At 39.9% G+C, this 143,802-nt stretch overlaps 9 protein-coding genes across 22 annotated transcripts in view; 4 read left to right on the top strand and 5 right to left on the bottom strand.

Moving 5' to 3' along the window:
• Positions 1–10,046, top strand: part of si:dkey-33c12.4 (uncharacterized protein LOC560112 homolog) — an 11,240-nt gene extending 1,194 nt beyond the window's left edge. Inside the window, exons 3-18 of one of the 2 annotated variants that reach the window (XM_031310100.2) lie at positions 284–359; positions 1,700–1,854; positions 1,948–2,031; positions 2,134–2,190; positions 2,308–2,511; positions 3,241–3,432; positions 3,825–3,879; positions 3,977–4,067; positions 4,162–4,303; positions 4,964–5,068; positions 5,428–5,536; positions 5,634–5,826; positions 6,283–6,357; positions 6,863–6,965; positions 7,533–7,639; positions 8,076–10,046. In XM_031310100.2, the coding sequence (XP_031165960.1) occupies positions 284–359; positions 1,700–1,854; positions 1,948–2,031; positions 2,134–2,190; positions 2,308–2,511; positions 3,241–3,432; positions 3,825–3,879; positions 3,977–4,067; positions 4,162–4,303; positions 4,964–5,068; positions 5,428–5,536; positions 5,634–5,826; positions 6,283–6,357; positions 6,863–6,965; positions 7,533–7,639; positions 8,076–8,211 (1,884 nt within the window). In that variant the 3' untranslated portion in view covers positions 8,212–10,046. Of the gene's footprint in view, positions 1–283; positions 360–1,699; positions 1,855–1,947; positions 2,032–2,133; positions 2,191–2,307; positions 2,512–3,237; positions 3,433–3,824; positions 3,880–3,976; positions 4,068–4,161; positions 4,304–4,963; positions 5,069–5,427; positions 5,537–5,633; positions 5,827–6,282; positions 6,358–6,862; positions 6,966–7,532; positions 7,640–8,075 lie in introns of both variants that reach the window. The other variant, XM_031310099.2, reaches the window with a different exon arrangement.
• A 24,429-nt stretch (positions 10,047–34,475) lies between these two features.
• On the top strand, positions 34,476–36,290 carry LOC116057575 (nanos homolog 1-like). Its single transcript, XM_031310102.2, has one exon. The coding sequence runs from the start codon at positions 34,635–34,637 to the stop codon at positions 35,316–35,318; it is 684 nt and encodes a 227-aa protein (XP_031165962.1). The 5' UTR covers positions 34,476–34,634; the 3' UTR covers positions 35,319–36,290.
• A 3,392-nt stretch (positions 36,291–39,682) lies between these two features.
• On the top strand, positions 39,683–43,050 carry si:dkey-33c12.3 (uncharacterized protein LOC335380 homolog). The gene is made up of 3 exons (XM_031310101.2): positions 39,683–40,853; positions 41,496–41,620; positions 41,862–43,050. Exons 1-3 carry the CDS (start codon positions 39,846–39,848, stop codon positions 41,920–41,922), a joined length of 1,194 nt encoding a protein of 397 aa, XP_031165961.1. The 5' UTR covers positions 39,683–39,845; the 3' UTR covers positions 41,923–43,050.
• Positions 43,051–45,361: 2,311 nt separating this feature from the next.
• Positions 45,362–47,795, top strand: mrps26 (mitochondrial ribosomal protein S26). Its single transcript, XM_031310103.2, has 4 exons — positions 45,362–45,752; positions 46,716–46,862; positions 47,009–47,132; positions 47,343–47,795. Exons 1-4 carry the CDS (start codon positions 45,532–45,534, stop codon positions 47,472–47,474), a joined length of 624 nt encoding a protein of 207 aa, XP_031165963.1. The 5' UTR covers positions 45,362–45,531; the 3' UTR covers positions 47,475–47,795.
• Positions 47,796–48,742: 947 nt separating this feature from the next.
• Positions 48,743–78,488, bottom strand: loxl3b (lysyl oxidase-like 3b). 8 transcript variants are annotated; one of them, XM_031310097.2, is made up of 17 exons: positions 78,086–78,481; positions 72,259–72,621; positions 71,595–71,758; positions 68,454–68,671; positions 65,448–65,513; positions 62,976–63,032; positions 61,395–61,602; positions 61,050–61,230; positions 57,647–57,801; positions 56,705–56,875; positions 54,374–54,533; positions 53,399–53,642; positions 52,224–52,339; positions 51,722–51,858; positions 49,811–49,922; positions 49,626–49,713; positions 48,743–49,587 (listed from the first exon to the last, which is right to left on the bottom strand). In XM_031310097.2, exons 2-16 carry the CDS (start codon positions 72,611–72,613, stop codon positions 49,640–49,642), a joined length of 2,418 nt encoding a protein of 805 aa, XP_031165957.1. In that variant the 5' UTR covers positions 72,614–72,621; positions 78,086–78,481; the 3' UTR covers positions 48,743–49,587; positions 49,626–49,639. The 8 variants fall into 8 exon arrangements, with proteins under 8 accessions (XP_031165957.1, XP_035850741.1, XP_035850742.1 ...); XM_035994848.1 differs by having other exon boundaries at positions 48,743–49,605; positions 49,640–49,713; positions 78,086–78,480; XM_035994849.1 differs by having other exon boundaries at positions 48,743–49,609; positions 49,648–49,713; positions 78,086–78,480.
• Positions 78,489–79,965: 1,477 nt separating this feature from the next.
• On the bottom strand, positions 79,966–88,965 carry pank2 (pantothenate kinase 2). Of its 3 annotated transcripts, XR_004106839.2 has the most exons (8): positions 88,551–88,963; positions 87,692–88,044; positions 86,960–87,213; positions 85,597–85,773; positions 83,672–83,795; positions 82,175–82,300; positions 80,275–82,080; positions 79,966–80,231 (listed from the first exon to the last, which is right to left on the bottom strand). XR_004106839.2 is itself a non-coding variant. In XM_031310017.2 (7 exons), exons 1-7 carry the CDS (start codon positions 88,762–88,764, stop codon positions 82,030–82,032), a joined length of 1,266 nt encoding a protein of 421 aa, XP_031165877.1. In that variant the 5' UTR covers positions 88,765–88,965; the 3' UTR covers positions 79,966–82,029. The 3 variants fall into 3 exon arrangements, 2 of the variants coding, with proteins under 2 accessions (XP_031165877.1, XP_031165876.1); XM_031310017.2 differs by having other exon boundaries at positions 79,966–82,080; positions 85,630–85,773; positions 88,551–88,965; XM_031310016.2 differs by having other exon boundaries at positions 79,966–82,080.
• Positions 88,966–90,102: 1,137 nt separating this feature from the next.
• On the bottom strand, positions 90,103–110,416 carry LOC116057503 (polycystic kidney disease protein 1-like 3). 4 transcript variants are annotated; one of them, XM_031310012.2, is made up of 6 exons: positions 98,530–98,614; positions 97,846–97,950; positions 96,650–96,772; positions 95,675–95,855; positions 92,723–93,480; positions 90,103–91,724 (listed from the first exon to the last, which is right to left on the bottom strand). In XM_031310012.2, exons 3-6 carry the CDS (start codon positions 96,770–96,772, stop codon positions 90,972–90,974), a joined length of 1,815 nt encoding a protein of 604 aa, XP_031165872.1. In that variant the 5' UTR covers positions 97,846–97,950; positions 98,530–98,614; the 3' UTR covers positions 90,103–90,971. The 4 variants fall into 4 exon arrangements, with proteins under 4 accessions (XP_031165872.1, XP_031165873.1, XP_031165871.1 ...); XM_031310013.2 differs by lacking the exons at positions 97,846–97,950; positions 98,530–98,614 and adding an exon at positions 110,317–110,416; XM_031310011.2 differs by lacking the exon at positions 97,846–97,950 and having other exon boundaries at positions 98,530–98,636.
• On the bottom strand, positions 103,906–109,291 carry LOC116057504 (mitochondrial antiviral-signaling protein-like). The gene is made up of 4 exons (XM_031310015.2): positions 109,169–109,291; positions 107,211–107,391; positions 105,252–105,970; positions 103,906–104,839 (listed from the first exon to the last, which is right to left on the bottom strand). The coding sequence occupies exons 1-4, from the start codon at positions 109,289–109,291 to the stop codon at positions 104,087–104,089; spliced, it is 1,776 nt and encodes a 591-aa protein (XP_031165875.2). The 3' UTR covers positions 103,906–104,086.
• A 9,020-nt stretch (positions 110,417–119,436) lies between the features above and the next one.
• LOC116057725 (G-protein coupled receptor 151) lies at positions 119,437–121,186 on the bottom strand. The gene has a single exon (XM_031310314.2). It carries the CDS (start codon positions 120,913–120,915, stop codon positions 119,785–119,787), a length of 1,131 nt encoding a protein of 376 aa, XP_031166174.1. The 5' UTR covers positions 120,916–121,186; the 3' UTR covers positions 119,437–119,784.
• Positions 121,187–143,802: the final 22,616 nt, after the last annotated feature.

Raw genomic sequence — 143,802 nt, 5'->3', positions numbered from 1 at the left:
TGACTGCTCACTTTATCGACTGTCTGTTTCAGTTATAAGTTACAAATATCTTATATTGTGTCAATGTTACAATATCAATATTATCTATCAGTTCTTATGGTAACTGCTGCAGATCAGTCAAAAACTAACTTCACACCCAGCAAATGAGTGAAGGGTTGCACAGTATGTTACATATAGCAGTATGTAGGTAATATTTCTGCACAGTAGACACATGTTCGTGTGGATATAGCATGGACACATTGTTGGTTGTATTTGAAGTCTCTGTATCTTTTCTCCTTCTCAGGAAACTATGGTAGATTTCATAAGCGGACGTCATTCTTCAAACTCTATCCTGGATGTCTTTGCCTCTGGCTTATTAGGTAAGGCATTTTCTGAACTGGCTGTTGCAGGTTATTTCAAAGTGATGATGGAGAAGAGAACTGGAGATACAACAAAACCCAGTATTATTAGATCCAAAACCGCTGGAACTAAACAGGGTATAAGTGTAGTTTTGTGATCTCTATTGCAGTGTATGGCTTCCACCAAATAACTCATTACAGATTTAAAAGAACATAAGAGTTTAGGTAACATAAGATTCATATGCTGGTAAGTGATGATTGGGCATTATCCCCCCTTAAACACTCCTCTTCTATTTGGTGTCAACATTGGTTTAGAGCTACAAGGGGTAATGCTAGAATATCTCCACTAGTGTCCTGTACAGCAACGTGACATCATGACTTCACGTAAACATACACGCCCACTTTCTTAAGCCAAGTGCGTGTTATCTGTACGCATTTTGAGCTATCTGCATGTATGTCTACGCTGTATACAGCGGACGTAAACATACACGCCACTTTCTATAAGTGGCGTGTTATCGCGTAAACATACCCACCACTTTCTAAAGCCAAGTGGCGTGTTATCTGTACGTATTTTGAGCGCCATATACAGCGAACGGGTTGGATTTGGGAAAAGAAGAACAGGGTTGGATTTAGTAAAAGAAGAACGGGACGGTTGAGTTTAGGAAACGGGACACGAAGGAAATGTGACACGCGTGACACGATCCCCGGTCTCCGGGGTGAAAGTCCTGTGTTGTTTGACCCATCCTACCCCCCCGACCAACCTCCCTACGCGGATTTTCGCCCTTTCATCCTACTCGCTACGGCGTCAATTCACACGCAATCGCAAGGTAACGTAAGTCAATGGAGGCCAAACGGCGTTGATAAACACGCTAAAAAGCGAGTATGCGTCTTGATAACACGCCAATAATGGCATACGAATTGGCGTGTCATACATACGCCACTTCATGAGATCAGTCTGTATAGAGACCAATTATAGGGTGTGGAAGGCTTGTGTCAGTAAACTGCAGATTGCATCCTGTTTAATGTTTAACAGTTCAGTATCTGTTTTTCTTGAGCTGTTTGCAAAGGGTTATGGGTAGCCTTTGATGGCAAGTGCAATATCTTTTGCACTTATTGTAAATGCAACAATTCTCGGTGGAGCTACCGGAGAGAAAGCATCATTGTCTGAGTGTTAATTATATCTATTTCTCTAGTTCTTATGACATTACTGTATAGCTGTTCTGATTGGCCCCACTCTTAAGTTGTTTCTGTCATGTGAACTCCGGACAATGTCTGGAGAATGGGTCCAGACTTGCCCTTTCACAGATGTGGCACACATAAGAGCACTAGAAAAGGCTTTGTTTTTTTTCTTTACCTCCCAGGTTTAGATTTTTTAAGGACCTTTGAAGGAGAGCTGGAGGACGACATTGTATATACTGACGACGACGATGATGAAGATGATGATCACTATTGTCCACAACATGCTTCTCACAGGTCTTTAGAACCACATCCACGAATAAAACAACTCACTGACGAGGTATTGCACTTCGGTTTCACTTCTTTCAGAGTTCTTTACCAGACAGTGTGAATTTCCTGAAAATTGGCTCAACGCGGAGATTTTTGTTTTCAGGAGGCTGATAAACATGCAAAGGAATTGAAAGAAGAAGAGGAACGACGGAAAGAGAAAACCGAGAAAAACAAGCGTAAGAAATTGGTCAGTGTCTGCATAATGGTTAGGATTTGACATTTTGAGTGGTTATGTTGCTTTTTGTTCCTTAACTGTGGCACCACAACACATTTCTTCTTTCTGTTTCAGCGTAAAAAAGAAAAGAAACGGATAGAGAAAGAGAATGCAGTTAAAAATATTTTACCTGTAAGTCTTATGTTACTCGTATGTATTTGTTGTAATTCACAGCAATATAAAGGGCCGTCTTTTGGAAAACGGGTCTTTTCAAAGCCATGCTGATTTAAGTCATTTTTGGCCTTTCAGGAGGAAGAGCAAGGGAAGTCAGACTCCTCAGAAAATCAGGAAGAAAATCCTGTTATTGAAAATAATGCAGTGGCAAATGAATCTCCTGAATCTGGTAAAACACAAAATGGAATTGCGGCGGCTGCATATAATGAGAGCAGTGATAATAATAAAGAAGAACATTTTGCGGAGGTGAATAAAAAAGAAGAAGATGGGGAGCAAAAGGTTGGTATATATTACTGTTTGTCACATTTGGGAGCAAAAGTACTGTGTGTTTGTTTTCTTTAAAATGTAATGGGACAGTAGGAAATGGTCACAAAAGGAAGCAATTTGTTTAGGAAATTTGTGCGTGTGTTGAAGTGATGTCGGTTAAAAAGTTTAGTCCTTGCTTCACAAATGAATGCAACAAACAGCAGTGGATGACAGCAGGTGTCAGTTTCACAAAGACCGGCCTGTAGTGTTAGATTTTGCTCTTAGGCTAAATTCAGACTGCAGGCCAAAGTGACCCAAATCCGATTTTTTTAATATTTTATTTTCATGACGGCCCAAGTAACATGGCATCCAATCTTTTCCAGTTGTTATTTGGGTCACTTTCATATGTGGTCCAAATCCGTTAGATTGGATTTTATTTTATTTTTTTTTTAAAAAGCTACCCGAGTCTGGACTGTACAATCGGAATTCATGCGACTCTGACGTCACTCTAGGGCGACCATCGTCACAATTCTGCACTAAACCATAGACTTTACATGGCGAAAGATACGTCCATATATCAGTGGATAATTTCTTTTTGTGGTACATCAACTGGCCAATCGTGCTTCAGATGGACTTTGAGCAACGGATGAAATTAGACGTCTATCTGAAGTCTGACTATTAGTTGAATCTAAGCTATTGTCAGAGTCTGTTTCTGGATGAATCTCTTCAAACCACCACCTTGTGTTTCATTGTCACCAGCAGGATTTGGATTTAAATAATTCACATTCTTCTACAACAAAATCGGTGCCTGAGGAGACGTGTAACCAGAGGCCTGCAAAAGAAAGGAAAAAGGAAAAAAATAAATTACTGAAAAAGTCCCTGGAGGAAAAGCCAAAGGTTGTAGAGAAACCTGAAATTCAAAAGAAGGAAGAGAGACCTCAACCCAATAAAGAGGTGGGAACACTGAAGACATAGTATTGGTATTTCTTCATGGCATAATGTTATCCAAGAAACCTGCTATCATGGATTGACAGATATTTTACCAGACTTAAGTCACACCAGATGACCAAATCTTTAAAAAAATTGTTTTCTGATGTTATGTCAGTAATGTAATGTGTAAAATCGATATAATATATACAACACTATTTTAAATTCTCACCAGCCTAGAAACATTTTCTCTACAAAAGTTACTTACTCTTCAATTATATCTGTAAATGGATCTTTTATAGGATCAAACATTAACTGGTTGTCATCATAAGTTGGTGTTTGGCAGAAAGTGACATGCAAATTTAGCGTTTCCTGTAGTGCTCGGCATGCTTCGCAGACTAATGTGTCAACTTTAACAGAAAACAATGGACCCCGCTGCAGAAGAGTTGGCAAAAAGAAGCAGAGAGCTTGCTGGTAAGTTATATTTTACATTAACGTCATTGAGACTTTGGCAAAGTCAAACATCTGAAAGCACTGAAGCTGGCACAACTGTCCTTGCTCTCCCTTCCAGGTATGGGAAATCGCTTGGCTGCCTCTGGACAGTATGAGATGGCCGTGAAATGCTTTACTGACGCAATTAAATACAACCCAAAGGAATTTAAGTAAGGACATGGACTTAAATTGACTTCAGCCTCCATTAAAGCACACAGAAGCAGTGACTATTAATGACATGAATTACGTTGAATGTGTTTTCAGGTTATTTGGAAATCGATCCCTGTGTTATGAAAGACTGCAGCAGTATGAAAACGCTTTCAGGGATGCTGATCTAGCTCTCTCCATGGAGCCAAACTGGATAAAAGGTTTATTTAGGAAAGGAAAAGCTCTCTGTGGGCTCAAGGTGAATCGCTGCCCCTGTATCCAGTTAACTCTGCTTACACTGTGGTACTTCCAGACACTTTAGTCTTTTGTTTTCATGTATAGTAATTGTTGCAACTAGCTGGACATTTTCAGGAAAACACTTAATATTGTGGTTAAAAAAAACCTGTAGTACAGAGAAAACTGACCTTACAATACAATATACAGGTGTCAGGTTGTTACTAAATACGTCTGTTTGCAGGTTTTATAGTAGTAGGGCTGTCCTCAACTAAAGATATTCTTAGTCGACTAACACTCATGTGATTTTGTCCACTAATCGATTAGTTGATTTTTCGACAGACCTGTAAACTGGGGACCTGTTTCCCCACAAAGAATCATGCAAAAGCATGACTTTAAATCTTGTGTGTCCCAGAGATGTGCTCATACGTTTCTTGGAAATAAGTCATTCAGCATTTTAAAAAAAGCATAAGATGAAAAAGAAATCTTAGTCGACTAAAACAAAAAGGACTGATTAGTCGACTAAGAGGGGGCGGCCCTATGCAATAGTGAGGAATAAACCCTCTACAGTGTTAATTCCCCACATGCTAGCTCAAGTGCTATTACTAAATTCAAGATTTTAAACTTGCATATTATTTATTAATTACTTACTTGTTGCCTGTAATTTCCGCTTTCACTTCTCCAGAGGTACTACGAGGCCTCGCTGATCTATAAGGAGGTGTTGAAGCTGGAAAGTTCGAGCGCTGAAGCCACGCAAGAGCTGAAACGAGCACAGACGTTGCACCTAATGGTAGGAGAAGCTTGTGTTTACAACAGTTTACAAGACAATATATGGCACAAAAAAAACACTGTCACTCACCAAATGGCTGAGAAGAAGCCGTAGAAATCCTCAGAGCTCAAAGCTCATATGTACGTTTCTCAGAGTCATTTTGCATGTTGTTGGCTCCAAATGCTGGTCAGGATACACTGCACAGCACACTCTATGATAGGGGATATAGGTATAATATGTGACTTTCTATACACTGAACGCTCACTCACTTCTGGAACTTGAATTCTTTTTTTAGACAAAGTCAGTATATCTGTCATCTGTGGCTTTGACGTGTGTATGCTTTGTCAGCTTAGGAGGTTGTCTTTGTACTTCCATTTTAGGAAATGGGATTCACCTGGGCTCAGAGCTCTGAGGCCTTGAAAACACACGCCACGTTAGAGGAAGCTGTTGAAGCTCTGTTCGGTGACGACGGTAATCAGGGTCCTGGAGGTAAAGGTCACAAAATGTTTCTCAAAAGTTGGAAAGGTGACATGTTACTACAATGATGTTTTTAACTGTCTTTTTACCGTTTGTCGGCTCTCTTCAGATGCCTGTGCCGGCTGGGACTGTACGGACCAACCAGTGGCGCAGGAAGAAGAAGACGACGACGACGAGGGGGAGTGGATTGTCCGACAAACGACTCGTCCTAGAATGCAGCCGGCCAAAGAGTTGGATGCTTTTGGCCAAAGCAGATCGAATTCTAAGTCACCGACGCCCCATCCAAGGAATTTTGTCAAACCGTAAGACTACAAATCACTAATGTGTATTTTAAAATGAAAAATGTTATCTAAAATAAAATAAAAACAATGTATCATGCCTGACCCTCAGGTTGGGAACCACTGGTCTAATGTTTATTGTATACTACATTGTGTAAGCTGTTTAAAATTTTTGTGATTTATATTGTTAATTTTTTAGTTTTTCTTGCATGCTGGCAGTCAGAATAACAGGAAAAAAGTTCTGAAATGAAATATGCACAGATGTTCAACAACTGCCTGTTCGTTTGCCCATTTACTGCTGCAGTAATTAGTCTTTACTAACTGAATTTAAGGAGGTATTTGCTTTGCACCATTGAGCAAGAACAGATGGTAATGTTCACAGATTTGTTTTTTTTAAGGATAATTTGCTGAATTGTATCCAGAGTTCAACTAGAGTTCATTATTTTAAATGGTTGTTTTATCTCTTTGTTTTGTGTAAAGTGATCTTTTCCCCATTTGGGTTGGATCCTTGGCTCCTGCTGTCACCTACTCAACCCTCCACGAGCTCTTCAGCAGGTAAAGTACCACAGGCTGAGCTCCTTCACTTTGTCAGAATCAGATGTCTGAGTTTACAGACGCAACAAGAATGGAAGAATGGTATTAATGGCAGTAGAATAAAAATAATAAAGCGATAAAGTTAAAGTAATAGCCACATTTTTGGATATTAACAGGTGCATCTCGAGTTCCTGGATTGTTTGCTCACATTTTAGCATTTGATTTAGATTTCAATAAATATTTTGAATACAAAAATCGCAACATGCATACACTGAAATATTGATGCTGTGGTCTTGCGAAATATTGATGCGTTTGTCGACTCTGAGCTTGTTGTCGATTTAATGGCTGCTAAAGTGATGTGAGTGTATTCACCCTTGTTGACTCGAAGCTGTGTGGCAAATTGCCCTGCAGGGATATGAAAGATTTCAGTCTCTCTCTCTCTCTCTCTCTCTCTCTCTCTCTCTCTCTCTCTCTCTCTCTCTCTCTCTCTCTCTCTCTCTCTCTCTTTTTCTTCCCCCCCCCCCAGAGCTGGGACGGTCTACAGCATCAAAATGCTGCTGGAACACCAGTGTGCCTTTGTGAACTACGCCAAAAAAGAAGACTGTGACAGAGCCATCCAGTGTATTAATGTATGTATCGGTTTACTTTAAATGGTACTTGTAATGTTACATTTTGTGATGTCTCTTGTAGTAAAGCCTCATTTAGGCAGGACACATTTTCTATTCACTATCAGCAGCAAAGTGTTTATTACAGTTAACGGTGACCTAAATCTTTCACCGGAGCCACACAATAAAGGTCTTGTATGGGTTTGAAAATGTAAAGATTTGTAGGTTCCCAAAGAGAATTTATAAAATAAAGTTAAGAAGCAAATCAGAAAATATTGTAGGGTGTCTGTATTCAAAACTTGGCAGGTTGTAGGATTTTCTACGCAGAGCAGGAAGTTGAGACTTATTTTGATTGTGTGTTATTTAAGCAGTGAGTAACAACTGCAGCTCTTTAACTCTGTAAAGCTATTCATGCTTTAAAGTCTGTCTGCTCCTCTGAAACCATGGCATTATTTTCCCACCACATAAATCAACTCTGACACCAATCTCATCAGTTGTTGGTCTGTGAAGCATCTTCTCTTTTCTAAGCTGTGTGACTCTCCAGTACAGCTCTGTTGGGCCCAAGATGTTTAATGTCTGTTTCTTCTTCAGGGAATGGTGGTAGAGGGCGCTCCACTCTCTGTGCGGTATCCCAGTAAAATCCCCATTGGACTTGGTATGTCCAGAGCGGCCGCCATTGACCCATATTCACGCCCCGGGTAAGAAGATGCTATTATTCTCCCTCGCATTGGTAAAAATCTCTATTTCACTTATGAGTTTAGATTTAACTTCAAGGGTAATGAGTTGGGGGAAAGATTATTGTCAGTCTTATTATTTAAAAACAGTGCATGTATAATTTTTTTTTTATCCCACATATGCATAGGATTCATTAATAGTTAGCTGTACACAGTTAAGACTTGTAGTTTCTATTGCTCACCAAGATTTGTTTTTCAAAACTTACTCTTAATTTCTATAAATGCAAAGTAAGAAATAACTAGTATTAGATTGTCTTTGTTCACATTAGTTATGTTGCCACTATTTAGAGGCGAAAAGGAACCCTGTCATTTCAGGTCTCCTGATCTTAGCGATAATTATGCCCACCGTAAACTTTGACATGCATCCCTAGAATTGAAATTGTTTTTGCTGTTGTTGTAGCCCGTACAAGAAAGAGTGCTTTTTCTGGAGGACCACCGGCTGCATGAGGCAGGACTGCACCTACAGACACGTCCCAGAGCACAAGCACATTGACAAGGACAAATTCACCAGTAGACTGGGACATGTGAACATGTAGGAAATCAAAAATGATAAGCGTGCATCGTTTCCTTTGACATTTGACACGGTGCTTGTTCCAAACTGGGCTGCTTTCTGTCGCCTCGGTTTCTTCTCGGTTTTGGTTCTTGTGAAGTTTTACCGGCAAAAAAGACTAATTGTGTTCAGATTCGGTTGCATGTTCTTTTGGAAATGTTGGCACCGTGATGTATCATTGTAAGGATACAAAGGAAACCCCAAACTACATTATATTAATAATTTATGTGCATCATGCTTTGAGCATTCTTTTGCAATAGGAGTTTGTCAGGGATTATGTGTGATTATCTAATCTGTTTAAAGATTGTGTTAAAACACGTGATTTTTACTTAGTTGCTTTGCTCTTGTTTTAAAATTGATGTAACAGATCTTTTTTTAGTTACCACCAGGTGGCACTGTAACCTTTATCCCTCAACTTTGGGGCTACAAAGAATTCTGCTTTCTTTTTAAGGCTGTGATTGATGAGCAGTTATGCTATCGGCACATTGAATGTGTTATGTTTCATTTTGAAATTCTGCTCTGTAATATGATTGCTGGGGCATTGCGTTTGTTTAGATTGGGTTGAGTTCAGTGGTTATGTATATTATGTATACCTTTTTTTTTTTTATAATGTCATGTCTGTTGGAGGAACGGTTTTAAATGTAGTGATGTTTGGACACAAACTGTCATACAAATAAGTGCCTTTTAGTAGCACTGGCTGCAGTTTATCATGGGTCAGCCCCAGAGGGAATTAAAGCCTCAACTTTGAAAGAGTGTTGATGTCATGCAATACATTGCTATATACAGTACAAGACCAAAGACAGGTGGAAGGTGGAACAGTGGATGGGCCTGGATGACTCACTGCAAAGAATAAAGTCAGCCCCATGATAAGCTGCATGATTTGTGAGCGGGATTATTCAAGCCTCAGCATGTAACTCAATGTAATTTGGGATATCACTATGAGGATGAGAGGCCCAGTGGTTTTTCGCTGTCCCACCACTAAAACATAACCAGATTAATCCCAGCAGCAGCTGCATATCCTGTTGCAGTGTCCTTGAGCGAGAATCCCTCATCTCAGGTCAGCCTGAGTTAGAGGAAAGTGCCAGTTAAACGCTTGAAAAGTAACTATTGTCCCTGAGATTTTATCTGAAGCGAGGTTCTTCTAAGCCTTAAATGCCTCCCTTCAATCTCCCCGACTTCGTCTCCTCTCAGTTAATGTGGGTGGGATTTGTGTAGATCCCTCTTCCCTAAAGCCTGGCAGGTTTGTTATTTGACTCGAGCATTTCAAGGCCACTTTTGTGACTCCTGTTATGCAACGTTTGAGGTGTGAATTACAAAACGTTCCCAGAGAGCTGAATAATTACCTAAAAACGAGGTTGAAGCGGTGGAAAAAAAGTTGAGGCATTTAGCTGTGAAAAGTGCTTAGTCTTGACCTTACAGGCAGAACAGCTGTACTTGTGGGCATTAATTGGCTGACAGTGGCATACCTCCCAAAGCCCTTCTGATCTGTGTGAGATTTGAAAGCATGAAGGGCCTGTAATACGAATAACATGAACTCTGGTTGAACCCATAGAAAGCACTGGGACATTACTAACTTGCAAAATGGGTCTCTATTTAATCTTATTGGTCTGTTTGGCTTTGCCCCGCTAGAAACCTGTTCAAATGCAGATAAAGACTGATAAGCGGTTAGCGATCATCAACATCCCGCCACTCCTGGGCCCGGACGAAGCCAATCCCTTACTTAACTAAAGCAAACACCAGGAAGATTAAGTGCATCTTGTTAAAAGGCTGCATGGTTTGTAGAGCTTTCAACAGATTTCTCTCCCTCTCAACAGAAGGGGGGAAAAAGAGAACACACTAACAGAAATGAACCAGCAGACATGACATGTTGCTCTCCCATTACTTGCTTTTTGATATATGGCTATGCAGCAAAAAAGGCCTCCTCACTCCCCCTCTAGAGAAGTTTTGAGTTGGAGTAATTGAGTGCATTGTTTTTAGCGCAGGGATACAATAATCTAATTTTTATTCTAATTCTGTGGTTTCTCTCCGCTGGTAAATAAACGTTTGATGTGACATGAGGGAGTAGCTGACTCACGCTGTATATCAACCGTTTTGATTTTGTTCCTCAGGAAGCCAAAATAAATGCTCCACTGCAGCTTTGCAGCCGCTCAGCTTACAGGCCTCTGCTCGAACCTCCTAACCTTCCCAGCAGGGCTGCTGCTGCTGTTTGCTTGTCCTCTTTTAAAGGAATGACACTTTAAACATTTCAGTGTGTGTATTTAGGAGCAACAAAGTTATCCTTTTTTCTCTTCTCTTTCTTTTTTGCTTTATTTCCAACAAATTCTTGCAGGAACATTTTTCTTTGCAGTTTAAAGGCTCGTTATGATTGATGTGGTCCTACATGAGCCTGCAGTTATCTGCCAAAGTTAGAACAGTTTTGATTTATTTCACAGGAGAAATGTCTGCCTGTACGGTGTGCTTTATTAAAAGTGGGCAGGGTATTTCTGTGCAACAGTCAAGATTTAGCAATATTTACATCCAAATCTGAAGACAGCTGTAGGGTTTTTACCTAATGCGGTTAATCAAATGTTATCACAAGAAGATTTGCTGGGTTTTTGAGTGTTCAAATAAAAAAAAATGTTCTCTCTCTCTCTAAACATTTTTCTTTATTAAGGAATATGTACAGAGAAATACTCCAGACCTAACTCAAGTTCCCAGGGGCTTTCTGACTTATTACCTTGGAGTATGTGTCAACACCACAAACTAATCCTTTTGGGTCAAAAGTTTTTCACGTATGACAAGACAGCTTTGCAATTTCTTCATGAGAGATATCCTAAATGTTCTCAATATATATATTTAAAAAAAAAAAAAAAAAGGATCAAGATTTTGTTTTGTTGCTACTGGAAAGTCAAAAATCTCATTATGCCAAGATGACCTACTGTATAATATAAAAAGTGACCTATAGTAGTCTTCACTTTGAAATGTAGAATCTATTGTGTCTGCAGATTGTAATGGATGCAATAACTAAGATTAACAAGATGTTAAGATGGTAGACTCACACAATGGGGATGCATCTGCTTCACTGCCGTCTCTTCTCAAGCCTTTGCTGGATTCCTTTGTTGCACTGTGGAAATGATTACAGTAATTGTCACAATGAGAAATTGACCTTCACTTTAATCTAGACAGAGGCCCCGTTAACAAGTTAAAATAGCACAAACCCAATTAGGGAATTGATTGCTTGCTTTCATTTTCCTCATTTGCATCAGGGTCATATAGAGAAGATAAATTAATGTCTAGTCTTTTGTCCACACTGTCATTCCTGGTTATGGAGTATCTATTGCTAAGAAATGAGCAGGAGAAAAGTCTTTTGTCTACCGTCGACGAACTCCTCTGATAATCTGCTGTTAAACACCCACAGAAAGAAAGACCTCCAGGAGATTAATACATCCTCCCTCTTTCATACTGCTGTACGAATACAGACGATTTTAGGTTAATGAGATCATTTGATGTTTCTTTCTGCATAAGTATACTTTGTCATATTTAAAGTCTTATTACAGGTTTTCAATGTGATTATCATGTTTATTGGTTTCCATGCATTCCACTGTGATTTCTTATCGTCAACAAAGGCCAAAACCAACAATACGTTGGTCTGTCTCTCAACACTTTTCTATTTCTTTACCCAGTCTATGGCAATGAGCCCCGAGCCCTACTGGTTCCTACAAAATATGGAAATCTTTATATGATCTCTTCATACTCTCATTGAAAAAAGGCTCAATCATTTCCTAGAACAGGTGGGCACTGTACTTTTCAGCAAATGCTTGTCAAATACAAGTAAATCTTGAACGTTGGGGACTATTTTCAGCTGTGGATTAATACACACTTGGTACACTTAGTAGTTACAGCAACAGTATGGTGTGTGTGTGTGAGTCAAAATAAACCTTTAAGCTTTCATCTTAAAGGGGAGCTCCACTGATTTTACACCTCAAAGTCTGTTTACAGGTCTTGGGGATACTGCATATGTTGGGGGGGAAGTTGTGTAAAGCCTTTTGTGGCTACAGAAGGAGCTGCACCCAGTCTGATAAATTGCCTCAAGTGATGTCACTCGAGTCAGTTAGAAAGAAGAAAGAAGTCAGTTTACCAGACTTCTGTAGCCCACTCCTTGTCTCTGCTTAAGGCTACATTAGCCGCTACTAGCATAACACACCACAATCTTTGACCAAGCTGTTGGCGGTCGAGTTGCATTGTGGGTAATGTAGGCTCTAGGTTTTGATGAGGAAGAAGAATGAATAAAAAAATATCTCTGGTCCTGATTTAAAAAAAGAAACTATCATGAAGCTGATTATTATAGAGTGCAATGCTAAATCAGTGCATTACTCTTATAATAACGTTACCCAGTGCAACTGTGCGGGTAATGTGTGTGTTTGTTTTTTAAGATTATTGTTTTGGGGCTTTTCCCTTTATTAGATAGTGACAGTGGATAGACAGGAAAGGGGGAGAGAGATGGCAGACACGCAGCAAAGGGCAGCAGGTTGGATTCAAACCCACGTCGCTGCAAAGGACTCAGCCAACATGGGTAACAACTTACTGGGTGAGCTAGAGGCCGCCCCGGCTCATGTGTTTTTAATAGTTTTTGGAGCTCTGTGCCACAGAGGAATAATATATTGTAGGCTCGGATACACACACACAATACTTGTTAGCAGGATCAGTCATTGTTGGTTTTGGTCTTTTATTGGGATTTGTTGACAAAAAGGAAAAATATAAAATATCACCAGACTTATCCTTGGTTGCCTTGGAAGAAGGAAGAAGCATTTAACAAATCTAAACCACTACAGAATGGTTCAAACTATGGTGAGCAGTGTAAAGACTATAATAGGTGTTGTTAATGGGTTAACATGTAAAAACACTGGTATGGTCCTAATAACGCCCTTGCTTTCATTTTCCAATGTTCAATAATACTGTCTGACTGCATCCATAATGTGCACTCATGTTATTTTACCTTTTGAATAAATTATTTAAGAGTGCGGATTTGTATGTGTATATGTGCATGTTTATGTTCCCACACAGACACTGTAGGGTGACAGGGAGGATAATGGCATCCCTTTGTCGTCTTCCCTGATAAATGGCAGTTTAAAGGTTGAATCTCACATCTCTTTCATCTCCTTCAGACGTGCACAGGCAAAAATCCTAAGTGTTGTCACTTTATTTTGGTCTTTGTTTCTGTGATCGATTGAGAAATGGCCTGTATGGCAGCAAAGTGTCATTAACATGATTAGAGGCTTGTAAACAAAAAGGGCCTTTGGCTTTTTCAAGGCACCACTGCACACACCGTGATGTAAAGCTGGGCATGCCTCAACCTGTTTCCTTCAAGTATTTATGTGACTTAATGGGGCAAGAAATATGTGGCCTGTGTGCGTTGTAATCATTAAAACCTCCAGTCGGGTTGTATTTCATCTTGCTATCGACCTAAATATCTGAAGGTAACATGTTCAAGGGCATGAAAAATGTCCCAGCCTGTAAATCCTCTCATTGTTGCCTCAAGGAGTTTGACTTCCAATAATTGATGCCCACTTCCATACATCACCGGTATTCATTCCGGCACAACTCCTAATGCTAAATCTCACACAGGCTTCTGTCACACATTGTCCAGGGCCGTTTTGTGTCCTGCATTTTTCAAAAGAACATATATTAACCTCTACAACCCCAAACTAAATAATGTCACTGTTAATCTGTGGGTTAATCCATGGACTGTAATTTATAACAGGAGACATTTGCAATAAAACCTTGCCCTCCAGGCTTTTACCAAACTGCGTGCTTCCTGTACAAATGAAACCTGCTTCCTTTAATACGGATAATGCTGAGTGGCATGTCGGCTCAGTTCAAGTCTTTGGTGTTTACGAATGGGTAAGGAACTATAATTCACTGCGGATTTTGTTAACACTGCTTCAGCATCAGTGTAGTCAAATGTATCTACATTAGTGAACCAGCCTGCACCACCAAGCTTTATTGTTTAAACACCTTGTGTACGAGTGAGACAAGGCAAACAAGGCCCTTTGCCTTCTAGTGTTTACCACCCATTTAAGAAGCACTGAGGAGTGTTTGTCTCCTTTCTGGTTATAGAGGCTGTGTAGCAACCAGAATGTCTGGGACGATTTAAGACTTCCTCCTGCTCGCCTGCTTGCTTTCCCTGAAAATGCTGCAGAGGATCCATCTATTCCTCCCGTTGTAATGAAGCTCCCTGGGGGCCCGGGAGCACCATGTGAAAACGCCTTAGTACCAGAGCGATTCATTACCTCGGAAATGTGAGCTTTTGTTCCGTTTTCAGCACAGCCCCATTAATCTTGGGCTGCCTCCTGGCATGCAGACCAGGTACGGCTTAGGTAATTACAGTTAATCATCATTCAGACGTGCACATGGACGGGCTCCTCAGTGGCATCCATGGAGGGTCAAATCTACCCCATTACACTGTTGTTTACCCCACTCCTACTGTACCAGCATCCCACTTGCACCACAAAGAAGCCTCATTTCTTTTTTGTCCCTTTAACCGAACCCTGAGTGGTTTTGGTAATTGTGCCCAGTAAGATTTGGCTCCAGTTGTGCAGCAACCTCCCCTGCACAAACAAGTAAACATCCCAGCTCCGCCTCCCCTGCCCCCCCCCCTTCAAACATTTACACTATCCAGCTGTCGGTGCTGCACGGTTACTGGAGCCTACTGTTCACCTGCCGTTCATGATTGCCATTAATGACACATTACAGGATAGATGATTTTCAGGAGCAACAAGCAGAAACAGACCATCTGTATATGGGCAGAGGGACACGCAGAGATTGATAACTTCATCACCCAGGGTGTACTGAATACTTGGAGAGCTTATTGAAATGCTTATATTTAGAGCTAAAACAATAGGTGTGTTCGAAACAGTTCCCTATCATGGAAATAGTGCACTTTATAGTGTGTTCGCCATTTGGTAGTGGTGTTTGAATTCTCTGTGGTTAATTTCATTCACTATATAGTCCACTATAAAACACTCACAATGCACTGCTAATTTGAGTGTACACAATGTACCTACATTTTACTCCCGTATACCAGAATGCAACGCGGCCGCGTTTTCTTGGAGGAGAAGAAGAAGCAGAAGTCACTCTTATACATCCATGGCGAAAACTGAAAAAGAAAAATGGAGTGGATTTTCATTTCTAAACAGTGGAAATGTAACATGCAACATATACTGTATACAACATTTTACTATCCTCCTGGGTGCTCGCTTTGTTTCAGGGACATATTAGAAGTATTTTAGTTTCAGTTTGTCTACATGATGCTGGGTGCCTCCGCCGCCGTCATGCAAACAACGGGCGCATCTCCTGATGACGCAACGATGTGTTTTCAGCGAGTGTCTGGAATTTGGTTTGGTCGTTCTCTATATAGTTCACTATTTAGCAAACACTATATAGGGAATAGTGAATGAGGGAACGGTTTCAAACACAGCTAATATATTACTCTTTTAGCTGAACGGCATCAGCATCATTTAATTAACTATTTAATGGATTGCAAGGGAATTATGTATTATATTATGTATGTATTATATTTATTATGTATGTATTATGTATTTGTGGTGCCCAGAGGATGAAGCTTACTGACTCCCCTATGAGATACACATTTGCGATTTTTAATTAAAAGTCTCAACAACTATTGGATACATGGCCATGAAATTTGGGCCAGACATACAGTACTGTAATTCATTTTGATGATCCTCTGACTTTTCATCCAGCACCTTCATCTGGTCAAAATGTAATTGTTTCCAATACTTCATGAGTTCATGACCAAATACCTGCAATCCCTGACATTTCCATCAGCCCCTGTTAAAAGAATTAGCATATGATAGCATGTTAACACGTTAAATTAAGACGGGGAACATGTTTAACATTATACCCGTTAAAACATCAGCATGTTAGCATTGCTATCATGAGCGTGTTAGCATGCCAATGTTAGCATTTAGCTCAAAGTAACGCTAGCATAGCTGTAGGCTCTTGGTCTTGTTTTTAGCACAAATGCCAAAAGCTTCTTCAATAGGAATATGTGCTCATCTTAGTCTAATATCTTAATATATTTGGGTTTTCAACTTAGTCAGCCAAAACAAGCTATTTAAATGCGTCAATTTGAAAACTGTGATGGCATTTTCTGACATTTTACATTTCAAACTATTAAAATGAATGAAAACAATTGTTATAGCACCTAATTTTGTACTCACAACCCAGTAAAGCAATGGAGAAGAACTAAAGCTTGGCAGTTGAAAGTGTAGGAATAACCCAGATTGCATTATAATATAATTCCACGGGAAAAGAAGAATTTTACATTTTTTATTCTAAAAATAATATAATTTATTATTCAACATCACTAAAATAAGTCAGTCAGTAAAAAAAAAAAAAAAAGGATAGTAGGCCCTATAGTTACAGTTACAGTATCATCAATATAGTGTGTAATGTATTCTACTTTTTGGTGTAACATTTTACTTAAAACTACCTCATCTACTTCTGCTGCAGTTAGTGATGACCCCAGAATGCCTTTCACTCTGAGAATGTACCTGATGTTGCTACCTTCCGCTGTAAGTTATACGCTACATATAGGTGGATAGAAAGGCACTGATAATATAGTAAGAGCAAGAAAAACAGGGAGAAATATACTGCTTAGAGGCAAAGACCAGTCTGTGCACACACAGTAGGAGGAAATGTACCAGAATGTGTCACAACTCTCTTTTTGACAGTTGAATGTTGATGCAAAAGTGTGGTTTAAGGAAGAATGCTTATAGAGTCTGTTAGTTGTTTACTGTACAAAAGGAGTATGCAAAACCTTATCTTTGAAAATATAACCAACTTTTCTTTTCTGCTATGATTCATCTTGCAAGAGAAATGTTCTTTTACAACAAAACCCTTCAGCTGTGTAGTTTCCCAGAAGACCATGCGGTCAGTCATCCATTCAACAGACTCAAAAACACTAGCATCTAGGGAAACTGTGACGACTCTTGATCAGCTCGCTGTTGCTCATTCCTCTAAAGACAATCCACAAGCTCTCGGGGTATTGATTAACATTTTAGATATGAGCAAAGAGGATCAATGTGTGCTGTCCTATTAGCAACACATGTCCTTAGCAGTTTGTTTGTAATTTGAATGGAGATAAACCCAGCGCTTAAAGGATGCAGCAGTAAATGAGTTGACCTGCTTCAAGGAGAACAAAAGCAAACAAGAAAGTGCTGCTGTTTGCTTTACTTGATAAAAAAACGACAAAAAGCAGAGATCGTAATGATGGCAAAGAATGCTGAAGACATTTGGGTCCCGTCTGTCGGAAATGAGGAATGGGTGAAGCCTCTTATCTGATGTCAGAGCAGGAAAGAAAGCTTTTCTCAGGTTTGTTTCGCACCTGTTGTGGGTTGTGTAAACAAAGGAGGAAGGAGCAGGAAGATGTCCTGACAGTGTCGTCATCCAGTGTTGCAAACACACTCATGCATGCACAGAAAAGGTGCAGAATCTTCTGGGGGGGGTGATCTTTCCACATAAGAAATTCCTGACAGCCAGGAGGGTTAATTAGATAGCTCAGAATGACTGCATGTTAGCACACAAGATCATCAACGGAAGAAATCAGTGTCAAATCAGCTCCATTGTTGTCTGCAAAGAAATAAAAACATCAATGAGCCACACTGTTGCACTGGATGACATGTTCTTCCATTGCTATGAACCCACACACTGTATACCAGGTGTGTATTAATCCGCAAATGAAAATAGTCCCCAACAAATACACTATTTACTTTTATTTGAGTGGCGTTTGCTAACAACTACAGTGCCCAGCTGCTTTAGGAAATGATTTAATCTTTAAGCAAATGAAACTATATATTTGTGACCTGTTTTTAAAGATGTCTTTAGTAAGAACCAATGGGCTCAGGGCTGGCTGCCACAGACAGGGAAGTCAGAGAGTATTGAGAGGTGGACACATTTCATTTCATGGGATTTGTTGACAATGGGGAAAAAAATAAAGAATTATACCAGCCTTATCCTTTATAGATTTAGGGACATTGGTACGGGTATAATGCTATTTTTGTTATGATTATGTCATGCATAAACAAGCTCCAGATTCTTCCACTAAACAAGGATCAAGCTGAGGACCATATCTTTCTCAATGAAGCCTCGCAGATTGTTTGCTACCTTTATGTCCTCACCGCTGCCACCTCAAACCGCAAGACACCTGTCCCTTTGTGTGACACTTTACACACACACACACACACACGCACACGCACACAAGCACACGCACACGCACGCACCCCCATTGAAAACCTCTGGGAGTTTCTGCCCAGTCATTTGGCACATTTTTGATGTTGAATCAAAAAAGACAAAATGAGAGAGCGAGGAGGGAGAGGGAGCAATCTAGGCTTTCCACTCCAGTGAAAGGCACTCTTTGTTGAGCCCTCCTATGCAAACACCCCACCAACCCAACCCTCCCTCCGTATCCACCCTTCATCCCCCTCCCTCCCCTCCAAAGCCCGGGCAGATTTTTCATTAAATGCTATCAGAAATGTGACTGGTCCTATTCATGGGCAGATGGAGGGCTGGCTATGTGGCTGGAGACCAATACCTTCACTGGAGAATGACAGGAATCTGGGCTGTAGGTGAAGCTCCGGGTGGATAGACCGGGCAGACTTAAGAGCACCTGACAGAGAAGGAAAAATGAGCTTTTTCCTAGTTTTCTTTGTGTTAAAGAGTTTTCCCAATTCCGAATATGTTTGATATATTCCTCTGGACCAATGTGGTCTCGCTCTGATTTTCTCCGGTCAGACCTCCTTTGTTTGCAGAGAAAAGAAAACCAACCTCACATTTGTTATGTTCAATGGCAGATCAGTGTTTTCTCTCTCTGTTCTGAGGCTCACGAGTAAGACCTCCTTGTCCTCATTTTTTTTTAAAAGCTACTTAAAGAGTTAAGAGCTCTCTGCCTAAACAAAACATATTATGCCACTGTTTCCTCAGACAAACAAGGTGACCAGACCCATCCACTGTTCATTTCTCACCAAAGGAAAGAGATCAACCTCTCATATTGTTAGCGAACGGTCGATTATGTCACGGGACAATGGGAGGCAGCGGGTTGGAGGAAAACACAAACAATGATTTCCGCAACAGCAATTTAATCCTCTGGCGTTAAAACCTGACACAAAAGTGGTCAAAGGCGAGGAGGCTGGCACAAATAAACCCCTGAATCTGAAGATTAAGCAAAAAAAAAAAAAAAAAGAGGATCCTTTGTGTAAAAAGACCCTTTATCTGCTTTTGAAGTCTGTGAGACCTGCCAGCCGTCCTCAGCCTCTCTTTGTAACCGGCCCCCATGTCCCACAGCAAACCACCACCTCACTTTCATCTGCCCGTCATCTTAGGGGCAATTAATGCCATTCAGATCTACCAACTACACAGAGAGAGAGAGAGAGGGGGGGGGCGTGGATGGTGGGAAGGCTCATCTACTTGTTGAAGCAGGGACTTGACAACAGTTTAGTGTAGCCTAATTTGGTGCATATAAGGTGAGTGTCATTTCTTGATCTGATCAAATTCAGCGCCGCTCGCTCTCCTCTACTGTTATTATTTATGTTTGATTGGGCTTCTGTTTACAGGCAGGCAGCATGGAAACCATCCAGGCTGTTGCTTAATGAATATTTCACTGCCTCCACACAATAAGCCTCCCATGATAGCCCTGTGAATAGCGCCCGCTCGGCTCTGCAATTCTGCCGTGCAGTGTGCAATAACTCCAACTCGTACTTGATAAAGCTGCGTGTGAGGAGAAGCCCCGGGTTTTATCATTGACCTTTTCGGTCCCTGCTGTAGTTCCTTTACTCTGGGGACTCCCACTGTTTCTCCTTTGCTGCTTTAATACAGTGGCCCCGGCGTCTGCGTCTGCGAGAGGCAGGGGAAATAAAGCCTCCATTTGCATTACGTAATTTCATGCATTATTCAGAGCTTCGGAGAATCATTTCACCTAGACAACTCCTCAGAGGGCAGTGAGGAGATAACTGTTAGTGACAGGACTGGCTTATGAAATGCAGAGTGACTTAACCACCCAATCTGCAGATATTACCCCGGCTTGAATTGGAAATAGACACCGGCACACTCACACAGATGCGCTCCTACAAAAAATACACACTCACTGCTTTTATCACTGAGGGGGAACAAGTGATATCAGATGCAAATCTTTACGTTATAGCGGTTTTATGATGCTCTTGATTTTTCAAAGGGATTTCAAAGACCATGAAAAACTACAGCACAGATGAGTAGTTGATTTGGCTTATTCTTCTCGCACACAAAAGAGGCAAAAGATTTTGAGCTCAGATACTGTTAGATAATGATGTTCTATTTCTGCCTGTGCTTGCTTTTCTCACTGTGGCTCTTCTGCAGCCTGTTATGTTGTAGTCTTGTCAAAACGGGTATAATGTAAAGGTTTATTGTCATAATCTGTCTTTTTTTAATGGGCTGCATTAGTTTGGAAGCAGAATTCCCAGCACGAGGCAGAGAGAGCGCAGACAGGCCAATTAGTGCAATCAAACAGCCACTGTAGCACATAAGCTGCATAGCAGGGCTGCTCACAGCAACTGGACATAGTTTCTTTATTGTGCACGGAACAGAAAAAGAGTCGGAAAGAGCCCACATCTCCAATGGTGGTGCAGTTGTTTAACGCAGCCAGGGAACACTGCAACACAAGACTACTCCGAAATAAAGCTTTCTCCCTCTAATCATAGACAATGGAGTGTATTTCATTAAGCCAGATAATGGTGTGTGCATTTCATTACCATAGATAACTAGGAATATTTAGATGAGGGATGAGGTGCTCATAGAGCGCCAGTTGGTAGCCATGGTAACCTGGATCTTGGCAAACAAAAGAGTCGGGGAGAAATGTTTGCTAGGGGATGGAAAGAAAAGGGGGAAACAGAAAAAAGAGGGAAGGAGGTAGACTGAGAGGAACCGCAGAGCTAAACACAGTCCCAGGCCAGAGGCTTCCATGTTCTTTTTCTTCCTGCACCCAGAAAGAGACTCAGGTGACCAAAGGGATTCTCCTTTGTTCTCAAAAGTTAAATATGCTTCGCTCCCAGGATAATCACATGCTAATGTAGCCGCGGGCCAAATAATAAACTTAATCGCCCAAATGTGGAAATCAATGTGCAGTAAGAAAACCAATCCATCCATCTTTGCTCCGCTCCTGTGGCTATTACAACCCCCACGTGCCCTGCTGCTCATGCTGCCAGTCAAACTTGACTTTATGTTGTGTGAATTTCAAATGAAGATGCTTTCTGACAATAAGAAGAGCCTCTGAGCCAAAATCGGCCCAAACCGTGACCTAGACCTTGGGAGACGGTTCTCATTCACCCTGTTTCAGAGCTGTCAGTTTGAGAACGGGTTATATTACAGAGGATGACACTAAAGAAATGGAAATCCATTTCTTTTTTTTTTTTGGCAGCATGCAACATTAAGCCCTGCTCCTCAGATATAAGTCTATCATTATTAATGTAGAAACATAATTTGCGGCTGGAAAATTAAGGGTTGGAGTGAATGACATCTCAATTCAGCTGGTTTGGCATTTGTAAAATATAAACATTGATTACGGCTGCTCACATTTTTTTTAATCACAAATTGGCCAGTCAAGCTTCTGTACGCTGTAATTACAAGTGAATTCACAACTGTGTCATTTCATTTGACAGCTCAATACATGTTTTACACTGTCTGCTTGTCTTACTACTTATATTCATATTTTTCATCAACTGCATTTTTTTGTTATTGCACTTCTTTGTTCAGTTTATCTTGTACATGTTGTCCTTTTATGGATCGTGAGGTTCTGTTTTAAAACTCTCCTCACATTGTGTTTAAATTCTGAACAAGATTAAGAGTCTACAGCCCTGCTAGGGGCTCTCTGAAGCTGTACTTAAACTAACATTATCAATCAAACGCTAACAAGCTGATGCTAAGCAGGTTTAATGTTGACCATGTTCACCATCTTAGTTTCGTCTGTCAGCATGCTAACATTTGCTAATTAGCACTTAACACAAATTACAACTGAGGCTGATGGGAATCTCATGAGTTTTGCAGATACTTGGAACCAAAAACCAAATATTGGACAAATCAAAATTAATATTATGACCTGATGATGACACTAGGTGAAAAGATAAGGGATCAACAAAGTAAATAAAATTCATCCTGAGGAGGATAAGAATGTGTTTACAAAAATGTATGGCAATCATTGTGGAGACATCTCACTCAAAATCACAAATGGAAACCTCATGGTGGCACTAGAGGAAAAATCATGGAATCACCAATTTCACCAAAGTCCGTAAGATTTATCATCTGGTGACCATGAATCTCTGTACAAAACTGTAATAGCAATCCATCCGATATTTGTTGAAAAATTTCAGTCTGGACCAACCGACCCACACTGCCATCCATAGAGCCATGCTGCTATATCCTAACCCTGATAATGGCATCACCCACATGCTTTTATTCTATTTACTTTACCAATTTACAGAACTTAATTAACTTATTGTATTCATTTATTCTTGTTATGCTTTAAGAGCTTTAGATGTAATGTTCTCCTCTTGATTGATTGAAACTCCACAGCAGATGACACAGAAAACAGAAAATAACTACACATGACCTGCATATGGAGTTCAGCCATTAGGTGAAAGCAGATAGGACTCCATATGGACAACCTCATTCTTGTTACCCCTGATACTCCACTTTAACAGGAATGTAGCACTGCTGTCAGACCGGCTTTGATCTAAAAAAAAAAAAAAGAAAATCATCTTTTTAAAGTTTTATTTATCCTGGGCACAGTTTTACAGAGCATACTGAGTATGTTCTCTCTAACACCCTGCCACATATTCAGCATCCATATTTGGAAAACTCAAATTCTCAGACTGCAGCTGAAAAGTGAGAAGCTCCAGGAGCCTTTTTAGAGTTTTGTTCATTAACATCAGGGATTCAGTGCTGAAATTTGCATGGCAATATTTGTAGTTTTTTGAATGGATGTAAAACCAGAAATAAAGGTTAGATGCATGTATGAAATGAAAATTGAATATTGAATATTGGCCAATGGCCAATTCAGCACTCAGTCATCCTGAGAAACCTAAGAAGGCACCATTTTTCTGGGTTGAGAATTCGTTTTGTTGTTATGTAAACATGGGTAACCCACATGGAACCTGATTTTTCCGGTTTGAACAGCAACAAAACCATCTGACGAGCCACACAGGTAAAGCACGCACACGCACGCACGCACGCACGCACGCACTCACACACACACACACACACACACACACACACACAAAAAGGGAGAATCCAGTCTGTGAAAAGTCAGGCATGATAATGTGGATTCCCCAGATGATGTGTGTGTGTGTGTGTGTGTGTGTGTGTGTGTGTGTGTGTGTGTGTGTGTGTGTGGAACCAGACTCCAGTCTTGGCCCACAGTAATAAGATCAGCCTGTTTGGGCCTGACATGCTGCAGGGTGGCCCATCTGGCCAGCGCCCAGGCCACGGTGACGGCGCCAGCCACCGGCTCCACTGTGCGGGGACCCATCTGTGGTCCTGGGTGGTATCAAACATTACACTGCCAGGCCTGTCCCGATCTGCACATGGGTCCACTGGTCTGTGTGTGTTCTGCAGATGGGATAGTGGGTCAACTAATAGCAGCAAATCACTCTCAGGGATTGTTTTAACCTGCCTGAGGTGTCCAGATGGGCAGGATTTACAGCAGCAAGACATTTCAGTCAGATAGTGCCAAGTAAGCAAGAAAGCACAACTGGCAGAATTTGGTAATATTGGTCAAATTCACTCAGAATCCGCACACTGTAAACAGTTTTAAGATGGTTCAACTTGAAGACATAAGCTTCCCTGCTGCCTTAAAAATATGAGTTAACCGAACTTAATAATAATAATTAGGTCAAAGTTGTCTTATTTGTGGGTGACCTCTAGCTCAACCAGTAGAGTGTAAATCGAGACCTTGGCAGTGGCTAGGGTTGAACTCCAACCCGCGACCCTTTGCTGCATGTCATCCCCCTCCCTCTCTCCCTCCCCTATCATTCTCTAGCTGCTCTATCACAAAGGAAATTAAATCCCTAAAAAATAAATTTAAAAAACTGTCACTGTCACCCACTGACAAACATTACAAACATTTACATATCTACGTATCTTTAAACTACAAAAAAGAAAGATCCTCTCAAACAATGCATGCTGAAGAGTCTGCTAATATGCTGATCATGTTTCTTTAAAAACTTAATTTGATGAGTTTAGTGAATCATTTGCTTTTGCTCATCGCTTATTCGCTTTAAACGAAAGGGTTGCAAAACCAAACAATTTCTGTACCAACAATAGTTGATTTACTCTTTGGTTTTTGAAGATAACATGTTAAATAGTGAGCTTTAGAGGTGCAAGTAGATGGATTTTGTTCCATCTTTATTAGAATTACTACATCTGGGCGCCCAGATAGCTCAGTTGGTAGAGCGGGCACCCAAATATAGAGGTTTACTCCTCAACGCAGCGGGCCCGGGTTCGACTCCGACCTGCGGCCCTTTGCTGCATGTCATTCCCCCGCTCTCTCCCCTTTCATGTCTTCAGCTGTCCTATCAAAATAAGGCCTAAGTGGCCAGGTTGATTCAGTGGTAGAGCAGGCATACGTATACTGAGAGGTTTATGCCTCGACACAGAGGTCCAGGGTTTGAACCCGACCTGTGACATTTCCTTTATGTCTTCCCCCTCTCTCTCACCTAGCTGTCCTGTCAAAAATGAAAGGCGGAAAAGCCCAAAAAATAATCTTTCAAATAAAAAAAGGCCTATAATGCCCAAAAAATTATCTTAAAAAAAAAAAAAAGAATTACTCCATCTGAGGGTAAAGTCTGATCAATGACAACCACACTTGTATATTCACCTGTGATCATTACTTGTGTTACGTCACTGCTTATTGTTTCAACACAAAACGGACATGATTGGAAGTTTGCTCAGCTGGACTGTATTAATCCCCCTCACTTCCAACTCTATTAGGTCCTAAACCTCAACACTCCAAACTCAAACAGCTAGTACAAACTGAGAATGGGACTTCCATCCAGCCATGAAAGCAGCCAACCCCTCATATGCGGTATCCATTGCCAATAAGTGTATAGTTTCTTTGTAATTCAGTTTCAGGAAACTGAATACGAGATGAGAGAATGCATACATGACAGCAGCTCCATAGCTGAAAGATCACAAGAGACAGCCGAGCATGAACTAATATAGGACACATCTGCCTCTGAAGTCTAATGATCTGTGAGGTACAAGTACATGCAGATTACTGTAGCAGTAGAGCACTAACAGGACTGTAACTCAGCAAAGAAAGGATTTACGGAGCAAACAGAGTATGCTATTTACAGTACATCAGTGTTAATCAGCTTAATAAATAAATGCTGTGGCATGAACAGCAGCTCTGGGGATGGCAATCTCAGTCTGTTAGTCAGTCGGCCCATCACTTTGGTCCAAACTGAAATATCTCAACAACTACTGAATATGTTGTACAGACATTCATAGTGGCTAGAGGATGAATCCTAATGACTTGGGTGATGTCTGACTTTTCCTCTAGCGCCACCAGCAGATCAAAGGTTTCATTTTTCCAGTGAGAAATCACAACATTGATGTGATGGATTGGCCCAAATCTTTGTACAGACTTCCGGGGTTTCCAGAGGATGAATCCAAAGACTTTGGTTATCCCCTGACTTTTTCTTCAGCGCCACCATGATGTTCATATTTGTTGTTTTGGGTGAAATGAAATGAGACAGCCCTTCAAACGTTTAGGACCCCTCGAAAATGAGATGCTATATCTCAAGGGGCTATCCCTTCAATGAATACAAATTCATGTTCCTCTCAGGATGGATTGTAATCCCTTATCCTCCCATCTAGCACCATCATCAGGTCGAGATTTCTATTTGTCCAATACTTTGGTTTAAGACCAAATGCTACTGACTTCCCCATCAGCCTCAGCTGTACCGTTTAGTGCAACAGTACTAGGACATGTTAGCATGCTAACATGCTAAACTAAAGGCTGATTTATGCTTCTGCGTAGAATCGACGGCGTACTCCTGCAGACCCCTCTGTGTCTACGCCAGACCCTACGCCATAGCCTGACGTGCACTTCTCAAAAAATTTAACTACACGTCGCGGCGACACACGTCGCTCGGCCGTGGCGTGGTAGTGTTGCATTTCTCCCAACTCATTTCATGGTTCTCTTTCTCCATAAACAACATGAAATCAAGGAGAGGGTTAACTTTCCCACATTGGTCATAAAGAACTGGGGAGACACTTTGTTTCTATGTTCTACTAGTTCTACTATGACTCTAGAGTTGCTACTCGCTCCGAAGCTAATCGCCGTCACTTTCTCCCTCGCTCTATCACCCACTCCCCACACACACACACACACACACACATATGGCGGCTCGACGCACACACCAGCGCAAAAGTATAAACATCAGGCCACTTACGTAGGCTACAGCGAAAGCTCTGCGTGGAGCCTCCGCAAAACCATAAAACGGCCTTAAGGCAACAAACATGCAGCAAACATGGTAATCATTACCAGCTAAACATCAGCATATTAGCATTGCAAGTCATTGCAAACATGTTAGTATGCTGACATTAGCATTCAGCTCAAAGTAGCGCTGTGCCTAAGAACAGCTCCACTGATGGTTTCTCTGTTGATTGCCGGAAATAATTTCATTACCATACCGCTATCAGTGAGCTAGCTTGCTAGCTGCTTTAAACATTATCAATGATTGAAAACTTTAGTTGGCATTTATTTTTCATATTTCTGAGCAGTTACTTCCTTTTCCTTGAAATCGGCAGGTTAGCCATGGTTTGTAAGACTGTTTCTCTGCAGCTCATCGGAGAGATGTTTCACTCATTATCCAATCTGCCGCTCTAGAACAATGGGATCTCACAAGGGTACATAAGATAAATTAGCTGCTTCCTATCAAACCTTTTACCTTTCATACTGTATACACATCCACCACTTTATAGCGCTATGTTACAACCCATTAAGCTCCATACTACTGCATATATTTTAGACATGGGTGGCCACAGTGGCAATTAAAGCCCTGGCAGTGCTAGTGTTAGCATTATGCCCCAACCATAAAGTAGATGCACATATCAGCATTGCTTTAGTAAAGGTTATTTCTACCGGGCGAAAAGTCTACAAGTAGACTTCAATCGCCTCGCAGTCCACTTGCCTGGCTGCCCAGTTTGAAAGCTCGACATGGTGTGTGGGACAATGGCGGCTCTCGAAAGCATTGTGGTAATCAGGGCCGATGGAATTTTCCCTGCATCATTAAAAAGGGATTGGTCCGTTCACTGCGTTCATGGGAAGTGCCGTTAGTTAACCCAACAAAGGTACTCTGGCTGTGGACCCCCAGAGATGAAGGGCATCGCAGGGGCTCAGCGAATCCACCTCTAATCCTCTCGGCCCCATTGTACCAATACACTCTAGACTCTTTGACCACTTCCCACTCTAATCTCTGCAGATTTGGTTGAGTTAAACAAGTTTCTGATCCGTGGGCCCACAACTTCCCTCCTCCTCCTCTTCCTCCTCTGCTTTCCTCCTTGTGTTGACGAGTTTAGTTATAGCAGAGTTTTTAGTTCCTTATTCAACAATAAAAAAAAGCCAAAATCAAATCAAAATCAAGAGCCAAATCAATTAGGCGATTGCTAGAAAAATTGTTTATAGATGAAAAGTAATTTATCAAGCAAATTGGTGGTTGCAACTTCTACAATGTGAATATTTGCTGCTCTTCTTTAACGTATTTGGACTTGTGGATCAGACAGCACAAGCAATTTTAAGACACTGGACTTTAGGAAATTGTTAATTTTCTCTTTTTCCTGACATTTTTTCTAGTGGCAGATTAATTGATAATGAAAACAATTGTCACAGTTGCAGCCTCAGTTTTATCAGAATAAACAAGCAGAATTAATTTGGTTAAGAAGGAATGAAGTAAAATGCTATCTTTTAAAATATGCTTTGAGGGTAATTTATTTATAAAAGAAACTGATAGAGAGGATGGCAGGGAGCCCTTCTGTTCATAAGGGCTCATCAATATGTAATCACTGTTCTCCTGAATGTTTGTTTAAACATAAGAAATTGATCTGGTGACTTAAATATTGAATGAAACAATGATATAAAACAGGAAAGAGCTGCAAATCCTCACATTGGAAAAGCCGGAACCAGGGAATACGATTAACCGTCAATCAAAATAGTTGCTGATTGATTTTCTGTCCATCGACTAATTGATTAATCGACTATTTGTTTCAGCTCTAATTTACAAGGAATTAAAGATCAAAAAGGTAACATAACATGAAAACCAAGAGTTAACAATGTCAAAATATTCACGTAAACATTAACATTAACGTGCACATTTAGGTTTTCTCGGGTCTCTAGCTCTGTGCACATTGATCTAAATTCCTGTCAGTTGCACAACTTCCACCATGTCAAGAGGATGTTGTGTTTATGTGTGTGAATACATGACTGTCTAGCTGCTGGGAGGAGGGGGTGGAGTTTTTGGGTAAGTAATAGCAGAGAGCTGGTGGTGGTGACAAAGCACTTGACAGCCCAAAAGACACCCCCTAATTTCAGGTTGACCTTGGCTTGTTTAGCATTCCCCATTGCTGCTGGTGACGGTGACACGTGTCTGGACTTGGGTTGACTCTAGGAGCAGAAGGTGTGTGAGTGTGTGTGTGTGTGCGTGCAGATGGACGGACCGTTAGGGATGCAGCCTATATTCCCAAGAGAGGAGGCAGAGGTCAGGGATCAAAGCCCCAACTGACTCCCCACCCAGCTCTGTGTCTGGGGACGTACACAGATCCAGAATTAATGCAGCGACAGGAATGGCAGGGGTCTGCAGGAGTGGGGGGCTGTTTGTGTCTGTGAGTGTGCATGGAGGGGAGTGTTGTATGTGTGTGTGTCTTGTGCCAGGCCGTTGTAGCACTCACACACACACACACACACACACACACACACACACACACACACACACACACACACACACGCACACACGCACACACGCACACACGCACACACGCGCGGTAGAGTCTAGAGAGGTCTTTTAATTAAGGGATTTGTTAATTTTCTATTCAACTTGACAGTGATGAATGGGGGAGCAGTGCCTGCCCATCTCAGCCTCGGCTGTTGGGCAGACAGAGCCTCCTAGGAGGCCTCAGGGTGCGATCATCACACTCTGAAATCGTATTCACACATGAAGATTTTTAACCCTTTGGAAGCCAGTCACTGCATTAACTGGAGCTGGAAACAAAAAAAACCCTACTAGACGTGACTCACACTCTGTTTGGAGGCCAGATAGGACTGAGATGTAAACAGAGTGAAACAATGGCCACACATTGTGAGAACAATGCTGCCATTTGGCTACAACGGAAGTACCTCTTTGACTTCTTATTGTTATCGTGGCTAGTTTAAGCTTATCGTGCGCTCCTTTTAGGTGTCTTTAAGTGCCTAAAATGTACATGATGATTTTTATTGCTTCTTGTTTCCTATCGACTTTAAGGGGAAAAAACAAGAAACTGTTAAAAATGTCAATAACAATCAATATGTATTAGTTTGTATGTATTTAAAAGACCATTAGACAACTGCAGCACATTCAGAAATATGTTGAAAGAGAACTGTACACATTATTCACATTATTACACTAGTTTTGAGTTAGCTGTAGAATTTTAATTTTAGAATTTTAAAGGATAGGGCTGGCGTTATTCTATAATTTTCTTTTTTTTTTTTTACAAATTCCATGAAAAGACCAAAACCAACAATGCGTTTCTCAATATTTTCTGACTTCCTTACTCTGTCAGTAGCACTCATCCCTAAGCCCAATGGTTTCTACTGAAGATCTTAAAAACGCAAATATATTGTTTTTTTTTAAGGCTTGATACTTTCATAAAACATCTGGGAACTGTCATTTCTAGTAAACATGAGTAAACTGTGCATTTTTCGTTAGGGACCATTTACAGCTGCGGACTGATACTCATTTGGTGTGCTCGTGGGTGTTTACAGCAGCAGGATGGTGTATGGATCAAAAATAAACTACAGTACCCAGTACGATGGAGCTCTATGAAGAATAAGATATATCATATACTTGTCAGTAGCATTAATTCATGGTTGGTTTTAGTCTTTTTCATGGGAACAGTAAGAAAAATAGAACATCAGACTTATCTTTCCATTTAAATCACTTAATGTCCTATAGGGGCAAAGTATATTTCTGATATGCTTGAAATATCCACTCAGTTGCCAGTTTATTAGGTACACCAAGCTAAAACTAATGCAGTCTAACACAACAGTCCTGCAGTAAATCCTCCCTTAATAGAGGCTATACTGTCCAGTTTTTGTTGAAACTGTTTTAGAAAGGTGTTGATTCAACTGTATCATCTTTTTGATATTGCATTATATTGACATGTGTTTCTCATATTTTGTCCATCACATTTATATCAATGAGGGTATGGGCCAAATAATAGAAACATCTCTCGGTATAATGCAATACAATTCACAGCACAGCAGCACAAACTACAACCTCAGAAATGACCATAGGGTTGAATCAACGCGTCTTTAAAACAGTTGATTTATTCCAGACTGTTTCAGCTAGGTGTACCTAATTAACTGGCAACTGAGTGTTTAAACCTAACCACGATGAAGTGGCATTTTGTTATCTCTGGCCTCTTTTAAATCTAAATTAAAACTCTTCTGTGTCCTTGACTGATTTATTTTATTTTCTCCTAGGCACTTTAGTTTCCTTTATTAAATTTGGGGTAATGTATTACTGCACTGTAACTACACTGAAACTGTACTCTATTTATTATTTTGTTTATCTATTTGTATCTTATCTTAATCTGCTTAAATTGTTAAATCTTTATTGTGTTTTAATCCTACTTTTCCTTACAAGCACTTTTTGAATTGCTGTCTGTGTTTTAGAGGTGCCAAACCGTGCCACACGAATACAACTAAACTTGCCTTGACTCCTGTTTTCATGCCGGATATCCTTATGTAAGATCAGTTGCCGCCCTTTATCAAGTGAGTCTGAATGAAACTCTGTATTTCACATTCATTATCAATACTTTCTTTGTTGCTGCCAAACACGTTTTGCATCAAGAGTAATATAGGCACCCTGAAGCAGCAGAGCCACATGTCATATTGGCCCCAATGCAATGTATCTATTGTGATTTGGCAGCCATTCATCTTTTAAATGCTCTCTCATGATTTCCTTTGTGCATGCAGAGCCGGAGGTGCCCTTGAAAATGGACCATGTGGTGTATCCTGATTAGAATTTATTCCCACATACAAGAAACTGTCTCACTGACACCATTTTTCTTCATGCTTTGTCCCATCTACACAATCGCTGGAAACTATTGCAGCAGTAAATGTATGCTCTTTTCGAAGAATCCATTTGAATGTTTCTAGGGTCATGCAAATTCAGGATTTTAACATCATTTAAGATCAAATTCAATCCTTTTGGAACACCAAATACAGGTCTCTTACTTGATTATTTATATAGATTGCCAATGTACACAAACCTAAAAACCTAAAGTTGTAATAAACTGGTGTTAAAAAAAGCAACACTGAATCCAGAAGTAGGAAGATAAAACTATGGATTTAAGTTTTTATATACATTTGCCTATAAAACTGAACCACAGGATCTTTTTCAGAGACTCACTTTTAAGCCTGTGAATGACTGATATTGATTTATTTCATCAATGAAAACCCCCACAGTGGTGGCAAACTGGATCTTAGCTTGAATTTTAAAATATAAGACATGCAAATGACTTTTGTCTCATCTTTGACTGCCTTTAATATTTCACTTGACTGTCTGACAAAAATAGTAACATAGTCATTGTCCCAGCAGTCAGGTCAGTTATCAAGCTCTTTTTTTGGCAGTCTCTGTCTTACTAAGCTTTAACTGGTGCATACACACACACACACACACACATGCGGCACACTCCGTTTTAATGCATATTAATGAATTTAAACGGCCCGCTGTAGAGAGGAGACAATGGAGCAGAGGAGGGCTGGTTGCGAGCACAAAGCTGAGGACTCAGGGGAAGCGGAACAGGTGCAGGGAGGACACGGCAGTTTCACGTGGAACGACTCACTATAGGTTCATCGGTGCAGGAAGGGATCTGTCAAAGTGGTCAAATGCAAGATCCTGATTTTTTTTTACTTCATGGTTCATTGTTGTGGTGTCACTGCACTTTGTGTCCTAGAAATCTCCTGTACAAGACTATTTTTTGTTGATGAATTTGAGCGCTATTTTCTTGATATATTGCTGATACTGACATTGCTACTCATTCTAACTCCCCAGTGCTTGTTGTGTGTGATGACTGTTTTATCCTTAAATACTAACTTTTAGGACTTTTAGGATGTAAGGAAACGTTTAGCTTAAAGCGGGAGTGTCAAACATACGGCCCGTGGGCCAGAATCGGCCCACCAAAGGGTCCAATCCGGCCCACTGGATGACTTTGCAAAGTGTGAAAATTGCAGAGAAGTAATTCATTCCAATTCCAAATTTACCACTTTAATCGCAGAGAATATCCAAGTTCTTTTTCCGTAAATTTACGACTTTAATCTTCAAAATTCAGATAACCAGACTACCTCTCTCCATGATCCGTAACATTATTTTTTTTCCTACAATGGCCTTAGAACGCGGTCATAGCAGAAGCAACTTGCGTTTGCCAACATCAAGCTGAAGAAACTCTGTGGCAGATAAAAAATCTTTCTGGAGTGGTTTTACTGCTCTGGCCCACTTAAGATCAAAATAGGGTTATGTGGCCCATGAACTAAAATGAGTTTGACACCCCTGGCTTAAAGGATAGGTTCACATATTTTCAAGTCTGTTTTAAAACAATACTCACATACTCATATGTACATCCACAACAGTTTTTGGTCACTGTTATCATTCCTCTTCTAAATACTAGCCATGAAGAGATCCATTTTTAATGTAGGACATGTGGGATAAAATTTTCAGAAAAATGTGTACCTATCCTATAAAACTCTCCATAATCTAGAAACTCCTTATAATCTAGAGTGTAGGCCAATGGCTCCCAACTTTTAGTAGCATGTGACACCCTAAAACAAAGCTGTGTCTGTATGTCACATTGTCAGGTCGTCTATAAATTGTATGTGACTCCCTATTTTCAGATTGTTTTATCAGAATAATGTTTAGAGTCCTGAAGTGGTGAAAGTATCTGGTGATTTACAAGAAAAAAAAGCTAATAATAAAAGAAACAAAATGTGTCTGAGATATTACGCTGGTGAGAAACTGAAGCGCCGCACAGGAATTGTTCCTATTCTGCATTTGGTGGCACATTCTTGTTTCTTGTCTGTAACGTTAGGGGAAGCATAAACAGACTGCAAAAGAAATATTTTAACTGTATCGTGCCAAGTTATCCAAAGATCTTTAAAGGGAAACTCCAATGATTTTACAGAAGAAGATCGTGGTTACTTAGTCTGTGAAAACAGTTTATAATGTTTTCTGTGGCTCTAAAAGCGTTGTCGGGTCTGAGAAAATCACCCTGATGATGTAATGAAGGCTTGCTGAGCTTAGCTTAGACCGATATCTGACTCTAAACCATGTGTTTAGGGTGAGAGGCTATGAGAAAAATGTAGGATCCCGTGGTTTTTTGTAGCTTGAGACAAACTATGGACAAACAGTCAAGGAGTCGTGGCCTCTGCTGCATTGATTGACTATTCTTTTTAAAAATCTGTTTTTCAAGTCCCTTAACTTCATGGAAGTGTAACACAAAATCAGTGGAGAGGCCCCTTTACATAACAAACAAAGCATCATTAAAAACCCTTTATGACCTGGCTGTAAATTGAATAATAGTTGTTTTCTAAGTACACATTAAAAATCTTGCGGACCAAATGTGTGTCAATATTGCACAAATGCAGTTATGGGTTAAATGTATCGGTAGAAAACCACCCAACACCACGGGTGTCAAGGCAAAATTGTTTTTTTTTTTTAGTTCTCTCTTAAAAATCAACAAGAAGAACACAACAACCTAATAAATGCTTCTGAGAAGAAGAAAAAATGCCAGTTTCTCTCAACCAACAGGATAAATAGTTATCTTGCAACACAAAGAGACACTCTTTCTGTGATAACAGTCACATCCTGGGAGGGAAACTGATTTTGCTCAGCTCAGTAACTCCCTGCTCTGCTGTGTAGACCCTCCTATGGGGCCAGAGAGATAATCAACTTGAACCAAACCACGCCTCCCTTTTTTTATTCTGGGGGATTTATCAGCGCCTACATGTTGACTGCTCTGCATTCTAGACCCAGCGAGAGAAGAGAGTAGATCACCTCAACACACTATCCATGCTGACGCCATCCGAAACGCCTATTCACCACTGTGGACATTAAACTCTGCAGCTCCGACAGCATGGATTTTCTAGACAGCGGTTACCTGGACGCGCGGTCTCCCTATGATAACACCTTCAATTTTTGGAACGACTACCTCGGCCTGTCGACACTTGTCGCCAAAAATAAAATCAACAGCCCGTCCTGCAGCCCCAACTCTATAACCGAGTCCCTTAAAGCGACCCTGGGCTTGGAGGACGATTCCCCGGTTTGCTCCTGCGTAATTGGGCACGGCCGGGACAGCGACGGACACTTGGACTGCTGCTGCGCAGCCCCGGGCTCCCCGCCGATCTCCATCTACGATCTCAAGGAGCGCCTCTCTCTCCTCAGGCCGTACGAACACCTTGCTGGTGATTCGCCGCTGGGAGACAGAGATTCACCCCCCTACAGGGGCAGCTTCGCCGGCCTCGACCTGCTCTCCATGGACAGCAGGCGCAAACAGACTCAGAGGGGCAAGCCGGAACCGAAGGTGTGCGTCTTCTGTCGGAATAACGGCGCCCCGGAGGAAGTTTACGGCACCCATATCCTGAAGACAGCGGACGGCAGAGTCCTGTGCCCAATCCTCCGGGCATACACCTGTCCCCTCTGCAGTGCTAACGGCGACAATGCGCACACCATCAAGTACTGCCCGCTTTCCAGAGACCAGCCGAGCCAGAGAGTGGCAAAGGGAGGCAGACCGATTGGCAAAAGGCTGAAAATCTTCTAAGCGAGGAAATGAATGAAGTTGGAGTTGCACTGTAAATTGCATGGCAGTCATGTTTGCCCCATTTCATGCACAAGACAAGTCTGGAGAGAAAGATTTAAAAAGAAAAAAAAAAAAGATTTTATAGATTTTTTTTTGTATGTCTGCTTCACTTGTAATGTTTTTCGTCATCCTGTAACTCTATGGGCACATAGTTTACACCCCTCCCCAGCACTCTTAAGGACTTGGTGATAAATAATGAACCAAAGTACTGTACAGATCGACCTGTGAATGACCACCTTCATACTGTCATCAGAAGTTGCTGTGTTTCAAGAAGCACAGTGCCAGTGCAAAGAGCCCTGTGCATGTCAGCGGGGCTGCTCTGGATTTTTTTGAGATGTCAACATAAATGAATATGCAGCACTCCTGATATGAGATGAATGTTTAGTCCCATAGTTCATTGGCCCTGGAGGTAAGAAGTCTGACAGGCCATGCAAGATATGTTCTTCTTTATATCGAGCACAGTTATTTTCTGAGAGAAATGTTTTGTACCAAAGGAATACACTTTTGCATTCAAACCTAGCCTAAAGGTAATTTCTGTATTGTTTATATGTTGGATGTCTTATATTCTTCATGTGATTTTATGTGGATCTAGTATTTTGCAGATTTCAACTGAATGTAAAACAGTGGAAGGTAGATCTGGCACGCAGTTCACCTACATGTTCTCCAAGAAGCTCCAAGCTATATCATTTCAGTTTACTGTTCAAAAATACGTATGCTGAATTGATTTTTTTTTCACGTGGAAATATATTCCTGCAATTCTTGTAAATGTATTAAAGGGGTGAACAATTTTAGCAATGAAAAAAGCCTGACATTCCAAAGTCTTTATCTGTCAATAGAAATGTTTTATGTACTTATTTCTACCTTATGTATCATTGGGAAATATATTCACTGTAAATGACTCTGAATAAACTTGGAATTTGCATTTTTCTTTGACTATGGGACTGCAACTGATTTTAATATACCATCAATCACTCACCTATCAGCAGCGATAACATGACTGAATATGTTTTTTTGGGTTAAGATTATTTTGTCATACATTACTGAATAAGCATTTTCACAACTGTTTTTCATCTGAAGACAGCTATGTGAAATAGTCACACTGACATGTGATGCAAATACGCCACCTAGTGTTCAAAACCTTAAATGACAATGTGTTGACTGCAGGTCAAATTGACCCGTTTTCAGTTTTTGTTTCATATCAGAAAATATGGGACGTAGAAATAAGAGCTGAAAATGTGTAGAAGAAAAATTTAACAATTTAAAATGTTGGAAAGAGCAAAAACGGGAAGACAACACAAGGGTTAAAAGATCTCCACTGGACTTGCATGTAAGCACTGGGCTATTTAATAAAATGGATCTATAGTGAAGGAGTGTGTAAATGAATGAGAACTGAGCCAAGACCATGCTTTTTATAATTTATGATGGATTGGTTTTAGCCATGTGAGAGAAAATCAGGAAGTTCTTTTAAAGTCAGCTCTGATTAGAAACGTATAATGTGGGTAACCTCACATATCTGGGACTGACAACTTGTGAAAACCCTTCAATGCCAGAAATTAAAAACAGCTCCTTGTACCCTAAAGTCCAGGCATGTTTGCGTGTTGATGAGTTTGTAATGTAGTTCTTTTTAAATCATGTTTACATGCAACATTATCTCAGTTATCAAAAATAAAATTTTAGTACTGAGAGATAGGCCACCAAGAAACACAGTAAACATTTTTCCTTTATATATTTTAAATGTTATATATATTCACAGGCCTTATTGGGGAGAGATTTTTTTTTTCTGTGCAGAGAAAAACAGCTGGTGGGCGTATTTTGTTAAATTTGTAACAATAGTTCTAGATGAAACTTTTCCAAATGAGATGTGTGGATTCCTGTGAGTAACCATGTCATATTTGGAATAAGGCACTGCCGCTAAGTGTTTTTGAGAGCCATCTTCTTTGGTGCTGTGGGCACGAACAATCTTGTTCACTCACTATTTGAATGAACTACAGCTGATAGCTAAAATACTCAGGAAGATGCACCAAAACACTCCTGCTAAAAGAGGGGGGGAACGATTTGATTGTGTTTGATTGAGCTGTCCCTTTTAAATGTTAAGCAATCGATGCATTTCATTGACCTCTATTGGCAGCTACTAAGAACTGCAACAGTTTAAATAGACCTTATCTCCCTCTACGACAGCTAACAATACACAGTAAAATGTGCCAGAAATGAGGTGAGCGTTTCTATGGAAGCCCAGTACTCATGTTAAATGATGTTTTAACCCATAATTAGTCCTGCAGTGCGTATCAGGCCATGACGTCATAGATCTACTGACAGGCAACACTGTTCTGTAACCCTGACTGCACGTACCTTTAAGCTAAGCTGCCTTTGAATCCTACAAGTTACATTCAAGTTATAAAAGCCTTCGGATGTAACAATAGGCTTTTTTTTCCACAGCAGACTATTTTTTTGGTGCTGTGAGCACTACAGATCAAATGCCATTAGGCTTATCTGCAGTTGAGTAAGAAACAGTACAGCTTGAATAATCAAGCAGCCACACTGAAGCTCCTCCAGCTACCACTAACCAGGGGCTGGAGCTGGACGCCCTGTATACATGTTCAAATGTACAAATCAACTACAAAATAGATACATTAATGAACTACGGCTAAGGTGGAGAGAATCAGTTTAATCTTTTTAAGTCTTTTTGGGTGAACTGTCCCTTTAAATGTTGACCTGTTTTAGCAAGAACTGCAACAACATAAATGGAATTTAGAGCACCTCCCTCTACAAAAGCCTTTGGAAGTAACTGACACAATAATGTCACAATGTTTGCAATAATCTAACTAATTGGATCATATCCCTTTACTTTGGCAGGTAGTAAGATTTCAGTTTGGGAACAAAAACTGATGGAGGATATCGCCTGGCTAAATGGTGTCACCTACTGGCATAATAACACTGCTTTATTATTTGCTTTTTAGGCTTGCTGGCAGCTGTGTAGTAGAACTTCAGAGGATGCCAAGGTTTTCTTCCCAAGACTCCTCTTCTATCAAATCAAATAAAGCATGGGGCTTTATTCCCCAAAACGTTTTAAGGCTTTCTTGAGTTTATAAGGGTGGTAATTTTGACGTATTTCCTGTGCAGTCATTCTCAAAGTTAATGAGGATAATAAAATAATCACGACGTATATAATGAAAAGATAATGCTACTAAATCAACACTGCTGATAAATTATGGTAATTTTGTGCTAGAAATCTTAATTATTCTCCCTTTACGGTTTGCTTTAAAAGAGACAACTGTCATCAGTGTGAAAATGTCTGCCACCAAAAACGTGTCCTTGTGCAGAGATCTTAATCGATTCCTGTATAAGAACATCAGCTTGTAGCCTCTTTTTTCAAAGAAATAGGCTACTAAGGGTGATTTAAAGGCACCCTCTGAGTCATCATGGGTATTAAGCAGGAGGAGTGTTTCTCTGTGTCAGCACATACAGATAGGACATCAGTGACTCATCAACTTGTAATCTAAATAGATCAGACAGATACATCTAAAGATACTCTGGCAACAACAGCAGTATATAGAGCATGGCGAAGGAGTATCTATCTTATAAAGGACATTCATAGCAATACAGGAAGCAATGGAAGAGAGGAGATGATGAAAAAGAAAAGTGCATAAGAAGAAAATATTAGTTTTTTTTTTAAATATCTGTAAAGTATAAAGCAACAAAACAAAGCACCAGCCATCTGTTTAATGTTTAATTAGCAGGAAAGATTCTTGACATCTGTGCATGTTGGCTAATGTGGGATTATTCATCCATATCATCATTCATATTATTCAGATAAAGCAGTGGGCACTTATCAATCTATTTAAGTACCAAGCAATCTGTGTGGTAATTGATTTATTGTTTTTCTATAACATAAACCCTTAAGTGTCTGCCTGTTTAAGTATATGGCCCTTTAAGCACTATGTATTTGCTTTCTCTAAATGGGTTGTGGAAAAGACTTTGTTTCAAGTCATTTTCACAAGGTTTGCCCCAGTTTTAATGTGGATGTGTTCATTGCTTGTGAGATGCGTCTGAGAATGCATTGAGGGAATAAAGTTGAGTATGATGTGCCTCCAGAAATGCATAGTAATGAGAGGAATTGATTGGGTTAGGCTATCTTTAGGGCAGATTAAAAGAAAACCTGCTCTACCACGTCAACCCGGCCTGCTGAGGCTGAGAGTGAGTCTGAAAACCAACCTCCTCTCTTCTCACTGCAGCAGTCTGCTATTGGCCTGGTGGATGCTGACAGCACTGATGTTTCTCTGTGGTGGAGGGGAGGGGGGGGGGGCAGCCTCACTCTATAAAAGCCAGGGATCTGCAGCATCACTGAGCTGGTGCAGTGCAAAACGCCCACTCATCATCACCGATGGTGTGCAGAACAAGGGGGACATAAAAAAAACCTTCTGAAACTAAAAAAATCCCACATTCTTTTTCTTAAACAAAAAAAAAAAAATCCACAACAAAAAATTCATCATGAGCTATGATACCTTCTTCTCCTACCGCCGCCCTTGGGACAGCTACAGAGGCTCCCAAACCACTACCAAATCCTCGATGTCTTCCTCCCTCTACTCTTCTCCTCGAGCTCGTCCGTCTGGGAAGAGGATCCAGAGGCTGGCCTCCTCTTCCCTGCCAGACCGGTCTGAGCGGATGGACCTGGCTCATGCCAGCTCCCTCAACACAGAGCTGCTGGGCGTGCGCTCCCAGGAGAAGGAGCAGCTGGTGGACCTGAACGACCGCTTCGCCACCTACATCGAGAAGGTGAGGCACCTGGAGCTGCAGAACCGAGCCCTGCTGGCCGAACTGGAGGCGCTGAGGAGGCGGCAGAGCGAGCCGTCCCGTCTGCAGACGCTCTATGAGGGGCAGTCGCGGAGTCTGAGGGCCATGATTGACTCGGAGAACGGCGAGAAGATGCGGATGGAGGCGGAGAGAGACTACCTGCATGATGTGTATGAGCGGATGAAGGAACGCTTTGAGGAGGAGGTGGGGCGGCGCATAGATTCTGAGGAGGCTCTGCAGAGGGCCAGGGAGAAGGCCAACAGGGCCGTGCTCTCCAACTGTGACGCCGAGGCCACCGTGGTCTCTCTCTGTGATGAGATGGTGTTCCTAAAGAAAGTCTTTGCAGAGGAGCAAGCGGAGCTGCAGGCCCAGCTGCAGGTGGCCAACATCAGCGTGGACGTGGAGGTGTCCCGTCCTGACCTCTCCACTGCCCTGCGGGACATCAGGGCACAGTACGAGCGGCTGGCAAACAAGAACATGCAAACCGCCGAAGACTGGTACAAGAGCAAGTTTGCAAGTGTGGCGGAGATGGCCAGCAAAAACAACGAGGCCGTGCACGCCATCCGGGAGGAGACCATGGAGTACCGGAGACTGCTTCAGTCCCGCTCCTCTGAGATCGAATCTCTCCGGAACGTCATCGACTCCCTGAACAAGCAGCTGGAGGATCTGGAGGAGACGCAGGACAAAGAGGTGGCAAAGTACCAGGTGAATGAGGGATATTTGGATCCTGATCCGCACTAATATTCACCCAGTAGGGGAACGTGAACCAGTATGTGGTACCTGGTCTGGTTATCTGCCCATTTGTGCTCGAATATGACATGAGAGGTGCTCTCTGATAGAAGCAATCTTCTTCACCCACAGGGAAAAGGGGCAGGAAAAGACAGAAAGATGACATATGGCATGTAAAGAGTCACAGAGATAAGAGAGAATAATATTAGTAGACGCCAGAATCAAAGACAGCACTCATGAAGTAGAGAAACAGCAGGAAGAAGCTTCTTTTTGCGACAAGATGTAAATATATTCACTGCAGCAGCTACACCCTCCCCACAATTTAGTGCTCAGCAGGAAATGATGGCAGACTCACAGCATAGGTAACAATCTGCAAGGTTACTGTCTGAATGAAGTGAGAGAGCACAACGTAGCTACACACTCTAAAAAGACATCAGGGATTTAAATGTTACATGCTATTTTACTACTTTCCAACCGTTTCCAATTATTTGGAAGCAAATCTCTTTAAGCAAAACCAAAACTAAAATAAAATATGTATCAAAGGTTGTACACATCCTCGTGTCTAGCATCACTAACTGCGATATTTGATAATGAATGACTGTTTATTTGCATTCACAGATGAGGATAAGTGAGCTGGAGCGGGATATCACCGATGCCAAGCAGGAGATGGCGCGCTACCTGAGAGATTACCAAGACCTTCTCAATGTGAAGATGGCGCTGGACATTGAAATAGCTGCGTACAGGTGAGATCTGGCTTTTGTCTCTCCACTAATATTGGACATTTAGTTTATCTTAAACAAACATGTATGACTATATGAGTTTCTCTGGGGCAATGCATTTAAAAAAGACCTTGTTTTTTTAATCTCACCTGACAGAAATAACAGTTTCACATATTCAATTAATGTATCACACTTTTTCCGTAAATAAGCGCCAAAAAAAATGCACAGCAAGCTCAAGCATAATCGGTTTTCTTTGTCTTTGCAGGAAACTCCTGGAGGGAGAAGAGATCCGTCTGGCTTACCCTTCCCTTGCCATTCTTAACTAAAACCTAAATGCCACCAGCCTGGCATCAACCTGGATACTTCATTCCCTTCTTTCCTGCCCTGCCTTGAACATCACCTCTCTCCCTCCCTCCCTCCCTCTGTCATTTCTTTGACGTTACCTCCTCTGTTATCTCCCCCCCCCCCCCCTCCCCCCTCCCCCCCCAAATACTCCATTACTCCTCCCAAATCGCAATCCAAAGCTCATCCTTCTCAAGACAGATGCGCCCTTGTGAAAAACAAGAGGTCCACTAGAAGTCCCCCTTCTTCTACACACGTTCTGACACCACACATCAAGAAGATGGCAAAGTGTAAAAACGCAGAGTGGCTGCACTGCATTAGTTGCATAGCTAAGTCAGACAGCAGTATTGTTTTGGCTGAGTTCCTCTCTGTCACACACGTTAAGGTCCAAGCAGCAGAGTTCCCATTTGACTCTTGTGAACCCTCGTTGTGCAAACATTTGACCAATTGTTTGTGAAGGAGGACAAATACAAATACCCCATTCATCTCTTGATGCTTGGACTTTATCTGTGTTTGAACTGATGCAAGAAACCTGCAGCATTATTGACCGGGAACTCTACCAATCGATCATGCATTGTCCTGCACCCCTGGCTCTCTAGTAGTCAGTGAAACAGTAACCTTAAAAGAATTCTTTTCACTATATTAAAGACTCATTGTTGTCTTTTTTAGTTATTCTTCCTCGGCATTTACACAAATACTACACGTTTGGTTGGTTTAAAAACCAGAGGGAGTTTGGGTCTTTTCTATTTGGCCGGTTATTTAAATTTCTAATTTCTAATAAAGCTGTGTCTTTTCTTGCATAAGCATCTGGACATGTAAATGCTGTGGAAGACTAAATGTTACTGGTTTCTCCGTATATATCCATGCAGTGTGTCTCACAGCTTATCTGCATTAGATTTGTTTGTTTTTTTGTTCTGTGAGTTCATTCAAAGCTAAAACGATTAAACTGAAAGAGAAGTGCAGGAGCTCCTTGTTGTTTGTCTGCTGATGTTAGATCTAAATGGTGCTTTACATCTGTGAATGTACTAATACCAAGTTTGCACCATCAAGCTCGGTGTACCTGTAACGGCCGGCAACAAGCTGAATAAACATATAACTGACCTGCAAATCAATTCACATCTCCAGTTTTCATTTGCCACTTTTGAGGATGTTTAGGACATTACAACGGGTTGAAGAGAAGAGCTCATTTTGATGTTGTGTCTCCACTGTAGCTCTCATGTACAACAAAATGATTTGTCTATGTCTTGTCTAGTTTTAGAGACTTAATGCATATCCAAACAAGGTGAATATTTCAGTCATAATGACCCAGATTCCAATCACGGGGCTCTTCTTACCACATCAGTGATGATCTACAAACAACTGCAAAATGTTAACGAATGTCTTTTATAACTAAATCCAATTTCAAAGATGAGGCACCTCTAAGGTGCAATGAATATATAGAAACTGATATAGTAATGGTTAATAGTGAAAAGCTAAAGGGACATTCCATCAGCGACTTGGCAGGCTGAATTTGACACTGCTGAGAATGGTGAATATTTTCCATGTGTGATTCTTCATTTGGAAGTTATCCGAGTTTCGAGAAAAAACATATAAAGCCGGCTTCACACTGCCTGCATGGCGTGACCGTGTCAGCTGCGTGGCGTGTCCGTTTATATTTCGGCTCCCATGTTATCAGGTTAGAGCTTGCACACTGCCTGCGTGACACGCACGTCTCAGGCGCGTCATTTTGACACAAATACATATTAATAAATGACATGTTGATGTTTGAAAGTCTCTAGGTTTTGACATAAATGCAGATATAAATGTAATTAAAAAAAACCAATAATAAATAATTATCGATTTTCAAATATTGCACCTGTCAATACAGAACAAGATAGCCTATTTTGCCGTCAGTACTGCCGACGTTGTCTTTGCTGTAATCAAATCAGTATATATTTATGTTTAACATGGTATTTCATTTTATCAATGGGAAACATACATGTGTACAGACAAGGCTAGCAGCAGCAGCAGCACCGCATCAGACACGTTTCTGGTGTGAAAAGACATAGAAAAATCCACGCAGCCGCCACGCAGCTGACACGCAACAGAAACGCCACGCTCACGCCAGGCAGCCAGTGTGGCCGGCCTAACAATGGCAAAACACGTCTCTTCATCCTGCTAAAATGTCTCCTTACTTACAGTTCTCAATGTCACAATGAACAGCACTGCACCATTTCCCATCATTCCATGTTCCTGGCATCCTGACTGTAGCTGTAATGAGTTGGCGCGTTGTCTCAGCAGGATCATCAGTCACCAGGCTGACACCCGGCATCCCACTGAACCCTGAAGAAACACACAAGAAATGCAGTTTTCACATTTATTTTTACTGCATATTGTGAGCGAACAAGAGAAAACAATAGCTCAGCATACAAAACATTAAGTGTTTTCAAAAGTCAGTTGGTCTCTGCTGTTGAGGACATCAAATTCTCTCATATTTAACTTACTAACTTATGTTTAACACAAGTTTAAAGTAATTAGAAGTACTCTCATAACTGAAATTAACTGTTTTTTTAAGAAACTTACTTAAGTAATTCCAATTCCTTTCAATTGGATTTTCATTTGATTTACATTTACCCAAGTACTGCATTTGAGTAACAATTTTGAGGTTATCTGAACTTTACTTGAGTATTTCCATTTTATGCTACTTTATACTTTTACTCCACTACACTTCAGATGTAAATCTTGTATTTTTACTCCACTACATTTATTTATATAGCTTTGGTTACTTGTAACTTTGCAGATTCAGATTAATAATACAACATATAATGAATAAAATAATTATAATGTATATAGGTAAAGATAAGGTAAATCTGTATTGGTCCACAAGCTACCCAACAGTAAACTAATTAGCCCCACCTTTACCAGCTGCAACATTAAAGTGATGTAACGTTACACATGAGTGCATCAGTAATTATAATCCAGTATAATATGAAATGGGCCATTCTGCTTCTGCAGGAATACTTTTGGTACTTTAAGAATGTTTATACTTATATACTATTACTTGTACTTTTACTTAATGTAAAAGATTTGAGTACTTCTTCCACCACTTCACATGCACATGGCAGGATAACTGTTTATAAATGTACCTGGCTGCTGAACAATTGTTGAGCTAATTAGCTAAGCTAACTAGCTAATTAGCTTTGTAGCTAGCTAGCCACTATCTTAGTTTTACTGTCTATGGCCACTATAGCTAGCTTACTGACTCGACGTTGTATTACACTAACACCGGTGTAGGAGAACTCACTTTTATCCCTAATGACCATAGACCAAGTGGATGTGGTATCATAGACAGTTAGTGTAATATAAGCACAAACATTTTCTGCTACCTACAGATGGCGGTAGAGGCATAGACAGTATGGTTAGAGGCAGAGGCTAGACAACGTCTAGCTAAGTTACGTTGCAAATTACTTCCTTCGGTCAGAGGACGCCAACATGGCTGCCGCCTTCTGTCGATAACATGTCTGTTTCAATGTTAACTTTCAAATTCTTTGACTAACGGTTTCACAAACAGAGCGAGTAATAGTCTTCACCTGCAGCCATATTTCGACGCTGCCATGTTCCAGGTTATCAGCGGGAGGAGCATCCAGGTGGCCCGGCTCCTCGCACCCAGGAGCGCCGTGCTCGTGGAGGCTGTCCGGGGAAGAAAGTCCCGCACAGACCCGGTGGCCAAGTCTAAAGAGGGGCGAATCAAAGTTCCTCCCCCGGTCGACCCGGTGGAGATGGTCGTCCTCAAGGAGAGATACACGGAGTACCAGTTGATGATGAGGGCGCTTCGGTACGTTAAATCACCACTCTTAGTAACCGTAGGAACTGACATGTCTCGGACGTTAACAGGTCACTAGGTGTTGTGGCAAATTCAGTTTTCCTGCTCAAAATCTGTGTCCCCTGCAGTGCTGGAAATTGTTTCACAAACTTTCAACATTTAGTTATTCTCAAAATAACATTTGTTTTACCATCAACCTCCATCCAATAAATGTGCCGTTCCAAATGTATGCTCTGTCAAAGTTGGTATTTATATCTATAAGGAATCTGAAAGAAGAAAACAGAAACTATACATGAGCAATTAAAGACACAAAGGAGAAAAGTGACAGCAGTGCGATTAATAGCATAGTATAGTGCTATGTAGTATAGTGTTTTTTATATATATATATATATATATATATATATATATATCAGTCCAACAGAGAGAGAGACAATGGATAGTAGTGTGAATGTCCCAAGTATGGTTGAAATTGTAACAATGATAATCTGCAGACATTTTATACATAACATATTCTGTCTGCAAAGTAGTTAAACAATCAATTTGGTTTCCATTAAATTGAACAGCATGATTATGCAACAATTTTGATAATCTACTAATTGTGATTTTTAAGCAAAAATGCAGATATTTCACTTTGTCCAGCTTTTCAAATGTGAAAGTAAAGTATTTGGCTTTTGGACTGTTGGTCCAACAAGACAAGCAGTTTAAATATTTCAGTTAGGGTCTGGGAATTTGTGATGATCATTATTCCTTATTTCTGACATACATTCATACATCATGTTGTCAGAGTTGTGACATATTGTGTGCTTGAAGTTGATGATTTTGACACTGAAATCCAGTTTTAAACATGTATATTTTAACATTCCGACTGGTTTTTCATTTTTAAATATTGGGAATTGTAGTCATGCCCTTCTATAAACTACAAGTGTCTACTGATTCTGAAGGAATTGATGTGGTTCTTTCCTCTGCGTTTGTCAGGCTGGAGTTTAAGGAGGAGGTGCTTCGGAAGAAGTACGAGGAGGAGACGGGCTCCCTGGCGGAGGAGAGGGCGAGGCAGGAGGCGGAGGAGCATCGCGCCCTCATGGCCTTTAACAACCAGGAGAACCTCCGCATGCTCAAACTCCGGTGAAAATAAACTCAAAATTACAACATGAGTAAAAACCTCATTCAAAGATACGACCAACCATGTCTAGTTTCCATCTGTGTGCTTACAAAATGATTTTGTTCTATTTCCAAAAGTAAAAGCTCACTTTATCCTCTGTATCTTTCAGGATTTTGAGGATCCAGAAGGAAAAGGAGGAAGCTGAGCGCAAACAGGTAGAAGCTGCCATTCAGCGTGAACAAGAGCAGCAAGAATCCATCAAAGAAAAAGAGAGGGACATTTTAAAATTGCAGGTATGATTTTTTTTTCTCTCTCTCAATCTTTGATTATCTTCTTTTTCTGTTTGGCTCCCTCCAAACTGAAGTGGACATTTTATATTAAAAATGTTGAATTCTTCTAAAAAAAAGTGGAAATTTGAAATCCTGCATCAAAATAGCATCCTGGTTATATTCCTAAACTAAATGATCTTACAAATGTGACTTTTTACTTTCAATCTCTTACAGGAGGAGGCCAAGAACTTCATCACATTGGAGAACTTGGATCAGCGTATAGAAGAAGCTCTGGACAATCCAAAGAATTACAACTTTGCCATTGACAAAGAAGGGAGAGTTGTTAAACAGACAATGCTGCAGTAAAACACCAGACCGACCTGTTCTGTGTCTCAGAAGATAAAGAAAGACGGATGAATATCTTTCAGGACTGGGATCTGAGTTGGAAGCGGATTTTCTTCAAATAAACACAGAAAACATTTAGCATGAGAAAACCAAGAAATATGAGACTTTATTAGCAGATAATTTGTAGATTAAAGTGACTGTTGATGGAAAGCTTCATTACCTGCCTTTATGTTTATTCCTTATTTGAGTGCTGTGTGTTACCGTAACATTTTCTGTTATCTTAACTGTCTTCTCAGGATATGTGATGTATGTAAAATAAATTAATGTCCACTGGTGTTCCCACTGAATTAGTCTGAATCTTTTTTTAACAGAATAGAATGAAAATGAGATCCTTTTTTTTACTTAACACAAATTAGACTCCATTCTCTCCAGTGCACTTACTCAGCCTCCAAAACTGAAATAAGTGCTACTTGAAAACTGTCTAATAATTACCAGCCGTAACAGCGATGCTGGTATTGTTTTAACCTTGTAAGTCTGTGTGTGTTGTCATGGTAAAATGTGGTCCTGGAGACACCTACTGTAGCGTCAACTACCACAGATGCGGTTTTGTGTACTTTGCCAGGTGTTTATATGTCTGCGGCCAGAGCTGTGCTTTCACAAAACTTTACAGGTATGCAGGTGAGAGTTGAAATTAAGGCTGCGTTTGAAAATGGGTGTGGTCCGAGCAAGGGCGCTGGAAGTAGCGAGGTAAGATGTAGGTTAGGGGCCCCTCCACTTTATGCCCCTGGCCAGATTTGGCGTTGCAGCTGGTGTGATCCCATCGCAAGATGACTAGAGTTCAAAATAGCATAATTTTTCTTTTTACTTTTAGTACGTACTGCCGTTGCCCTTACAAAGTATGTACTGTTGCATGCAGTATGCATACAATTGGGACATACTACTTCTTCATAACCCTGCACCTTGAATTTTGACCCTCTTGCTATATGCTGTGCAAATGATTGTGGGTCAGATTAGCCACAACAGCATGCTGGCTTGCATACTGCAAAATGTGACTGGATAGAGTAGGACATCCTGGTATTTTTGGCATACTGCATTTGACATTCTATGTATTGGGACATACCATATATTATTTTTTTTTGGCAAACTAAATAGCATGGTAGTAGGAGTATTGGAACGCAAGGACGGTGTCTAGTTTACAGTTTCTTTTTACAAAATGGTGTCAGACTGTGACACAAACAAAAAATCGGACTTAACAGTTTCTAATCAAATAAAGTCTTGTAGATGCAGCATCATTATTATTCCTCTCCTTTTTATTCGGTGCAGCGGGTGTGATTACATCAGCAAACATACAGACATTCTTGAGGGTAATTGTACATCTACTGTATGTTCCGACCCTATTAATAATAATAATACATACAAGCTAAAGTTGGCTTCAAACTGGATCCAAAGCACTTCAAACTAAATGTTGTTCTTGAGCACCTTGATATAAGCAATAAATACATTCACAAAATATTAGAACTGTGGACCTGTGAAACTATTTCTGCGAAAAAGATGGCAGAAAACTGAACAGTATTTGATATAAAACCTTTAATCCAGAGAAATGTATCCAGGTAAGGTCATATTTAATGTTTTGCTCTAAAGCACCTGCAGGTTTTTGGAACTGGGACAGTCTATCTCTTCTGTCCATAATACCCACCATGAAGACCAGTAAGACTTTGACAGAGCTGCATTTGGTCCTGTTCATGCCTCAGTTTTTAGTTTTTAAATGTGTTACAGCTAATGCCAACACCTCACATAGTTCTCAACATGCTTCTCCAAGTAAAAAAAATAATAACACCTCATTCATAACTCAGAACATTCATTAATTCATTAATAGTAATAGTTATTTTGTAATTAAAAATATAGCAGTAGCTCACATTAGACTGAAACAAAACATTAGCACTTGAATATTCAAGTATAATATACAACACATTCACCACTAGAAAATACTGTTGCTTCTTCCATAATTCCAAATAATATGTGGGGGAATCCATTTTGGTACCTGAAAACAAAAAAGGTTTATGTCTTGCTTTTTGAGCTAGTGAGGTGTGTTTTTATTCATTCAACACCCGACTCTAGGTCTTATATATGTTGTGAAATTATTGTTGATTAAGGAAATTATTGTTGATTAAGGAAATTATTGTTGATTAAGGAATCTGGTTATTCAGCTGCCCGGGATATTTCTCAAACCTCCTCTCTGCCTCCTCGCTGAACGCATCACCTGTTGGGATTAAAAACAATCAACAAAGCAGTCAAAAAAGTTGAAATATAAGAGCCAGATTTGGCATAAACATCTGGTAGCTTCACTGACTGCTTACCAATGTGGCAGTTATGGAGCCAGATTCGATGCCCGTCATATTTGCAGTTGCATTTCATGGCGTTGTTGGTGAAGTCGCTTTCAGCCACTTCGTTATTTGGGTTGATAACAATCTGAAGAGGTGAGGAACATAAAAGGAACATTTTTATAACAGGATAGTAGGGCTGCATAATTAATCGCAATTTTATCGAAATCGCAATATGGACTAGTGCAATATTCAAAACGCACGGGGGCGCAATATTTGTTAAAGGCAAAATATGTGTCAAACCATTCTGAATGAAGTATAGAGGTGCTGCAGAGACGTCCTGGCCTACAAACCCTATCCTCCAGACTGCAGAAAACATCTTTGTTTGGTACAGATCCTCGCAAAAATCACACTATAATCAGTTTTATTTTTTTTTCAATGAAAATTACAATAATGATACAAAAATGATCATTCCCTTCAATATCTTGAATCATATCACAATCGCAGCATCAGTCAAAGTAATCTCAATGAGATATTTTTCTCATATCATATTGTGCAGCCCTACAGGATAGACAATCACTAGTCTCGCTTTGCCAGACCCTCCTCCAAAGAGTTCTGTAGGAGGGTCTGGCTACTTCACACAGCATTCAGGGATGGGAGGAAAACATGCTCTGGTTTGATGGCATTTCTTTAAACCAATCAGAATCGTCATGGGCGGTGCTAACTCCGCACAGAGCCAAATGCAAAATAGTCGTGCGAGAAAAAAACAGTCAGATTGGACAGATAGTCTTGCTAGCTGTCTCAATTTACCCTGCAGAGATCTGAGGAGCAGTTAACCATAGTCCTCAGAAATCCACCAGAGGTTAGAATTACAACTCAAAGAAAGCAGAAGGAAACGGAAAATGCATGCATCCGGCAGAATTTCCTGCAGCACTGGAGCAATCCTGGAAGTGGAACGTGAAGGATATAGACTAGACAATCACAGACATTAAAACACAACCATAAACCCATTTGTGATTAAAAGCTGATGTCTGGCTTTCTTATGTGTATTCCGCAGTTTAAATGTTAGACAAGAAACAGACAGGATTAATAAACTGTTTTTTTTTTTTAAATGGATTAATGTTCACCGGGGGCTTTGTTGTCAGGAACAATGAGTTCAGTTAGTTATTTTAAAGATTATTTTTTGGGGCACTGTTTCCCTTTATTAGATAGTGACAGTGGATAGACCGGAAAGGTGGGAGAGAGATGAGGGATGACACGCAGCAAAGGGCTGCAGGTCGGACTCGAACCCGGGCCGCTGCAAAGGACTCAGCAGTTAGTTATTTAGATCTATTTTGTTGGGTTTGATTGAGTGTTCTCAGGTCTTGGGGTGAGAGGAGGGTCTCGATACAGATTCCTGAAGAACTTCCTTCAGCAACAAATATTATTTTCTTCTCCAAATACTCCAAACACTTCACTGCAGGTTCTCTTTGAACAATAATGATAAGAATAAGTACCCTACCTCCAAAATGATCTTCCCCTAGGAAAATGTATTATCTAACAAGTGATGAGTGCACACTACTTCCTGTAGTCTTTTCTATAGTGTTGTTTGGTTCTATGGAGAGTGAATCTGGTTCTATTTGGACTGGTTTTGGAAATTACGGCAGATATCCATTTATATCTTCATCTATAAACTCTATTGTTATCCAAATATTCATAAACATAATAAAACAGAAGGAGAGGAGGAATGAGAAAGGAGAGGTAGGAGAACTTTTTAACCGAAGAGGTCAAATATAAGTGATCATTTGTTTACAATAGTCGGATTTGCAGTTTCAAATATTGTAGCTATATATCGTATCTATCAACAAAAGTTGCTATTATATCCACACAGTTTTATATGTTTTTTAGCACTAAGAAAACCGCACAGTATTTTCTTTGTGTTCGTCAAATTAAGCTGCACGCGCTCACCTGCAGAATGTAGTTTCCTGGTCTGACGTCTGTGATGTCGATCCACTGGCAGTCAATGTCGTGACGGTACAAATCCCAGCAGCCCACAGTGATGCCCTGATCGCCAAAGTTGGCGCATTCGTACCGCTTAGAAACTCCTGAGTGTCAAAAAGATGAATTTACTTTAAGATACATTAGTGGATCCATAAAAACAGACTTAATAAGAATATTTACATATGAAGTAATCCTTAGAAATGAACCTTTGATTCAATGATATTTACTTTAATTAGGGTATTTATTAAAGGGTCGTTCTGTTCTAAACATGTCATTTGATTTACTCACAAGTTGCCCACATACACGCCCTCAAAACCTTAAAGATGGCAGAAAATCCAACCTGTATCTATGTCATTATTATCACTTGTTTAAATAAGTGGGACAGCTCAGACAGTGTCCTGAAGTGGGACGTACTGTGGTCACCCAAGACCCTGTGCTGTGACTCTAATCTCTGAAGCATCAGACCCACCCTCTTGACAATCTGAGTCCTCCAGACAGAAGCTGGCTTTGTGTCCCTCGGCCACTTTGGTACCGTTGGCGTTCATCAGATCATAGTGGGTGAAAATATTCATGCTGTGGTAGTGGCTGTATAATACAGAGAAAATGTTGTTATAAATTAAAAAATGATCCATTGGTATCTCCTTTGATAACTGACAACACAAAACAAGCACTTTTTATTCCACACCATTTAAAACCAATGTGTTTTAAAAAAAGACACTTAAAGGTCCCACGAAATTATGATTTCACTGTAGAGGGTGGGTAGAGACCTGATTTTTCCTGAAATAAAGAGTCATATGTTTTAAAATCTCAAATGTTCTTCATGCCTTAGAGGGCAAGGTGTTTCAGTGAAAATAAGATGACTTTACAGCAAGAGAGAAGGGTCTGATTCTGTTACAAAATCAGAGAATCAATTTCTACAATGATAGATAGTGGAATAATATACAAGGTAAAGGCACTAGTTAATTAATACTTCAGTACTTTTATACTGTTATCTGGATGATGTTTTTTTCAAAGTAGGTTTTCACATAGAAGGAATTTGGCTTTGGTGTTTTTGTGCAAGAGAAAATAAAGTAAAAAGTGCAAAGTCAGGAAACATAAACGTAGAATGGAAGAATTTATGATACAAATCTAAAAAAAAATATGAAAAGAACATGTAATATTTTTGTTTTAAAATGAAGATATCTGGATATAATGTAGCATCTTGGACTAAAACACTTGAGTGAGCTCTGAATCTCTGCTGCTGGCTTTTGAATCTCACACATTCTGTAAACGCAGTTTCATTTCATGCCAGCAAAGCTGTTGTATGAACAGAATTTCTCCTCCACTATTATCACTCTATGTTGTCCGAGAGGCTACAGAAGGATACACTTGGCACTCTTTCTCCCAATAGTCTTTCTGAGTTTGTCTGAAATAAATGAACATCTACAGAACCCAAATGTTTTGGGGCCACGTTTAGGACTGAAGTATGATATTAGACTAAAGATTTATGATTAAATAATGTTACTGCATTGGCATACATTTAATAAAGAACCAATGAGATTGTATCACTGCATCATTTAAACCCCAGTCTGCTGTTATTAGGATGAGACAGTTCATCTGAACAGAGCCGTCCTCCAGAAACTATGTTAATGAAGATAATAGTACCCATGGCAGGCATGCCAGATCCAGGAGTGCCGCCCAGCCTTCGGCTTGAAGTCAGCCCGGCCGATGTTGTGGATCTGGGAGGAGAAGCGCAGCAGGCGTCGGTGTCCGTAGGGCCAGTTGGCCTTGGCTGCAGACTTTGACAGGCAGTCCTCCTCGGCAGCACAGTAGAGCATGTGCAGAGGACGATCCTCGATGTAAACTGTCTGCTGGACCAGAGGGGCGTGCAGGACCAGGTCAGAGGCCGCTGCGTACACAGGTAGTAGTAGGATTTGGCTTGAGTTACGTTCCTCATATTATAATGCAGTGGTGAAATGTAACTAAGTACATTTACTCAAGTATGTACATCTATGCTACTTGTACAGATCAGTATTTCTTTTTTTATACTTTATTGATCCCCAGGGGGGAAATTACAATGTTTTCACTCTGTTGTTAGAACACACTACACACAAGCCTAAGCCAAATACACACACACATGCTCAGTACTTATACATGCACAACTGGAGAGATGTCAGAGTGAGGGCACTGCAACTGCTGGACAGGTGCCCCAAGCAATTGGGGGTTCGGTGCCTTGCTCAAGAGCTCCCCACGGACTGAGCTACTGCCACCCCTGCCTTTTCACTATCATCACAATATTGCTTTGACTAGTGATTATTACTTATTATTACTAGGAGCAACATTTTTAATTGATGATGTGATGACAATGTTGACTAAAAACATAATATGACTCTTTAAATTCTTCTTACATTACTACATTATCAGAAAAAAATGGCAGGAAGCTCAGCAGAGGAAATTTAAAGACAGAGCTCCCCTCTAAAATAGGAAGTTGTAAAAACAAGGAAAAAGATGTTGGATCTTGTTTTTTTTTCTGTTCTCTTTTGTGATTCTTTATGCCTTTGGAGCTTCAACAGGTCAATACAAGATGTGTATGAAGACTGTCAGTCAACAGAGTAGTTTCCACTTGTTTCTGTCACTCACTGTCAGAGCAGATGACTCCCGCTGCAAACTTTGCTGCCGCTTTCTGGCAGCTGACAGTTTTGTGATGCTGGCACTGACTTAGGGACATCTCGTTTCCCGTGCACTTCACGCCACTCATGATCATATCCGTCACATTACTGCTGTCCCAGTACCACGTTTCCTTAGATGGGGGGGTTAGACAAACAGACAAACATGCAAACAGAAAACAAACAGTGCGTCGATCAGGAAAGAATCAATTCACAAACAGAGCTGCGGAGAGTTCAGTGTACTGTTCTGAAAAACAGATGTTCGTGACTCATTGTTTTTGGCTACTGGCTGAGGACAGTGTGATGCTGAGTTTATGATCACTGGAGGACAATAACATTTTGCAGATACTGAGCGATTCAATAATCATATTACTAAGGTTTCTCAATTCTACACCACTATAAATGTAATTATAGACTGATTATAAATGCTGCAGCTAAATACATTTTCACATACTAGTGTTTTGTATCTTGCTGCTTTGGTATGCAGCTTACAAATGCAGAGTTTGTGTCTACAGTGCTAAATATCCTTGCTGGATGATAGTGCAGCGTTAACTATGCTTTAAAAGCTCTTACTACTCTTTAAAGGAAAATGATCATAATTTGTGATGTTCCCTGTGTTCCAGTTGTAATATTGTCATGATGATTTGTAGTTTTGTAAGTTTTTGTGTGCCCACTTATCCTCAGCCTACCTCATTTACTTCTTCTTCAGGCAATGATTTACTACATTTGCAAGAAGCCACAGTCATTACCCTGCTAACTGTGGTATGTTTTATTCTGAGGGTGTAGAAATTGGTCTCCTTGACTCGTAAACGATGGATTTTTCTGTCGAACTGACTGAAACTTGACATTTATTGCTGATATTTAAAGGTACACTCCCTAGTTTTCAGTACACCCAAATCCCTAATTTCCTCCCAGTTTACTGCTTTAAAACTGAACACAGTTCACAGCTGAGTTTTTGAAGCTTCAACAATGAGCTGGGATTCAAAATAAATAAACAATAGTTTATGTAGATTTATTTTAAAGTAAATTTCATACCCATGATTGTGATATGTATGAAGATCTTGAATTTATTTGCTATCTGTAAGTATCTTTCAATCAATTGAATCATGTGTTCATCTGTACTCCTTTTAATTACCCAGTTTATTTGAATTTTAACAGTCATATACTTCAATATATATTTTAAGGCTTTGCTTCTCTGTAGCTGGACTCTCTACAGGAAAATGTAAAAAAACATTTTGTTTTAGGACTCTCTTTGATTGTTTAATGTGTAACTGTAAAGTTACACCCATTAAACCCATAATATCAAAACTAGCCTTATTTCTTACTTCAAATTGCTCCTGCTACTAATGTTTACTTTTGTCATTATCATTAAGAGTCATGACAATGATTCCGTCATCCTATTGTTTTTGTTTACTTTCTGCATATTGTGTATATTTTGTTCATGATGCATCTCAATACATTTGTTCAACATCTCATTATGGAACAAATGTCTTCATTCTTTGGTCCTACTTACAGTGATGGCATGCATGGAGTAGCCAAGCCCTAGCTGCCTGCAAACCACCATGGCTTCCCTTGTGGTCCAGCCTGTGCTGCACACTGTGCCCCACTTGGAGCCAACCTGAACCTCCACCCGGCCCTCATAACTGCTCCGGCCGCCCGCTATCCGGATCTGCAGAAATGCCCTGCTGGGAGTCAGTGAAGGTACACACTTCCTGTCCTTTGAACTGTCTGGGCTGAAACTTAACTTGTTCTTTGGCAGTGGAGACTGTGTTGTTGAAGCAGCAGTTTTGGTTAGTCTTTTCTAGGCGTGGAGAGCGTCAACGTGGTTTCCAGATGAGGTCACCACTTGGCTTTAGTGATGAGTGGCTTTTGAGTTTGATTAGAAACTTCATGTGAGTCTGTTTTGGTCTGCCCACACAGCAAAGACCAAAACGGTATTGTGTTCTTCCATGTAGGAAAAGAAACATCTACTCCATATGGAACTTATAACATTTCAGACATTAATACATGCATGTTCAAGTATATTCCACAAATATATATACACCAAAATGTAGCATGAGAGTTGTGTTTTAGGAAGATATTTGAATGTGTTACCAGTTCTAATAACAAGTACTAGTATGCTGCACATATTAGATAATATGTGACTGAACCCAAATATTGAATATATTTGAACATACATAGAATTAACTATTGACTGTAATGAAATGATAGAAATTAGATTATCTGGGTGTTCATGACACTATATTATATTTGCATATGTCAAATATACCAGAAAGTTGGTCAGTCAGTGTTGTTAATAACCTACTTGCAGGCCCTGGTTAGCGTAGCCCAAGCCTAGCTGCCTGCAGGCCACCATGGCCTCCTTGGTGCTCCAGCTCTCTCCACAGACCAGACCCCAGCTCTGAGTCCCGTTAGAGTCAGAGCTCAGCAGCTCCACACGGCCCTCGTAACGGGTCCGTCCTCCTGTGAGTCGGATCTGTGTTGGGCCGAGGGGTTAGAGACCACAGAGCAGAGCATAGATACACAAGGGCCGGGCTGGATAGGAATCTACTTTAATCTGTTAGCTGTTCTGTTGGTGTAAAATCTTAAAGATGACATGGTTTACATGTACTGTATGTAACTCGAATTGAAAACTATCGATAATATGAAAGTGTATCCTTGCTGAGTTTTTATCCTACTTAGTCCGGCCTCTATGTGTATCTATAGGAAACATTGAAGAATATGATCTGGTAAATTACAAACTGCACAACCAGATATACTCGATGTTAAGAGGAAATCACTGTTGTCACAAAATAACTATTTTTTTTTAACTTATTTTTCAAACAATAAATTTGTTGTCTAGAGTTGGTATAAAACAATTAAAAATAATTCAGAACAAACATGGCATGACTTTTTTGTGACAGCAGTGAAGAAGTATTGGTCGAGAGTTAAACTGTAAGTATCAGCTCTAAATCTCACGTTAGGGCAAACTGAAAAGACTTTTAGAGCAGCAAAGAACTAAATTAATGGATAATACAATAAACACAGTATTAAATGAGACATTATTCATCTTTCCTGTGCTATATTCATCAAAGCAGAAGAAAGTCTGATGCAGCTAACCAATTTTCACCAATAATCCATATACTTCCATGTGCTATTTGATGCAATAAATAGTATAATAATAATATAAACAATTCAATCAACTTTTCTCCAAGTTAACAGAACAATTCTAAGCTGAAACATTGTAGTAAGGAGGTTCAGCTCTGACCGAGTTCTCAAATCCCATGTAGGGCAGGTTGCAGCGAACGGCAGCGTCCTCCGAGTGTTGACAGTCCTCTGATGTGATGTTTTTGAACGGGCAGTTCCAGATGGACTTCTCCTGGCCGAGGCACTTCACCTCATTCATGTAGATCGGACCCATTCCTGGACAGACAGACAGACAGACAGACAGTCACATAGACAGACAGCATCTTCAAATTTAAATAAGGTAGACTTGTTAATGGAATAATTGGACGTTCTGCCAGAACCAGATGAGTCACGAGGCAAAGTGATGGGTTTAGGTCCATTTTTTTCCACTTCTATATTTACAGTTATACATTTAGAGCTTCTCAAAAATAACTTTCAGATATCAGATATGTGGAAACATATAATCTATTGTTATCAGATGGCTATTCATCAAATTACAGTAGGTCATCCAGGTCATTTTAAAATATTTTAACAGCAACTAAAGGTTATAAATATATATGAAAAATCTTTTTGTGTTGCAACCATTGCAGCAATTAATGAGCCTGAACCCGTTTAATGAGATTCGAACAATCTAGGTCAGTTAATGCCTGTTTTTTGGACCCTTTCAAACCTCTGGTTTCAAGTCTCTGACTTATTGAGAAAATCTGGGTTCGTAAAAACGAATGAACAACCACTGCTGACATTATTCCTGAGAAAGGGACCAAATCAAAGAAGATTTTCTGTTAAGGAACTTTCAACAACTTTCTCTTCTTTGTTGTTAGTTATTAGCCGTGGTATTGGTTTCTCATCATGGTGTCAACCATGTTCTTCTTAATTCCAATTTGACTAATGTAACTAAAACACATGCATCCTTTTTCATGAAGCTGATGGACAAATGATGTAAATGTAAAAGATGTAATGAACTGGATGCAGGTTGAATTACTGTTTCATTAAACTACAGAGACTCAAAACAAAATGTAAATTTTACAGGTTACTTTTCTTTTTTTTTGAAGATTATTTTTTGGGCATTTTAGGCCTTTATTTAAGAGGACAGGGGCCGCTGCGGCAAGGACCGAGCCTCTGCACATGGGGCGCATGCCCAACCAGGTAAGCCACCAGGGCAGGCCAGTAACTTACTTTTTATCATAACAGCTGATAGGACCATACAAAGGCACACAGAGGCACATCTATATGCCCAGGATGTACAGTATATTTGCTGTAGAATTTAGCTGTGATATTATTTCAGATTTCTATTACTCTAATTGGAAATTTTCACATCTTTCCACATAGAACTGGCAGTCAAGAGTGATGTATGCCTCATATATATATATATATATATATATGTAGCTCTGTTTTAAACCCGAGGCATGTTTGCTGAGCATGCATGTTCTCTGTCAGCGACGCCCTGGTTTACATTCAGCCTCTAAACTCTCACTCCATCACTACGAAGTCACAGCACCATGAGGTGATTGTATTATGAAATTTCTGTGAAAGGAATTCCTTCAGCAGTGACGTTTAGGAATGTTTCTTGGATTAATTCAGCCAGGTGGTGGTCTGACATCCATCTGAGCACTCAGTGGGTTATGCCGCTGCCTCAAAGACCGAGTTCCTCTGTGGTAGAAATCATAATGCACACACACGAGAGCAGACATCCCCACCCAGCGTTTCTGAGAACTGCCCTTCAAAAGACTGCTTGTTTCTTCTTTGATGGAATCTTGGAGCAGTTTACCGAAAAACTACAGACATCTCCATGTTCTCATGGGAAACACACACACTAGGATGAATATTTTAGCTGGCTCTTTCATTCTAAGTGACATGGCAGCACTGGCATAACACTTTTTTTTTTTGGTTAGAGAATAATTATTCACAGCAATGTTTCACTTTCTGTGACCTTCCTTGTGCTGTAAGTTTTGATTTTACAATATCATTTACACAATTCCGTAAGTTTATTAACTGTACTTTTGAACACTTGGTATTGAAATGGTTTGATATATAATATGTCAGTTCCAATCATCTAGTGTTTTCAGTAAAATGACCAGAAAAAGTAATTTGTGCCAGGTGGTCAGACACAAGTTGGATTTATAAAATTGACTGCCTAATTTTCACATGAAATGGTCCATATCCTTGCTGGAATAACAGATGGTTTTCTGTTCTAAAAATGCCTCACAGAGACTTAGGAAAAAGCTTTTTAATGAATGAGGAACAGTATGGGAGAATTCATGTCAGGAATGTAGTGGGGGGGATGCCTTGCATTTGTGAAAAAGACATATTTATAAATGGCAATTATACACAAAAATGTGTCTATTATTGTAGTAAGATGGTCAGAAAATAATCAGCATATTTGTTTGTCATGGTTGGCATCTTTCTTTCATGTCTTTTTGTCTTTGTTACTTTTCTTTTTACATGCACAGCATTCCTTTACTTATTAAAATAAAGATCCAAATGAGTAATCTGTGTAGGAATGTGCCCTCCATGTTGAGGGCAGATTATCAGAGATGACCTGAGAGATAAAACAGGCTGCAGATAGACAGCTGATGACTGACATCCTATCTGAAGACAGTTCTAAACACATCCTGCCTCAGCTGACGTGTTTACTAGGGGTGTGCAAAAAAAAATTGATTCACATTCGTATCGCGATTCAAGCTCTACCGATTCATAGAATTCCAAAAATCGATTCATATGTATATATATATATATATATACATATATATATGTATATATATACAAATATTGTTTTAAATCACCAAAACACGTTGGACAAAAGGAAAAAAACCCACAGTTGTTTGGTGCCTGGGTTTGACTCTGGGTACCAACAGCCACATATTAAATGATTGACTGTATACATTTAACTTGCAAAACCATTAATTAGAGGCATCGTTTGACATTTTAGTTAATATGCTAAATTACTGTATTGCCAGGAGTTAGAAAAGAAGATTGATTTACCGTTTAGCGTAGCTTAGCATAAAGACTTATGGCAAGAAGGTGAATATATGCATTTTTCCAAAATGGTATATATATATTATTTTATTTTTTTTAATTGTATGTCTACTGCAATCACATGGGAAAAGTAACTACATTTACATACTGTGAAACGTTTTTTTAATCGAGAATCGTTTTTGAATCGAAAATCGATTTTGAATCGAATCTTGAGCCTAAAATTCGATATTGAATCAAATCGTGACCTTTTCTGAATCGTGCACCCCTAGTGTTTACAGAGATTTAAAGCAAAGCACAGAATTACCCTAGAGTATCAGCATTATTATTACGCATATTTTAAACACATATTTTACTTTTGCCAAGTTCAATTATGTCTTTTTTATTTATATTGAGGTGTTTAAGATCTAATTAGGGCTCACAGGCTTTACATTTTACTCTTTCTACAGAAAAAACATTATCGGCTGATGTAAACCTCTTTAGGTGGAGCCAAAAATCTGTTTTTTCCTAACCTTGTCCCATGCGGGCTCCCGTGAGAGCCTCCTTGGCGCTGCCGAAGCCGAGCTCCCTGCAGACGACGCTGGCCGACTGCAGGTTCCAGCGGTCGTCACACACGGTTCCCCACTCGTTGTCTTTCAGCACCTCCACCCGACCCTCGCCCAGCCTGGCACCTCCCTTCAGCCTCACTGTGCTCTAGAAAACCAGCAGACAGGTGAAACATTTTAATCTACGTTTGGCAGGTCAGTCTTCTGAGCAGCCTGGCAGACAGTCTATCTACAGTAATTTGGCCAGGCTATTAGATGGCTTAGTATCGGCTAATACATTTTGATAAGTGTGCAAGTTTAAGACTACTTTACTGAAATCTTTGGTTTCTTTTTCAAGCCATTGTTTTGCATAAACAACGGCCCCGGCATGCAGCTGACGACGGCCGCCATGCCGCCCTCGCAGGTGAATGTGGCGTTCCGCTTGCTGTACTCCAGAGGGCAGGCTGCCAGGTGGATCTCTGTGCCCGTACACGCCACAGAGTGGATGTGGAAGTGGTTCTTCTGACGGTCCAAATACAACCTGGAGGGAGCAGAGACAAGTGATGACGGAAACATTATCTGTTTCCCAAATCCATACTAATTCTATACATTATGTACTAATCATAGACTGTTTAAACAGTAGCATACCAAAAACTTCAATATGCTTTACCATTTTATACTAATGGTGGAAAGCTACTGCCAATTAAACTTCAAACTTCACGAAAAGACATTGAAATGTTAAGATTAAATACTTATTCTTTTGTTTTCCATGTTTTTTTGGGAGCCACAATACATAATTTATTATTAAAAAACATGTCCAGGTGTGAGTGGATTCTCTATACTCTTTGTGCATTGCATTGTGGGAAATGGTGTCCATCAGCACATTAAAAAAAGCTCTCTGCTTTAACTTTTACTTTATTTAGTCTCTTTTCTAGTGTGAACACACTACAGACTCAAAACCTGCTTAGAATCAGTATATAGTATGGTTTGGAACACTGCAGTTAATTAAATGACTGAATGAATGCCTTAGATGTATTTACAATATAGTGACAATTAAAGATGCTAAGAATCAACAAAAAAAGACCAAACAAATGAATTACTTAAAATTAGGCAACATAATCCTTCTGAGCTAGGAAAACTTATCTACGGTTGTTAATGAAACAAGTGCGTCCATCATCTCATGCTACAGTCAGAATAAATATCATTCAGGCTTGCACAAACTATCACAGATATTGTTTTAAATCACCAAAACATGTTGGACAAAAGGAAAAAAACCCACAGTTGTTTGGTGCCTGGGTTTGACTCTGGGTACCAACAGCCACATATTAAATGATTGACTGTATACATTTAACTTGCAAAACCATTAATTAGAGGCACCGTTTGACATTTTAGTTAATATGCTAAATTACTGTCTTGCCAGGAGTTAGAAAAGAAGATTGATTTACCGTTTAGCGTAGCTTAGCATAAAGACTTATGGCAAGAAGGTGAATATATGCATTTTTCCAAAATGTCTAAGCATTTCCTTAAGTTCTTTTATATCTGTCTTTGTGGACAAAATTATTGGAATCATTTTCATAGAACAACCACATACATAAAGTTGTTTTAAAGACTATTCTGCACATACATCACATTAGTACTTCAACTAAACATCTAAACAACTTTTGTTGGATTTAGCTATATGCTTTTGTTCTGCCACGTGCAGGGCAAATGCTCATACTGGAGGGGATGGATGCAGCTTTGAGAATTAGCTTTTTCTGTTCTTGGGAACACACAAACAATGTTTTTTTGGCAAATCTCCCTGACTTTGTTATCTGTTAATAAATAACATTTGTTTGTAAGGCTTGTGGAGGCAACGTGTGTGGGTCTTTTAAGACAGCTTGAATTCACCCACTTAACTGTCTATCCTTAGATTACCTTTTGCCAGGGCTGCTCTGTTTAGACTTAGAGTTAGCTTTAGCTTTGGATGTCTGCCTGCAAGGTAAACACGGGTTAGACTGCACAGTTAGGAGAAGAAACAGGAGGTGACAAAGTGAAAAAAACCATAGTAACAAAAGGTTACATGATGCAGAATTATGTTAAAAACTGTAGTTACACTGTTCGAAAGGATGTGTCTCATTCAATGCGGTTGTTAAACACAGTCAAGACATAATATGTAATTCCCAGTATACTTTTATATGATATGTTATATAGAAGACACACAGATATGTTGAAAGTGACACATCCTTTTTTAAATAAACACAAATGTGGACATTCATCGATATTTTGACACGTTTCATCAGCACAGGCTCATACACAGCACATGGCCAAAAGTATTTGGACAATCTTTTCTACATACTCTTGTGTACTTTTGGTTGGGCTGTTTTTTCATAGTTTGGGGAGGGCATCTAAGTTCTAATTAAGGAAATCTTAATGCCATAGCTTGACAATGTATATTAAACAATAGTGGGCTCTTCCCTGTGTAAACATCACAATGCCTGTATGCACAAAGCCAGGTTCATAAGAAGATTATTTTCCTAGTTTGGTGTGGAAGAAGTCAAGTGGCCTACACAGAGCCCTCAGCCCCCTTTTGGAGTGAACTGGAAGTGGAACAAATTGGTGTACTGTTTGGGTGCCCATATACCTTTGGCCACATAGTGTATGACATCTACAGCTTATCATTAGCATGTTTGTTAGTACAAACTACGCTACTGTGAGTTCTTTCTATTGCACCAATGTGAACCTCAAGTTACCACATTGATTTTGTTTGACGTACGGCATTGCTTTTAAATTACAGAGGTAGGGGTAATATTTAAAGCATGATATTACATGGTAATATCATAAACCACACACAGTCTATGTTAGTGAGTTCTTCAACTTTTTCAGTACAGGTCTTAGAATATAAGTGTAGTTTGATTTTTAAACTCAGACATTTTGCTACCCAGGTCCAGACCTGGGTCATTTAGAATCTGCAAATGATTATTATGTAACGGATAATGTAGAGGAGCGAACCCCTTAAGGCTGATTCAAGACCCTGCATCACCCTGTCTGGGTTCTGATACGCAGTAATGACCGGCTCGCTTCACATTATTCCTCTTATTACACAACGACTCATACAGAGGTTACCCACTGATGACGCCTGCGTCCCGGTTAACTTTACCGCTGATGAGCACGGCTCTCCGGCGGAAGCCATGCTGCCCCGGTGAGTAAGCTAACCATGGAGCTAACTGATCCTCCGTTTGCACTGTTCCCATTAGCTCTGTTAGCGATCCCCGTTTCCTCCACCCTCTCTCCCCCTTTGTGATCCGCTGATCAGCGTTACGAGCACAAATACTGATTTAAAAATGGTCTATGACTAGGACTCCATCCATGGCAACGGTCTGTTACATAGAAATAGCAGAATCAAGTATTCAACAAAGCTGTGTAATAACTTGTTTTAACATATCTGGAGCAAAAGGCAGAATGTGAATATGGCTCCAACACAATAACAAACCTGAAAGTGGTTAAACCTTTGATGGTTGGTTTTGATCTTTTTTATTAGATTTGTTGACAATAAGGTAAAATAAAGGAAGCCAGGCTTATCCTTTAAGTTATATTTTTGTTAGGGTCTCCACACCACAATCATCTGGTAAGATTCATGATATAAGAAAATATGAACTGTAATCATTTGGTTTTTTTTAATCTCCTTAGAATGTGTACCTTCCAACCTCAGGACACTTTAGAAATGGCGTCACATAACTAACTGTTTCTCATTGTCCAAAGTGGCAAACTCCACCCATCTTGAACTCTGAGAAGACTAAAACAAACGCGTCTAATTATTTGCAGATTCTACCAGACACAGGTCTGTTCTTGTCATGTGGACTTAGGCCTCTGACTTTTTTAGTTTAAGAACCCAAGATGAAAAGTGACTGACCTCCTGCAAAAAGCATGCCATAGTGGGGAATGAGATTTGAAGCTGTTGCATTAAAGGACTAATCCGTGGGGAAATGAATCCCCTGTCACTGACACAGCCCAGATTGGCAACATCTGTCCCATCAAACATGGCCTCAAAAGGTCTAAATGATAAAGAATAAAGAATAATCCTTGTACATTTACTGAGTTTAATACCAATTCTAATATGAGGTCTTTACAATATGTGCCATGCCAGTGAAAATGTGAAAGGAAGACACAAAACAGAAATGAGAAAAACTAAACCTCCACACAAGACAACAATGAGTTTTAGCAGGGTAAAATAAAAATCTACAACCCATTCACATGCTGCACATCATAATAATATGATATTAGAAAGAGGGGACAACTAGCTAGAAAAACAGGAGCTAAATGGTTATTGTCTACTACCAACAGGAAACCCACTGTCAAAACTACAGTGCAGACGGAGGTGGACGGTGGGTTTTCCCGGTGACAGTGTACCTTCCACCTGCTGAAACATTAACCTTTGGCCTGGAGACCTTCTCTGCTGCTCGCTTTTTCAGACGTCTGCAACAGTGAGACAGATTCCATCACATACAGGAGAGAGACGGCATGCAAACACACATATACACACAGGCTGCATATATATCCACACACTGTCTCTGGGCTGCACACACACATTTCTTTCAGGTAAAAGTACTGGGGGGTCAGCGGCGAATAACATTTTCGACATTCCACAAGTCTGCAGTATATTATGTTACAGACTTCAGGTCACCAAGGTATGATCACCATTACAGAGCTATTCCAACTATTTATAATTCAGAACTGTGGCCAATTGAGTCTCTTTCAGCAGCTACAACACCTCATTAATACATACTGTATCTACCTTTTATTGGCTGGTAATACCATAGACGTCCACTGCGACAATGCTGTGATTATGCAGGGATAGTAATAACCAGTTAAACCTGTCCGATTTCTCTTTAATACTGATTTTAAATTACTTTAAGGTGTGTTTTTTAACCCTAAAGTCACCTGTAAGTTTGTCCAGGGATTTCATCATAGATTAGAACTGATAAAAGCTACCTACAGGCCTAGACTTCAGATGTACAGTATGTCCAGAATTAGTTTTTTTGTTGGCATTTCCACCTTTAATGGACAGGACAGCTAGGTGAGAAACGGGAGAGAGAGGGGGAAGACATGCAGGAAATCGTCACAGGTCGGAGTCGAACCCTGGACCTCTGCGTCAAGGCATAAAGCTCTATGTATATGTGCGCCTGCACTACCAATTGAGCTAACCTGTCCATTATTGTCCAGAATTTTAACTTGCTGTGAATGTTCCGAATCCACAGAAAATCATTTTAGTCTGATAAATTAAAATCAGTAAGCCTGAAGAGTTCAGTCAATTAAAACAATATCCCAAATATAATATTTCCTCAAATTCTGGAATATGTACCAAAAAATAAATAAATAAAAAACCCTGCATCAAATAACAGCTTTTAACAAATGATTTAATTGGGCTGAGTTTCAGTGAGTTTAAGTGTCCTGTAATGGTTTTAAAAGCTCTTCCACCCTGACAGCCATACATATTTTTTGGCATGAAAATGATCTTATTTTTGGAGAATGACTATTGTCACAAAATCATCAATATGCAAATAGTCACAGTATGTGCCTGTTTGCATGTATCTGCCTTCAAAACACCTAAACTCTATATCAAGTAGGTACATTTTAATTAAAATAACTAATTCAAACTAAACCTGGAGTTATCAAGACAATTGTGAAAAGCTGATTGTCCATCTTGAGCCCCGCCTACACTCATATGATATAACCAAAAAGTCTAAAAAAAGGACAGAGACAACACAGAACAATTTGACTGTTGCTCAATGCAGGTTGACTTCTCTCCAGTCGTTGTTGTCTGTGCATTATGTGACCTCCCTGCCCTCTGCCTTCACACATGCTTGAGAGAAAACACACATTTCCCCTCGTACTACTGTGAACTATCTGCAGGGGATGAATAAAATGGCTCCAACTGGAGCGTGGCCAGGAATGTGTGCAGTCATACTGGAAGGACAAATTGGGAGAGAAAAAAGTGTAGGTCTGAGAGTCCACCAAAGTAATCACTGGTCTCTTCAATCTGGAGTCTATATAGTTTTAATGTGTTATTAAACAGTGTGAATAGGTCTTAAGTGTTGTAATTGGCAGGGCCATACGGAATCTGCAGACGCAGAATTCCGCAGATTTAAAACGAGTTAAAAAATTTTTAAATTAAATTTAGACACATTTATTTTACACATCTCCACCCCAGAAAATCAGTCCTCTAAATTCTGCAGATTTTCATTCTGGATCACGGCTGAAAACTGTAAAATAAACTCAGCAGATTCCGTTTGTGTCTGGTAATTGGACCATTAATCTGTTAATTATGTCCAATTGTCGTAAATTGTGGACATTTTTCACTATTTTCTGACATTTTATAGACCAAACAATTAATTGATTAATTGAGAAAATAATAACTCAATTAAAAATGTGAAAAATGTGAAAAATGCCAATCACAAGAACTGAAAACCCAAGGTGATGTCTTCAAATGTCTTATATTTTATGTCCAACCGACCAAAACTCAAAATACCCAATTTAAAATACTTCACATTTGAGCTTGACATTTTTGGCTAGTTAAACAAATTGAATGATAAAACGATAATCTAGTTTGTCGCCTGTTCTGAAAGATCTGTGCCAAACAAAGCCCTGCAGATGTAAAAACACATGGGACAAAACACACATTTTGGTTTGTACTTTTCCATCTCTGCAGGCAGTTAATAATCACTCTCAACTTCCTCTGCAAAGTAATTAACAGAGACCGAGAACATGAAATATGTGACCCGACCGGGATCTATCCAAAGGAAAAACAAAAACATCCTTGGAAGGAAGAAATAACAAACAAAACAGAACAATCAGAGGCTCATGTGCTTTGTTGTAGAGCTGCAGTTCTGGCAGATGGTAGATAAAGTCTATACCGAGTCCCTCTCATATCCACAGTTACCAGCAAGTCCTAAACTCCACTCTTTGAACAATTTCCCTGAGGGGATCAATAAAGTATTCTAATTCTGGTTTACCAAACTAATTCAATTCCAATTCAATTCAATTCAATTCAATTGTATTTATAGTATCAAATCATAACAAGAGTTATCTCAAGACACTTTACAGATAGAGTAGGTCCACACTCTATAATTTACAGAGACCCAACAATTCCAGTAATTCCCCCAAGAGCAAGCATTTAGTGCGACAGTGGCGAGGAAAAACTCCCAAAGACTAAGATACTATTTGCGGTTTAGTGTTGGTTTGCTTCTCAGACTAAAACCACGGAAATGTCAAATATACTGCAGCAAACATTCTGAGGGATGGAGAAAGTTACAGACACTTTGCTAAGTGGCCTAATTCCCACTGTTCGTACTGGGAAAGAATCTGCATCTTTCTCCATCTCCATCTTTAATGGCTGAGGTCGATTAATTCACTTACTTGTAAAAATTCTTGTTGACTTTCCTCTCATGTGGGAATCCCAGCATGCCGCAGACCACATGTGTGTTTTTGATTGTCCATCCCAGGTCGCAGATCTGCGCCCAGCCGTCTTTGTATTTCACCTCCACCACACCCTCCGTGACGGGCAGCTTCTTTCTGGACATGGCCACCACGGACCGGAGCCGCACCTCCTCTATCCTGTTCTCATCTACCTGAGCCTATTCAGAGAAAATCAGGGCTGACTCTTTGTTTTTCAATTCAAATAATTCCAGATTTAAATTTGACTTAAATTTGACTGAAAACACAGATGTAGTCAAGAAAACACCTTGATGCCATTACTCGTCTGCACTTAAATCTTTATATAAATCTTCATATATTAAACAGTATATATATATATTAGGGCTGTCAATCGACTAAAAAAATTTATCTAATTAATTACATACTCTGTAATTAATTAATCAAAATTAATCGCATACATAATTAACGGTGCCTGAACCGATACTTTTTAAGAAAGTAAAAAAAGAAAAGAAAAAAAGGGTACTAAATAACAGTTGGTGACATTAAAGAACGGCTTGTTTATTGCTAAGGCCATATGGTCAAAATTAAATGATTTAATAATAATGTATAACAATAACAATAACTTATTTCACTAGTAAATTGCTGTTGAACGACAAAAACAACCACCAGGTGGGAAAAGGACATTTACAATAACTTCAAATGCACCACGAGGCTGTAGTTTACCAGTTTCATTGATCGCACCGTCTGTGTTGTTTTTCCGACGGCTAAAACCTTCTTATATACAGTCTATGGCTAAAACACATGTCAAACTTTACACCGTTTAGCGTTAGCTGTCAGCATTGTAACCGTGTTTAATCCAGCTACTAGCTAGCGGTAGGCTAACGTTAGCTACTGTCAAGTATAGTGTTAACTAGCGTCCCGTGCAGCGGTGTTTGTGTTGCCGTCTGTTTCAGAGCATCAGAGAGAAGAGTGCAGACATATCAGTGGCACCAGATTTCGGTAGCCAGGGTTGGCAGGAAGAAGATTTTTACAAGTAAATGTTCCAATTAATGATCCAGGCAGCACATTCTCATCTCCCTCCTTCATTTTACAGTCCAATGGTGGCTAGAACGGCTGGAATGGATTAATCTGTTAATCTTTTTACGCGTTATTTTTCCTCAGATTAATTAATCGAAATTAACGCGTTATTTTGACAGCCCTAATATATATATATATACTGTACTGATACATCCATGCACACAGACATATGCAGGTCTCTTTAAGACAGTTGAATGCGAGGAACAGACTAAACAGTGAATCACAGCTATTACAAACAGTAATTTAAGGTCTCAACACCACACAAGTGGTAAACGTGACTGATCTCTGATTGCCAGCTTTGCAATGAGTCACTTCCGTTGTGGTTTATTTGGGGGAAAAAACTGGGTTTGTGGTCACAGATTGGAGTCTGGACACCACATATGACTGAGCCTGACTCAGGCAGAAACAGGCAGAGAGAGGGAGAGTAGTTATGCATCCAAAGGTCCACCCACTCACTCTTATGAAACTTTTTTTTTTTCCATAAGATCCTTCTATGAAACAGAAAGAACTCAACCAGTCTTTCACGCCGTTTACAGTGGTCTGTGGAGACGAGTCCCCGGTCTAACCTTGTTCACCTCGGACCAGTCGTTTATCCAAATAGACATCAAAGAGGACAAATGGAAAAGTGATGACCAGCTGGAAATCCCACCCAACAGCTTTTAGTTCCGTTTCCCTCAGTTTTGAATATTTATTTAACCAGGGAGGGTTTACTGAGCACATTGAGTCTTTTAGAAACACTGTGCTTCACATTCATTCAGCCATCATTCTCACCTGAGAGGACATGGATACAAACACGCGCTAGAATAAATCCACTGGAGGTGGTGGGAGTGAAGTGCCTCCTCATTCAAGGGCACAAAATTCAATATCATTTACTGTTAATAGACTATCATTCCCACTTAGGAAGGTTTGTCAGGACGTATATGCAGAACAACTTACTGCTCAGTATTCATGATTAGGACAAAAGTACGCAATTGTTGTGCACAATGTTTTTTTTGCTCCCGACTAATATCATGTACCGTAGTCTGATCCCAGCATAAGTTAAGTATCTCTCGGTTTACACCACAGTTTTGTTTTTCACAAATCTTTGGTTATTCTTTTCAGACATTGCACATATTCCTCGTAGAGTACTGTGAACGACTGCACATTCTTGTAAATTTCTATTTTATATTTATGATTCTTGACTTTTGCAGTATTTGTGTTTTTTCGTTTCTCTTACTATGTGTATTGTGACCATTATGTATGAAAATACCAAGGCAAATTCCTTGTATGTGAAAAGCTATTTGGCAATAAACCAAATAATTTCTGATTCTGATATGATGAGTTATCAGTTCTTTGAAATGCCATTTAGACCATTTTGTGTGCTTTGCTGATATTTGGAGCTTCATGCATACGAGTTCAATTGCTGTTTTTATGTTTACTGATAAAACACAGACCGATCTGAAGAGTGAACAGAGCAGTGTCAGTAAACTGTACTTGCTTGTCTACCAAAGGCATGTCACACAGCTGTTTATCTACATACAATTGGAGAATGATACACAGAAATGATCTGGATGGATATATTATCTGGATGGGTGATTTAATCCTTCACGATTTGCCCATATTACTAAACCCTGACTGAGAGTGGCTGCTGAAGGAGGGGAAAACATCACAACACAGGATTTCACATCTGAACCAGTGACCCTGAGGTCATGAAGAAGCTGATGCTGCCCTCCATTATGGAAGGTATGTCAGGTTTACTGAGGAAGCTCTCCACACACTACATCACATCAGGACAATATATTTACTTTGAGAAGCTGCTGCTTTTAACAGGCTCAGACACATAGAGCAGAGCTAATCAACACCATATGTATGCAGCTACAGTTGGGAGTAGCACTGAGGCATTGAATGTTTTCTTAAATCTTAAACTGTACAGGCTGTGGAACAGTAGCGCTGTTAATACAAAAGCCAAGTTTAAGGGCTTATAACAGCTTCTTAACGAACATCATTTTTACTGCAATAAAATTAAATAAAAATAAAAACCTCTTTAAATGTAATTTATCAACTTACGTCAATAACATTTGAGTCCACAAAGCCAGGAATCCTCTCGTCTTTACACACAACTCCGGCATCCTCATCGTGAGTGCAGTCACTGTTGCCCCAGCCGCGAGACTTGCAGAATTCAATGCTCTTCTCACCTCCGCTACACAGCACGTTGTCCAGCCAGATTTTCCCTGGACAGGCAGCAGACTGTCAGTGTGGCTCCGGCACACTCCCAGGCCTGCGGAATGTAATCAGCCCAGGCCTGGAAGTGACACTTGGTTGCTTATAACACTGGTGTTCTGGGAACTTATGGCAGCAAGCTCTCCACAGTTGCACTTATTCTAGACAAGAGGCTGGATACGAGAATCAGCTAAATGCCTAAAATGTAAATGTAGTCAAATATGTTTAAAAGTACTCCTTATGAACCTGAGGCTTTCAATTTTTACAAAATTAAAGTATGATTTCTTTGTTTTAACCTACTTGGATAACAGGATATTTGGGGATTGCCACCTACAACTGCCAAAGTCTAGACTGTTTAAATATAACACACACAATTCTATGATTGGAATATTTGAATATCCTGTGTGTGTATCCATATGTCATTTTAAACACCATTAATACCCATATAGGAGAGTACACAGCGTATTAAACCAGAAACTAAATCTCAGGAAGTGGCTGAGGTCACTCTTACCTTGGCCCTTGCCATATTTGGCGCTGTGGGTCCATCCTGTGGCTGAGACGAAGCCCAGTTGGCGACAGAGCACGTTGGCGTTAGCTATTGAGAAGTCGTCATCACAGATGGTTCCCCACTCTCCCTTGTAGAAAAGCTCTACCCGACCCTCGTTGTGTTTTCGGGGGTATCCGGACAGTCTGACCTTTAGCCGTTCCGTCTGGGGGGACGGGGACGGTGTGGCTGATGGCGTGGGTGCCCGTGGGGGCGTCCGAGTGGCTGCGTTTGAAGGTGTGGTCTGGGCCAAACAGCAAGGTAACCACAAGCTTAACAGAAGGCTGAATGCAAACTGTTGCCTGTGTCTTGACTTCTCCATTATTGCAGCTGCACATGAAGAAAAGAAAAAGGGAATGTCAAGACAAATCTATCAGGTTTAAATGAGAAGACTGTTTCAGGTTTTCTATAAATCTAAATACTGAATATTGGGCCCATTCAGGTTTTCTGATTATCAGTTTAGGAGGTGAGCAACAAACAGCCAAGTCTGTTATGTATCTAAGGTTCTGGTGCACATCAGAAAGTATCTTGTGGGCATGAGAAACTAATTCCGGAGCTGATAAACCAACATTAATATACCAGAACATATCATCAAACAACTAAAAGATAATAAGTTAAACAATTCCACCTTTAACTCTTTGTATGCAATAACTACATGAACACATTTACAGTGCACATCAGAGTTTATTGAAATATGATTAAATGAATATGTACTATGAGCATTAAAGGAATAGTTTGACATTTTGGGAATTACACTAATTCCCTTGCCTGCATAGTCAGACACACATTACTTTCCATAAAACCACAACATGTCGTTTTTACGCTTCAGTTTTTGTATGAATCAGCAAATAATATAAAGTTTTATCAGTGAGCTTTAGGGGTACTGGTAGGAGAATTTTATTTCCCTTTGTTTTCAGTCTTAAGGCAGATTTATGGTTCTGCGGAGGCTTTACGCAGAGCTTTTACCCTAGCCTACGTAAGTGGCCTGAAGTTTATACTTGTGCGCTGGTGTCTGCGTCAATCTCTTTAAGAAAATAGCAGGGCCGTCATGTGTGTGTGCGTGAGGAGTGTGTGGTAGAGCGAGTGAGAGAGTGACGGTAATTAGCATCGGAGCGAGTACCGACTCTGCAGGCATAGACGGACAAAGTGTCTCCCCTGTGCTTTCTGAGCACGGTCGGAGCTCTGTAGCAGGAAAAGTTAACCCTCTCCTTGATTTCATGTTGTTTACAGAGAAGGAGAACCTGGAAATGAGAAGGGGGAAATGTGATGCTACCAAGCCACGGCCAAACGAACCAATCACAGTTGTTGCGTTCTGCGTCGCTGCAACGTGTACGTGTAGTTACATGCAGAAGCATAATTGGCCTTAAGAGAATAGCAGAGCCGGCATGTGTGTATGCGTGAGGAGTGTGTGGTAGAGCGAGTGAGGAGTGACAGTAATCAGCTTCGGAGCGAGTTCCGACTCCAGAGGCACAGGGGGGAAACAAAGTGTCTCCCCTGTGTTTTCTGACCACTGTGGGAAAGCTGTAGCAGGAAAAGTTAATCCTCTCCTTGATTGCATGTTGTTTATTGAGAAGGAGAACACAGAAATGAGTAAGGGGAAATGCAATGCTACCAACCCACGGCCAAATGGACCAATCACAGTTGTTGCGGTCTGCGTCGCCGCAACGTGTAGTTACATTTTTTGAGAGGCGCTCGTCAGGCTACAGCGTAGGGTCCGTGTGGGGTCTGTATCTCCACGTACCTACGTACGTACCCACAGCGTCGATTTTACGCCTTTAAGCTAACCGGCTGCTGGCTCCAGCTTCATATGCACACAGGCATGAGAGTGATGACAATATTCTCAATAAACTCTCAGAAAGAAAGTGTATTTTCCAAAATGTCAAACTATTCCTTTACACAGTCGTAGACATGGATTAGATCTAAACATTTCTGAACAGGTGTGGAAAGTCACTATTTTTGTGTGTTGAGTGTCTAAATGCCCCTTTTGTAAATGTATTTCCAACCAGTAGAAGTCTGTTCCATTTTGGGACACTTAAGTACCATTTTGTGCTATAATCATATGAGGACGACTTTGAGTAGCCCAAGTTCTCATGTAGTTGCCCTCCAAATGTCCCTCTGGTCTGCCCAAATATACTTTTGGAGGAACTCTGGTCAGCCCTTATTATACTCTGAATGCATTTTATAAATAGCTGTAGCTAAAACCAAGAGGGTTTACACAGAGGAGCTGAGATACGCTCAGCATATGGAAGTAAGATTGATGTAAGCGTGTAAAGTTGCTGCAGCAGTTTGATTCAAACCATCTGGTCAGTGTTTACTTGACTCAGATGTATGGAAGAATAACAGGAACATTTAAAAAAAGTGTTGGCTTCAATAGCCAAACGATCAGGCTGATAATCAGGCACAAAGGTTACATGAATGTTTATATTTATGAAATTAACAGCTGCACTTTCACAGTATGTTAGTCCCTTTTTGCAGCTTTTCTGTCCAGTGTTTTTTCCCCACTCTTGTCTCGCTAATGTCCAGTTTTTATTGAGCAGACATCACTATAATTCAGGACATTTACCATAGGTTAATATTTCTTCATATTTCTTGATACAACAAGCCAACTTTTCCCTACAAAATGTTCACTCTGCTCTCTCAAAACCTTTCTGTACAACTGCTAACATAGGCCTGCTATTGATAATTGACAGCTACCCTCCTTCTTAGCTTTAAGCGAGTGTGTGTGTGTGTGTGTGTGTGTGTGTGGGGGGGGGGGGTTGTTCCTACAGAGACACAAATACAGTAGTGTGATGTGTTTGTACAGAAACCACAAACTTTAGGTGCCCTTTCCAAAACATGTCTGAGACTGACTGCGTCGTCTGAGTCCAATTTCACAGTGTATGGAAGGACACACATATTCACACTAAGCTTTAGTCAGCAGAGGGCTTTTAAAGACATAGCCACTAAGTCTGAACTGAAAGCCATGTGGTGCCACATACATATTCTGTATCTTAAAGCTTTTTGACAGATTTCTGACTTTTTGATGGTAGAGATCAGGAACAAACAGGGAGAATGAGGGACAAAATATACAAAGATACCCAGAATTGAACCAAACTCAACATAAAGGAATACTCCAACATTTTGGGAAATATTTACTGGGAGTTTGATGAGAATATGCATTGCTACCAGTGTTTGTGCTAGGCTAGGCTAAACACACCCTGTACCAATCGCTAGGCAACACACGGAGAGAAACTGATAAGGGAGCAAAAAGGTGTATTTCACATTATTCTGAAGTATTCTGTTGATATAGGTTTTTCATTTTCAGCCTCTTTAAAAAAGGGAAAAATCTCCCCACAAACTCACAAAAATAACAAGAAGAAACTTCCATCACTCATCCTTTAAAAATACATCAAATACATCCCATGATGATGGGTGTTGATGTGTGATGGATAATTCATTTGAAGGCCCAAATCCAAACTAGACTTTGGGACATAATGACCAGGTATTTCCAGCTGCTGCAATAGATTCTGGTTTAGAGTTTAGAGTTTCACTCCAAAAGCAGCGGCCGCATTAACACAAATCTTCAACAATCAAAGAGGAGGAACTTTGTTACTATGCAGGCAGTGAGAACGATTTCTCCGACAACTCAATCAGCAAATAGTTGAGGACGCAAACACATCTACAAGATATCTCAAAGAATGAGTGAGGAGGAAATATACAATCTTTGACTTTGTTTTTAAATCAGCCATCTCCCATTCCGACTGGTAGCAACAAGTGCACGTCCCCTCTCTGTGGGTGTATAAATGGAATCCTGGGAAATGTAGGAAATTACTAAGTGAATGTTGTACCAGTTTAGCTTTACTAGTTGGACCTATGATAATATTTTTTACCCTGTTATAAACATCCACTACAGTTTACAGAGCGACTTCCTGCTATCCCTGCTTACACAGTGTTCCTGTGCAATGAGGGATTATTACCAAGCTGTCTGATCATCTGACCTCTTGTGTGACTTCATTGCAGCAACGTCACCATGTCATGATCTTAGCAATATTTTGTTAAGTACAATGTTATCATAACTGATAGAGATGATAGCCAAAACTACAAAAAAATAAGACCTAAGTTGAATGAACTGGAATGATCCTGTGAGGGAGACTGACACCCCTGCAACCACTCAGCGGAAAGGGAACCTTCGGCCTTTAAAAAACTAATTAACAGAAATAACAAGTGGGACATTAATTAAATAAATTAAACTGTTTTTGATGTTGTCACTTTTGTTAAAGGAAACCTTCATCACATTAGGTCACACAACCTGGCAAGTATCTGATTTTAATGTGCTTATGCATCAGTCCAACTTTAATTCAAACCAACCCAATCTCTCGCTCACACATTGAACTCTCTCGCCTCTCACTGAAGCAGGGACTCTCCATACCAATGTGCTCATGGATCAGGTCTTGTGAAAGGCTCAAATCAACCAGCAGCAACAGCAGCAGTTCTCCGGGGATCAGCGTGACTCTTTGCCTCAACGTACAGAACACTTTTGGTCACCACAAAGTCTTATCCTGAGACACTGCATGCACACATTCCCACCAAAACAAACAACAGAGCCTGAATCGGTTTGCTAATCACTACCAGAGGTCTGTACCTTGTTGTGCTTTTGTTAAACTGGGAGTAAAAGCTCCCTGGGCAACAGATAATGTTTTCCTGCCTTGTTGCAGCTTGTTGACCTTTAGAGGAACTTTGTGAAACTTTTACACATAAACCAGTACACATGAGCCACATCAAAGGGTGTGAACGGATGATGTTAGAAACTGCATTATAGATGGACACTGGGAGATAAGATATGTTTCAGGAAGGAGGTTACAAGAAGTCAGGTCAGTCATTTTTCTGCAGAAAATAATCTTATTATTACACTATCCAGTCTCCCTGAAGATTCTTTCATTCAACAAATCGGCCTAAGAAAATCCACAACAATATAACCACAGTTGCTCAAAATGGAACCATGTGGTGGTGGTCCAAACATTTCCTAGAAATTCTAAGAAAGTGCAATTATGGTGTGTAGGCTTTCTTGTCCACCTGTTTTGTAAAGATGCAAATCCATAACATCGGCATGTAATCTTTACTCAACAGAAACCTTAAGACATCAGAAAAACCCAACCTATGCACCACTTCAACACCTATCTGGAAAACAGCTGCAGAGCATCTGGACAAAATCCATTTATTAACAATTTATAAACATTTAAAAGTGGAGGCTTGAAGGCTTATCAGAAAGTGAGGATTTATTACTGCATTATGAACATTGGTGAGCAAATAGAAAACACTATCACAAAGGATTTTACAATCCAAATGTATGGTGTACAACTGATCTATAAAGCATTATAATACATTACTTACATTATTATATAGCTACAACCTATTTACCCTTTATGAATGTGCCTTATTAGAAAGTTGTACTTATTTTACACATTACCACCAGATATTTGGCAGCAGGGATTCCTGCCAATACAGACTATTTTAGTCAATATTTGGCTTTGGGGAAACATTTTGTTTCCTGTTGCAGCATTCCTCACATTTTTCCACCTATTAAAATACTGTATCCTTAAAGTGAAAGCGTTTGTTTTACTAGTATAGACTTTATGAATGGGGCTTGAATTAGTATGAAGCAACTTTAAAAGCACAATGCTGCCTCACAGTTATCAAACCAGTGCCGAAATACAACATATGACGTGTACTTTTAATACCCAGACTATGAGTATATTAAATGTAGCTTGTTTTTGAGTTTTGCTGTTGATTTTAAACTCAAACTAATCTGCCTTACCTTATGTTTCCAGTGTGAGGTTATAACGGTCCCGTGGAGAGAAGAGGGGAGCTGGGTCTTCAATCTTGGTGATCCAGAAGTTCATAAACGGAACCCCTAAAGACAGAAGATGAATAAATATCCCAGTACTTGTGCTAATTCATTTTTTCCTCCAAACACGGGTCCAATTTGCGGGGCAGTAGTCCACCTAGCACCCAATTACTCCTTACAGCGATACTGACTGTAAATTGCCAGCTGTGCAGTCCTCACTGAGGCGGAGGAGGAAGAGGCTGCAAGACTGAAGTGGGCTGGATTTATTCCCTGAAAAGACACTAACTCTTTCATGGATGGTTCTGTAACAGGCGGTCCTCTGTTGCATATCCCCAAAAAACGTGAATTTCACTTATTTCACACGCAGGCTACGTGCCTGACGAGTGCAGCGTGTCCGCAAAAGATTTACAACCGGAAAATAGCTGCAAATAAGCTTCTTGGAAGAAAAAAAAATCATACATAATGTATATATGTATTCCAAAAAAATATATATATACATATATATATATATATATATATATATATATATATATATATATACATATATATATAATATATATATATATATATATATATATATATATATATAATATATATATATATAAAATATATATACAATGTCATCACATTGACCTGCAGTTTAGATAAGGTGACTAACGTTAACCTAAATAACCATGAGGTGAAAACAGCAGAAATATCTTACCAAATATGCAGCCCATAAACCATAGCTTCAAAAAGAGAAAAGTTTGCTCTTTAATTTAACCTTCAACTTAAAAGAATAATTCGACTTTCTTTTGGGACATAACACATTATGCTTATTTTTCGCGCAATATCGCCTCCGAAACTTGTTGCTCGACGTAAAGCGGTGGGCTTAGCGCTGGCAAGCTAGCGAAAGTTAGCTTGCTAATTAGCAAATATTGTGCAAAGCGAACTGCGCTTTCTCCCATAATTTACGTGACGTTGTTCCAAGCAATACTTCGTTTTTGTTTGTATCTGTTACTATGGAACACAAAAAAAGAGCGAAATAAGGTACAACAAAAAACCTTCTGCCCGAAACATTAACCGAAGGTAAACACTGAGGGTGAGGGTCTTGTCAAACTACGACACTTTATGGTCGGTTTTCGGCAAATCACTACGCGGTTTTCAGGTGAACTTCTCCCTCATTTGCATAAAGTTCATTCCCGCGTCGCCTCTTTACAGATGAGATATGACTCTCATGTCTGTATGGTTACCATAGTGTTGGAAAGTAAATAGTGCATTTACTCAAGTACTGTACTTAAGTACAATTTTGAGGTACTTGTACTTGACTTGAATATTTTCACTTTCTACTACTTTATACTTCTACTCCACAACATTAAGAATCAAATACTGTACTTACATTTATTTGATACTTTTCGTTACTTTGCAGATTCAGATTAATAATACAAAATATAATCAAATTAATATTTATTATAATGGATAAAGATAAGACTTGACTGCTACCTGGCACTATAATACAAATATTTACAAGATGCAACATTAAGTAATGTACATATATGTACACACATATCAATAAATATAATTCAATTATGCAGCAATTGGCCACTCTGCATAATGAGTACTTACACAGTATATTTGGATGCTAATACTGCTTACTTATGTATTTTCACAAGAGTACAATTTTGGATGCAGGGCTTTTACTTATAAGACAGTACTTTTACACTGTGGTATTGCTCTTCCACCATTGGGAAAGAAAGCAAATAAACGTTTCTTTAAAAGCTCTAACAAAAGCATCGCAAGTTGTCACAAAGTTATGAAAAGTTCGTATTTAATAGGGACAACACAAGACATTTGTAATGACTCTGTTACAAAAAAAAAGTAATTTTTATTGAAATGTAACGTGACAAGCAAACAAAAGAGGAAACCTATGGAATTAGACACGTTTTGCCTCATTTTAATTCACATTGCTGAGCACATTATTGTATTCTATACAAAAACATGACAGGCACTTTTTTTTTTAAATCAACTTACTGTATATAGAACTTTGATACATTATATCAAGTAACTGACAGCTGAAAAAAAACTGTGTGCACTAAATTTACAACTGTTTTGGGAGTCAGATCTCTTCATTGGGTAGCTGATTTATAATGGTCCCTGTAATCCACTGACGGACCGATTACTGGACTAACAGATGACATTAAAATGGGACGGATGACCATTAAATGAAATGATAGGACAAATAACTCATCAAACACACATCAGAGACACATGGTTGAAAATATTTCAAGTTCTACCTTGCTAAATGCCTCTAGAAACACGAGCGTCAGGAAGCCTGACCAAAACGTACATTGAACTCAAAACATTAATATTTAAGTACAGACAGAAATAGTTTGGGGTCGCAGGACCTTAAACCTCCATTGGAGGGATGCATAACGTTTATGCATTTAAATACGTTTTTTTAGTGAATCTGGGGAATATAATGCCCTAATTTTACCTTAATATTATATATACTATATATTATATCATATTTATCAATATCTATCTTTTCACTTGCTCTGATTTTCCTCTACAAGGAGAGGGTTGCAGTGGCTCAAGGGCACTTCAGCAGGGCAGAGGTTTGGGGTTAGAAAGGGACCTGAATTTATCAATCATACTATACAGTCCAGTCTCACTAACCCCAGAACTGATTGTACAGATTTTCCAATACCAGCAGTGTTGCAAAAACACAGCTTGGAGTAAACAATTGGGTTCATAAACTTTACAAACATTAAGACCTCTAGAACAGTAACAGTGAATGTTTCCATTAAAAAAAATAATAATGGTGACTTTTGGTGCATTTTTAACAATTATGGTGTCAATTAAGAAAGACTGAAATGCAAGTTTAAATGGGAGTCATCATCCAGTGAGGGAAACCTGCTTGTTTCAATCATACAAGCATTTGACATTCAATTAGTGAGAAGTAAATGCTCAAGGATGATACAACACTAATAATACGTGGTTTAAATGCTTTTCAGTGGGGGTGGGGTTCCAGTTTACTAAGAGTATCAGATGGGTGGGAGTACTATCACGACAATATGTTCAACAGCTAAATTGGTTCCTTTTTATTTGGGAGTTAAATCATCTCAACTCTCAAGATATCATCCTATGACTTTCACAAGATGTTATTTAGAACTGCAGGTGTGTACAGTTGAAAGCATTAGTGGATTGATAGACAGAAAATCTATCTGCAACATGATAATTGCATCCTTTTTACTGCTTCTAGCTTCTGAAATATGAGGATTGTTTGCATTTATTTGTCTTATATGATATTAAACTGAATATCTTTGGGTTTAGAATCACAAAACATGCATTTGAAAGAAGTCATCTTTGGTTCCGGAATCTTAAGTCAGGCATTTCTTTTTTTTTTTTAGCTATTATCAGACATTTTATACACTAATAATCAATCAACATATTCAGGAAATAAACAATGATGAATGATGCTTTTCTAGTCAAATCTTTCCTGTGATTATTTTTAAGTTGTACCACCCATCATATAAGCTCATACACTACACAAACTCCCATCCACCTGCTACCCAAGTAGTGTTAAGATGTTTTCAGACCAAACCTGGCGGGTTCCTGCAAACAATTACTTTTTCCAACATTGCTGCATAACACTTTGGTCAGGGAAGGAAACGGGCGCATATCTGCTGCCCACAACAGCAGATGTGAATGACAATTTAGTAGCTACTTTCACCATTTTTCAAACCAGCTTGATTTCTGAGAACATAATAGGACCTCCAAATGTTTAACAATGTTCCTGCCACAACCAAAATTTACCAGTAACTGGCTGGTGGCTGGCATAACATCCCTTTGTGGAATTAATTATGGACAGTCTAAAGTGCTAATGGTCTTTGCAGCAGATTGACGAGAACTTCTTTGAATGTAGTTCAGACAGATTAGGACGGATGCAGGAGCTCCAACAGCGCTCCAACCGCTCCGAAGTAACCCTACAAAAACAGAAAAGAACATCGAGTTAGAAATCATTGAGCCCATCAACGCAATAAACCACATTTGAGGTCAATAAGGGGTCGAGTTATTTACCTCATGCTGTAGGAAGAGTGCCTTGAGCTGTCCTTTAGACCAGTAGTCCATGGCGTAGGCCAGCAGCTTCATAGAGAGTGTGTTCACTCTCAGGAAGTTACCCACAAACACCACTCTCTCTATGTTCTTTGTAATGACAGAACGGGGATACAATTATTAGGGCAATAAGTGTATTATCTCAAAACAGTATAAAAACACAAATGACAAATATTATCCGTGTGTTAAACTGTGATATTTGTGAGGCAGTAATACAACTGCAAATTTCAGTTGAGCAGTCTGATTGCTGAAAGCCTTTCTCCTACAATGCTGATAATGATATTACTTATTCGCAATATTTATTTACTTACATGATATTACTTATTACCGTCACAACACAATTAGTCACAGTAGTAGTAGAAGCAAAAAAAGTAATTTTACCCAAATAAGGGAGTAAATTATACTCTTCATTTTCTTAACTCAACTAATAAATCATATTGACATAAAACTGTTATGCCTATATTATTTAATGCAATTCTCTCCCAAGATACTTACAATTTCCCTTCTTATTCATTTAAATTATTTAGCTGCGTCTTTATCTGTAATGCATTTTGGTCAACATTTGTTGTTTTTAAAAACTTAACTGTAAATAAATTAGGGCTGGGCGATAGGGAGAAAAGTAATATCACGATATTCTTGACCAAATACCTCGATACATCGATATTGCGGCGATATTCTAGGGTTGACAATTGGTGCTTTAACAAAATATCTTCACACTTAGATTTTAGATAAATAATCATCAGTAATGTGGACATAATGTCTAAAAGGGGAAAAGGCAGATAATAGAACAGCTACAACAGTCTGGTAAGTTCAGAAAAGTACATCACTTTACTGTAATGCAGCCTTTAACACCAGTAAAAGACACTTATGTCATATCACGATATCCAAAATCTAAGACGATATCTAGTCTCATATTACGATATAATATCGATATATTGCCCAGCCCTAAAATAAATACATATATTTAACAACTGAATAAGGCTGTGTATTTGAAACATTCTACTTTGACGGCTAAATAAAAAAAATAAAAAAAAAAACCTACATATTCGTTATTGCTGGTTTGTGTCTTTAACTGGTTTTTGAGTTGAACACCTGCTGCTTTGGGCGTTGAAAGACACATGGGTAATGCGGTTTACCTCCTCTACGCCTTCATAGCCCTGTACAATGCTGCTTGATCATGACGCCACAAGGCAGCACCGTAAAGAGGCTGAACGCAAAGAGGAAATGGCCAGCAGGACACGGATTTTTCCACAGACACGTTCATCTAAAGTTTTTTTTTTTTTTTTTTTTAAATGTATTTTATAACAGCGTTGTCCCCGTACCAGAATTCAGACTCTTTCCTTGCTATTGTATCTCGACCACCATCCATCTACTTTGGATATTTATTTATTTTTGCCAGTAGAACACAGATGCCAATAAAATATTATGCAGCCACTACAGCAACTCATTCAATGTACTGACCTCGTTGAGAGCACACATCCTGGTGATGGAGCCGATGTTGTTGGTGATGGTGACCAGTGTTGCCCTGGCCAGGTCCTCTTTGGACACCGACTCCCTCTTGTCTTTGGACATCATGTTGCCAAAACTATCAAATCAAAACACGGGCCATTTTAGATGATGATCAAATGCATCATAGAGCCAAGTGTACAGCCAAATTCTTTTTTTCCCTTTTCTTGAAACATATTTGGAATCTACACGTATTGAAACTGGGAGGTAGATTTTAGTATTCACTAAGGGTGTTGAAATGAACAACAGCATCAACGCATTGCGATGCGGACCTGGGCGATTCTGCATCGATGCAGTGACAGACCATAATCCATTATTGCCTAATGTTACTCGTTTATTTTCCGGTCACTGCTTTTTTTGTTTCTCTCTTTTGTCTGCTGTGTTCAGACTCCGCTACATTCAGGAAGTGGCTTTTTTTAAGAGTATCAAATATTTGAATACTCTTATCGTTAGGCCTGAACGACAAGTCGTTTGTGCGATCTCAATTCACCCCTGTTCGCGATTTAATAAACATTTTTTTGTTTTTGTTTGTTTTAATTATGTAAAGACGTGTTCAAGGAGTTCAGATAGAGCCTGTATCAGGGCCATATTTAGTTCAATGTGTTATATGTCACTATATTTGGCAGCCTACTGTACTTAAATGGCTAGTATGTACTTTATTTTCTTTATTCATTGAAGCCTCTATGTTTACAGGCTTGTGGTGATGCGCAATGTGCTATAGGTCCAAAAAAAACCTATTGTCATGGTTCATGTGTGCAATAAACATTACACTTCGTGAGAAAAAAAAAAAAATCATGGCAGAGAATCGTGATATATGTTTTTTGAAGTATTCACCAACACCGCAAAACATTTCTTCAGAAGAAAACAAGCCGTGAATGTTATTTCCTGTTGCTGTATTCAGTGGTTGAGATGGTTGACATTTGTGAGATGGACATTATTTTTTACGCTGCGTTGATGCGAGGTGCTGTCCCGTCTCTGTTCCCGTGGTCAGAGCCAGAACCAGAGACGGTATGGACAACATCTGTGTCCCAACAGGTGACGGTACGTCAGCGCGGACAGCCGTGTGTCGGAGCTGCTAACAGATAGAAACATGTCGGGAATTAATGTTTAGGCTTGTTACACGTAAATATCATTGCATTTTATCAGCCGTGGGAAGTAACTATGCCGTACTTCAATACAACTGTATGGTACTTTTAATTAAGTATTTTCATTTTCTCCTACTTTATACTATCACTCCACCACAATTCAAAGTCAAATAGGCTTATTGTACGTTTTACTTTACTATTTATTTTATAGCTTTAGCTACTTTGCATATTCACATTATACAAAATATTATGTATAATCAATGATGTATTAAAGTGGATAAAGAGGAGACTTTATTGATCCCGTGGTGAAATTCACAAACTACCTGCCAAGTCATAGCCTATATCTACAACTCAAAAGTAATGCAAAAGTAGTGTAAAGCATTACAATTCAGAGACTAATATATCATATAACTAATTACTCTCAAATGACAGTAACTAGTAATCTATAATGTATTACATTTTAGAAGTAACTTGCCCAACACAGTTGAGGAGATGACGCATCGTGACGCATCGTGATATCGAATCGATTCATTGACATGATAATCGTAATCAAATTGAATCGTGAGACCAGTGAAGATTCACACCCCTAGTATTCACTGGATATTCTACCCGTGGATGAAAACATCTTGCTCATGAGTTATCAAATTGAAATCGAGGCTTCTTGTTTTCACCCTGGGATAGGAACCCGAGTACATTTTGCACTCTCTTGGTTTCCCCGTTTCATTAAAGCAGGCTTGTGACCCACAGTAAAAAGAAAGGAAAAGGAAAGAAAAGAAAAGCTGCTGTAAACCGCACCTTGAGGCTACAGCCCAGCCTGGCAGTCCAAACCTCTCATAGTCTCCTCCATAGATGTCCCGAACCAGCTTGTCCACTCGGGTGCTCTCCCCTTGAGAAGCCATTTCTAGAGCTTCCTCGAAAGTAGAGCAGCCAGTCAGCAGGCAACACAGGCCCAGGAAGGTCCCACCACCGAGGCTGTAAACACACAGATTAACAGAGAAATTATATAGAACCCATTCATATTCTAGAGTAAAAATACATCAGTCTGGACTGCAGGGATTGTAACATATCAGATGGAGTCTAAAATTAAGGGCAAATAGAATTCTCTTCCAAAAGTAATACTGACCACTTAAAAAAAAAAATGTAACAGACTCCAAATTCCAAAACACTCATCTAGTGTTTCTTTCTGAGCACAAAGGGCCCATTATGTCGAGGGAGAAGTAAGCATTCATGAGTCCCTTTGAAAGCCACCAGACAGAGAAACCACACGTGAAAACAGTGGAGAGAGAAACAGAAGAGGAGGGCAACCAAGTTCAACTAATAGATTTCAAATTTTAAACTACTCCCAAAGCAAAACTAACAAAGAACCATTTTGCTTCAACTCACAAGCAAACAGCGTGGTTAAAAATTTTTTAAAAAAAATAAATAAAAAGTGGTTTGGTAGACAACAGCTGAAGAAAATGCTGCTACTTTTCACACCAAGGCACTAGGGAAACACAGAGGGCAGACGTCACCTAACAGGCCACACACTTGACCGGAGTCCACCCACCTGGAAAACCCTGCATCACTTTCACCTGGTATCAGCATGTGTATGGTTCGCTAGTGTCAAGTCACATTTCTTGTTTCCGTTTGTTTTTTCTGCTGACATTTGTGACCAGGCAGTGACACACAAAGCAAAATGAAATATCTTTGATTGTGTAATGCTGCACACAAAAAATTAAATTTTGTTGTCTTTTGCTCATTCTTTTACTTATTTTGAAGATTGAAGAATATTATCTCACCTCCAAATGGAGGTTAGATGAAGGCTTAACTCATCATGAACATAAATTAAATACTCCTCTAAAGAAATTGAATGTGGACTTGAAAGTCACTTAAAATTGACTGTGTCTTAAGTATACCCCTGCAGCCCCTGTACTCTCTCTGGGCCCCACCTTTCAGCAAACTAATATATAAGATATAGAGGGGCCTCGTGCTCTATATGAATTATATCTTATGAAATGGGGGCAGCCTGCTTAAGGCAAACTGCAGCAGGCCCCGTGGATTTGCATTAAGGAATCATCAGCACATAATACTTAAATGTGTACAATTCCATTATATGACTAATATTAAATGACTACTAATCAGTGGAAATTCACAGTAGATCTCCATCACTGATCATTACCTGGTCCCTGTAACGCGTTTGTAGTTACTCTCAGAGTAGACGGCCAGGATGCTGACCCCAGACCCTATGTTGACCAGCAACAGAGGATAGGGGTTCTCCAGTGTATATGGCCTCTGGATGCAGCGATCTGGGTCAGTGGGGTTTTCAAAGTAGTAGCACTCTGAGGGTCCGCTGGACACCACCGAGTCGATGTACAACACCCCCCGGATCAAACAGTCCAGCTCATCAAGCTTGTGAAGCTGCAGGTCTGCCATCTTTTTGGTGAGAGGAAAGAGAACACTGATAACATCACTGAGGGGATAAGGTCAGGAGATCAGAGGCGGGAAACTGGGGGAGGAGGGAAAGCAGGGGGGGTAAGAAAACAGGAACCTTCATTACAATTCTATCGGAATACATCTCACCAAAAAGAAAACACATTGCCTATATTAGGAGGGTTATTGAGCAATTACTAGTACATCCCACAGTTTGATAAAAAAAACAAAAACACTTAAGGGACCTTTAGTGCAACAATCTTGATTTATGTGTCCAGATTGATTAACGGATGCTTTATCATAGTCCAAAAGGCAAAAATATTTTTAACAATGTGTCAAGGTGCTCTCCATCACTGGGTGTTCTGTTATGATTACACACATCCAACAAATATCTTATGACTTTCCAATTCTCCCTCCTTCCTGTGAAATCTTCACTGTCCAGCCTGTAAAAGCAAACAGAAGAGAACAAATGCAGACCCACCGTGCGGAAATCAGCCTCAAACTTGTACGCCCCCCCTCCTGTGGCGCAGAGGGTGGTGTGAAGGCTGGAGAAGTGCTTGTTGCGGCCCATCTGCAGGAAGGCCGGCAGGTCATGCGTGGGGAAGCGGATGAAGTGCAGGTTGCCTGTCCTGCCGCACAGAGTCAGGTCCTGCAGCTCCAGGTGGACATCCCTGATGCCCGTTTTCCCATAGGCGGTGTTGGAGGTTAGGTAGCGCCGGATGCTCTTCAGGTTCTCCACCTCTTCCTGCTCCTCCTCTGCTGTGATGTCTTTGGGCTCAAAGTACACCAGCTTCACCAGGGTGCCTCCAATGTCCATCCCAAACCAGGGAAATGCTGCATTGTATGAGATAATAAATGCCACAAAAAAAAAAAAAAAAAAAAATCACTAACATTTTTTTTTTAACCTAGAATCATAACATCTTATCATATCTGTAATATCTAATGGCTTAGTGACAAAGAGGATAACTAGAGCTGATGTCTCTATGTTGGCCGACATAACGGCAAGCAGCTTCATCCACAAAAGCAGAAGTACAGTGTGTACCGCTAACGCCATCTTGTTGCAAACCAGATCCTGGCTATTTACTGCCACTACAACTCACCGATATTACGTTGTAATACCAACATTATTTTGTCTGTTTTAGCATCATCCCAGGACATTATACAACACAATATATTTAGAATAATGTATGCAGCCTGTTAACAGTTTCAAGATTTTCTTTCCAAATCTGTAACGTTATTTTTATTGCCTTTTTTGGGGAACGCCTTTGATTTTTGTATACATACAGCGAGGCGTTTCCCAGTAAATACACTAAGCCCATGCTAGTAACGGTAAAACCTACGCGGCCTTGTTTTCTTCACCGAGTCGCTCCGTTGCCTCGCCGTCGAGTTGGAGGTACGCCGGTCGGATGTGGCTCTTCCTGCGGACGCAGCTGCCTCATTCTTGGGCTCGTTAATGAAACAACCGGGCATCTCCTTGTTGGACCGCGGCTGCTTCGTGGGCGTTTCGTCTTCGTCGATACTTTCATCGTCGCATTGGTGGCCATTGAACGCCATTTAAATGACAAATTCACTCCATATACTGCAGTTTATGATAAATAAAACCAATAAACCTCAAAGATGTATGTAGACAATGAAGTCCAAGGCTGGGCTGTATGCGCCAGCTAATTAGCTAGCTAGCTAGCGAAGTAGATGAGTGTCGTAAACGGCAGGGGTACATGTCCTTTTTATGTACGCTGTCAAGACAAAGGTGGGCGGGGTCAGTTGGTGATTGAAGGACCTAGAACCAATCAGAATGCGAACCCGCCAGTCTGAAGATAAAGGAGGCTGATGTCACATTTTTCTTGAGTTTTTCGTTTTTCCACATTTAAATACATCGTATGTATAAATATGAAAACAAGCACCGTTTTATCACAAACAAATGTACAAAATCCTAAATATTTTATACATACAGTATATCCCACCGATTCTCCACACTAGGGAAGAAGATGGAGAATTATTTTGCTCATAAAACAAATGATGCAATTAAGGGAACATATAAGAATGTTATTCTGCGTTATGAAAACAAGAATCAGAAAATAAAACAAACATAAATGTATTCATTATATTTGGTAACATTCATAATGTGGTTAATATATTATTTAATAGGGCCCGAGCACCAACAACGTTGGTGAGCAAAGGGCCAAGGCCCTATTGAAATCGATAGAATTATTATTTTAGGGCCCAAGTATGAAAGTGCCAAAGGTCTATTCCAGACTGCAAAACTATTTTTACATAAAAAGTAATAATAATAAAATTGATTCCGATTATCTTTCTGTCCCTTGTGCCGTGTGACATAAGTCCAATAAAGTCGGGGTAGATAGTACACTTTTAGTCTTGACATAAACTTGTGGTTTCTCTGCAGGGAAATCAACATGCACACTCAATAAAGGATTTTTGGAATTTTAGTTTATTGATATGATTTTTAAAGTGCATAGCTAGAGACAGTGCTTAAACTGAGAATACAATTTACATGTGTACCATTGACAATACATTTAATCTACAAAGCATCTAACCCATCTTTACAACTCAAATATCCTCTTAAAATTGTGTAACACTGCCTAAATTTAAGTTGTTTTTTTTTTACATTTTTTATATTGACAAACTTTTTACAATAAAATATCATCTCAGAAAACATTACTTCTCAAACTTGTTTCTATTTTAAAGGAGAAAAAACCTATGGAAAAATAAAATACCATATTAAACATGTACACCAAATGATGTCCAGATAGCACACAACTGCTTGACAAATGCAGCAAGATATGCTTATTTCCAATTTTGTATTGTGATTTTTTAAAACAATCTTATTGCACAAAAAATTAGGCAATGTTTACAATAACTAAATTTTTATTTTTGGATGTTTTCAAACATCAAAACAGAAGAAATAGACAATAACCACAAAAATTACCATTTAAAACCCCAATTTAATATGCAATTAATTACATGACGACCTACGGTAACACTGTCTTTGGCTCAAAAAGAAACAGGACGTCCCATGGTTTTAAAACGTGTTGGAGTAACTGGTCTGGACTATGAACCAGATACATTTGCAAAGTATTTAATTGAATTATAACATTTTTAGCTGACTGATTTATTAAGATATTATGAGTACTTTGGAATGTTTTTGACAAATCATTTGTTCTTAAAATACATAGATACCTAAATAGCGTATTCATATATGTACAAATAAATACAGACAGTGCACTAGCCATCATTTACAGAGTGGGATGCTGGTACTCTTTCTTCCGCATTACACATCCAGTAAAACTGGTACTTGGAACAATAATCCTCACTGGATGACAGTCAGCAGTCTTATCTTGAAAGTGCTTTTCAGATAAATGAACACACAAACATTTCTATCATTAAAAGACAGCATCAGTGTATCTTTACAAACCACTTATTTGCAGCAAGTCCATAAAAAAACCTGAGATCTCAACTCAGATCCATTACATTTCCAAACTAGGATGAGAAGGGTAGATTTGGTTTTTAGGGCCAACTTCATTCAACAGTTAAATGATAAAACATAGTCCAACGTAACAACATAACTGTCATTAATTACATGATCAATGGTCTGGCAAGTCAGCTATCATTACTAAAGGTAATTATTAAACAGCTGCCTCACGTCATCCCAGTCCAGTGACTACAATAAGGCACCATAACCATAAGATCCTCTTTCAAAAGCCTTAAAGCCTAATCTTGTCTTCTGTTAAAGGTATTAAATCCTCTTATCTCTTAAACCTCCACGCCATCAGCAGTGCACAGGCGCCCACTCCTGCAGCGGTCAGAATGTACTTTGTATTAGTTGGCAGGGTGCCAGAGGCCACCTTCTTCTCTAAATCCTGCAGTGTCTTCGGCTCTGGTGAAATATCATCGGGTGCAGGCTCAGAGGGGTGGTAGTTCTCACTGGAGGGGGTGTTTACACTCGATACAGTACCAACAGTGTTGGTGAATAGTGGTGGTACAGGCGTGATCTCCTTGGCTGCTTCATCATTGACGATTTGAGCTTGTGGTGTTGGGCTTTGGCCGTCTAGGTTAAGGATAGACACCTCCTCGGATACATGCACCACGTTCTCCAGCACCTCCTGCATTCCCAAACTCTGAGAAGGAGAGTCATAGTGGTTTTCCTCTGGTTCGTTATGGTTAAGAGCAATGCCGTTCTCCTGGCATGGCAGTGCTATCAATGTACTCTCGGTGGTGGAGCTGACAGCAGAGCATGCAGAAAGGCAGGCAGAGGTCACAGTGTCATCTGTAGCGTTGCTCATTTCCAGACACTCACTATTCCCTGAGTAAGGCTGCAAAGGTGAGCTGGGCGCAGGGATAGTAGGACGCTCATGATTTTGTGGGGGGATGCTGATGAGTTGGCCAGGCTTGCTCAGACACACCGTGCTGTCATCACAGAGAGAGGCGTCCATCCCAGCAGCACCAGGCAGGGGGGAGGTTGTAGCTGCAGTTTCTGTCTGTGGGCTGCTTTCAACAACCTGCAGGGGAAATTAATCTCACATTGAATAGAATAGAATAGAATACGTTTTATTGTCATTGGACAGCAGCTGTCCAACAAAAAAGTCCTGTGTGATGCTTTTGGCCCGACGCAAGCATCGAGCCCAAGTTTATATATATATATTTTTTTAAAGGAAGCTTTGTGTGGACTACTGCCTCAAAGTTTAGTGGAATTGACCCCTCTCTGATATACTGTTAATAATTCAACATTATAACGGACAGCGGTATAATTGATTGCCCAGCTGCAGAGTATTTTCTATTTAAAAATGTTCAGTTATTGTGGGGAAACACCATGGCAAAAACTGGTTTTAACTTGAAATTTTCTATGATTGAAGTTTTGCATGGTAATGTACTGTATATATAATGGGTTTTATTAAAGGTACCCTTTGGAATGCTAGATGAATGGAAGCGCAATGGGTGGGTTTTATGAGTGGGTCCCCGTTTTGTTCGTCATGCACAAGCACAAGTACGCGCCTATGTGATACACATTCCTACCAAAGGTTTCACTAAATTAAAAAGGGAAAAATCCACCCTATAACACTTACACTATAATATTATAACACTACAAAATAGTTGAATAGTTTTGTTGTTTCATAGATGATTTTCAAAAATAAGCATATAATGTCACTACATAATTCTAGTTAAGCTAAATGGAGGTTTATAACGAAGCTGCAGGGGGGAAAGGTAGGAAATCGATTAAAGGAGACGCAAAGTTATAACTAAGTTGTAACAGGTAAAAATTATAACTACAAAGAAAACGTTTTTATGAATCAATCACTCACGCTGTTGGGTACTTGTAGTCTGAATGAATACGAATGAATACATTTAATTAATTCAATTAGGGGGACAGAAACAAATAAAGTGATTACCAGAGACGTTCAATATCAACTGTCAATATCACGCCAGTAGGCGGGATGTTTTTTTAATATTACTATGTCCTAAAATTAAGTACTTCAAATCTGAATAATTTGGTACTTACCTGTGTAGCAGGAGGTCCTGACATCTGTTCAGGCTGCAGGACAGCAGCAGGTTTTAGGTCAACAGGAGGGGTGGTGTCCTGGACTGGAGGCCTCTCTGGGGTCATCATGGGGAAAGAGGATCCATCGGTCCCATCTGAGTTTATCTGAGTTGGAGAGGGACTCTGTGGTGGACTGACCTCTGTGGCGGTTGTTGTTGTTGTTTGGATCGGATCTGGGCGGGACGGAGAGTCTGTTTCAGACTGCTCAACAGGACGGGATGGTTGAAGAGTAGCCACAGGTTTGATCGATACCTCACTGTTCCCTGCAATCACCTGATCAGGGATCACAGCGATATCACCAGAGATATCCTGGATGTCTGATTCAGAGTTTTCAACCGGCTCCTGGTGAGATCTAATCTTCCTCTGAGGCGGTGGGGTTTTAGTGGCCTGATTATGTGGGGTAAGAGGGGAAGGAGGAGGTGTTGGACTGGGTATCACTTCATTCTGAGTTGACTGTGGAGGCTCAGAGGCGGGCTCAGATGGGGAAACTGTCTCAGGAACATTGGCTGCTGAGCTCTGGGGGGCTTGTGGCTGCACAGGGGTTTCCAGAGAGGGGGAGGCCTGGGCAGCTGGCTGTGGAGGAGCTGATGCTTCAGCTGGTGGAGCAACAATAGCCTGACTGTTTGCACCACCCTCTGGGAGGGACATATGACTGGCAGAGGGTGCAGGATGGACGTGTGCCCTGACGACAGTCGTTGGAGGGGAGCTGGGGTTGGAATCTAGGGCAGAGCAAACAATGTTGTGATTAAATCTGTTTTTAGTGCATATGATTAAAGCTCCTGAAGGACTAGTAACTAATTATTTACACATTTACTGAAGTCTCTAATGTCACACAAAACTGCACTGAAGTTGGGGCCCTGGTAGCTCACCTGGTTGAGCTCATGCCCCATGTACTAAGGCTCAGTCCATACCTCAGCGGTCCGAGTTTGAGTCTGACCTGCAGCCCTTTGCTGCATTGTATCCCCCCCCCCCTCCTTCTCCCCTTGCCTGTCTTCAGCTGTCCTGTCAAATAACGGCCTAAAATGCCCAAAATACAATACAGATAGCCCAAAAACTGCACTGAAGTTCACAGGTTCTGAAATTGAAGTTATTCCCTGAAGCATCTTGAGGAAAAATAACACAAAACCTCATGTTTGGTATAATATTTTATAATAATAATATATAATAATGCTAATGTAACACAAAAAGATTGTGGCCGATCCCGCTCACCCCAGACACAGACAGTTTTAACCCCTTCACTCTGGCAGGAGGCTGCGGTCCATCAGGACCAAAACCTCAATACTGTGTTCCTGCTGTTTGTCCACAACACTTGTCCAATATTGTCATTTGTCTTTCATTGTTTTTTAACGCTGTGCGGTTAAGTACTTACTAAAAAAACTATATTATGTGGGTAAAATCCTTCCATCAGTAAAATAATAATTTGCTGATCCAAAATACATACAGTAAATTTAACCCTGACAATTTTTAAATCTAGGATTTTGGAATTTGGAGCTTCATGTTCAGGTCAAGAAGATCACCTCTGAAGCTCACACAGCAAGGAGACACTGTGTTGCTTCAACTGTATGAATGAGCTTACACTGAGGACACAGTACACTTGCTCACCTGTAAACCTCCCACGCAGATGCCAAAGATAGACTGACATATTAACATGTATGCAAACATTTAGTTTCCACATGAATATATGTTTGAGTCCAATATATTCTGCTCACAGACTCAAGCAGAAATTACAGTATGAGTTAAAGGGTAACTACCGTTTTTTTCAACATGGGCCCCATATCCCCATGCATTTGTGTCTAATAGACTGATATTGGTAGTGCTCCCGTGGGTGCTATGCCCCTATATGCCCAAAGAATACGTCGTCAGGAGTGGGACCAGTTGCTGCCAGATATCTGTGGTCTGGATGTGTCCAGTGATATACCTCGGACACAACGTTGTGTCACCACGTCAGAGGATTTCCCTCCTCTAATCAACAGGGCTGTGAGACATGAGCAAATACAAACCATTGTTTTTAGTGAAAATCTTTTAGATAACACGAAACCATGGATGTATTATATATATATATATATATATATATATATATATATATATATATATATATATATTGCAGCACGAAACACTGTGCGCAGCTGCAGCCTCTCTCTCTCCCTCTCCTCTCATCCACTCTTCATCCGTATACTCCATCCATAGCCTATAGCCTACTCTAGCTCAAATGAATACGGGCGGCCATCGAATTATCTCATCCACATTGTCGAAATCATTCAGCCATTACATTGAAAATCTTTTAGATAACAGGAGCCTTCTGTAGCCTACTCCGAAACTTACTCCTTTTTCTCGTCTCGCGTTTCACTCTCCACATCGCAAAAAGTCACGTCCTGAGATCGATAATGTTGTCAGACACTTTTAGTAACAATCTGAGCCTTGTCAGTAGCAAAAAAAAACTTTTATTGGACAAAAAGCAAGGCTCCACAATTGCCCTGTTAGGTTACATTGTAGCTCGGTTCACGCCAGCCCGTCATTGCGATCTCGCTCAATACTGGACCAAATTCAAAAATGTTTGGTCACATCAGTCTATTAGACACAAATGCATGGGGAAATGGTGTCCAGGTTGAGAAAAAAACGGTAGTCACCCTTGAATAATGAAAATATTGGACCTTGAGAACCACAGTACAAATGTTTAACCTTAAACACTTCTGCACAGGGTGCTTAGAAAATGTAAGGTTATTTTTTTTTGTGGTGATCCAACAAACGTCAGTGGTGTATCAACTTAAATAAGGATACCTTTAATATCTCACATACTACTGTATCATTGAGAACCTGAAAAATATTTTGGTATAATTAGTTGCTAAATATTTTCAACAACATTAAATTCTACACAGTAATTCACAGTACTAGGTACTTGACTAAATGACTTACTGTTGTTGACTCTCAGAGCGTTGTATTCTGCTCTAATCTCAGCTGCTAAAGTTCGATGCTCACACGCCTCGAGTGCTTGGATGAACTGCTCTGGCCAGTTTTCTCTTCTCTTCAGACAGTCCAGAAGAACCACCATGCTGTCGTAGTTCCCATACGTCTCTCTTTTTGCCTCAATGGTTTCCTAAAATTAGATTCCATAAAAAATGCATAGGGACTCAATTTATCAGAGTTGTAATTGGTTTCTTGTTAGTTACTTATTGATGATTTTCAGTGGAGTTTAATGTTCAAATGTACTGTTACTGTCATGAGTGATAATAACCTTATTGTTCAACTGTCAATATCCCACCTAACAATAACCAAATTGGAGCATCCTTGTCAAAAATTTCAGGGATTTATTAGGGGATCCAAAAAAAATCCAGTATTGGTTAGGTTCTACTGCTAAAAGAGCTCTCTGCTTCTTATACATGCAATCAAAAAATGCCCTTTTGGGACATATTTGCCTATCAAGTCATGATAAATAATAGCATCACTTATAATAATTGTGGAAAACCAGACCATCTGTTGTGAAAATGCATTACTTACAGACTATTTTTATTATAAGCAGGTAAAGGACAGCACTACAACACATTTAACAATGTCTTATGGTGTAAACAGTGCAATGAATACCCAAATAACTATTTTTATTATTGCTGGGTATCAAAACTACTTTTTGGTACCGACTGAAATTTGTCCTTAGCATTGAGTATTAAAAACTGTCATGTACGGAAAAATGGTATCAAATGTCAGATTTGTATTGTATTTGTTTACATTTTATTTATTGCAAGTATTTTTTGGATATCTGTACCGAAACCCAGGTGATGTATTGGCAATAGTATAGAAAAATGTGGATACTAGAGCCAATACATTATATTAATCCAATATTATTCAAACAATCCCCAGCCCTAGTCCTAGGTCCTTGTCCCTACTAAAACTTACCCTGTCGTGAGAAGTCAAACAAGGCAGATGGATCATTATTTCTGTCGGTTTCACCTTAGTCACAATGGTCGGCATATTCCGCCGCAAGTATCCATTGTACAGCTTGTCACTGGCAAATGACATCTGTGTTATGAGAAAGTGGACAAAGACACAGAGATAGTAAAGACTTTCACTTTTTTTTCTTTTTATAATTCCCACTCCTGATACTCACGCCATCTATGCACAGTGTCATTTTGGAAAAAAGGGAATTTCCTCAGTTGGCAAGGCACAAATTTCTACCCTTTTACTACATGTGAGATGCTAAAGTACCCCCAAAAAACACATTAAGAAACCTGATCTTTGTTGTCTGCAATGACACACTTGGGGGATTTTTACTCAATGAAACCGAAAGTGAAAGTGAAGATCAGACATCCTTTTTTTCGAGAACAAAGGAAATTGTTAACATTTCCCTTTCGTTTTTTTTTTTTTGTTTTTTTTAACGGATAAGACTCTTTGCACAGCTGCAATCCTTTCACTACTTTCTCAAGGGGAGGACAACACTTACATTTCAAGGTTGCAGCTGTCTGGAGTATGAAGAAGGTGAACCAGGCCCTGACTAGTCACTGATTAATCCTCTCCAGACTCCAGTTTAATATCTGAACTTCAAAAGTGCAGCATGACCGTGTCAAATGCCTCACTTCAAACACACCCACACATTCATACTTTTACTTTACTTTTCAGGGTCAAATATAAAGCGTGGGTACACTTTTTTTTGTATATAATACACCTTAAAACCTTCACTTTGTTTGAACCTAAACAGTCAGGTGAAGTAATCTGTTGTGAGGGTCAGTCACGGGGAACGTTTTTTCACAAGATAATCGGTCATCACAAGATACTTCAAATGGAGCAGTACGTTAAAGTTGACTGTATATACAGTACGTGGGGCAGCAGCAGTCTGGAATCAATGTCAGGGGCAGAAACCAAAGAGCAAAGTCTTCCTCACTGTATCATTAGCCCTCAGAGGCCACGGTTTACACACACACACACACACACACACACACACACACACACACACACACACACACACACACACACACACTGACCTAATAGGTAGATAAACGGTGTTGTGTTATTTTCAAGCATGCATCTAAGTGTAAAGTGATGAGAGATTGCAGATTAACAAGAAAAGGAAGGTGGTGTGAGAGGGGGAAAAGCACCTTGACACGAGGGCGAATTATGCAGAGCTCAGCCAAATGAATGTCCTCTACACTGGCAGGTCATGACAGTCCTTTTCTTGCCAGTCTCCTTGGCTTTCCAAGAGTCTGGGTCAAATATTTTATCACATTAAACCTCATAACTACGGCTTCAAGTCTTATTATAGTCTCAGAAAGCTTGCAAGGAAGGACAAGCTTGCGAGAGTTGACCAGAAGTGAAAGCAGATACAGTATATGTGTCATGAGGTAATAATTCATTAAGCAAGTAAAACAACTGAATAAGCAGTTTGGTAAGAATTAAACAAGGACGATAGAGAGTGATACCTGCCTGTAAACTATTAAAATATATCGTGAAATATACTTTTTAGGCCTATTTATTGGTAAAACAACTGACTAAGAAGATTGGGAAGACTTCAAAAAGGCTGCATACAAACAAAAAGGAGGACCGAGAGTGATACATGTCTGTAAATTATTTAAATATGTTGTGAAAATAAGATAGCGAACAAGTATTAGCATTTAAAAGTTATCTTAAATTGATAAATACGACACAACCTGGCTAATGTCCTTGCTGTTTCCTGAGTTGGCACTATATTACTGACAAAAACACTCAATGAAAACACAAATTATATTTAATCACATACTTATTTAAGTTTAATTTATCGTAATGTGGCATATTATAGTGCTCACCTTTCGTGTTTTGGTGCCTCAGCAGTTCGTGACTCCCTCTCAAAAGCTATTCCTGCTCTCACTAAAATCTGCGCTGTATTCTTCACACACATCTGCGCAGCGGTTCCCCCGGAGACCCCGTTCTCTATCCCTATTGAACAACAGCGCCGTCAATCAAAGAGTAGGCCAATAGGATTTAAGTAAAGCAGTAAATAAGGTGGTCGTGATTAATCTTGACCCTGCCGTGACTTTTGCTGTGCTATGATGGGATGGCAGCAGAATTAGATAGGATCTAGATTTCTGGTTTACATCTGCCTCTAATCCCTGATCCTAATCCGTTCACATTGACACACACAGAGCGGGGAGGGGACAAACCGTGTTATTTATGCATGGAATAACAAGTATAACCAATATATGACAATTACAATTGTTTTTCTTAATGAAAATAAAGATATTTAATAATATTTCAATCCAGGAGCATTGAAGCAGACAGTAGTGGGACCTAAGTAGCTTACTTAAGTACAAATTTGAGTACTTTATATACTCCATTTCAATTCAATGAGACATATTGTACTTTCTACTCCACTACATTTATTTGACAGCTATAGCCGTTTGTAGAGTAACCCTAACCCTAATACAGCAGCAAATGCTTCTTAACAATAATAATAATAATCCAATGTTATAATATTTACAAATACCACTCACATGGTTATAAACTGATCATAGGTTTCTAAGTAAAATGATCTGCAAATTAACGACACAAAGGTAGTGGAGAAGAAGTATAAAGTATAATGAAATTGAAATACTCAAGTAAAGTACAAGTACCTTAAATTTGTACTTTAGTACAGTATTTATGTAAATGTACCTAGTTATATTCCACCATTGCTGATATATTTTTTTTTACATTTGTGCTATTATGTTATACAGATATGTATTTTAGTATGCAGCATATATTTCAAATGTACTTATCCACATTTAATCATGACTAATCTGTGTTAGACAACTAGAAGCGACTGCAGTGGCAACATTTGTATATTGTTTTTTTTAATTTGTACTTACCCTCATCATTAATCCATCCTTCCCTCTGTGTATCCCTTTTTCCCCTGTGTTTACTGTCAGCAGCGAAACAGCAACATAAACACTTGTATAATATTTACAGCAGAAGACAGGGCCACAAAACTCAGAAAAAATGATTAAAGGCCCCTATCATTTCAGTTTTTAGTCTCATTTATTGGTGCATATTACTAAACAAATTCCGATTAAACAAACCAATTCCCACTCAGTGAACCTGAGGTCTTTAAGGAGCCCTCAGGATTGAGGGTCCCATTTGCCCAGTTGATAGTGCAGCCACGACTGTGAAAATGTTTGTGGCTTAAATTTATGTTGTTGCACTGCATTACATGTCGTTTATGTGTGCTAAATTACCGACCTTGTTCCAGACCTCAACAATGTGTCTCCTTTGTGTCTCTATGTGGTTTTTATAACTGTTATTACTGTCGCAGTGTTAAAGCTTGATCATTGAAGACTTTTAAATGGAAAAAAGATTAGATTCATTTTATTGATCCCATGCAGGGAAACGTGTGTAATTGAGTGCATAAAGTGTGTAAAAGGGTAAAACAATAAGTGAGGCAACAAACAAGTCTGCTATAGTCTGCATTTTCCCCCAATATCTGCTAAATAACAAAAAGTTCAATGACTGATTATGGCTAAACACAAGTTTATAACCAGAGCAGGAACATGACTCAAGTGAAATCATGGCCTATGCTCATTTCTAAACAGAAGGTGGCACCACTCACTCACTCACTGAGTCAGTAGCAGTGTACTTTGTGCAGTAATACACAGTTTGTATTTACAAAAACATTCCCTATTGTCCTCCTGAGTGAAATGAACACTGCCTCCAAGGATCTGTCTTAACAGGAGATCCGTCTTTGGCGTGACAATAATCTTATTTAGTGCAGAAAGTAAGTCAACAACATGAACAGGATCCAGTGATCTGAATTACTGGAGGATTATGGGAAGGATAATGACATCAGGCAGGATGTTAGTTCATTATACCGCAGGTCTGTTAAACAGCGATTTAATATGTTTGAGCGCACTGCTTAAATAGAAAGTTTTTTTATGATTGGATGTTTTTTATCCTGCAAACTTGTCTTTTATATTTGATTGTATTAATCATGTTAAACGCATTGCCTCAGTTTAAACCATATCTCCCAAAGTGCCTTAGGACATCACAAATTGCCTTAAAAATTGGACTACTGTGGTTGCACTGCACCTGTCAATCAAACCATGTGGGTGGTTCTAGTCTGTGACATCCTCTTCCATCATTTCTTTTTGTCAGAATCAGAGCCAGATTTATTACCAAGTAGGTTTATACATATGAGGAATTTGCCTTGGTGTTGGTGCGTACTATAAATATATATGAGCTTTCTCTCTCTGCAGGGACTGGCGACGGAGCAGTGGATGTGAACGAGACGGGCTACTGTGGGTCTGGAGAAATGATATATCTATTATAAATATAAGGCCTAGCATCATTTTCATCTTTTTACTTAGCTATAAGTTGACGTCGTCCTGCAGGTGTAGCGACAGCAGCACGTCTCAAGTTTTCTCATGCTCTCTTGCATTAAAAAATTAAATGAGGCGCCCGGATAGCTCAGTTGGTAGAGCGGGCACCCATATATAGAGGTTTACTCCTCGTCGCAGCGGGCCCGGGTTTGACTCCGACCTGCGGCCCTTTGCTGTATATCGTTCACCCCCTCTCTCTCCCCCCTTTCATTTATTCAGCTGTCCTGTCAATAAAGGCCTAAAAATGCCCCAAAAATAATCCCAAAAAAACAAACAAAAAAACTAGGCAATGCTTCCACCAACTACATTTTTATTCTTTTGATGTTTTCAAACATTAAAACGGAAAAGGAATAAGCAATTTAAATTACTATTACCATTGTACCATTGAGATTCTTTTTTTAAAAACATATATCAGCTGTATACAGTATATGCACCATACGATACACCATTATTCATTAATTCATTTTGCGTTCCCGAGCAGCTCCGCTCAAAAGAAAAAAACAAAAACAAGAAAAATACAGAGTTAGACACCAATTATCCATATAATACAAAGAAGACATAACAGCCATGACAAAGAAATATGTTTTATCATATCCTCAGATCTTAATTGGCAGCACAGGATAGACTGATGTATAAAGAGTTCTTAAGCCTGTTGTATCTAAATAAAGGGACTCTAAATCGCCTATTAGAAGGCAAAAGTTGGTATTCATAATTTCAAACATGCATGAGTCAGAAGAGATGCTGTTAGCAAGTCTGAGCATGCTTTTCTTGTGGATTGTTTGAAAGGATTGCGCAACAGATATACAGTATTTTATATATAGCAGAAGAAGGCAGATGTGATAGATGTACCCATCCCATGTGACAGCAACATCATAAGAAGGAACACGAGAAGCTTGGAAAATATCAAGGGCTTAGAGAACAGCTGGAGAAGATGTGGAAAGCGAGGCAACAGTGCTTCCAGTGGTAATGGTAGCACTTGGGGCTGTAACCCCCAAAACTGAGACAGTGGCTCCAGCAAAATTCAGGAACAACATCTGAGATATCTGTCCAGAAGAGTGCAGTCCCAAGAACAGCTAAGATACCAGAACCTTTAGGACCCAGGATAGGGGTAGTGGGGAATTATATATACACATATGTATATATACTGTATGTATCTATACATACACTGTATGTACAACTAAATACAGACAGTGCACTAGCCATCATTTACAGAGTGGGATGCTGGTACTCTTTCTTCTGCATTACACATCCAGTAAAACTGGTACTTGGAACAATAATCCTCACTGGATGACAGCCAGCAGTCTTATCTTGAAAGTGCTTTTCAGACAAGTGAACACACAAACATTTCTATCATTAAAAGACAGCATCAGTGTATCTTTACAAACCACTTATTTGCAGCAAGTCCATAAAAAACCTGAGATCTCAACTCAGATCCATTACATTTCCAAACTAGGATGAGAAGGGTAGATTTGGTTTTTAGGGCCAAATTCATTCAACAGTAAAATGATAAAACATAGTCCAACGTAACAGCATACCTCTCATTAATTACATGATCAATGGTCTGGCAAGTCAGCTATTATAACTAAAGGTAATTATTAAACAGCTGCCTCACGTCATCCCAGTCCAGTGACTACAATAAGGCACCATAACCATAAGATCCTCTTTCAAAAGCCTTAAAGTCTAATCTTGTCTTCTGTTAAAGGAACACGCCGACTTATTGGGACTTGGGACTTATTGGGACACCGTAACCCCCAGAGTTAGATAAGTCCATACATACCCTTCTCATCTCCGTGTGAGTTGCAACTCTGTCCGACGGTTCCACCGGTAGCTTAGCCTAGCACGGATCCTGAAGGTAACCGGTTCCAACTAGCCTACTGCTCCCAATAAGTGACAAAATAACGCCAACATGTTCCTATTTACATGTTGTGATTTGTATAGTCACAGCGTGTACAAATAACAAGGTCACATGAGACACAGCCGTCTAAACTGGGAACTATATTCTCAGACAGGCGAAGCACTGCTACTTCTGCTACTTGGGCAGAGTGATTTGCTAGCAGCACCTGAGAAGCCCCGAGCAGATCAGCAATGCTTTGTCTTTCTGAGAATATAGTTGGACAGAGTTACAACACGCACGGAGATGAGAAGGGTATGTATGGACTTATCTAACTCTGGGGGTTACGGTGAATAAGCTAAAGTCCCAGTAAGTCGGCGTGTTCCTTTAAAGGTATTAAAGAGCCCCTATTATACTCCTTTTTAGCGTCATATTTGTACTCTTGGGGTCTACTACAATAGGTTTACATTTGAGGTTTAAAAAACATTTTACGTTACTCAGACTGCCCGTTGCTGCAGCTTCTTTGCTTGAAACACTTTGTCTGAGCTTTTGGCCCATGTTCGTGAAAAGCCCAGTCTGCTCTGATTGGTCAGCTGGCCCACTCTGTTGTGATTGGTCAACCAAATTCAAACAAGCTGCTGAGCGGGCAGTGTTTGCTTAGGCAGCACTAATGGGCAGCACATATGCAAAAACTGGGCTGGCATTCTCAATCAGTGACATCACTAGTTGAGGAATTTCAAACAGGAATGTGGGCGATGCGTTTTTAGGCAGTTGAGAAAAAGTGCTTTCTGTGGGAGAAAGCCTTCTCAAAAGCAATCTATTTCATACACAAAAAACTATATAACATTAAAAGATGGGAAAATCCAAAAAAGTATAATAGGGGGTCTTTAAAGCTATAGTGCGTGACTATTTTACATTAATGAACGTCTGTTAGATTCAAGCCATCACCACCATTTCTGTTGCATAAAAATTACCTCTTCTGAAGAGTCCATCATGTTTTTTTTTCCTCTGTGTCCTTCTTAATTTGATGGGAGAAACGCTTCTAGCAACTGCGTGGAGCAGGGGTGGGGGTGGTGAATGATCACTGAAGGATTACGTCATGTGGATGCACCGACAGTGTTGTTGTCATTACTTAGAATTCTTCATGGGGGAGACAGAAACTACGAACTATAGTATTAAGTCCTCTTATCTCTTAAACCTCCACGCCATCAGCAGTGCACAGGCACCCACTCCTGCAGCGATCAGAATGTACTTTGTAATAGTTGGCAGGGTGCCAGAGGCCACTTTCTTCTCTAAATCCTGCAGTGTCTTCGGCTCTGGTGAAATATCATCGGGTGCAGGCTCAGAGGGGTGGTAGTTCTCACTGGAGGGGGTGTTTACACTCGATACAGTACCAACAGTGTTGGTGAATAGTGGTGGTACAGGCGTGATCTCCTTGGCTGCTTCATCATTGACGATTTGAGCTTGTGGTGTTGGGCTTTGGCCGTCTAGGTTAAGGATAGACACCTCCTCGGATACATGCACCACGTTCTCCAGCACCTCCTGCATTCCCAAACTCTGAGAAGGAGAGTCATAGTGGTTTTCCTCTGGTTCGTTATGGTTAAGAGCAATGCCGTTCTCCTGGCATGACAGTGCTATCAATGTACTCTCGGTGGTGGAGCTGACAGCAGAGCATGCAGAAAGGCAGGCAGAGGTCACAGTGTCATCTGTAGCGTTGCTCATTTCCAGACGCTCACTATTCCCTGAGTAAGGCTGCAAAGGTGAGCTGGGCGCAGGGATAGTAGGGCGCTCATGATTTTGTGGGGGGATGCTGATGAGTTGGCCAGGCTTGCTCAGACACACCGTGCTGTCATCACAGAGAGAGGCGTCCATCCCAGCAGCACCAGGCAGGGGGGAGGTTGTAGCTGCAGTTTCTGTCTGTGGGCTGCTTTCAACAACCTGCAGGGGAAATTAATCTCACATTGGCCAAGTTTATTTATTTTCAAAAGGAAGCTGGTGTGGACTATTGCCTCAAAGTTTAGTCTAATGGACCCCTCTCTGATATACTGTTAAGAACTGAACATTATAAACTTCACAGAGGCATAATTTATTGCCCAAAAGTTGTATTAGATTCCTCCAACAATTATATTAAAGTAATTCTTTTGTCAAAAATTATATGAACACTTCACCTCTCTCTCTCTCTCAAAACAGCATCACCGATCTGTTTTAACCGCATATTCTCTGGTCTAGCCATTTTTGAGTCTAGCTCAGCTAAAAACACCAAACCTGTCAGAGCTATGGAGATAAATCTTCTTTATAATTACTATGTCCTTAACTTAAGTACTTCAAATCTGAATAATTTGGTACTTACCTGTGTAGCAGGAGGTCCTGACATCTGTTCAGGCTGCAGGACAGCAGCAGGTTTTAGGTCAACAGGAGGGGTGGTGTCCTGGACTGGAGGCCTCTCTGGGGTCATCATGGGGAAAGAGGATCCATCGGTCCCATCTGAGTTTATCTGAGTTGGAGAGGGACTCTGTGGTGGACTGACCTCTGTGGCGGTTGTTGTTGTTGTTTGGACCGGATCTGGGCGGGACAGAGAGTCTGTTTCAGACTGCTCAACAGGACGGGATGGTTGAAGAGTAGCCACAGGTTTGATCGATACCTCACTGTTCCCTGCAATCACCTGATCAGGGATCACAGCGATATCACCAGAGATATCCTGGATGTCTGATTCAGAGTTTTCAACCGGCTCCTGGTGAGATCTAATCTTCCTCTGAGGCGGTGGGGTTTTAGTGGCCTGATTATGTGGGGTAAGAGGGGAAGGAGGAGGTGTTGGACTGGGTATCACTTCATTCTGAGTTGACTGTGGAGGCTCAGAGACGGGCTCAGATGGGGAAACTGTCTCAGGAACGTTGGCTGCTGAGCTCTGGGGGGCTTGTGGCTGCACAGGGGTTTCCAGAGAGGGGGAGGCCTGGGCAGCTGGCTGTGGAGGAGCAACAATAGCCTGACTGTTTGCACCACCCTCTGGGAGGGACATATGACTGGCAGAGGGTGCAGGATGGATGTGTGCCCTGACGACAGGGTTGGAATCTAGGGCAGAGCAAACAATGTTGTCATTAAATCTGTTTTTAGTGCATATGATTAAAGCTCCTGAAGGACTAGCTGACACTGTAACTATACAGTAATTCAGTTATTATTTACACATTTACTGAAGTCTCTAATGTCACACAAAACTGCACTGAAGTTAACAGGTTCTGAAATTGAAGTTATTCCCTGCAGCATCTTGTGAAGAAAAAATTATATATATATATATATATATATATGATTTTGAACTTTTAAATCATACCGTTACACATGAATGTAAAAGGATTGTTAGGGGTATGTTAAAAATTTCAGAGAATAGAAAGTATAGCTAGTCAAGCGTAGCCCAAGATGCAGCTATCTAATAACTATCTAGTATCTAACTAATTCCCTATGTTTTTAAGAAATAGTGTTTAAATCATAGTTTGTTGATACTGTGTCCCTGTGGTTTGTCAACACCAGTCCTCTAATATTGTCATATTTCTTTCTATTGCTTTTAATGCTGTGTGGTGAAGCGGAAGACAAGTTTCCACAATATGGACAATAAAGTTCCAAACTCACTAAAAAAACTTATCTTATGTGTGTGAAATCCTCCAGTAATTATAATAGTTTTCAAGAAGGTGGTTAAAGGAATGAAAGAAGAAAGCAGTGTTTGCACGGTCAAACTGGTGAAAAACTGAACAAAATCCTGTTTTGCACAACTGCATGTAAACAGGAATATAAGTGAAATATTCACTTTCATTAGCCATGGAAACAGCTTAGTCGGAAATTTGGTCCTTTCCGGAATAAGGGGGAAATTATATACATTACTACAAATGTACTGTATTGTATGAGTCCAATATACTGTGTACAATGTACACACACTCAACCAGAATTTACAGTATCAGTTAGATGATGATGAAAATATTGGACCTTGAGAACCACAGTACAAATGTTTAGCCTTAAACACTTGTAATGGTCATTTTTTTGTGGCTAACGACGTGGTCCTGTTCAACACAAGACTAACATGAAATTGTGGTTGCACTGTGTGGTGATCCAACAAACTTCAGTATCAACGTACATAAGGATTTCATTATATTTAGTTTATTCCTTCAATATATTACATACTACTTCATCATAGAGAACCTGAAAAAGATTTTGATACAACTAGTTTGAGGTGGTGCTAAATATTATTTTAGTCTAAAAGGGAACAAGACATTAAATTCTACACAGTAATTCACAGTACTAGGTACTTGACTAAATGACTTACTGTTGTTGACTCTCAGAGCGTTGTATTCTGCTCTAATCTCAGCTGCTAAAGCTCGATGCTCACACGCCTCAAGTGCTTGGATGAACTGCTCTGGCCAGTTTTCTCTTCTCTTCAGACATTTCAGAAGTAAATCCATACTTTCAATGTTCCCACGAGTCTCTCTTTTTGCCTCAATGGTTTCCTAAAATTAGATTCCATAAAAGAAGCATAGGGAATGGATTTTTGTTATTGGTTTGTTGTTTGTTAGTTACTGATGACTTTCAGTGAGTTAATGGCTTTTGTATTGTAGTAATAATAAACTTATGGTTCAAAATTTTCTTTATAGGAAAGTGTTTATGAATATTTAATATGTTGTTGGGTTTCACCATCCCACCCTGCCTTGCCCATTTAATGTATATCTGTTTGTGCACACGTACATGAATGTGTGTAGGTGTGTATATGTATATATGTATGTTTGTATGAATGTGTGTCTGTATGTGGATATGTATGTATAAATATATATTTGATGTATGCATTATATATATTTTTCATAGTCTTATAGTTTATGATACCTGTGTTTCTTTTTGTATTTTATTTCATTGTTGTTGGTTGTGTTGTTCTTGGTTTTTATCTGCCGGTTTTTTTTTGGAAAGCACTTTGTAACCTTGTTTAGAAAAGTGCTTCAGAAATACAGTTAATTATTATTATTATTTACTTGTCAATATCCGCCTAACAATAACCAAATTTGAGCGTCCTTGTCAAAAATGTTAATTAGGGGATGTGATGTCATGTCAAAAACGAATTTTGGCAGATATAAGCATTTCTTCAAACAGTAGGTCAGGTTGTGGATATCCACAAGGTGGCAGCGTAACCTAGGCTATAGAGTAGGGGTGTTGAAATTAATCATTGCATCTGTCGGTACGCGATCTGTGCTGCCTGCACGATCCGATATGCGCATGCGCATAAATACGTAGTAGAAAACGGGACGGTTTCCGTACACTATTTGTATCACGCATGCGTTGAAACACTTGACGGCGGCACAACTGGCAGAATATTTTTGTAGGCTACATTTTATGTTATTCATTATGCAGTTAACGGCAGGTCTGTTTTATAAAGATATTTAAGTACTTATTGTCACTGATCCAAAACCGCATAGCGACGTCCGTGTACTACGACAGTGTTATTTTTGTGACATGTAGCGTGGGGATGTTGTGATGTTTTTAAATGTAGCTTACGCTATGCATTACGACGTGTTTACGTGGTTGCCAATCCAAAATAATAAAGGAGTTGTTACATGTTTCATGAACATACACCATTTTGGTTTCATGTGGAATGAAGTCTGAGTCTTTCTGTCACTGCGAACCTTCAGTTTCCTCCACACTCCTCTTTGCAATTCATTGCTATATGGTATTAGGCCTACTTAACTTTGAAACGAACACCAGAGCGCTGTGAAATGAATGAAATTCCCGCGGTGCGCAAGCGTGGAACAGATCGTGCAGTGTCGTAAATCGTCGTAAAACAGGATTATCATCTGCACATGCGCGAACATCTTGCGCATGCGCATGTCGGATCGTGCAGGCAGCACAGATCGCGTACCCACAGCATCAATGCATCGCAATGCGGACCTGGACGATTCTGCATCGATGTAGTGACAGACCACAATCGATTATTGCCTAATGATGTTATTTTCCAGTCACTGCTTTTTTTGTTTCTGTCTTTTGTCTGTTGTCTGCTGTGTTCAGACTCCGCTACATTCACAAAGTGTCTTTTTTAACAGCACATTCAATAGAAAGGGGAGTTATATCTGACTGCTTGGATTTGTTGATGAAAACCATGTGTAGTAATATATAATAATATTGAGGAGGTGATGCATCGTGATATCGAATCAAATTGTTGACAGGATAATCTGAATTGAATTGTGGGAACAGTAAAGATTCACACCCCTACTATAGAGATGGCTTGTCCCTAATGAAACTTACCCTGTCATGAGAAGTCAAGCAAGGCAGATGGATCATTATTTCTGTCGGTACCACTCTATACAGAATGGTCGACATATTCTGCCGCAAGTATCCATTGTACAGCTTGTCACTGGCAAATGACATCTGTGAAATGAGAAAGCATTCTTTTTATTATTTCCACTCCTGATATTCACGCCAGGTTTGTACAGTGTAATTTTTACTGTAGTACTTTTACTACATGTGAGGTTTTTAAGTACCCAAAAAAGAAAAACACATGAAGTCTTCTTTGTTGTCCGCAATGATCACAGACACACTTGGGGGATTTTTTTCTCTTTAAAAGTGAAAGTGACGATCAGCCATCCTGCAGCTTTTGGGGAAAAAGGAAATTATTAACATTTCCCTTTCAGTTTCACATCTTTTTTTTTTTTTTTTTTTTTTTTAAAAAGGGACGTGACTCTCGCACAGCTGAAAATCCTTTTGTTTCTTTTTCAAGGGGAGGACAACACTTACATTTCAAGGTTGCAGCTAGAGTACGAAGAAGGAGAACCAGGCGCTGACTAGTCACTGATGCTCATGTTTAATATCTTAACTTCAAATGTGCAGCAGCATGAACGTCTCAAACGCCTCACTCCAAACCGAACAACCTCCACGGTTACATTACTATGGCTTTTCAGGGTCAAATATAAATCTTTTCTTTCTTGCCAGTTTCCCCGACTTTCCTAGACTCTGGGTGAAATTTCACGCAGAAAATTCCATAAAAATCTCACAACTACTTCTTGAAGTCTTATTTTAGTCTCAGCAAGCTTGCAAGGAAGGACAAGCTTGCGAGAGTTGACCGTAAGTGTTCAGATTACATAAGGAACGAGGAAATAACTCATAAAGGAAGTTTTGGAGTAACGTTATAACAAGGCTTCAAAAAGGTTGCACAAGGACTATAAAGACTGATACATGCCTATAAATAATTGAACTATATCGTGAAAATAAGAACAATAATTAGCATTAAAAGTTAGCTTAAATCGACGGCACAACCTAACGTTAGCTAACTTAGCACCTGTTTCCTGTGTTGGCACTCTATTATTGACAAAAACATTCAATGAAACACAAATTATATTTAATAACACAATGAATTAAAGTTCAATTATCGTAATGTCACACAAGCTAGTGCTCACCTTTCGTGTTTTGTTGCCGAAGCAGCTTGTGACTCCGTCTCAAAAGCAATATCTATCTCACTAAAAACCTGCGCACACATATGCGCAGTGGTTTGAGCTGACCTCCCTGTTCTCTATCCCTATTGGATGAAAGCGCTGTCAATCAAAGAGCGGGCCAATAGGATTGATCCTAACTTGTTTCCCAACCTTCTTGTTCTGAGGTCCCCCCGCAGACCTCCATAAAAACAATATAAGATTAAATTGATTGATCCCATGAAGGGAAAAGTGTGTAATTAAGTGTCTAAAGTAAAGTCTGTAAAGGGACAAAACAATAAGTGTCTGTATTTCCCCCATGATCTGCTTTATAAACAAAAAAGTGACATGACTTTAAACAAGTTTATAACACCAGAGCAGGAATATGTCTGAGTCAAGTGAAATCATGGCCTGTGGTATGCTCATTTCTAAACAGAAGGTGGCGCCACTCACTCACTCACTGAGTCAGTAGCAGTGTACTTTGTGCAGTAATACACAGTAGGCTATGCTTTTACAAAAAAAAATCCCTTTTACCCTCCTGAGTGAAATGAACACTGCCTCCAAGGATCTGTCTTAATAGGAGATCCGTCTTTGGCGTGACAATAATGTTATTTAGTGCAGAAAGTAAGTCAACAACATGAACATGATCCAGTGATCTGGAGGATTATGGGAAGGATAATGACATCAGGCAGGATGTTAGTTCATTATACCGAAGATCCGTTAAACAGGGATTGAACGTGCACTGCTTAAATAGAAAGGTTTTTTATGCTTAGATGCTCTTTATCCTGCAATTGTGTCTTTTACATTTGATTGCATTATTCATATTACTGTAAATGCATTCCCTAAAGTAAAACTACATCTCCCAAAGTGCCTTAGGACATCACAAATTGCCTTAAAAATTGGACTACTGTGGTTGCACTGCACCTGTCAATCAAACCAAGTGGGTGGTTCTAGTCTGTGACATCCTCTTCCATCATTTCTTTTTGTCAGAATCAGAGCCAGATTTATTACCAAGTAGGTTTATACATACAAGGAATGTGCCTTGGTGTTTGGTGGGTACAACAAACACGTAAGAGGCAGTGAAAAATAAGTAAGTAAAGTAATAGAAAATTACAATAAAAATATGAAAAAAGGTAGGCCTACTATTAAAACACCATAACAATACTATTACTTAATATGTAAAAAATATAACAGTTTGAGAGTTAGAAAGCTGTACAGTTTTGTCCAGGATTTATCAGAGGATGTGTGCAATGTACAGGGATAATAGTCCCAGATGTGCGTTCATTCAACGCATAAAGACAGATCTCCTTCGCACCCCCGTATACATACAGTAAGAGTCCATGTCAGCGGGGGTCACTGGGCCATGTTGATAAGGCCAGCTGCTGTCAGAAAGAAACTGTTCTTATGGCGTGAGGTTTTGGTTGTGATGGATCTCAGCTTCCTGCCAGAAAGTGAGGGGGACGTTCAAACAGTTTGTGTCCTGTGTGAGAGGTCTTGCTCTCTCTGGTGCTCTTTTCTTTATCATTTTTCTACATTACTGTTGAGCTTCTTGTGTTTATTTTTGAACTGAACTGTAAATATAAAGCACTGGCAGATGAATTTTTCAGAAGAGTGTCAGAAGAGACAGTGGGTGTTCAGAAAAGCAAATGTCAACTATACACAGGTTGCATCACTATATAGAGTAGGAAACCAACAATGTGTTTGTATGAAAATGTGGTTGTTATCATGACATTTCCTGCGTTTAAGATATTCGATGAAGGCACTGCTCACATTTTTTTTAAAGATAATTTTTTGGGGCTTTTCTGCCTTTATCGGATAGGACAGCTAGGTGAGAAAGACATGTAGGAAATCGTCACAGGTTAGGCTTGAACCCTTGACCTCTGCGTCGAGGCATAAGCCTCTCAGTGTATGTGCGCCTGCTGTACCCACTGATCCAACACAGCCACAGCACTGCTCACATTTGACCTGCAGTCTAGACATCAGAGTGGACAGTTACTTATCAGGGTTATAGTAGTTCTTTGTTGTGTCTGTCACTGAACGTACAAACATGAAGTGTAGCTGAATCATCTTTTAATGACTTAAATTTGCCTGATTAAATGGGTTTAATACATGCAGCAACATAGTGAGCAGAAAAATATTAGAGAATATGATAGTCAGTTTAGAACAAACCTGACATTAAACAGCACTAAACCATCTTCATATGGTGAAATCCCTGCCCTGTAACTCTCCATGCAGCTCTGAACAAATGCTTAAACTATTGGTACATCCTATTTTGACTCAAGTCTGCTTCAATCCTTTCATATCTTGTAGGGCAATCCTTCCTTTGCAAGACGAAGGATACAAATAAAGCCACAGCAAGAGCCTGAGGCAGCTTCAACAATCCTTCACGGTTGAGTGGGGAGAAAAAAACACAATGTACATTTCAATAAAAGAGCAGGACTTTACTCTTTTCAGAGGCCTTTAGCTTTAAAACTACAGCACACTGATAAGAAAAAGTGACATGCAAGATATAATGTACCTCAGCACAGATTTCTACTCAGGCTTTAGAAGTGATTCATTAAAGTAATTAGAGTAAAAGTACTCAATGCAGAAAAATGTCCCCTGTGACTGTTAGACTGTTATATATTATAGCATTAGATTATTATTACTCATGCATTAATGTAAAAGCAGGATTTTACTGTTGTAGTTGGTGAGGTGGAGCTTATTTTGAACTTTAACTAATGACTATTTTTATTGTGGATTAATCTGCTGATTATTTTCTCCATTAGGCGAATGATTGTTTGGTTTGTAAAAAATCATAAAATAGTGAGAAATGCTGTAACAACTTACCAGAGCCCAGAGTGACATCTGACCTTCATAATGTTTGTTTTGTCCAACCAATAGTATAAAAACTAAATAAAAGGAACAGCCGCAAATCTTCACTGAAGCTGTAAACATGAAATATTAATAACAATTATCGAAATAGTTGGCAATTAATTATGTGTTAATCGCTTAATCACTTCAGCTGTACTTACATACACGGTTGGTATAACAAAACATCACGTTATAAACTCATATTTTGCATATGTCTTAATTTGTAAAGTAACTAAAAGTAAGAAGTATTTGCCTCTGAGATGTAGTGGAGTAGAAGTAAAAAGTGGCATGAAAAGAAAATACTCAAGTGAAGTACAAGTACCTCAAAATTGGACTTTAGTACAGAGTACTTGGGGTGAGAACATTTCTTTTTAGCTCTTATACAACCCAGCGTATGTGTACATTAACACAAACCTGAGCTTGTGGGATTAAAACATGATTTCTCACAGTGTGTGAAGTCGTGTCAGCCTTCAAATCACACCTTGATTGATTCTTTTCCTGTCTGCTAATGGAAACCGACTGCTTTTTCATTTTGTGTGAGTTCAGCTCTCAGTTAAAGATCATCAGTTCAGTGTTCAGCAGAAACGGCTAACCCTCACATACTGTATTAAGAAGCTCGCTGGCTGTATGAATGATGAATAAGACAGCTTTCATTAATATATTTATGCATGCACACTAAAGGAAGAACTTCTTCCTCCTCTTTAAAGCTTATATATAAGCCTCTTTCCGACCAAGTAATTACAGGAACGTAGTTATAGGAACAGTCCGCTTCTAAACAGATCTACTAACTACTCTCCCCAAAAAACTGGTTTTGCCATTTGCATTCACACTGGCCAAGTGGCCGTAGGAACTGACCTTTTGTTATTATAACATAGCCATCTAACCACCACTATGTGGAAAATGGAAAAGACCCTGCCCTGAAGTAGGAGCTGAAAGAGTTACAGTGGCCAGAGGAACTTAATAATCCCCAAATTGGTCCAGTTGGAACACGAGAAAAAAAGGGTTCTAGGAACGTTATGTTCTAGGAACTGCAAAAATCCCTCCGGTCGGAAAGTGGCTATAGAGTACAAATGGGACCTTATTGACTTTATCCCCCAAAGGCAGTTTGATTGCTTTGATGCCAGCATCATGTTTAAATAGCCAAGTGAACAAAGCATTGTGGCTGCATACACAACATTACATAACAGGCTTCATTATTGCTTCTTAGATACTGTGATGTTACCACTTAATGTATGTCTGAGAACAGCCGGACCTACCCTTTATGTGATAGTGGGGGATGTTTGGTGAATAAAGCTGTATCTTTCAGTGACGTGGATGAGGAATCCGCAGGGAGACTTGTCTCAGATCGCTCTGGGTTATGAGAAAGTGTATCAACCTGGTCCCTGATTCTCTGCTGTTAAGTGCATTTGATCTGGGTCCCGGATAGCTCACACATGCACTAACACAATAAAGGTTAAAGGTTGGATCTCTATAGGGGTTTCAACCCAACAAAAGCAGCAGTACACAAACAGCAGTGGAGAAAAGTAAAGGCAAATATTTCAGTCAAAGGCACTTTCACCAAGGAATTGGCCGATTATGGCACATCATTCTGCTGAAGAACTAATTTCCTTTCAGAAAGATGCAAGGACGATGTTGTTTATGCGTATAGGTGCCATTATTACAACAAAGCGATGTGATGACTGCATATTGCATATGTGAATAGCAGCCAGGAGCTCATCAAGACTTACCCACATCTTTACAATCAGCACGATAATAACAGTATACTTATCATTCGATCATACACGAAAGGTAGTATGGTGATGAGTTAGACCAATGCTTACCCTGTGTATGTATTTCTATTTGTCTATTTTTTTCTCTCATTTTTTCTTTTTTTTTTGTTCTTCTTTTTCCATTACTTTTGCTCAGTTGTTATTTTCTCTCCTACTTTTAGTAGGACATCACTGTTTTTCTTCTGTTTCTGTTTCCGTAAAACATGTGAATGCCGGGCGCCTGGGTAGCTAACCTGGTAGAGCACGCTCCCATATAAAGAGGCTTAGTCCTCGACGCAGCGGTCGTGGGTTCAACTCCGACCTGCGGCCCTTTGCTGCATGTCATTTCCCCTCTTTCTCCCCTTTCAAGTCTAAGCTGTCTGGTTGGAAATAAAGGCCTACAATGCCCCAAAAAATGATCTTAAAAAAAACAAAACATAAATAAATAAAGATGCATAGACATTAAATCCTAATCAAATCAACAATATCAGAAATCTAGCACATAAGGAGGAGGTTACAGGATGGTGGAGGGATGAGTGTATCAGCAGGGTAGCAGTATTAAGTGCCATGTTAAAATGGCCGTGCTGTACACCTAAATGAACATTAAGGGTCCACTCGGGGCCCTGGCACATACACTCCACTGCACGTACAATGCACAATGCTGGCTGTATTGCAAACCTTCATGTGAGCTTCTTTTCCACATATTCTTCTTTATGATTTTATTTTTTAAATTTACTTAGTTTAGTTATGACTTACTTAGTTACCTCTGCAGAGCAAATTCTTGCTTTTGTAATAAAAACTAGATATTAACCCTAACATTAAAAATAAAGACGTAAATGTGAACAAGGGAAACATGAATTTGCAGAGAGAACAAACAGAAGTAACAACAGCAATGTCTCCAGAAAAATGAAGGATTCTGAATGAAAAATGGATTCAGAATCAGGTTGATCCGTCTTAAAGGTGTAGTTATCTTCTTGAGAATCTGGATTTTTGTCTGATAATGTCCCCAGCATACAGAGAGATCATCTGTCAGGGTAGTTAGCAATATTTCTGTTTTAGTACTTTTGGACATGAACTGAGAAGTAATTTAAACAGCTGTACAGGGGATCTGGTGATCTTTGCAGTGAACTTTCCTGCCGCTTGTCTACAAAGCTATAAATGGCCTGGTTATTAGAAGCCAGAGTCTGTCAGGTCCTTCGAAAAGTTTTTTTCAAGGATTAAATTGAAAGCTGGTGAAGCTGCTTTTACCTTCAGAGTTGTTGCAATCACCTGCCAGAAGGCTGACCTCTTTTAAAAGCTGGCTGAAAACATTTCTCTAAAGCCTTAGGTTTGATCCTGTTCACAGTGTTTGTCTGTACGCTGATCAGGGCTCTGATCTTTATCTTTATAAATTGTATTTCCACTTGAACTACAGTTATTCTTTTTTGTATAAAGCAATGTTTGCAGTGTATACATATCATCTATCCATCCACCTTTATAGTATGTTTTCTAAAAACATGCTAATCAGCCACTGTTTGTACTTCTCTGCTGATGTAACAATTTCATTTCCCTGCATGGGAGAAAGACATGTATCTGGTCTTATCAAACTGTAAATAACAGGTTACTGCTCTAGGTTTGTCGTGTGAGTCAGCTTACGTTGACACTTTTTAAGTCAGTCAGCGGTTTTCTTTTCTATTTTACATTTCTTAGATAATCATTTATTCCCTGAAAGCTTATGAGCACATCATTCACAGTGTCTCTATCTTTAATTAGTGTAGTGAGAAGTGTAGTGTAGTGAGTAGAAATGTGGAAGAGTTAATTTAGTAGATTTATCTATTAAACAGACTTCTTGATTGGCTGAAAAGAAATAAACCATGTCTGTTATTCAGTGTAGTTTCCTCCTATGAGTGGGAAGAACTCTATAAATACACTGAATAATAAAATGAAAAAACCCAGATGTGACCCATGGGCAGACATTTGGAGACACGGTCTATTGTCAGTGAATAAATCCGGAGCACAATTATGATGAAGAGCTTTGGAAGCTTGTTTTTTTCATTCTCTTCGACCTGTAACCTTTCTTTTCACTCAGGCAGACTAAAATGTCATATCTGCTGGGGCGTCGGAGCCACAGGCGGCCGCTGCTTCACTGGTAAACACACAGACGACTAAAAGCAGGTTTCCTTTCACCACCGCTGAAAGGGTAGACTGTTAACGCAGGGTGCTATGGCCATCCACTCATTCAACATTATTATACATCTTAACTGTGTCAAATGTGGATAAGCTCACAAACGCACTCAAATTACAAGCTCATGTTGTGTAATAAAGGCTTTAGTGATGACTCCGAGACATTTTATTTACTTTATCTGCCTTAATTGTCAGGTTGTAAGTGACCAAATACTTATTACTTAATGATGTGACAAATGAAAACAACAACCCTTCCTATTTATCATCTATAAGCAGTTAATTAACATATGTTTATAGCACATTAGCAGAAATGTTGACATTTTAAAGTGTTTTTTTTTTAATGTATTTTCAACCCTTATAGGAAACTCTTTACGTAAACTCTCCTTATTTATCATCTATCAGCATATAAACATTTAAGAAATGTGTCATAATAACACATATAATGGGCCCCTGGTTAGTTCACCTGTTAGAGCGGGCACCCATATATAGAGGTTTACTCCTTGACACAGCGGCTGCAGGTTCGACTCCGACCTGCGGCCCTTTGCTGCAGGTCATTCCCCTTCTCTCTCCCCTTTCACAGACAGTCTAAGCTGTCCTATAAAATAAAGGCCTAAAAATGCCCAAAAATTAATCTTTAAAAAAAAATAATAACACATAATGTGGTTGTACACAGATATGTGTTTATTAACTTTTGTCGTAGGAGAAGTTCAAACTGTTGACAGATACTGAAATGCTCTTAAAAATGTCCAGCTGCGTACAGCTACATTACATTGTGTTATAAAACCCTTTATTACATGAGTATACGCAGTGGTGAGAAGGTAACTAAGCACATTTACTTAAGTACTGTACTTAAGTTCAATGTCAAGGTACTTAACTTGAGTATTTCCATTTTCTGCTACTTCATACTTCTACTCCATACATCTCAGAGGCAAATATTGCACTTTTTACTGCAATGTATGTATTTTTTTTCAGTTTTTTTGCAGATTACAATTAATAATACAAAATATAATCAACAGGGAGGATGCGCCCCATGTAGGCTAAGCTTGAAAAAAAAAATCAACACATAAATGATGATGACGTATCATAGGATAAGATATGGTAAAACTTTATTAATCCCCGGGGGAAATCCACAAGCTACCCAGCAGGATATAGAGTAATTAAAATGAGCCCCGCCTTTACCAGCTGCTACATGGAAGTGATGAACACATTCATGCATCCGTAATTGTAATCCAACAAGAAAGCCTAATATTTATGATTCTGGAATTATTATTTTGCACAATGACTTACTTTTTGTACTTGAAGTATATTTTGGTACTTATACTTTTGTACTTTTACTGAAGTAAGATTTTGAGTGCAGACTTTTATCTGTAACAGAGTATTTCTACAATGTGGCAGTAAAGATCAGAGGCTTTTTCACTGTACAGCCGGAGTTTGTTTAAACCAAGGGCGTAGGTTTTCTTTCAACATCGGGGGAACTTTTGAGCATCAAACACTTCATTTCCTGCATTCTGGTGAATTATTATGCAAAAAAATGTGTGCCTTTTCTGCATCAATTTACGGCTCAAATTTCTGTATTTATATATAGAAAATTATTATTCTCCTGTGTTATTCAAAACGTTCTGCATTTTCAGTTCTTTAGGAATCATGTATAGCTCAACAACAAATCTATTAGAGAATGAGACCTTGTTAAAGCCAAAAGTTCCAGAGTTGAAATCTACATAAAAGTCAAAATCACAAGAAATCACATCTTTATTTTTCAAGGTCCTGTTGTGTTCTTGAACCTCCCAGTGTAGCATAAGTAGACACAGTTATTGAACGGTTATTTTTACCTCTTTTGGGGAGTTGGTTGTCTTTCATATTTTTTGAGGGGGGACAAATCTACCTCTTTTAAATATTGGGGAGGGGGGGGCTATCCCCTGCATCCCCCCCTAAAATCTACACCTATGGTTTAAACTTCCCTTAAGTCAAACTTCCTGAGGGCTCTTTAACATCTAAAGTGTGACAATACTACTGCACTGTGCACTTGTATGCCCACTTACTGAATCCGGCTGTTAGTGTGACTGTTGCATGACTGAGACTCTGCAGTCATTGATTCACTACTGACCAGCTTTTACACCACTACTTGCTCAAAATGCTGCTTTCACTGAAATATTTGTGATTGACCTAAAACATGCAGCTGGATTAGTTGTGATTTTAATATGGAGAAATGATCTCTGCATGCCCTTTCATAACCGTCTGAATTAAATGAAGAGATTTGATGGTCGAATTGTGTTTTATCCGTGATTAAGGTAGACTGAGTGATTGTATAGCCTTTGAAAAAAAAACAAAAAAAACAGAGCAGTCCTCATATTTGAGAATGTTTTAATATCCATGGTTTGCATCACACGTACACAATCACAGTGTGTCCTGGATATTTACACTTCACTTCATGTTTGTACAAACCTTGTCTAATAAAGGTGTTCTACTTGACAGTGCAGCAATACTGCAGACGAGAACAGATATTCAAAATAGATTAAAACATGTGTTACATCAAAACATGAGAGTGTACAAGTTTATTTCACATCTAATCAAGCTCACGACAGCAAACAGCTGTTCAACGAGGATCTGCACTGTGGGTCAACACACTAGAAACCAGCTGAGAACAAGTTGCACTCTTCTGCCAAAAAACAACAAAAAAGAGACATCTGATTCACTACAACATTTTCTCCTCTCTCTCCCACGGAACCGGATCCTGCGACTCCTCGACGTGCGTATTCCTGCGTCCTGTCCAAAAGTGCTCCACATCTGGGAAGGTCTTCTCCATTTCCTTTGAGACCGCGTTGGGGACGGCGTTGGCACCCACTTCTGCTCCGTTCTCCTCCGTTTGGGGACACTTGTTGCTGTGGAGGTGCTTTGAGCCTCTGCAGGTCGCGGAGAACCAGATGGTCACCAGTCCTTGGCGCACGTCGTCGTACATTGTCATCAAGATCACCGGAGAGAGGGAGCTGCATGCGTAAAGGAGGACTTGCGCAAAGATGATTAAACCAACGGGAGGTTTGTTGTACCCGAGCCTGATCCAGGTGAAAGTCCCCCACTCTGGCAGCAGCATGAGCCCGAGGGCGCCGCTGAGACACAGTAACACCAGGGTAACCTTGCTCTGATGCTGCGGGCTGGGTGCGTGGTTCACCGCGGTGTGCAGCGCTTTGGTGTAGTAGGCAAGGGTGAAGATGACCGGCACCACAAAGGTTGCAGTTGGATAAATCTTGTAGAACAACCTCATGAAGACAGACGCACACACTGGCATTTCAGAGACGCAAATAGTGTCGCGGCCATGGGGCACCAAAGAAGCGAAAAGCATCTGGGGAATGGGAAACATCATCGACACAATCCAAATGAACGCCAGAGCTCCGTGCATCCACGTCGGGCAGTACAGGGGCCCCGTGGCGCTGGGGACCAGCGTGTGTTTGGCTCTGGTGGTGACTGCAAGGACTAAAGTTTTTGCAACCACACACGAGTGCTGGAACCAGTCCGTGGTGCTGCAGACAAAACTCCCTAGGGTCCAGGTCTGCTTGTAGTAGGTGACGGCGCGCACGGGCGCGCACAGCAGCAGGATCACCAAGTCCGTGGAGGCCAGAGAGGCGAGGAGCGCCTTCACCTCAGAGCCCTTTCCGTTTCTAAAGTCACGGAGGAAAATCAGCAAAACGAGCAAATTCCCAACTGCTCCTGACACGCAGATCCCGATGAGGATGACCGGCAGGACTGTCCTGGTGTCCTCCCCCTGGAGAAGTTGGACTCCGCCAACGAAATCAAAAAAGGAGACATTGGCTGGTCGATCAATATCCATCTCCACCTCTAAGACTTAAAGTGGAAGAAAAATCGCAGTCAGCAAACGAAACTAAATGTTTTTCTTTTGAGTTCCACTTTTCTCCGCAGATTTAAACGTCCCGGAGGGAAATGAAGGCGGAGGAGCTGTCCAGGGCGCCGCGGTGCTGAAACGCTGCTGACGGGGTCGTGATCGCATCAGCAAGTGGGTGAGCAGGCTGGCAGGTAGGCTATTTCAAGCGCTGGCATTTAGCATCGCCAACCACTCACGTCATTTTATCAGTGTGGCTCCAGGCTGCAGTCAGCACAAATGTGAGCGCAACGTGACGTGATTTACATTCATTCAGAACCTCGGAGGGATCACGGCTGGTGTGGCGTGTCAGGGATGTCAAAGTAACTAAATTATCTGACTGCTAGCCATCTCTTTAACTTAAAATGAAAACAGGCAACAAGAGCTCTGACTTACACTGGCATCGCTGACAAATACATGGCAGCCCTATGAAACGTTTGAATTAACAATCAATCATGCTGCAAAACACTGAAATATCTAAAAGGAATACTACTACTAATGTATTCTTAATATATGCACCCTACCAACATTTCTTTTAAATCGCTAAATAATGGCTACAGTGTCTCTAACTTTGCAAACTGACAGAAATGTCCTTTAAAAAAATATCTCAAGTTCAGTAGACCAAGCATTGACCCCCTTAAACAACCATTTTAGGGCAAAGAATAATAAGACATTAAGAATAATACCAGCATTTAGGGCTACACTTGGGCCATTGAGGATCCAATTCATATATATATATATATATATATATATATATATACACAGCTTGTCTTGGTCTGGTATGACCAACAGCTAATGGTAGGTCTTTTAGTTACCCTACACTCTCCACTTGTAGCTTCAGCAAGTGACAGGCTTCCCTTAAGTTACTGTTTAGTTTAATGACTTAATTAAGAATTGCATCAACTAGATTTGTTGGTATCACTTTCCAATAAGGCACCCTTTATACAGCGAATGGATCATTGATACATCTGTTACTACTGCTTTATAGATCAGTTAAAAGCCATGGTTGAGTTGACACTAGGTAGATCAATAAATCAGCCTGGCTGATACATCGGCTGATATTGACTTACTGCAGATATATCAGTAAAGTAAATGTTTCAGGCTATTTAATAACAGTATCTCCATTACAGTAGGTATTGTGTCCAGCAGAGAGCACTGACATGTTCCGTTTTCAAATATGAAATGATCTGCTTCTTTCATATCTTAAACACAGTTCTTACCAAATGTAAGGGATCCTTAAAATCTCTCATCAAAAATGTCAGTTTATCTTTATTTTATATGTTAAAACAATGAACATATGAATATGATATATTGTTAGATTTTGTTAGATAACAGAAAGTCGGACTCCAGCTTTTTCCCTCCCAATATACTGATTCTGAAATCTCAACTCGGGATATCTGCTGATACAGATCTGATAAAAGTTCACTCCCAAAATGTATGTTTCTGTATGTATCTCATTAGAATAAATCAATAAAATAAATCATTGTGATATAAAGTATAAAGTAATTTGAAGGGCTGTTGTGGCACTAAGAACTGAGTTAGATGCCTGCTATGACCTATATTGTAACTGATAATGAAATAAATAAAAAAAAATGTAATTACGACATTGACAAAGAAACAGTAGTAATGTGGATAACGCCACCTCATGGCCAATACCCTACGCAATAAAGTCAATATTGGTGTCCCAAATTAATAATTCATGAACATTTGTTTTTCCTGTTTTACTAGAGGTTTTTACTGATTGAAATATTTATGGATGACGTGAAATGAAATGGCATTTCAGACTCATTATCAGTCTAAAACAGTGACCCTAATGCATAAGTGCATGAAGCAGACTGCACCACGGAGTGAGGTGTGTTTACTTGACTTCTGGATGATGAAGGGGAGGGAGGGTGATGGTTGGGGGGGGGGGGGGTTGTATTTTGAGAGGTGAGGGTGCCCACTCAAATGCTGTCACCTCCTCTAAGAGGGCTGGTTGCTAGGATACCAGAGCCATCACAGTATGGGGTTAGGAAGATGTGAGGCGCCATGAAGTAGTGCGAAAAATGGACGGATAGAGAGGCTTTAAAGTGAGCTTCAGATCCAATAAATGACTAGATACAGCTGTGTGATTGCACAGGGGGAAAAGGCGCTGGTGGTGTTTAGAGGTATGATATAATAGCACGAGCTATACTACCCTTGCAGTTTGCTGTAATCAGGGATAATTGATGTTATGGACTGTGCAAGCTCCAACTGATTTCACTTCTGGAAAACTATCAGTGTAGCACAAATGTAGCGCTCAAATCTGCATTTCTTTAAGCAGAGATGCACTTAGAATATCCAGTGGGTCCCCACATATCAAGAACTGCCACATATTTCTAGATTAACGTATTCATTAATAATAATAACAACCTAATTTGTACAGCACTTTCATGCAGAGATACTGCCTCGCTAAACAAATGTGAGAATTGTCAGTAACACTAAGTACAAGTTTTGATAACAATATCATAAAACATTAAAAACAAACGAATTGAAACTTGTACTCGATGGTGGCTATAGCGAAAAGGTCAGGGAATCACCAAAATCAGTAGGATTCAGTAGGATTCAAGTATGCTCCCATGAGGAACTCCCTAATTAAGATTAAATGTTATACAAGACCTACACATTTCTCAAGTCTATTGATTAAAATGCCATGATCAGTTGTTTCAAATGCAGATAGCCAGACTGGAATTGTTAGCCATGCTTGCAGTCCACTTGTCAGCTGGTCTGCCACTTCAGTCCAGCCTAAAATATCTTAACAAATATTTGATTTGAGATGATGGATTGATTAAACTTGTCAATTTCAAAAAAATGTCAATTTGTCCAATACTTTGGTTAATAACTTAACTGATGATGTGCCTCAAAGCAGCACTGTGCAAATACAGCCTCACTGCAACGTATCCTCATACAACGGTTCATTTGGTATCTTACGAAAAGTTGTCCACAAATATTAGAGAGTTATCCTACGATTGTCCAGCAACACTAGCGATCGGTGCGCCTGCGCAAGACCCTGCAATGCAAAACCTGTTTAGGCAACACAACTACTTGGTTAGGTTTAGGAAAATATCGTAGTTTGGGTTAAAATAAGTACTTTGCTTACATAGGCCTAACTTATGTACCTGGCGTTAGTTAAGTTACGTAACAAAAGTCAGCTAAAAGAAGTCAAAATTGACTCTTTGTTTCGCACGGGACACAAACAGCAGTCACCTGGGTGAAAGTCCTGTGTGCATTCAACCAATCCATCCACCCATTCAACAACCAACCAACCTACCTCCTCCCTACATGAACTTCTTGGCTTTTTATAGGCTACTATGTTGCCTAACTTTCTCCTTGAGGAAGCCCTGCATGCCCTGGCTTGTGTGAGTGATAAACGAATTAAATGCATTACTTTTCGTAGGTAAATACGAACAGTGATTGAGAACAGCCTGCTGACTGAGCCACCAGAATGGCTGTAGACTTTTTAGTCTTGTTCTTATATATATATATATATATATAGGGTGTGAATGAACAAATCACTATGCATTAAAAACTCTATTCCTCCATTTGAGGGGAATACATTAGTTGAAATATATCTTGTCCTCATGAGGTTTTATCACTCTGGCAATTATGGTTGCTATTGTCCATTAAAAGGTGCATCCATACGCTGTAATTTTCTGTTTTTGGAGAAAATAAGTCAGTTTTTAAATGGCAGCAGTCTCATCTTGAACAAATGAGTTTCTCAGCGGGGTCTTGAAAGGATAAAAGACTTCTTTCTTAATCATGCGTGCGCCTACGGTAGTTTCTGGTACTTAGATTGCAATTGTGGGACATTTTCTTAAGGAAACAGCACAGACCAACTGAGATACAAGAGCAAAAGCCCATGAGATATGTTTTTTTTTTTCATCTCTGTATCCACCACTCACACAGCCGAGACTGAATCAGTATTGTGTGAGAGTTGGAGCCCTCACATCCCCCCGAGGCTTTTTCAAAGGGGAGGACATGAACAAAAACCCAGAGCTGGGTAAGAGTCTATATGAACTCCAGCAATGTTCCATTTGGAGATTTCCAGACTAAAAACAAAGATGAAGTACCTATTCGACCACAGGGATGTCTGCCAAGCAAACCTTGCCATATTACATTTCGGTCCCGAATCCCTTGATGCAGAAAAGCTTTTACAGTATCAAAGAAAACAAATGCAGGTTTTTGTCATTAGCGTCATTCAGAGAGATCAAAGGTAAAGGGGTATTCCCAGGTAACCGCAGACATAAAACAAATGTTGTTATTGCCCAGAAGTGGAGAAGCGATTAGCAATTTGATGTTAATGATGTTGCGATCCTGTTTTACATAAAAACTGTCTGCTTTCAAGTTCTTCCCCATCATCAAACGGAACTCAAGATGAAGAGTGATGGCTGCTGACATCAAGATGCTCCAAGAGGTGGCAAAGACTGACAGTTACCACGACAACCTGTGGCCGGACACCACTTGACTTGCAAAGCTACTTGTGACTGCCTTCGAGTTTCGGAAAGCATGATGAAATTTATAATTTGTATCAGTTTTTATTTCCCTGCTCGTGTGAATATGCCTGTGTTAGATTTGTGATGAGCTGCAGGACACATCATTATCTTCATCATTGTTTTGTTCGTTTGTTTCAGGCATCATGCAAAGAGATAAATGACTCCCTTTAGCAAAAGGGCAGACTCCCGCCTGCAAAATAGCAAATAATTAATGTCAGGCTTTTTTTATAGTGTGTGGGAGGGGGAGGGGATTTTCTTTTTTAATCAAAAAAGCCAAGACATATGCAACTGGAAACATGGTATTAGCAGATACTGTAGAGAGTATGGGTTATGTGGGAATATTATTCACATCATCTGTTTTTTAATAATTCATTTTTTCTTTCCTGTTTTTTATGCAGATAAATGCTCCCATTATGCTGCTACCCGCTGCGCCTGCCTGCTGTTTGCTATCTTCACTGATCATGGCATGATAGCTTAATAAGTGTCACATTTAGTTAAGCAGGTTTTCTTTTAAACCAAAGTGATGCACAACAACAAAAACCAGTGGTGAATGCTAAACTAAGTACATTTACTCAACTACAATTATGAAGTACTTGTGCCATGCTGACCTTTAACTGGGGAAGAGCTTGGGCAGAGATCTTGTAGGCCCTTTGTTGAAGAACCATGTGCAGTAGTGTGACAAAAGAAACACCACCCAACACCCAGGCCACGTTCAACACCAGACCCCGAAAACACGTAGCAACGCGTTTATTTAAGCTGGAATGGGGGGTGCGTTGAACACACTGTTGTGTATGCATAAATGCTTTGTCATTTTTATTTCCACAAGTTTACGTACACATCTCTGCTTATTGTGTATCACCTGTGACACAGCCACCAAACGAGAGAAAACATACCTCAAAGCCCTTTGCACACCGTTTAGTCCAAGACGTTCCACTTCCGGGATTTCTCCATTTACGCCATTCCGCCGGATGACATTCATTTCAACCCAATGTCCATTACCTTACGCTTTCTTTTGTTGGCATTTTAAACTCCGGTGGATTTCTGAGGACTATGGTTAACTGCTCCTCAGATCTCTGCAGGGTAAATCCAGACAGCTAGCTAGACTATCTGTCCAATCTGAGTTTTCTTTTGCACAACTAAAACAACTTTTGAACGTACACGTTCCACCAAAACAAGTTCCTTCCTGAGGCTACATTACAGAGGCACCGTGGCTCCGTCTGGAGCTTAGCGCCGCCCATGGCGATTGTGATTGGTTTAAAGAAATGCCAGTAAACCAGAGCACGTTTTTCTCCCATCCCGGCATGCTGTGTGGACTTGCCAGACCCTCAATTCAATTCAATTCAATTCAATTCAATTCAATTCAATTCAATTCAATTTTATTTATAGTATCAAATCATAACAAGAGTTATCTCGAGACACTTTACAGATAGAGTAGGTCTAGACCAAACTCTGTACTTTACGAAGCCCCAACTATTACAGTGGTTGCCTCAAGAGCAAGCATTAGCAGTAGCTATAGCGACAGTGGCAAGGAAAAACTCCCTTTTTTTGTTAGGAAGAAACCTCGGACAGACCCAGACTCTTGGTAGGCGGTGTCTGACGGCACCAGTTGGGGGAGTGGTGAATGGTGGCAATAATAGTCATAATAAAGATAGTGAAGCAGTGATCACAATGGTAGTCGTAGTAGTTCATGTCATAGTAGGGCACAGCAGGGCGTTACGGGGTGTAGTGTGGCACAGCAGCCTGGGTGGACGCGGTTGGACGCGGCAGGACGCAGTCGGACACTGCGGGGAAACGTAGAGCGTAGCAGGGTGTAGTAAGTCCATAGCGTCAGCTGCACCCAGGACCCCGGTGTAGGTGCCACCCAATTCCAAGGCGATGTTCTGGGTGAAGAAGAAGCAAAGGGACTCCGGGGAGAAAACTCCCCAGAGCTAGGTACCCTCCTTTGCAGCACTGTGGAGGAAGGTCTGGGGTACATTCAATCTCAAAACGGTGGGCACCATTTTGCTACGGTTTCATGGTTGAATGCCAAGTTTCCTCGGAATGGTGTGAAATGGTGTGCAACGGCATTGAGATATGTTTTCTCTCGTTTGGTGGGTGTGCCTCTTGTTTATTGGCTGTGTCACAGGTGATACCCAATCAGCAGAGACATGTCTGTAAACTATATATCTATAAAAAGGCAGAGTGCTTGCGCACACAACAGGGTGTTCAACGCACCCCAGTGTCAGTTTATGAAAACGTGTTGCTACCATGGGTCTGATCTAACAGTAGGGGGGGGGACAATAAACATAAAATTTCTGAAGAGCAATTTTTGAAGGGGACACAAATAATACAGCCAATTATACTCGTAGAGGACATGTGTACACAGAGGAAAGCCTTAATACTATCATTAGTGTAGCATGGAGACTGTACCATTATCCTTCTTTTCAGTGTTTCTCCTGATTCAATAAAAAAGCTGACTAAATTGAAATATTCTTCCATGTATTTATTTTTAAGTTGTTTATAATCAAGCCACAAAAATACCTTAAAGCATAATGACTTATTTTTAAAAGTGTCCCCATATAAAAGAAATACAATGCTTTTGTACACTTGTTAAATTAGCTGATCATAATGTAAATTAGTGAGCCACTGGTAAAGCTCATCTGCTCACCCTGACAGCCACACACCTCCAAAAATATGCTCAACACACTTACCTGAGACTCTCCACCTGACTGTCCCTGGTCTCCCTGAGACTCTCCACCTGACTGTCCCTGGTCTACCTGAGACTCTCCACCTGACTGTCCCTGGTCTCCCTGAGACTCTCCACCTGACTGGCCCTGGTCTCCCTGAGACTCTCCACCTGACTGTCCCTGGTCTCCCTGAGACTCTCCACCTGACTGTCCCTGGTCTCCCTGAGACTCTCCACCTGACTGTCCCTGGTCTCCCTGAGACTCTACACCTGACTGGCCCTGGTCTCCCTGAGACTCTACACCTGACTGGCCCTGGTCTCCCTGAGACTCTACACCTGACTGTCCCTGGTCTCCCTGAGACTCTCCACCTGACTGGCCCTGGTCTCCCTGAGACTCTATACCTGACTGTCCCTGGTCTCCCTGTTCCCCAGTTCTTTCTGTCTCCTTATTGCCTGTGACATAGTGACGTTAGTATTTCCATAAGCACCCATTCTTATAAAGCTGTTACCAAATTGTCTTGATATGAGGACTTATTGTACTTACTTGGCGTTTTGGTGTAGGCCTACTGAAAAAGGATCTTATGTCTGTTTTTCTTTTCTCTTGTCATTTTTAACAACAACACAACTCTTTATCGTCAGATGTCTAAATATGAGTTAGTTTCATATGTTCACCATAATTATAAAATAATCTTGCGTCCTCCACATAAATATTAGGTTTCGTCTGGGACAGAGGATATATATTTAACTGATCAGCCACTTAATTTCATATTGAGCAATACACAACTGTAGATCTTCAATATTAACCCTAATATCAGTTCACACACATAACGTCAGGCTAACGCTGTGTTAACATTAGTTGTAGTGGGTGCATTTCTATCCAACAAGCTAAGCTAGGTAACGTTACATTATATTACACTAACATAGCAAACTTTTTTGTCATGACTAATTCATTAATTACTCAGCATCATTTCTATTTGAGAAAAGAAAAAATTAATCCGATGTTTAATGTGAATAAAACAGCCTTGAACCGCCTACTTACTACATTCCTGTCACTACCTGATGTGACTGTGAGTGCAGATCCTAACGTACAGCATGCAGTGGACCAAACCACTGTGAGGCAAGGGAGGGGGGGGACTCAAAATGTTTCTAAACTTAAAAAGCATTTTTTGGGGTTTGTATTGTTTTACTGCTTACACAGATATTTTAAGTATACATCATTATGCTATTTACAATACACAGCATGGTTTTAATGATATTTCTAGGGGGTGACAACCCTTAGACGGGAGGGGGGGGGGGGGCCCTAACCCCTGCTTTTTGGCGTTTTCCCTTTCCTTTATTGTGTCATATATCTTTTTTTGTGCATGTTATAGGTTTACAAAGTGAAAAAGCCCAAAGTCCACCCCAAAGGGACTTACCATCTCCACCAGAAAACACTGTTCACAAACTGCTCCAAACAGCTCTATTGTAGTCCAGCCTTTACTTCAGAGACAAACATGCGTCACTTTGTAACACATGTTATAATGCTCGCCTAGCTGCTCGCATGGCACGCCCTCATACTCTGCTTCTGACTTGCTAGTAGTCCTTACCTAAGTCCTGCGCATTTGCAACTCCCAACAAAGACTGAACAGAAGTGTGATGCCTCACTCTGTAGCTAAAACAGAGAGCTCAACACACAGGGTGAAAAGAGGAGCTGCAGCAATGTGTAGTACAACAAATATATGGTGTTTTTTGAAAATTAAACCATGTAAACCTATTCTGGTACAACCTCTAAATACAATTATGAACTTGAAAATGAGCATAATATGAGCACTTTAATACATCCATGGACGACACACGACTACACACCGTTTGACACAGTCTGGGGGAAACTTGTCGTTTAACCCGGAAACCGTGAGATTGAAATCAAAAAACAACATTTGATTTCCAAAATAAAAGCTATGTGCATCACATCCTAGAGTTTTAGGGTTTTAAAAATGGCTTTATTTTAGTATGAAGAATACTGAATACTGTGAGGGTGTCAGGCTTCATGTGAACAATGATGACTAATGTGTGACCTGCAGAAATACTAATAAAAGAGTGCCACCATGTGCCAGAGGACGGAAACACAAAACTTACACCACCGCAGTTATACCAGAGGTTTCTTCACTCCAATTGTAATATTTGGTATCTTGGAACAATAACAACATGCAGCAGAATAAAAATGCAAAAATAAAGAACGTTAATGTTGTTGTTTTTATCCCCAACAACACAGTTTCTTAACGTTTTTGTAGGCCTATTATATAATAATAATTATAATAATTGACCATACAAGATTTTCCACTTCCCCATTTTAGTTCGACATACTGCTAGACTACTTTCATTTTTGCATGTTTAATTCATTTTAAGTAAAAAAACAGCATTTCTTTTCCTCATGAAAATGTCAGTATCCTGATATCAACAGTAGGTGGCAGCAGATGATCGTTTGTATAAATAACAACAAAAGTAGTGTAGCCTCTCACTAGATGGAGACTTTGACATATGAGTGAGCTGTCAGAACAGTTGACTGTTAGAATCAGAATCAGATTTATTGGCCAAGTATACACAAGGAATTTGACTTTGGTAGATATAGGCACATATCAACATGATATACAAAAATACAAATATACAAATAAGACATAATATCAAGACAAGTACACATGGAGTGGGATGTAGAGTGCAAAAAGTAATAGTGCAAAGCAGTGTGCAAGATGCATATCGGAATGATAAGTGTGTAATGTGTAGAGAAGTGGGTGAGTGGCCAAAGTGGGGATGACCCCACTTATAAGTGTTCAGTAGAGTGATGGCAGTGGGCAAGAAGCTGTTCTTATGTCTGGTTGTTTTTGTGCGCAGGGATCCGTAGCACCTGCTAGAGGGGACAAGGTTAAAGAGAATGTGTGCAGGATGTGTGGGGTCTTCGGTGATGTTCTCTGCTTGCTTCCTAGTCCTACCAGTGTACAAGTCCTGGAGGGAGGGCTGAGGGGCACCAATGATATTTTCAGCTGTCCGAATTGTGTTTTGTAATCTGGGTTTGTCCTGTTTTGTGGCTGCCCCAAACCAAACGGTGATAGATGTTCAGAGGATGGATTCAATGGCAGCAGTGCAGAAGATGGCACACTGTCTGTGTGGGGTGAAGTAGACTCCATTTATAAACTAGTTTTGCTCTTATATGATGAATTTAAACAAAACCAATACGTGCTGCCGTATACAGCAAAAGTTGCTTATCTAAATCATTCAAATGAAAAACATTCCCAAAAAGACTGTCGATCCTGATATGTATTTTCTTTTTAATTTGGTGCAAGAATACACCTAGTAAATCATTAAACAGTAAAATGAATCACAGACATTTTCTTTAGCTTCACTACTGCTATTCTTTAGCAGGTGTAGGGTTGAAATGAATGTGTAAACAATGGGATTTTAGTAACTTCATTTATACTTTACTCATTTACTCAGAGCTTTTCCCAATATGTACAGATGTGCTGCTGATGAACTTGTGGTCAGAGAAAAGATAAAATAGACTGGACTGTATTTATATAGCACTGTTATCCAATTTGCCTCTCGTACACACACACGCACGCACGCATGCACGCACACACACATACACACATACACACACACACACACACACACACACACACCCTAATCATTGGAAGCAAATTGGGGTTCAGTGTCTTGCTCAAGGACACTTGTCTAACATTTTGACAGGATTGAACCGGCTACCCAGTGGACGACCTGCTCTACCCATGGATGTATTAGCTCTACCTGGCTCACTTACCTACCTGGAGGTAGTCAAGATCAACGACAGTACATTTACATCGCCATCGCCTGCTTGGTTCTTTCGGGGAGTTATTGTAAAGATTTAAAAAGAATATGTTTATGGCATTTACTCTCTAACTGGGACGTTTTAGGAGCGATTGTAAGGGGATTCCTTACAGACAATACATTTCATCACACTTAAAATCAGGATACATTCAGCAACAAGTACACACAACACACACCTAAAGACAGTTATATGAATGCAATGTCACTACCTTTAACATTTCTTTTGTCTTTTGAGGGACAAACTTGTAGCTGAAACTTCAATTGTTGGCATGGGTCTAAAACAGTTTGAAACAGAAGGGTAAAAAATAAAACATTAAAGGTGTGGCCAGGTTGGATCAGTGGGTAGAGCAGGCGCACATGTACATAGAGGTTTATGCCTTGACGCAGAGGTCCAGGGTTTGAGTCCAACCTGTGACAATTTCCTGCATGTCTTCCCCCTCTCTATCCCCTTTCACACCTAGCTGTCCTGTCCATTAAAAGGTGGAAAACAGCCCCCAAATTTAAAAAAATAAAAAAATAAAACATATAATATAAGTTGCATCACTGTTGTGTGGAAGTCAGTTAATCTGCATTTTCAAAATCAATCTCCACTCACTCCTGCATTACTACCCAATGATGCTAGAACTTTGGCCAAGTCTCTACAAGTTGATTTCCATACTCTACTCAAATAAATGGAAATCAACGGCTCTGTGAAACATGAGACACAAAAATATAAAACACAAAAGCAGCGAGAAATATTTTCTCCGTGTTCTCCTGTTCACTCATGAACACACACACTGTAGTTCATTTGGACTCAATCTCACATACACACACACCAACCTGCTGCTGTATTTACTCACTGGAGCACCAAATGTGGATTTATCCGCAGCTGAAAATAGTCCCCAACAAATGCACTATTTCTTCCTGTTTGAGTAATGTTTGCCAAAAACTACAGTGCCCTGCTGTTTTTAGGTAGGTAAGTGTTGTGACCTGTTTCTTTAAAAATCGCCTTTAGTAGAAACGAATGACAGACAAACAGGGTAGAAAGGGTTGAGAGATGAATGAACACATTGTTGGTTTGGGTAATTTCATGGGATTTGTTGACAATACACATACATTTGTCCTCTGTGTATAACTTCAATCCCTTTTGTGGGGTGAGTGCAATACATAACAACCAAATTACACTTCATTTGGGCACAAAAAGACCACCTGAAACCCCTTCGAGACCTGAAAAGGCTTATATTCAATCTGTTCCACATATAGGCGGATTAATAATTAGTTCAGACGTGTCTTTCACAATGTTTTTATGAAATGGTGAAAGAGAAGAGAAGCCTGCAGCACTGGCAGTCTGTGTGTCAGAAGGACAATATTCTAATAACACACACACACACACACACACACACACACACACACACACACACACACACACACACACACACACACACAAACGTCAAACTGTTTAAAGTTAAAGTTTTAATGCAGACAATAAGAAAGCAAATGTGTTTTGTTCATGGCCCTGTGCTGTTTTTATTTAATCTAGATGACTTGTATGTTCCTGCCTTTATGCACACAAGGCCCCGCTAATCTTGTTCTCCATCGGCCCCTGTGCATAATGAAAAGGGGCTTATCATGATGCTGGCCTCGGGGTGACGTCGACTTTCTCCATTTCCGCCGAGAATAAGGTGAACGCCACTTAAACCACGTGACTGGGGGAAATCTCCCAGGACCCATAGGTGCCATCGTTGGCTGGAATGGGAACAATAACTCAGAGAGAATAAAATGAAGAGTTCAATTGGGAAGCGATTAAAATGAATAGAAGCTTTGACTAGATAAGACACATGCCATTTCCTCATCTATTTAACATTCATTGAATTGAATAATCCGGTCTTATTATCGTAAATAGTCTGCATATTTACCCTGAATATGCTAATTTATGTTTGCTGCAAGCCCTCTGCGACTTAATAATTTTTCCATCAATGTATGCATATCTCTGGCTTTCTCCTATAGCTATTTCTTAAGAGGAGAGAGAGAGAGAGAGAGAGAGAGAGAGAGAGACCTAGAGAAAGATATGAACACAGTTATATAGTGCTCATTGTTTCTGTAACTTTTCTATTAATTTTTTTAATTTTTTTTTTTTTTGTTGCACTTTGCCCAGGGCCAACCGAGTTACATTTCAATCAAAAGATTCATTGTAAAGTCATTATCCCAAACTAGGCTCCGATAATTGGCTGTCATTTTGCATAGTGGTGGCACTCTGGCTTTAGGGCAAATGGCTGTGGTCTTATCTTTCACTTTTAAGGAAAAATAATGGACAATTTATCATTAATCTTCTCTGGGAAATAATAACAAGTTAAATGTCATTCCCTGTGTTGCACATTACAAAAAAAAAGAGTGTAGCTCAGGGCCTGAGCTGATCACTGACTGACCTATCCTCTTCACTGTGGAGGCAGAGTAGAAATTTAACACAGACAGGCAGGCATGAGGGGGGAGGCAGCTTCCAAAACAAAAGTCCTCTGCAACGTGTAAATATACATGTTATAGGAGTTATATAGCTACATGTCTTTTTGTTCTACCTCTCCTGCAGCTCTTACTGCGTGGAACATTGTTCTATATTTAAGTCAGTCTTTGTCTCCACTGCATTTCTATATGTGATATGATTGAAAGCTTAGAACAGCCACTTACCGGTCCTTGTTTTCTCACTGAATTTCTACACAGTATTAAAATGAAATTATGGAGAAATTATGCTTCATGTCCACTATTATTATACTGTATAGCTGTATGATAGCAGGGTTTTGGTTGCAGCACCTGTGCCGTTTTGGGCAGCACCAAACCCAAATGAATGTAACTACTATAAAAGACTTTTCTCAAATCTAATGACTGTAGTTGGACTTCTTTAGCTTTACGTTTTGTCTTTATGCTTTTTAAGAGTTATTCATTTATTATAAAAAAAACTACCACAAACCGAGTACAAAGAGACACCAAATGACCACAGAGACCCTAAACAACCCCAAAGAAAAACAAAAATGACCAAAAAGATGCACCACACGACTACGAAAGAGACACAAAATCCCACCAAGAGACAAAATGTATGGGGAAATTGCTTCTCTTTTTTATTGAAAAACCTAAGACTTTCTTGAGGACGGATGCCTAAACCCCCTCGCCAAATACGCACACCTAAGTCTTCCACAAAGCTCGGGAAAACCCTGTAAGGTATATTATTGTTGCATAGTAATTATAGTCTGAATCTGTAAAAGCAACATGCACTCACTGACACCTGAATTACTGCCCAATAATAATATAACAAAACTCACACAAGTTCCAAGTCAAGTTGAGTTGTTTTTTTTAAAGATTTTTTTTTTTTTTTACAAAGCTGAGTACTTCTTCCACCATTGAAAATGAATGTAGCAGCCGTGTTTTTATGTAAGACTTTCTTCTATTGATAGCAGCAGCAGCAGGCCTCAGTGAGTGGCCCGGGTGCTCCATTCTGAGGGCCTCATCAGTAAACAGTATGAGATAAATGGCAGAGTGAAAGGTTGCCATCAGCAGAGGATGACACTCATTCCCATTCGTTTATGGGATTAGGCGGCTCTGAGAGGACGAGGCACAATGACTTGTTTGGCATTCAAAGGCAACTGTGGCCCAAAGAGAGGCCTGTTTGAACAGGGATCAATTATCAATCAGTGTATAGCCGAGGAGGGAAGATTACCAAAGCTGTACGAGCCGTGTTGACAAATAACCTCGGAGATCCCGTCAATGAATGCACACGGACAAACGCCTTTGGCTTTGACACTGGCCACTGCTGAAATTCATGAGTCCATCTCATCACACGATTAGTGTGTTTATGTCTGCTCAATCATCTCTGTTGTCATTTCAGCTGCATTAAGCTCCTGCATGGCCAATTATGTCCTTGTAAGCTTTCAGGTTACTTTACACTTTGTCAACAAATCACATTTTTTTGGAAAATGAATTTCTTCACAGGCCCGATTTGTACATTTTCTAATAATGTCATAATTGCGCGAGCATATGGAAAACAATCTCACTTAGAAAATATGTACAGTGTTAAATGTTGAGGAAATGTGTTTTCATGAACTGGACACAACAAATGAACACATAATGAGCTACAGGCGCAGCTTTACAAAGACCATGAACACGCACTGTGGGGCAGGAATTATATAAGCCACCTGGAACTCTTTAAAACGGTCAGATGATAAAAGTGAACACGCTTTAAATGAAAAAGGATTATTTTGGGCTGCTGTAATTAATCCAAAACTGGTAAGAAAACAAAACCAAAACATTTGCATGGAATTTGTATCCATATGCAGGTACACAGACACTCTTAGATACCTATGAATGAAAGAATGGAGCTTTTCATGTCCTTCATAAACTCAAAATGAACTAAAAATGTATGTTTATCTGTCATATCTTATTGTTTTATCAGGTGGATGCACAGAAGTTAATGTTATAAAACGTAAAATTATTGAAGAAAGAGGTTCACTGGCAGCTATAAAAAATGATATTTGCTGTATTATTTATGTAAAATGTTCTCTCCTCTCTGTTGTCGTATCATGGACGAGAAGTGAGAAATGAAGACGAAGAGAAATGTTCTCAAACAGGAATTTTTGTGGATGGGTCAAATATCTGATGTTGGTTCTATATTGTTTCTGGTTTCTACAGTATTGTTTGTGTTACATTGAGAGAATGGGCTATGTTCACACACACACACACACACACACACACACACACACACACACACACACACACACACACACACACACACACACACACACATGGTACTGATGCTGTTTGGCTTAATGAGTAAGGTCTAAGAACCAAACTGTTGTAAATAAAGTGAGTTCAAGTTATTTCACTTTTAAGAATTAAAAAAAGATTTTTTGATAAACTCACTTCTCTTTTAATAAAAATGTACAAAAAAAATTCAAGAAACCACATATACCATGAACTCAAAAGATAAGAAAACACATTAATTAAAGGACATAGTGGTATAAAAATCAGATAATAATAAGAAACTTAAAATGCTTTGACATCACATTGCATAACATTGTTGTAAATGAATTCTTAAAGCTCAAATGTTGATGGTTTTAGAGATACAAATGCAGCAAATGTAGATATATCAAATATAGATAGATATATCAAAATGATAAGTTTGTTGTATCTATGAAATACAGCATCAGATGCAGCCACTGGGTCATGAATCGGCAAACAAAACGAGAAACTGCATGTGTCTGTTGTGAAAAAGTGCAACAGATGAGGGTCATATAGACCAAATGCTGCTGTTTGCTCATGCTAATGTTACAAATAAACGTCTCTACTTCTACGGCGATAAAAGAGAGAGAGATCATAATACTCTGAATGTGTGATATAAAGGGGGGTTTGGCATGAATAGCAGCGGTCAGTGTGTCAGTGTGGAGGGCAGGTTGAAGGCTACGGAGGGCCTCAGAGAGCAAACAGTCCCTCGTAATCCTGACCTTTCCTTTTCTCCTGCACCGAAGAGTTGACCGTGACGGTTAAGAACCGCCGTGACTCCTCTGGCACGTCTGGACACCCCCTCAAAGTCGAGGGGATGGGACAGAGACAGACGGGCCTGCCGTGAAGGAAAATGGGAAATATTCAGGGTAGCATGATGGCGCTTAGGACAAGTGGTTATCAATAAGAAGCAACATACAATGTAAAACATAGGGCGGCCATTTACTTCATGTCCTATGGTCCTGTGATAAGGAATTTTGGACTGGGATACATGACAGCCTAAGATTATTTGTTCTGTGAGATGGATCGATTCTAAGCGGAATAGATAAGCACATAAAAAGCTGGGTCCAGACCAGTTTAATGATAGCCAGACAGACTATTTTAAGAGGATGGAGGAATGAAGGGGTGCCGTCAATCCAGGAGTGGGCTTGTGAGGTGACTAAGGTGGCAGCGTCATATAAACAGTTTGCCAGATTGGATGTCTACACTAGAAAATGGGGAAAGTACCTGAACTCTCTGGAGGGTTCCTAAGAAGCTTTGTACTGGGGAGAGACGTGTATGATGGGCTTATGGTGGTGTCATTTATACAAATGTTTATTTGGTTTATTGTCTATTTTTCTGCCCTGCAGAGATCACCTGTCAGTTAAACAGCGTTGACAGAACTGTGACATCTTATCCTTTGATTTTTCTCTCAATGAACTTAAAGGCTGCCACTACCCAGCTCATCCTCCATATGTTCCAATTTCTGTTGCTGTGAAGTCAATTACATTACTTACTGCGGACAACAACAATTCGGTGGTAAACCAGGCAGATACTTAACAGCAACAACACTTTGTGACAAGTTGAGTTTGTTTTGTTATGAAATAGACATTTACTTATATGAAGAGACATTTACTTTTATGAAGAGACATTTACGTACATGAAGAGACATTTACGTACATGAAGAGACATTTACGTACATGAAGAGATATTTACTTATATGAAGAGACATTAACTTACATGAAGATCACAATACTCTGAATGTGTGATATAAAGGGGGGTTTGGCATGAATAGCAGCGGTCAGTGTGTCAATGTGGAGGGCAGGTTGAAGGCTACGGAGGGCCTCAGAGAGCAAACAGTCCCTCGTAATCCTGACCTTCCCATTCTCCTGCACCGAGGAGTTGACCATGACGGTTAAGAACCGCCGTGACTCCTCTGGCACGTCTGGACTCCCCCTCAAAGTCGAGGGGATGGGACAGAGACAGACATGAAGAGACATTTACTTACAGTATATGAAGAGACATTAACTTACAAGAAGAGACATTTACGTACATGAAAAGACATTAACTTACATGAAAATGTCACAAATTGTTCCTTACATTTTTGCTAAAATAATTGTTATTCCCTGTATGTGAAGTGTTTCCAGCAATCTGTCTCTTTCTCCAGGCATTTATCTCATGCACACACACACTCGTACTCAGTCCTGAGGAGGGTCACGCTGCTCTTCTGCCCTCCTGACCTGCAGGGGGTCAACGAGAGCAGCTTTACAAATCCAGACTTTATAAACACACTGGGACAATATCCTCATGGGAATTAACCCTACCCAGGCAACCCCAAACAGTAAATTACAGGGGGTTTACATGATTCCTGCGTTCCCCGGGGACATCAAACACTGAGCCGGGCTCCGTTAAACTCACCCTGCTCGCTCCACTTTAGATCTGCTCCTCTCTTTTGTTCCACTCTATTAGTTCAATCCCCTAAAGACTGCAAGGGGCTGTTCGCTCTCTACATGTTTTCTTTTTCCTTCTGTTGATGAAGCTGTTTTAAAAATGACATCTTCTTGGGCTTGCTGGTGACCACAGACTCACCTGATAGAATAAAGTCCTGGTGTGTTGCTCATGTGGGTCAAAAAAACAACAATTTGAAGGGTAAAAGACAGTTCAGAAATAAATCTAGAATAGCTACAGATCCAAGCCTGTCAATGGGTGTGTTGTTGATGCTATTAAGTGTCTGTATAAGATGTTATTTTATGGTGAAGTGTACATACGTTCTACCTCTTGTACTATTTTACATTTACTACATCTCCCAGGTTCCCAGTGTAAACATACATGTTGCATTTAATCCTGGGTGTTTAGGAGAGTGCTGAGAGCTTTTCCAATCCAGGAAATGTTGCTTACTTTTCAAAAAAAAAAAATCTTTATTGTAGCTGTATTGCATTCTGGTCTTTTGAGGCTGCTATGGTGCTGAAATTAGTGGGGTTTCCTTGTCTAAAATGGACTTTCTCCTTAAAAATAGTGAATGTATAGAAACCCCTCTGTAGCTGAATTATGACATTTCTCAGTGTAAACTCATGTTGTTTATATTTCCCAGTTATCAGTTACAATAAGAAACACCATTGACAGACATGCTTCTTACTGTGCACCAATGTTTTCCAGTTTTTGGGTCAATTTTGTTTCTCCAGCCTGCACAAAATGTAAATATATTTTTTTTTTTTTGGCATAAAATGGTCAAATTTAGCAACATATCAAACGCAACAATAGACCTAAAACTACATCTTCAACAGCCTATTTTTTCTAACTGTGGACAGATGTTTTGGGGTTTTCCATCATAAATCTGCTGTTTAAACAAAGAACGTCTTCAGCGTGGTTTCAACTGTGAATAAAGGCCATTTGTGTTTCTCCAATGTACAAAATATGAATATGTATGTATTTGGTAAAGGCTTTTTTGGCATGAAATGGTCAAATGAAGCAACATATTCCCATGTTTTGTATGACTTCCTTCACCTATCTTGCTGTGATTAGCTATTTTTCCTGCCTGCTTGAGTACACATATGACCTGTAAATGGATCCATACAACAACACAAATGAAGGTACAGTACTGTTGTTATGATAATGCCAAACTAGCACTAAATATCTTAACAAGTTATGAGCTTATATGTAAAATATAGTGAGAACTGTGTTGCTCCCTGCCGATGTAAAAGGCCGACTGGTCTACTCTGTATTGACTCGGGGGACAATAGCTCGTATGTCTGAGTGTTTTTTCTCAGCTCTTCATTGGGAGGAGCCCCGCTGGGAGCAGATTAGCCTCTTCATGGGGGGTGTGACGCCCAGAGAGGAAGTATCAGAGGAGGGCAAACACAAGGACAAATCATCCGGCCGTCACTTAATATTCAGCACAGGCAAGCAGACAGCAGGAGAGGGCTTCCTCCGAGCTGAAGACTGAGATTTCCATTTCTTCCCGTCTTTGTTCCCCCCACATTTTGATCTCTTATTAGCTGCTACTGAGATGATTGTCGGTCGTCTGTGGAGGCTGAGATGTATTATGTAACAGCAAAGGAGGGGATGGGGAATGACAAATGTATTGTTGTTTGTTTTACATTGAGGTTTTATACATGATTTTATTATACACGATGTAGGAAATTAAAAAAAATGAATCAGAAACAGATTTATTTCTCAAATTTGACTTTGGAGTTTGGTGCGTAGCGGTCACAGAGACAAAAAAAGAAACCTTCAAAAGTATCATAAGTATAAAATAGAAGTTCACAATATAAATGATGTAAGAAATATCTGTTTTAAAATGAAAAGAGCTGCACAGTGTTTGTGCAATAATACATACACATAATCATAAAGTCAAGTAGGTAGTGACAGATTCTGTCCCCAATAAAATAAAAATAAAACAAATCATCATATATCTGGCACTCTGGCAGCTTTAATATATGTCATAAAGGATGCTGTCTTTACCCAATCTTTCAAATCTGGAGCTTTCATTATTTTCCGATGCCTCAGAATATGTCTGGAGGCTGTTATCACACCATCATAACAGGTACTAGGCCCATTTGGATTTGTTCTAAAGAACCATAAATCAGGAGTCAAAGGGATAACTGTGCGCTGTGGAGATAGGTCTGGCAATGTGAGACTAACTGAACCCAAACATCCACCCAGGACTTCCACAACTTCCATACCTCTGAGCCAGAACGGCTGAAATAGATTCCCATATGCATGAGTAGGAAAGTGACCACTTCTATTTTGCACTTCACTTTTGTATCGTATCACTTTTGTTCAAAAGTAGCTGCCAGTATTGTTTTTATGTTGGAAATCTTAAAGTGCTCATATTATGCTTTTGGGCATTTTCCCTTTCCTTTATTGTGTTATATATCTTTTTTGTACATGTTATAGGTTTACAAAGTGAAAAAGCCCAAAGTCCACCCCAAAGGGACTTACCATCTCCACCAGAAAACACTGTTCACAAACTGCTCCAAACAGCTCTATTGTAGTCCAGCCTTTACTTCAGAGACAAACGTGGTCACTTTGGAACACACGTTATAATGCTCGCCTAGCTGCTAGCGTGGCACGCCCTCATGCTCTGCAACTGACTAGCTAGCAGTACTTACTGAGCATGTGCGACTCCCAACAAAGATGGAACAGAAGTGAGATGTCTCACTCTGTAGCTAAAACAGAGAGATCAACACACAGGGTGAAAAGAGGAGCTGCAGCAATGTGCAGTACAACAAAAATATGGTGTTTTTTGAAAATTAAACCACATAAACCTATTCTGGTACAACCTCTAAATACAGTTATGAACCTGAAAATGAGCATAATATGAACACTTTAAATGTTTATTCCAAAACAACACTTTATTATAAAAAAAAACAAAACATAAATATCTTTCTAACCTGAATTATTGTACAATTACTAAGTGGAAATGAGGAGGATTTGTATATCTTTTTCTTAGGAGGAAATGTGATTTGGAGCAAGATTAGACACTTTGTCAAACATGTAGAAAGGACGAATTTGAGCGCCGTTCCTGATTGGCTGCTTCTTGGACAGCCAATTTGACCTGTCTGAGGAGATTGTCATTTGTCATAACAAGAAAATAATTCATAATGTAAGAAGTAATAATATATTCATGAATTACATGAATTCATTTCTTAAAAAGGCATTATGAGAGGTGAGAAAAAATGAAGATCTTTGCCAACATGTATCAGGAGTGTGTTCTGCAGAGCTGGGTTTCCTAACCAACAGATGGCGTCAAAAGCAAACTTATTTAGACTGATCTTTACATGATCACCACTTTACTGATTTGGGGGGAAACCCAGTATTATTCAGTGGTGAAATGTAACTAAGTACATTTACTCAAGTACTGTACTTAAGTACAATTTTGAGGTACTTGTACACTACTTGAGTATTTCCATTTTCTGCTTCTTTATAGGCCTTCTTCAACTCCACATCTCCGAGGTTAATATTGTACTTTCTACTTTGCTACGTTTGTCTGACAGCTTTAGTTACTTTTCAGATTCAGATTATTACTACAAAATATAAATCAACTAATAAATGATGACATAGCCTATTATAGGCTAGATGTAGCCTACCCAGCAGGATATAGAGTAATTAATTAAAAGGAGCCCCACATTTACCAGCTGCTACATTAAAGTGATGAACACTTAATGCATCACTGATATAATCCAATAATATAGACCACATGATTCTTAAATGATCATTTATATTTTGATGCTTTTGTATTAGGCTATTGAGTACAATTTTGAATGCAGGACTTGTACTTGTAACTAAGTATTTTTACACAGTAGTAGGCCTATTGCTACTTTTACTTGTCTACGTCCAAGTAAAAGATCTGAATACTTCCTCCACTACTGGTATTATAGTAGAAAATGTTTGCTGCTGCCTTACCTGGTTTTGAAATGAAATAAAAGCCTGTAAGAAAAAAGCCCCCTCCTTGCTGGGTGATTGACAGCTGCTGGGGTCAGTTCTCGGCTCTTTCCCACATGGCCCTCAGCCGCAGTTTAGCAGATAATTAAAATATAAATCGGACAAAGAGCACTAAGTCGCTGGTTAAGCGTTACAAAGGGAGAACCCACATTCCCCCAGAGCTGGTAAACCAACACCGTATTATTGAGAGCGCATAGAAAAACACGCCAAGCTCTGCCAGCTGTTCGCCGTGATGGTGGTGTGTCGGGCCGCGGAACTGTCTGCCGGCCGCGGGAGGCGCGCTGCGTCCAGGGGCTCTCGGAAATATGAGTTTCCTCCTGTTTACTAAACATGAATCAGAATCAGCTTTGGCTTGGCCATATGTGAACACATAGGCCTACAAGAAACATGACTCCGGTTTTATGTTGCTGTCAACACACAGAGCAATTTACAGGAAGATTAGTCTATATCGACAATTAATAATGATGTCCCTCATTTTCGGGCGGATGTCCGTCACCTTCAGCTTTCTTTGTGTTCTTTGTGTTCTCAGATCTCTGCAGGTTAAATCCAGACAGCTAGTCTGTCTAGTAATACATAGAAGTAGCCTGTATACAACAAAAATAAAAAATAAAAATAAGAATAGAAGTAAAAATAGAAACAATACAAAAACTTTAAAGTCCA

Source organism: Sander lucioperca, chromosome 18 (assembly GCF_008315115.2).
Source record: "Sander lucioperca isolate FBNREF2018 chromosome 18, SLUC_FBN_1.2, whole genome shotgun sequence".
NCBI lineage: Eukaryota > Metazoa > Chordata > Actinopteri > Perciformes > Percidae > Sander > Sander lucioperca.
This window is presented reverse-complemented; position numbering and strand designations above follow the sequence as displayed.

Excerpts from the sequence above, each read along its gene's own strand:
- loxl3b (XM_031310097.2), bottom strand. The coding sequence starts at position 72,613 with ATGGAGAAGTCAAGACACAGGCAACAGTTTGCATTCAGCCTTCTGTTA. Across the intron at positions 61,603-62,975 it reads CAGAGCAGCCCTGGCAAAAG|GTTGTATTTGGACCGTCAGA; the intron begins GTAATCTAAGGA and ends TGCTCCCTCCAG. Across the intron at positions 56,876-57,646 it reads ACATGGGATTTGAGAACTCG|ATCCGACTCACAGGAGGACG; the intron begins GTCAGAGCTGAA and ends GGCCCAACACAG.
- mrps26 (XM_031310103.2), top strand. The coding sequence starts at position 45,532 with ATGTTCCAGGTTATCAGCGGGAGGAGCATCCAGGTGGCCCGGCTCCTC. Across the intron at positions 45,753-46,715 it reads TTGATGATGAGGGCGCTTCG|GCTGGAGTTTAAGGAGGAGG; the intron begins GTACGTTAAATC and ends TGCGTTTGTCAG. Across the intron at positions 47,133-47,342 it reads GGGACATTTTAAAATTGCAG|GAGGAGGCCAAGAACTTCAT; the intron begins GTATGATTTTTT and ends AATCTCTTACAG.
- LOC116057503 (XM_031310013.2), bottom strand. The coding sequence starts at position 96,772 with ATGTCATTTGCCAGTGACAAGCTGTACAATGGATACTTGCGGCGGAAT. Across the intron at positions 95,856-96,649 it reads GTTTGACTTCTCACGACAGG|GAAACCATTGAGGCAAAAAG; the intron begins GTAAGTTTTAGT and ends ATCTAATTTTAG. Across the intron at positions 91,725-92,722 it reads CAGGACCTCCTGCTACACAG|GTTGTTGAAAGCAGCCCACA; the intron begins GTAAGTACCAAA and ends TTTCCCCTGCAG.
- LOC116057725 (XM_031310314.2), bottom strand. The coding sequence starts at position 120,915 with ATGGATATTGATCGACCAGCCAATGTCTCCTTTTTTGATTTCGTTGGC.
- LOC116057575 (XM_031310102.2), top strand. The coding sequence starts at position 34,635 with ATGGATTTTCTAGACAGCGGTTACCTGGACGCGCGGTCTCCCTATGAT.
- si:dkey-33c12.3 (XM_031310101.2), top strand. The coding sequence starts at position 39,846 with ATGAGCTATGATACCTTCTTCTCCTACCGCCGCCCTTGGGACAGCTAC. Across the intron at positions 40,854-41,495 it reads AAGAGGTGGCAAAGTACCAG|ATGAGGATAAGTGAGCTGGA; the intron begins GTGAATGAGGGA and ends TTGCATTCACAG. Across the intron at positions 41,621-41,861 it reads ATTGAAATAGCTGCGTACAG|GAAACTCCTGGAGGGAGAAG; the intron begins GTGAGATCTGGC and ends TTGTCTTTGCAG.
- pank2 (XM_031310016.2), bottom strand. The coding sequence starts at position 88,764 with ATGGCGTTCAATGGCCACCAATGCGACGATGAAAGTATCGACGAAGAC. Across the intron at positions 85,774-86,959 it reads AAACGCGTTACAGGGACCAG|CCTCGGTGGTGGGACCTTCC; the intron begins GTAATGATCAGT and ends GTGTGTTTACAG. Across the intron at positions 82,081-82,174 it reads CACTCTTCCTACAGCATGAG|GGTTACTTCGGAGCGGTTGG; the intron begins GTAAATAACTCG and ends CTGTTTTTGTAG.
- LOC116057504 (XM_031310015.2), bottom strand. The coding sequence starts at position 109,291 with ATGTCATTTGCCAGTGACAAGCTGTACAATGGATACTTGCGGCAGAAT. Across the intron at positions 107,392-109,168 it reads GCTTGACTTCTCATGACAGG|GAAACCATTGAGGCAAAAAG; the intron begins GTAAGTTTCATT and ends ATCTAATTTTAG. Across the intron at positions 105,971-107,210 it reads CGCTCTGAGAGTCAACAACA|ATTCCAACCCTGTCGTCAGG; the intron begins GTAAGTCATTTA and ends GCTCTGCCCTAG.